Source organism: Drosophila miranda, chromosome XL (assembly GCF_003369915.1).
Source record: "Drosophila miranda strain MSH22 chromosome XL, D.miranda_PacBio2.1, whole genome shotgun sequence".
NCBI classification, from domain to species: domain Eukaryota; kingdom Metazoa; phylum Arthropoda; class Insecta; order Diptera; family Drosophilidae; genus Drosophila; species Drosophila miranda.
The window spans coordinates 22,844,664-22,988,335 of NC_046673.1; the positions used below are offsets into that span (position 1 = coordinate 22,844,664).

The 143,672-nt window shown below is 48.8% G+C and overlaps 5 protein-coding genes across 9 annotated transcripts; 3 read left to right on the forward strand and 2 right to left on the reverse strand.

The window, feature by feature from the left end:
* The first annotated feature begins 1,493 nt into the window (after window positions 1-1,493).
* Window positions 1,494-2,186, forward strand: LOC108151654 (39 kDa FK506-binding nuclear protein-like). Its single transcript, XM_017280376.2, has 2 exons — window positions 1,494-1,600; window positions 1,654-2,186. The coding sequence occupies exon 2, from the start codon at window positions 1,683-1,685 to the stop codon at window positions 2,076-2,078; it is 396 nt and encodes a 131-aa protein (XP_017135865.1). The 5' UTR covers window positions 1,494-1,600; window positions 1,654-1,682; the 3' UTR covers window positions 2,079-2,186.
* A 21,767-nt stretch (window positions 2,187-23,953) lies between these two features.
* LOC108158283 (chaoptin) lies at window positions 23,954-38,455 on the reverse strand. The gene is made up of 5 exons (XM_017290554.2): window positions 37,532-38,455; window positions 36,520-36,782; window positions 28,899-31,842; window positions 28,082-28,665; window positions 23,954-27,106 (listed from the first exon to the last, which is right to left on the reverse strand). The coding sequence occupies exons 1-5, from the start codon at window positions 38,391-38,393 to the stop codon at window positions 26,075-26,077; spliced, it is 5,685 nt and encodes a 1,894-aa protein (XP_017146043.2). The 5' UTR covers window positions 38,394-38,455; the 3' UTR covers window positions 23,954-26,074.
* Window positions 33,524-34,473, reverse strand: LOC108164921. The gene has a single exon (XM_017300907.2). It carries the CDS (start codon window positions 34,279-34,281, stop codon window positions 33,715-33,717), a length of 567 nt encoding a protein of 188 aa, XP_017156396.1. The 5' UTR covers window positions 34,282-34,473; the 3' UTR covers window positions 33,524-33,714.
* LOC108164920 lies at window positions 34,499-35,569 on the forward strand. Its single transcript, XM_017300906.2, has 3 exons — window positions 34,499-34,696; window positions 34,767-35,216; window positions 35,286-35,569. The coding sequence occupies exons 1-3, from the start codon at window positions 34,648-34,650 to the stop codon at window positions 35,441-35,443; spliced, it is 657 nt and encodes a 218-aa protein (XP_017156395.1). The 5' UTR covers window positions 34,499-34,647; the 3' UTR covers window positions 35,444-35,569.
* An 11,775-nt stretch (window positions 38,456-50,230) lies between the features above and the next one.
* On the forward strand, window positions 50,231-85,386 carry LOC108162715 (protein folded gastrulation). 5 transcript variants are annotated; one of them, XM_017297582.2, is made up of 4 exons: window positions 50,231-50,392; window positions 51,316-52,082; window positions 64,336-64,488; window positions 81,707-85,386. In XM_017297582.2, the coding sequence occupies exon 4, from the start codon at window positions 81,766-81,768 to the stop codon at window positions 84,124-84,126; it is 2,361 nt and encodes a 786-aa protein (XP_017153071.1). In that variant the 5' UTR covers window positions 50,231-50,392; window positions 51,316-52,082; window positions 64,336-64,488; window positions 81,707-81,765; the 3' UTR covers window positions 84,127-85,386. The 5 variants fall into 5 exon arrangements, with proteins under 5 accessions (XP_017153071.1, XP_033242153.1, XP_017153079.1 ...); XM_033386262.1 differs by having other exon boundaries at window positions 50,231-50,386; XM_033386268.1 differs by lacking the exon at window positions 50,231-50,392 and adding an exon at window positions 50,569-50,846.
* The last annotated feature ends 58,286 nt before the right edge of the window (window positions 85,387-143,672 follow it).

Sequence of the window (143,672 nt, forward strand, 5' to 3'; positions counted from 1 at the left end):
GTCAATTGCATATTTTCCGAACCAGCTCAGCGTCCCAATTTCGATTTGATGCTTGTCTGCCTTTCGTTCTATTTGATTTTATTGCCCGATGCTCCGTTAATTGTTTTAGGCCGTTGTTTTCCATCTCCAAATATGCATTTTCCATGCATCGACTCGGATTGCAATTTGGTTAGTTTTCAGCCTTCTGCCTCATCCTTGGCTTGTTCGTATATTACATTTTGGTGGTCATCGAGTTGCAGAGTTGACGGACTCCCAGGACAAGATCCTTTCCTTTCTGCATAATGGTTGGTATTTTCGACCCTACACTCTTTTTGGATCGCCGTGGGGCTTCCACCGAATACGCATTCGAATCAGTTCCAAAGTCTCTGCGGGGGTCATATATCAGCGATGTTACTTTTACTATTAAAGCGCTCCTTAAAGGAATTGCAGATGCTGTCTTCGGTGTGTTTTTGTGGAGTGGAAACCGAAAGTGTCACACACAATTGCACTCTTCAGTCGTCGCTTTTTGCTCAGCCCGCCACCAGTCCTGCCAGCCATACCAGAGAATAAAATAAAGAATATTCCTCTAATTGTCGCCCAAGTGGACTTCAGGATCACTCTCTCTCTCTCTCTCTCCCCCTCTGTCTGTCTGTCCGTGACTTCTCTTTATTTTTGCATGTTATTTTACATTCTACATGCAATGCAATGACACAAGACAAGGGCAGACATTTTGCTTTTGTCTTTTTTTAAGACTGAAAAGGGAGTGTAGTCCAAGCCCAGAGCCATTTCCCGGCTCTGGCCCTGTCTGCGGCTCTGCACGTTTGAAATTTGGACACACAGCTTTTTTTTCCGCTACGTGTCCCATTTTCTGGCACTCGCTATGATTCGTCTCTGCTCGGCTTGGACCCAAAACTGGGCTGGAGAGGGGACATTAATAAAGAGTCCGAGCTACTTCCTTGAAGCCAACTTTTAGCACTTTGCATGTCCATATCGCAGTAAAACTTGCCGTTTCGTTCGCCCAAGTTGTCTTGCCATATATCGCTTAGATCTCACGTATTTTACCTGAAATGTGCAGTATTTAGATCGTCGATTTGTACATATTTGGGAGCACTGAATCCATTTCTTTCTTTCCAAATTTAATGGACTAACATACAATCGCTACAAGGCCTATCGATGGTCGACCCTCAAAGGCACTGGCTCGCCAGGCAAATTTCAAACGGATCCAATTTCAAGTTAGCAGGTCCGCAGATGAAGTCGCTGAAGATGTAGCACTAGATGTAGATGTAGTGTACTCAAAGATCAAAGTATCGTATTCTCGTCTCTCAAATATTGTATTCGATTGTCCAATGTCAGAAGATGCCCGGATCAATACGGGTACTGTAGAGCACTTTTTGCAGCAGAAACTATGCGTACAATGTGGCGCCGCACGGGTCTTCCTTCGGATACTGTTTCCCTACCAGGCTTGTAGTAAATACATGTATCGATAGTGCGATAGTTCGGTGCATTCTCTAAGTCGATGAGAATAATGTCAATAATGTCAAGTGCCGTGTCAGTGAAAATTCAGTCATTCGCTTGTAGGCTTTGTACTTTTTCCGACTTCTTTTTTTTTCGCTGCTTTGGGGTAAGTTGAGCGTTGTGCGGTGTGGAATATTGGCCTAATACGATACTTTTCAGTGCTATAGCTATCAGGGCTATTGAGTAAAATGAGTAAACTGGCGCTATCCCACTTCCAGTCACCGCGTTTTTCCAAATTGTACATGAAGCCTGACTACACGTACACCCCCTTCCTGAAGAAGCCGATCCACCTCGCGAACGTCACCCTCGATCAGGGAATATGGGCCAAGCTCTGGCTGAAGACCAAAAGCAATGAGAAAATCCTGGCCGATTTGCGTGAATGTTCTCCGAAAGTGTCCCTGGACATCGACGTACACCCGGGCGAAATACTCTACCTGGAGTCCAATGGCACCGTGATGGTCACTTTGGTGGGATGCATGCGGGAGCTCGAGCATGGCATGGGCTCCTTTCGCATGGAGGACTGCTTCATAACCGCCACAAAGTGGGTCAAGTGTGAAGTCCAAAACAGCAATCCATTCGCATAAGTTTCCACTGTAGCACAACACAGTCTGGTTGCCAATGCACTAGAAATCAACATATCAATCGATCAATAACAATTCTCAAATACACACATACACACATACACAATGCAATGAAAGTGTGTAAGTTTGTTTCTTTTGATGCGTGCATCGAGTGGATTGTTGATCAGTTCTTGGTTTGGCTAGTGTGGCTAATAGTTATCCGGATTATTCGAGAATATGCTTCTGAGCGTATGCCTTGGTGGATGGTACCAGTGCGTGCCGCCTTTTCCGCAGTCAGATGCGCATGGCGCAGATGAGCAGAGACTTCGCAGTAGAGTAGTCCGATATTCGTTCAATTCGTGTTCGACGCACTCGACTATAAGGAATATCAAAGATGAATTGCTGAGAGAGTGTAGTGGGAGGATGCAATACGGCGGCGAATACTGCAGGTGATAAAAGAAACTGGTACAAGTCGAGAGAGCTCAGCTTGGATCGGGACCCCACTGCTTAACGCACCTACAAATGCAGGAGGCATACACATTAATGAAAAATTTTATTGTATTCCAGCAACCATTTCTCATCGTTTTTTGGCGCACAATCGGGTGACATTCTGTGGAGTGCTCGAATGCTCGTTTGCAGCAATTCGGAGCCGTTTAGTGCTGCCATTACCTGTGCTGCCTGGTCATTTTATTGGTTGTCCTATTGAAGGGCATTTTGGTGGCTCTTGGCCACAGATGTACACGCCAAACACCACCCACAGATGTACGAGTGTGTACACACGTATGTACTCATATATGTACTCATATCAGTGTGTATCAGGTGTATCTGTGAGTGATTCGCTTGCCAGGATACGGATGCCCGGACGCCTGACGACTCGCTCCGCGGGGAATTTGACGTGTGAAATGCGTAAAAATGTTCAAGCATTTGAATATATCTGGGTATCCTTGTGGTATGGTGCGATGTGTGCTCCGCTCTGTCTGTGGGTGTTTATGTGTGGCAATCCGAGTAAAAATTACATTAGTGGATGGATCACAGGGAGCCGCGCACTCAGCTGACGGCTGGATTCCCCAACGAGGGAATCAAAGTCATGTTTGACAAGGAAACTCCATTAAAAATGCAACTTTTGAATATCCCGACGCTGAATGGGCAAACAAACAACGAAACAACTGAACTGAATCACCGACAGCCACAGCCACAGACCCAGCAAAAGCAAAAGCAAAAGCAACAGGGTGCCCGTTAATATTACTGCTGGTTTTTACAGCCAAACTAACAGCTGGACGCGGACTATCCTATCTATCCCTTGCCGCAGACAGGGGAGGGGCACGTAATGTGGCACGGCACCCAAAAAACCTCCAGCCCCACCCCACAAGACTGTTTGTTGTCTTTGTGATAAATGACCACTCCATAAATTTTTATTTCTGCTCAATCTCAATCTTTTGACCAATCTCTCGAGCGAGCTGCGTCTCCGTGGCACCGTCTTTGGCTCCATCCCCCTTTTCCGGCGGTCAGTTTTATGGAGCCCTTTTCCACAGCCAAGTTGTTTTTCAGCGCATCAGAAAGTTGTCCGTCGTGTCCGATAGCGAAGTACGAGACTGAGTACAAGTATCTACAAGTACGAGTGTGAGTATGCGGCTCCCGTGGAGCCAGGGGAAGAATGCAAATTGATTGCATTGCCAGGTGGGGGGAGCAGCCAAATAAATGAAAGCACTGCCATTGACGTACTCATTGCCATCTTTGTTGTCTTCCTGCCATAGTCGTTGAAGTTTCATTGTCCTGCCATAACCAGCGATGTCTATAATGAAGAAGATGTAAACAGGACCGTTGAGTAGATGTCAGCTTTCCAAGAGCCAAACTCCAAGACGTTCTTAAGATGCTAAGATACTTCATACTTTTCATTGTGAATTTGGAAAGGTCCCCAGACCCACTCGCACCAAAACTTGTTCATATCATAGAGAAATCTATATATGTACTCGTAGAATAGAATATTAAGAGTATTACTACTATTTTGCAAGTGTTTTTAGCATACTGCTTGAGGGACTTGTGTGTATCTTTGTTTTGTAGAAAGAATATAAAGCCATTCCAGTGTTGGGTTTTATCTGAGACTTGGTCTATGGACTAATATTGGTCTACGACTCATCGTTAGGCCATCCTCCCATTGTAAGTGTGTAAGTGTTTCTTAAGTTATACCCCACCTTGTCCCCACCAGTCAATTCGCTTTCTTGTTGTAGTTTTTAAGGTACTCTCTCTCTGTCTCTTTGTACTATCTGAAATTCAAGAGTAGTTTATCATATTATCTTGTTGTGAAGCTGCCATACCCCCATATTCCCCTCGCCTCATGCATTATGCAGCAGCGTCATCCACTCTCGATCTCAGTTTAAATCGCTGTTGCCATAGAAGTTTTGACTAATTTGTAGTCCTCTGGGTGACTCCTCCGGTGGTGTCGTCCGGCCAGCGGTGTCTTCCTTCCAGCACTGCCCTGTCCTGCTTTTCCATTTCCTTTCGTTTCGTTTCGTTTCGATTCGTTTCGCTTTTCTTTTGCGGCGTGCGGGTTTTCTTTCTCTCTGTTATTTCCCGGACGTGATTGGAGCCGGGGCCAGGCGGTAAATTGTAAGCAGACGTTCAACGCACGTCTGCGCCCATAAATCAATTACAGAGCTCATGGAAAAAGCCGCCACTGCCACCGGCACCGGCACCGGCACCGCCACCGCCACGGGGCGTGGCAGCAACCTACAACTGTCGATGGAGTGTGTGTTGGGTGTGTTGGGTGTGTGCTGCTCGTTCTCTTAATGCTCCTAGATAAGGATAAGGCCCTGTGAAAGCGAAAATTTTTAACGCAATAAAGAGCAACCTGCATTTGCCCGGGCTCACGAAAATTTGAAAACTTTTTTAATACTTTGTCTGCCTGCCACGAGAGACCCGAGTGCCCTGAGAGCCCCAAGAGCGCCGAAAGCTGAGTCCTGAGTCCTGAGTCCTGAGAGGTGGCAGCAAGCCGCAGGCCGTGGCAAGCTGCTCGGATTTACCGCATTACAAGCCAACAACTATGTGCATACAGGGAAACTTTAAGTGGAGGCGCCCCCAGAGATCCCAATAACTTTAAATAGTAGTCGTGCAATCGCGGTGGGCGGACGGTATGGTATGGGGCCGGTGGTAGAAGCTCGAGAATTAAGGAAGCGAAGATACGTAACGATAGTTTGGGTAAAGTCATCCGCTTGGCTGGCTCCATTATTGATTGTTGCCCAAATTCGTTGCGATCTAAACAAAAACATTGGCCCAGATTCGAGTCGTGGTTCGTGGTTCGTGATTCGTGGCTCCTCTCCTCCATTATTGATTGATTGATTGACGCGTCTGCTGCTGCTGCTGCTGCTGCCGCTAGGACTGAGTGCCTGCTCGTCTGACAATTTGTCGCCTTGATTGATCGCATCATCGTTGCCAGACTCCACATTCGCCAGCACTTTCCATTTCTATGGCCGGTTAAATATTCAAATGCACCTCCAGCATTCTGCCACCGCGATGCTGTTTAGTTCTGATTTGACACTCATCTTGAATGCAAACGTTAATCCGAATATGGTCTATTTTACACTGGCACAAAAGAGTGCAGTGCAGTTCACGTTTGTCATGGGTTCCAATCTCCGAGTGTCTCGATTTCCAGTGCAGTATGGAACCTCTTGAAGCTGTCTGCTGTCATCTCGCGAGGATTCTGACTGGAGGATTCTGCAGCGTGTAACCTGCAATCCGGCATCCGCATTGATTTGCAAATTTTCAGCCTGACTTCAGCTTCGTGTCAAAGCACAGGGCACTCCCACTCCCCCTGCTTAAAGCTGCCATTGCACTTGCACTTGACATCCCCATGGCCTCATTCCGGCAAGGCAATGTCAGCGGCTTTGCATGGATGAATGGATGAATCTCCCGGTAGGTAGAAGGTGGATGGTGGGATGGTGGATGGTGGGATGGTGGGATGGGTGGGTGGGTGCTTGGTTGGCGGTGGTGACGGCCAGTGCGCTTCCATGGTGCTCTCTCACTTATTAGTTTGTGATTGGATGGATGCCTTTTTGCGGCATTATGCCGAGCCGTCGCTGGCTGCCACTCGCTGTGCCATTACTCTGGCTTGTTCTTGCTCCTTATGCCTTGTTCCCTGTGCCTTGTTCCTTTTGCCATGTGCCTTGTCGATGCCATGATGATGCCACTTCATTAGCAACCCGCTCCGGGGCAGAGACTCAGGTTCAGATGAGTGCTTATGAAGGAGGCTCCAGTTTCCAGTTTTCAGTTTTCAGTTACAGTTCCAGCTTCAGGTTTAGCATCATCTCGTATTCCCTCTCTCTCGCTTTCCTTCTACTTCTTGCTCTCCTTCTCCTTCTGCATCTGCTCCTCCACTTCATCTCTGTCTATCGTTTATTTGCGCTTGTTTTCCCCCGTGCGGCTTTATTATTGTGTTCTGTGCCAATTTCCGCTGCCGACAAATGCGTTTTGTAAATAAAATGTCAAAAGGATTTTGCGAGCGAATCCCCTGTCTGAATGGTCTGGCCAGACGTTAAGCAGGAGAGTGGAGGGGCCTGGGGGGAGGAGTGAGCAAGTGGCTCCTGTCATCTTTTCATTTGTCGATTTGCCGCCTTACAGGGCCTCTAATTACAAGGTATTTTACGGGCAAACTCCGCGGGAATGACTCTCCACAATACGATGATAGTCCTGACACGATGTATCCCGATGCATCGTTCTGTTTCTCGACTCGTGGCTTTCCAGTCCGTCTTTTGTGGGACAGCACCCTGTATGTGAACCGTTAACTTGACGCGAAATTCTCGAATGCCAGAACAGATGTGGCCGCTCCGCCTTTAACTTGAGCTTAGCTGCCTTCTCCCTCCTTCCTTTCCTGCGTGGGCATGGGTAGGGCCCCCTTTGATTTTAGAGCGTTTTCCTTGTACGAGTGTGTGTGTGTTTTTAGTTCGATTTTTCGGGCATGCCACGCCCCCCGGGCTCCCGCAATGTCTCACTGCCGCTGGCACATTTATTGCCAAACGCATTTGCATGTAAATTATTGCATTTGGACGTTCCCTCAAAGGAAATGGCAATGGAATTATTGCCGGGCCATAATCATCAACCAAGGGCTGACGACATGGGGCAGGAGCCAGGGTGCAAGCGACCCCCGGCGGATGTGCCAGAGTGGTGTCGGGTCCCAAAAAAACCTCTCGAGTGAGTATTGAAAGGGAATTCGATTTCAGCTTTAACACAACAAAAACCACAAAGGAAAAGAGTTATTTTTTTGTTTAAATAATTTCCAGAATTTTTTGCAGCATTTCTTTGTACGATATATACGGGATGTACGGCACCTGCAATGCCGATAGGTACGTACTTTAGTAGATCCCATATATCTAGTGTTTTGAGAGTTGCTCTTTTATCGTGAAGAAAACTATTGTATAACAACAGTCGAAATATCTACATATGTACATATATTTTCTGCAAATATCTAAATAAATTTGAAGTAAAAACCCAATCAATCTTGGAGCAAAGTCCGCATTTATTTATGTGCCAATTATTCCCGACAGAATCCACAAATGGAAATGCATAAATTTTGGCAACACTAATCAAAGACAAAACCCTCCCTCGCCCCCTTCTACTCGCACTCCCACTCGCATACTCCCCTCCTATCCCTTCCGATAGTTAATAAGAAATGTGCCAGCAGATGTGGAAAGGTCAAAGTAGTGCAAAAGTATCGGGATCGCGTCGGTTCGGGCACCGTTGGCTGATGGGATACAGGATGCAGGATACGAGCTGTATATCCAGCCACATTTAGCTTTGCATCTGCTCCTTTGCAGTGCTCTGACTATGGCTCTGGCTCTGGTATTTTCTGAGCTCTGGCTCTGGCTGTGGCTCTGGCTGTGGCTCTGCCTTTGTCGTAAGCCAGAATACGTATAAACGATAAATGAAATGAAACAATTTCAATAAAGTTTTGGGTTACAACGAAATGCAAACCCGGAAACGGAAACTGCAAAACGAAGTAAAAGGCAAATTACGTTGGACTCTGTGTCCATCTCTGTGTGTGTGTGTGTGTGTGTGTGTGTGTGTCATGCTCTTTCTGTTCGTGTCCTTTTTTGTGCATGTGTGTGAGGATATGAAAATATTGTAAATGAAAGCCGAGAGCCATGTAAATTGTGGCCATAAAAAGCCACAAAAGAACTGAGAGTGAGACAAAGTGGAAATGTTTAAAATAAACCCAGAATGAATGCTAAAATGCATAATATTTGTACCCTCACCAGAAGGCGACTATAAATCCGGCCAGAACTTTGCCACAACCACTGTCTCTATCTCTCTCTCTCTCTCTGGGGATACTCATCCGATCAATATCTCCCTCCCCCAAAGGGGGGTAATCAATGGCATTCCAGCGGTGTGCAGGTGTTTATCGAATAGAGCTAGTGGCCATTCGTCGCAAAAGGTTTTCAAATGGAGTGTAACTACGGAATTAAATCGCTTAAATGGAATACTGTAATCTGCAGAGTCCTGTTTCTTAAAGAAGAAGAAGGCAGTAGCCCACATCTGTAAAACTATGTTTAAGTGCAGTCCTCCTTCGTTTTCCCCTGTACTTTTGGGCAGAAAATATCTTTTAATCACAGCTATATGGAAACTGCTTTGATTACCAAGAATCTGCCTCTGAAATGATATGATATGCAAACGAGTCTGTCAGAAGTTTGAGGCTCCCCATCGGCCAGCCGAATAAAACTTTTTTCCCAACAAAATATTACTCATACGCTGTCTATGGCTGCGGCAAATATTACTCATACGCAGCCCGGCACGACTTGGCCCAGGGGCAGATTATTATCAGCTGGCACGCAATTCTTGGGAGCAATTGACCAAGAAACAAGGAGGGCCAAGACTGGAGGACAGCTTCAGGTCTCAGCCTAGAGGACCACCTCAATTATCGACCATGGGGCAGGACCATGCTAAGGCCCAGGCCCCTGGATTGGATTGTTTGAGTTGGCATTTGGGCTATGCATGTCTGATATATGCGGCTTATGGAATTATCCGCCCAGATGACAGTTATGCCATCTGTATGCCGTAAGTCTCCTCCTGCTACGCTTCCTCCTGCACAGCACTGCAGTACGCCGCTCCAGTCTTAATCCCCATCCCCGTCCGCATCCCCACCTAATGAATGCATTTGGCCAAGCCAAACATTCCACGGAGGAACATTAAGGCGAAGGATACTTGAAATGTTGCTAGGATATGACGAAGACATTATGCGGTGGATGAGTGAGGTGGTTGGGCAGTGGCCTGGATGTTGCCAGGAGGTGGTTGTGGTGGGGGATTGGGTAATGGCCATTGCAATGGTATTGACAACAATGGCAGCGCAGCGGAGGGGCGGGGAGTGGGGCAATGCAAAATGCCGACCGGAAATGGGGAACAGGACACACACTAACACACACTCACACACATAGATACGCCGCATAGGGATGTGTGAGCATATATATATCCAGCAAAGATGTTGAAAATGGCAGCTGGACTATTTCTTAGCCTGAAAGCCGAAAGTTGACGCTGTAAATGGCAGGATGTGAGTGTGAGTGCGAGTGTGTGAGGAGGAAGGACCAGCAGCCCATCCGATCCGATTCCGCTTGGTGCATTCGAACGGATAACCATTCCCGGGGAAAATTGCTTCAATATGCGTTGTGCATTAGCCGAGGTCGTTTTGCGTAAGTGCGCGCTTTTCCAACTACACGACCCACCCTCCGTGCACACCCCCAGGGACTCGGGTACCCCCCCACACACACACACACACACACGCATAATTGACGGAGACTGGGTCCTGCCCAGAGCCGGGAATATCCTCTCCTGCAGCTGTCGCCAGCTGTACCGCATCGGACGCTGCATCAGCAGAAAATTTCTTGAGGCAAATGTGTAGCCGGCAGCCAAGACGCCATCGATGCCATGACCATTCCCAATACTTACCCTCCTAATAAAGCTCTGACGATGATCACAGGGATGATGATGATGACGATGGTGCGGATGATGATGGTATGTACTGGCGGTGGTGGTGGTGTGTAGCCTGGCGCAAAAAACCTTTATTCAAATTCAGCATTTTCATGGCACTGGCGTAAAATGATTTTATTGCTTCCTGACTGAATGACTTTTACAACCTCGCCTCAGATTCGCATTCAGATTAACCCAAATCAGATGCTTCCTCTGCAGCATTCAATCCTCCAACCCTTCTCCCACCAATGCCCAAGTTGCGGCACGAGAAGCCGCATAAGAAGCCGCTTCAAATTCAATCAAATTTCGCTGACCCCTACCGAGAGGTCCGATGAGCCGTAAGTGCACATTTCTGACTTATCATCTAGGATGATGGGGAGTAGCCTGAGTGAACACGATACCTCGATCTGCAGATACCGTGGCATGGACAGCAGCCCACTTACACGAAGACCCATTCAGATCTATCGATCCTATGTTCCTATGTTTCCTTTCATGTAGCCCTAAATGAACGCATCGAAGCCTCGCGTAACTCAATTAACTGATTGGGAAGAACGGCACCCGCGGGTGCCACAATTACTGAGTTCTGTTGCAGTTGGTCAGTAGACCAAATTTGGTTGGCAAACCCATAATGATGGCCTGGCCTTTGTGCTGGTATGCCCGTACTCATTGGCGAAGGTGTCGATAGGTGCAAAACTTCATTATCATCATCACCAGGACAGTCTAGTGGCAGCCGAACCTAATCATAATCTCCATCGTAATCGCTGTCGTAATCGTCATCGTAATCGTCATTATATATGTGGTGGGCATGCATGTCTGTAATTATCGTAGTGAATGTTTTGCAATTGCATTCGTTTTGAGGTTTACTTTTGCGGTGGTAATCACTTTGCACTGCACAGGACGGAAATATATGAAAAACCACACTTATTATTCCTGATTATGATGTGATTATGCAAGCCATCCTCCACGCCGCGTGTGTGTGTTTGTGCAATGTGGGTCTGCGTGGGTGTTTGGGTGTGGAAAATGTGTGTTTAATGAGGGGCAACTACCGCAGAATCGGCTTAAATCCAAACTAGCCAAGACTAGTGGAAATAGAGACCAAAACTCAACCTCCTGGCACATACCTATACCTATATCTATACCTATATGCATATATTCGAGGGCGGACTTTCAGGTGTGGGAGAGAGGCAGAATTTAAAGTCAAAAATAATTCAAGCAGAGAGTGCAAGAGTGGAAGAGCTGGCCCTGCCAAGGATATGTGACCCATAATCCAGAAGCCACTCAAAATGCTGGAACACTTAATTTTGGCCGAGCAAACTTTTGACTAGCGCCAGTTGCAAATGCTGCACGTGTCCTGCGTCCTCCGACCTGCGTCCTCCGACCTGCGTCCTGTACTCTGTGTCGGGCTGGGGTCGCTTGGCCCCAAAATGAATGTCTGTTCGTGGTAGGCCGCGGGGTGGCAGTTGGGGCTACGAAGTGGCCTCGTTTCAGACCTCGCTGCCACTGCTGCCATTATGCTCATCAGCATCGGCATCGTCATCGGCCCCACAGGGAGGGGGTGGTCCAAGCAGAGGCAGGTAAGTGCTGCTCCATGTGTGGCTACATCAGTCTGGCTTACCCGTTGGCCAAAGCTCACCCACGTTGGGCACACGTGCACACGTGCACACTCTTGACCTTTATATCAATTTAAGCGAGCCAGTAAAACTATAATAAATTATTTGCCTTTGTTTTGCGTTCCGGTGAGGGAGTGCGCCCGAAAGCCCCTATCAAATTCTATGGAAAACTGACGCACTGAAGCACACACACTGACCAGCCTGCATCCGTGTTCCCTGCCAGAGTGCAGTGGTCCACCGAGGAGAGAACGTTCTGGAACGAAGAACTGGATACACCCATGGAACTGGAACCCATGCACACGCGGGACAAAAACAAACTACCATTTTCATTGCATTGGCTATGCGTGAGTCGAAGATCTGGGATTGGGAAATAATGTTCATAAAGCGATATTCAATAAATATTAATGGGAGCAATAGCTGGCCCGATATATCCTATTTAGATTCAATGTTGCTGAGAGCATAGTCCGAGAGAAATAGATCATGGGTCTTCGGCTCCGCCAGACGGAGTCCTATTCCGGCATTACCGAAGCTTATTCGAGACAGACCGAGACCTATCCCAACTAGACAGAATCGTATCCCAGCAGGACGGAGTGCATTCTTTGCAAGATCAGAATCTAGCAAGCCATCGTGATCCTTCAACCTGGCCATCGACAACAAGGACTTTGACTATGGCAACCAAGGGAGGAGCTACGCTAGCTACTAGACTCTAGATAGATATCGTTGTTGTTAGGTTTAAGGTTATACATATAAGGACTTAGATAGTAGATACAAATTTTGTTGACTTTATTTATACTAAGCTATGTTTTTGATGAATAAAACTATTGAAAAATCATCCTTGCTGTGTCCTGTATGGAGGAATCTATCCCGATTACAAAAAGGCGTGGCACGTCCAGCTCGATTCACAAATAGCGGAGAAAACTAAATTTATTTGATTGGGGAAAATGTCCTTGATCCTTGATAAGGACTCCATCAAATCAGGGACACTGTTTCGATCACAGGAAGCCACCACACGCCCACATTGGCCCACAAATAGCCGAGAAAACTGAATATGTATGCTTGGGGATGTTGGAGTCCTTAACGAAGGATCAAGAAGATTTTTCTGATCACAGCGGGCCATGGCACGTCCCGATCGGGCCATAAATAAGGGAGAAATAGGATATCTATATTTGGAGAAAATATCCTTGATCCTTGGTCCTTGATAAGGACTCCATTAGACCAAGGATGTTATTCCGAACACAGGAAGCCGTCGCACGTCCCGATCGGGCTTCAAATAAGGGAGAAAAGAAGAAAGAGAAGAAAATATCCTTGATCCTAGCTCCTTGATAAGGAATGCAATAGATCAAGGATGCTATTCCAAAAACAGGAAGCCTGCCCACGCTTAGATTAGACCACGCTTAGACAAAAGTTGTTGTTGTCTATTGTTGTACAACAACAACCCTAAACCTGCGACCGCACAAATGGCCAAAATCAAGAATTTCATATCTGGGATACCAGGCGAACAGAAATCAGCAGCAAGCAACTTTAGAAATCTAAAAAAAAAACTGTAGCATACTTTTGGAGTTTGCAAAACGGAGGAAGGAAAAAAATTTAAAAAAAATTTTAAAAAACCAGCGACCTTCTGCTGATTTCTGTTCGCCTGGTATCCCAGATGTAAAATTCTCGTTTTCTTCGATTTGAGCAGTCGCAAGTTGAGAGTTGTTGTTGTGCAACAAATTGTTGTTTTCTCCGTTATTTGTGGCCCGATCGGAACGCGCGACGGCTTCCTGTGATCGGAAAAATGTTCCTGATTTGTTGGAGTCCTTATCAAAGACTAAGGATCAAGGATATTTTCTCCAGACATATATATCTTGTTTTCTCCCGTATTAGAGGCCCGATAACATCCTTAATCTGATAGAGTTTTTATCAAGGACCAAGGATCAAGGATATTTTCTCCAGACATATATATCTTGTTTTCTCTCGTATTTGTGAGAAAACAACAAATGTAGTTGGATCAGATAAATGTCCGTGATCCTTCGGTAAAGACTCCAACAACCCCAAGCATACATATTCAGTTTTCTCTGCTATTTGTGGGCCAATGTGGGCGTGCGATGGCTTCCTGGGATCGAAAAAATGCCACTTATTTTATGGAGTCCTCATCAAGGATCAAGGACATTTTCCCCAATCAAAATATTTAGTTTTGCCCGCTATTTGTGAACCGATCTGGGCGTGCCGCGCCTTTTTATAATCGGGATGTATTTCCCCCACCAGAAGACAGAAAGGATGATATTTCAATAGTTTTATTCTTCAAAACTTAGCTTAGTTAAAACAATACAATAAACAAACAAGTTTGTATTTGTATCTACTATCTAAATAAATGAACGCGCTTATCCTTAAACCTAACAACAACGATATCTATCTAGAGTCTAGTAGCCAGCGTAGCCTCTCCCTTGGTTGCCATAGTCAAAGTCCTTGTTGTCGATGGCCAGGTCGAAGGATGACGATGGCCTGTTAGGATCGGATTGCTGTTAGGATTGCTTCTTCTCTCCTGCTGGGATACGATTCTGTCATCTTGGGATCGTGGCCGCTTGAGCAGGAACCGGCGATGTTCGGGATGTGAGCTGGTGAGGTGCCTGGAGTGGACAGCCGTCAACGAGAGCAAGACCAGACGGGGGAAGCCCCTGATAAACGATTGTGCGCATAACGGTGTAAGCAGGAACTCATCCCTGATCACTGGAGGGGGCGACCTGCAAGATTCGAGATACGTAAGTGAATCAGTATATAATTATGAACATATGTAAAAATATTTCTTCCTTCACAGAGGAATTATGTACCCTACTCTTTTGCCACAAACCGAGTCGTATCCGATTTCCCCCCGCCATACGGAGTACTATCCAAGCATTACCTAGGCGTATTCGACACAGACCGAAACCTATCCCCACCAGACAGAATCGTATCCCAGCAGGACAGAAGCGACATGGCCATCGACAATAAGGACTTTGACTATGGCAATCAAGCGATTGGCTACGCGAGCTACCAGATTCTAGATAGATATCGCTGTTATTAGGTTTAAGATAGATACAAATGTTTTCCCCTTGCTCATTTATATATACAAATCTTAGTTTTGATGAATAAAATTATTGCAAAATGATTCATGTAAAGACTCGGAGATATATGACTGGCTTGGGTTGTTTGAGCTCTTACCACAGGATCAAGGATAGCACATACCGATCTGGCCCAATTTGTCAGAGATATAGCCTTGCGAAGATTCGGATATTCATATCCTTAAGATACTGGGTTTTTCTGTTCGCTATATCTCTGCAATACGGCAGCCGATCGGGGCGTGGCATGCCGTTTCGTGATCGGCAGAGTCCTGCCAATCGACTGCCATCAGAAAGAAGGACATTCACTTTTTCACGATTTTCGCAAACAATCATGATGTAACCATCATTAAATTCTCAAAAAATCGGCCTCATTTTCGAAGTCGAGATTTTGATGCCGATCGACAGTCTGGATCCTCGCGATCCTGGGACAGTTTTTCCCTCACAGATCTGGGCCAATTTGTCAGAGATATAGCCTTTTGTATACTCGGATATTCATATCTTTAAGATACTGGGTTTTTGTGTACGCTATATCTCTGCAATACGGCAGCCGATCGGGGCGTGGCATGCCGTTTCGTGATCGGCAGAGTCCTGCCAATCGACTGCCATCAGAAAAAAGGACATTCACTTATTCACGATTTTCGCAAAAAATCATGATGTAACCATCATTAAATTTTCAAAAAATCGGCCTCATTTTCGAAGTCAAGATTTTGATGCCGATCGACAGTCTGGATCCTCGCGATCCTGGGACAGTTTGTCCTTCGCCGATCTGGCCCAATTTGTCAGAGATATAGCCTTTTGAATACTCGGATATTCATATCTTTAAGATACTGGGTTTTTGTTTACGCTATATCTCTGCAATACGGCAGCCGATCGGGGCGTGGCATGCCGTTTCGTGATCGGCAGAGTCCTGCCAATCGACTGCCATCGGAAAAAAGGACATTCACTTATTCACGATTTTCGCAAAAAATCATGATGTAACCATCATTAAATTCTCAAAAAATCGGCCTCATTTTCGAAGTCGAGATTTTGATGCCGATCGACAGTCTGGATCCTCGCGATCCTGGGACAGTTTGTCCCTCACAGATCTGGCCAAATTTGTCAGAGATATAGCCTTTTGAATACTCGGATATTCATATCTTTAAGATACTGGGTTTTTGTGTACGCTATATCTCTGCAATACGGCAGCCGATCGGGGCGTGGCATGCCGTTTCGTGATCGGCAGAGTCCTGCCAATCGACTGCCATCGGAAAAAAGGACATTCACTTATTCACGATTTTCGCAAAAAATCATGATGTAACCATCATTAAATTCTCAAAAAATCGGCCTCATTTTCGAAGTCGAGATTTTGATGCCGATCGACAGTCTGGATCCTCGCGATCCTGGGACAGTTTGTCCCTCACAGATCTGGCCAAATTTGTCAGAGATATAGCCTTTTGAATACTCGGATATTCATATCTTTAAGATACTGGGTTTTTGTGTACGCTATATCTCTGCAATACGGCAGCCGATCGGGGCGTGGCATGCCGTTTCGTGATCGGCAGAGTCCTGCCAATCGACTGCCATCGGAAAAAAGGACATTCACTTATTCACGATTTTCGCAAAAAATCATGATGTAACCATCATTAAATTCTCAAAAAATCGGCCTCATTTTCGAAGTCGAGATTTTGATGCCGATCGACAGTCTGGATCCTCGCGATCCTGGGACAGTTTGTCCCTCACAGATCTGGCCAAATTTGTCAGAGATATAGCCTTTTGAATACTCGGATATTCATATCTTTAAGATACTGGGTTTTTGTGTACGCTATATCTCTGCAATACGGCAGCCGATCGGGGCGTGGCATGCCGTTTCGTGATCGGCAGAGTCCTGCCAATCGACTGCCATCAGAAAAAAGGACATCCACTTATTCACGATTTTCGCAAAAAATCATGATGTAACCATCATTAAATTTTAAAAAAATCGGCCTCATTTTCGAAGTCGAGATTTTGATGCCGATCGACTGCCATCAGAAAAAAGGACATTCACTAATTCACGATTTTCGCAAAAAATCATGATGTAACCATCAATAAATTTTCAAAAAATCGGCCTCATTTTCGAAGTCAAGATTTTGATGCCGATCGACAGTCTGGATCCTCGCGATCCTGGGACAGTTTGTCCTTCGCCGATCTGGCCCAATTTGTCAGAGATATAGCCTTTTGAATACTCGGATATTCATATCTTTAAGATACTGGGTTTTTGTGTACGCTATATCTCTGCAATACGGCAGCCGATCGGGGCGTGGCATGCCGTTTCGTGATCGGCAGAGTCCTGCCAATCAACTGCCATCAGAAAAAAGGACATCCACTTTTTCACGATTTTCGCAAAAAATCATGATGTAACCATCAATAAATTTTCAAAAAATCGGCCTCATTTTCGAAGTCAAGATTTTGATGCCGATCGACAGTCTGGATCCTCGCGATCCTGGGACAGTTTGTCCTTCGCCGATCTGGCCCAATTTGTCAGAGATATAGCCTTTTGAATACTCGGATATTCATATCTTTAAGATACTGGGTTTTTGTGTACGCTATATCTCTGCAATACGGCAGCCGATCGGGGCGTGGCATGCCGTTTCGTGATCGGCAGAGTCCTGCCAATCAACTGCCATCAGAAAAAAGGACATCCACTTTTTCACGATTTTCGCAAAAAATCATGATGTAACCATCATTAAATTTTCAAAAAATCGGCCTCATTTTCGAAGTCAAGATTTTGATGCCGATCGACAGTCTGGATCCTCGCGATCCTGGGACAGTTTGTCCTTCGCCGATCTGGCCCAATTTGTCAGAGATATAGCCTTTTGAATACTCGGATATTCATATCTTTAAGATACTGGGTTTTTGTGTACGCTATATCTCTGCAATACGGCAGCCGATCGGGGCGTGGCATGCCGTTTCGTGATCGGCAGAGTCCTGCCAATCAACTGCCATCAGAAAAAAGGACATCCACTTTTTCACGATTTTCGCAAAAAATCATGATGTAACCATCATTAAATTTTCAAAAAATCGGCCTCATTTTCGAAGTCAAGATTTTGATGCCGATCGACAGTCTGGATCCTCGCGATCCTGGGACAGTTTGTCCTTCGCCGATCTGGCCCAATTTGTCAGAGATATAGCCTTTTGAATACTCGGATATTCATATCTTTAAGATACTGGGTTTTTGTGTACGCTATATCTCTGCAATACGGCAGCCGATCGGGGCGTGGCATGCCGTTTCGTGATCGGCAGAGTCCTGCCAATCGACTGCCATCAGAAAGAAGGACATTTACTTTTTCACGATTTTCGCAAACAATCATGATGTAACCATCATTAAATTCTCAAAAAATCGGCCTCATTTTCGAAGTCGAGATTTTGATGCCGATCGACAGTCTGGATCCTCGCGATCCTGGGACAGTTTTTCCCTCACAGATCTGGGCCAATTTGTCAGAGATATAGCCTTTTGTATACTCGGATATTCATATCTTTAAGATACTGGGTTTTTGTGTACGCTATATCTCTGCAATACGGCAGCCGATCGGGGCGTGGCATGCCGTTTCGTGATCGGCAGAGTCCTGCCAATCGACTGCCATCAGAAAAAAGGACATTCACTTATTCACGATTTTCGCAAAAAATCATGATGTAACCATCATTAAATTTTCAAAAAATCGGCCTCATTTTCGAAGTCAAGATTTTGATGCCGATCGACAGTCTGGATCCTCGCGATCGTGGCGTGGCATGCCGTTTCGTGATCGGCAGAGTCCTGCCAATCGACTGCCATCAGAAAGAAGGACATTCACTTATTCACGATTTTCGCAAACAATCATGATGTAACCATCATTAAATTCTCAAAAAATCGGCCTCATTTTCGAAGTCGAGATTTTGATGCCGATCGACAGTCTGGATCCTCGCGATCCTGGGACAGTTTTTCCCTCACAGATCTGGGCCAATTTGTCAGAGATATAGCCTTTTGTATACTCGGATATTCATATCTTTAAGATACTGGGTTTTTGTGTACGCTATATCTCTGCACTACGGCAGCCGATCGGGGCGTGGCATGCCGTTTCGTGATCGGCAGAGTCCTGCCAATCGACTGCCATCAGAAAAAAGGACATTCACTTATTCACGATTTTCGCAAAAAATCATGATGTAACCATCATTAAATTTTCAAAAAATCGGCCTCATTTTCGAAGTCAAGATTTTGATGCCGATCGACAGTCTGGATCCTCGCGATCCTGGGACAGTTTGTCCTTCGCCGATCTGGCCCAATTTGTCAGAGATATAGCCTTTTGAATACTCGGATATTCATATCTTTAAGATACTGGGTTTTTGTGTACGCTATATCTCTGCAATACGGCAGCCGATCGGGGCGTGGCATGCCGTTTCGTGATCGGCAGAGTCCTGCCAATCGACTGCCATCAAAAAATCGGCCTCATTTTCGAAGTCGAGATTTTGATGCCGATCGACGGTCTGGATCCTCGCGGTCCTGGGACAGTTTTTCCCTCACCGATCTGGCCCAATTTGTCAGAGATATAGCCTTTTGAATACTCGGATATTCATATCTTTAAGATACTGGGTTTTTGTGTACGGTATATCTCTGCAATACGGCAGCCGATCGGGGCGTGGCATGCCGTTTCGTGATCGGCAGAGTCCTGCCAATCGACTGCCATCAGAAAAAAGGACATTCACTTATTCACGATTTTCGCAAAAAATCATGATGTAAATTTTCAAAAAATCGGCCTCATTTTCGAAGTCAAGATTTTGATGCCGATCGACAGTCTGGATCCTCGCGATCCTGGGACAGTTGGTCCCTCGCCAATCTGGCCCAATTTGTCAGAGATATAGCCTTTTGAATACTCGGATATTCATATCTTTAAGATACTGGGTTTTTGTGTACGCTATATCTCTGCAATACGGCAGCCGATCGGGGCGTGGCATGCCGTTTCGTGATCGGCAGAGTCCTGCCAATCGACTGCCATCAAAAAATCGGCCTCATTTTCGAAGTCGAGATTTTGATGCCGATCGACGGTCTGGATCCTCGCGGTCCTGGGACAGTTTTTCCCTCACCTATCTGGCCCAATTTGTCAGAGATATAGCCTTTTGAATACTCGGATATTCATATCTTTAAGATACTGGGTTTTTGTGTACGGTATATCTCTGCAATACGGCAGCCGATCGGGGCGTGGCATGCCGTTTCGTGATCGGCAGAGTCCTGCCAATCGACTGCCATCAGAAAAAAGGACATTCACTTTTTCACGATTTTTGCAAAACATTATGATGTAATAACCATCATTAAACTTTCAAAAAATCGGCCTCATTTTCGAAGTCGAGATTTTGATGCCGATCGACGGTCTGGATCCTCCCGATCCTGGGACAGTTTGTCCTTCGCCGATCTGGCCCAATTTGTCAGAGATATAGCCTTCCGAATATTTGAATGCCGGAAGAAAATACCGATTTATGTGAGAGTTCTCCGAAGGTGGCTTTGGACATCGACGTACGCTTGGAAGACCAGCTATACCATGAGTTTAATCAGCCAAGAGCTTTGCGAAAACGATAGAAAATTGATTGGAAATCTCTTTAACGTTAAGAAGGACGGACTTCCGACTTCATCAGTTACATGTGCTTATGGTAAATATATTCATTAGACAGCTACAGAGCAAGCATCTTTCGGAACATATATACGTACATTCCAATTGGGATGACTTTTCAGGTGAGGCCTGATCATCTTGCATTGCATTTTATTTTCTTTTATTTTATTTATTTATATGGCATTTGGCGTTCTCCATTTTTTTGTTGCACATTTTAATTAAATGGAAATTTCCGCTGTCTTGAGCACGTTTTCTCATCAACGGCATTAAATGCTATGCAGAATTTTAATTAGGCCCGCGGCACACACCCATAGCCACCCACACAGGGTGTGGCACGGTACGCCAGGCCATGCCAGTGTATATGCAACAGGATTTGTAGCACGATTGCAACTTAGGATGCCAGTGGCGGCGGGGCAGCGGCAGCGGCAGCGGCAGGAGTAGAAGTTGGAGTTGCAGCATCACATACAAGCAGACACTTTGAGATTCGGCTTACTGCATGTGGAGCGTGTCCCGTGCTTCGTGCTCCACGCAGAGGAGGATTAAGCCCTGTTTACACTACCGAATGCAAAATGTTAAATAATGATACGCTGAAGTGGGGCAGTGAGAGGGAGGAGAGAGAGAGAGACAGGGGTAGGCGGAGCGGAACAGTCGCTTGGAAAAGTATGTGGCCGATCGGAGCCGCCATATGCCATGCCACCAACGAATTTGAGGTTGACTCTCGACTTTCGAGTCCAAAATGCAAAGTGGGCCACTAAGCTGACGCGACTCTCCGTCTGTCTGTCTGTCTGTCCGTCAGTCTGTATGTCTATTTGCCCAAGGAGACACCCCCCGCCCGTGGGAGACACTGTCGAATCTAGCTTACTTGTGCCACTCACAGTGGCAGTGGCAGTTGCAACAATAAGTAGTTGGGTAAGTACGGTAAGTAAGTTGTTTAATTAAAACAAAGTTTAATTGGCAAAATTTCCACTTTCCACTTGCCTTGTGGAGTGCGGAGTGTGGAGTGTGGAGTGTGTGCTCTGCTCAAGACAATATCATCATCCTGCCATCCTGCTGTCAGGATACAGATAGTGCCTCTCAATTGGGTAAATGGTGCTGCGACCACAAGTGGAGTTTCTGTCATCATCATCATCATCATCATCATCAGCATCAACATCAACGGACGATGTCAAAAGTGTCTGTCTTGGGTAGGACTTCAGCTTAATTGCAGAACATGAACATGACACATCACTTGATGTCCATTCGAAGGGAGTCGCCTCCCGGTCGTACCTACGCTAACAGGACTCTAACAGTTGTAAATATGTCGCACTAATTGAAAATAATCAAATGGCTCCACAGCTCATCCAAGTTAATTGGCTGACATTCGTCCAGGTACAGTCGCTTCTGGTACAAGCTGCAACACGACGACGACAGACAGAAAGAGTCTTTCAATGGCAGACTTTCAATAGGCTATAACATTTCAGAAGGGTTAGGGTTTAGGTTCCCAACAAAACAAGAGGCGAACAGTAGTCGATGGAAGGCACAGATGATTGTTGCAAACTCGCATTGGATCTCTTTTTGGATGGATACCACAAATATGCCGCTCATATTTCTTCATTTAATACCTCGGCAAAAACAAACCAATAACAAATAGCCATCGCACCTGGAATCACAGCCGCATAGCTGCCATATGGAAAGCTATGCCACAACAAAATGGTGCGGCAAAGGCAAAAAAGTGCGAAACATATTTCTCACATGAACACCACAAAACTATTGAAAATTACTATAAACAGCATCGCCCAAAACGTAAGGACAAAGGACAGACGGACACCATGGATGGCCAGGGAACAGCCAAAGCCAACAAAAAATATTTTTTATGATATAAGTACGGGTATATCCACGGCATTGCTGACCAATACCAATACCAAAACTACCGCACGACACGACACGATTCGATTCGATTCGATTTATGGGCGTCGATTTGTGGGCAGTTCTTTATGTACATCCGTATGTACGGACATATGTGTGTATATATTCCCGCAATATGTGTACACACCCGTATATATTGTTCTGGTTGTTGGCAACACAGCACACAGCACACAACACACAAAATCAAAATCAAACAAAAAAAAAAGAGAAAGGAAAAGCTGAGCGAAAAGTTTTTCCATTAAATCAATGAAGCGCGCAAAATATTCGCACCAAAGCAGAGGCGACGCGACGAAAAGGAGTCGGGAATTGGCCAACTTTTGATTTGCAAGGATTTGCCCGCGGCGGCTGCACAGCATCTCCTTCAGATAAACGTGCACCCAGCCAAAGGGAATGTGCCATAAAAGACCCATTGGAGTCACTTTATTTTAACATCAATTGTGGAATACCGATATGCCGCTGAAATGTATAAGATCTCTCCTCCCATTTGTCGTTGCACTAGGACTAAAGATATCATCGGAGAGTACCTGAATTATCCTTGCCAACAAATAGTTTTTGCCTGTCCAATATCCCTTGGATTCGAATTCATTTTGTAGTCATCCGAACTTTGGAGGCGGGGCCTTGGACTATCACCTTTCACCTCCTATCACCCACCATCAGCCACCGCATTTCAAGTGTCATTCCGTTTGTTATACACACATATTTTTATGCCTGATGACAGCTCAATTTTTTGCCATAGTTTTGGTACTTTTTTCTCCCGTGCCAAACAGAAAATGCACAAAAGTTGCAAAACAAAAAACTCCCTCCTCGGCCTCGGGTCAACAAAAAATAGAACAAAAAGCCAATTTCGGCCTGACCAAAGCAGAGTGGTCGAGTGGAGCCGCAGGGAGCCAGCGGCAGGACATATGTCTGTACAAATGTACGAGTGCACTGAAAATGGCGACGCGCGGACAATAAATGGCCACATGACAAAACATACGTTCCGTGTACAAATTTATGTCATAAATTTCTTTTTGAAGGCCCCTCGGACATTCGTTTGTGGCGCCGAGGTAAGGAATAGAACATATTCCAGGAAGTGTGGGAGCTGCAGGAGTACACTATTGTATCATTTGTCCAATGGATCAGACGGTACCATTTCCGTTTCTTTACCTAAATGTGATTTTTTTTTTTTTTTTGAGCAGTTGCCCACACTTAGAGACACTTTAAACTTCCAGTCGATGCGATGGTCACCACTTGGATAATCATTGAATAAATGTTGCACAAGGTTCTTTAACCTTTTCTGTCTGCTTTCTGTCATCTCAACAAACCTCCAAAGAGACTGTCGGCAGGTGGCATGCTCAGCGGGTATGTACACTGTACACTTAGTTCCCAGTGCTGGCGAAATAGCTTCGGCATCTGCAGATCAAGAGATCAAACCATGCGTTCAGTGTGGCTCTGCATTCGGAAAAACTGTTCCCAATGAATGTTAGTTGAAAGACGATGTTATTATGGCGTGGCTTAAGTAGACCTGGGTGTAATCACAAGCAACACGACAGCCCTTTAGATGGATGGCGACAATCAAGTGGGCGATGCAATGGCTGTGCAGGGCTCAGTATTTTCCAATCCCACTTGTACCAATCAAGAATAATTCTGAAATAAACGCCCACATGTACTGAATAAATTGTTGTATGATTGGTACTTTGTAGGAGGTCCGGGTACTTACATGCGAGGGGGTCCCATTCGATGACACAGCAAAACAGAAAAAAGAGAAAAGAAAACCAAGCTTGAAGTTTTCTTGTCATTTATTAATATTTTACTTTGTGTGTTTGATGTCGTACAATATTCATTTGGTTTTCAATTAATTACATTTATTGTATTTGTTGTATGTTTGTTTAAATGTTACTTTTACTTTTACTGTATCTGCCTCTGCCTTGAATGCCCTACAATTGAACTAGAGAAGAGAGTGCTGCTGCTGCTTGCTGCTGCTCCTGCTGCTGGCCTTGTTTTTTTTTTTTTCTTTGGTTTCTTTTTGTAGAGCATAAGGAAAGTCTTCTTGTAATAGTATGATTTATGTTTTGGTTTTTCTCTCTTTTCGTTTTCTGCTGTTTGCTGTTTGCTGCTTGCTGTTTTCTTAAGTTCGATTTTTTGATTCTGATTTGCATTTGATGAGTATTTGCTGTTGTTGTTAGTGTTTGCTCTTAAGTTGTTCATGCATGCATACGTAGTACCTATAGTTGCTATTGTAGCTGCCTCCGATGTTGTTGCTCTTGTGTTTTGCATATAACAATATTAAAATATTTGAAAAGGGCAAGAGCACCCCAACCCGAGCACACAGTGGCAGAGGGCCAGAGGGGCAGGGAGTACAGTTGCATGCAGCATACACAAAAGCATATTTCTGCAACTGCAACTGCAACTGCCACTGAAGCCTCCTCCTGTCCTCCTGTCTGTGTACCTTCGGTGCTGTGTTTGTGGTAGGGGAGCAACATTTCTGGCATTTTCTTGGGTTTTGATTTAATTTCACTTAATTTACTAGAAATTCTTGAGCATTTACCTTGGCCTCTTGTCTTGTGTTCTTGTTTTGTTATTGCATCAAGCTGTTCATTTCACTTCACTTGGCCAAGTGCCCCCTCCGCCCCCACCGCTCCGCTTCGCTCCGCTCCTCTCCACTCCGCTACGTTCTCGACTAAAGCTTAATTTGTTAGTTAACTGGAAAACAATCCGCAAACTGAAGTAACTGAACAAGAAGTATAGATACTCGTAGTACTACTACTGTTCGTGTGCCTGGAACTCTTTGAGTTCTGGCCACAATATATGCGCATATGCATACGAGCACAAAGGATTGTTGTTGGTTGTTGGTTGTTGTTGGGCGGGGCGTGGCGTGGCAGGCAGTGGGGGACCCTGCGCTTAAATTAGTTTACTTTATAGTTAATTAGTTAATATTTTTCTTCATATATATTTTTCTTTATGCTAGCTTCTCCGTTTGATTTCCTTCTACTCTCATCTCTAGTGCTTTTCCACTTAATGCGATGCTAGACAAAAAAAAAGTAGAGAAAAAAGAACTTTCCTCATTTTCAATTCACTAAATCTAGCTCCAAAAAAAATGTCTGGTTTTCCAATTACATTTATATATATATATATATATGTATGTGTGTGTGTGTGTATGTATTGTATGTGTCTGTGTAGGGTGTATATTCTTACAGATAGTTCTGGGATTTGGTTTGATTTTCCGCCATCTGAAATGGTATTTACGATTATATATTTCGCACTCTAATGGCCATTTGGAGTTCGCTCTGATTCCCCATTTTATTTACATTGAAAACGTGTTTGCTGCTCCCCACTGCACTTCCATTGCCTTTGCCTTGGATTGCTCTACTTTCAATTGTCATAACTAACCGAACGTTGAACGCATCTTCATGATTATCACTAACCTAGATTCTCTTCTCTCAATCTCTCTTTCCACTTTCTTTAGCTCTGTTTTAGCTCTATTTTATTTGACTTTCATTTGGTTTTGGGAGGCATACATATTTTCTCTGTTTTTCTTTTAATTTCCCTTTTAATTTTCTTTTTCTTGAGATTCATTGATTCGTTTGATTCAACATCGACATCGCTCATTCTCTTATGCTAAGCCTTCTTATTCGTATGATTTCTGGATTCCAAGCTGTATCCTAAGCATTTCTTTGATTCTTTCTTGAATTGAGTTCATGGACTGAAGGTCATTCAGGGGAATGGGAAATACTCAGTGGACACCAAAGGATGTAAGGAAGAACAATAGTTTTACATGTTTTTTCGGTAAAACATTCCCGATTCGATTTATATAGCTAAATTCTTGCACTCCTTTCGTACCAGTGTACCTTCCAGACGGTACTGGAATCATTGGCTACCCTTTCAGGACTCTCTTTCAGGATCTAGCACACGCTCAAGTGGTTCGTGTTGAGGACCACTCCAGCCGCCATGTATCCCGCAATGCCGCCGTTGTTCTGCCGATGCTGCTGCTGCTGCGCCGCCTGCTGCTGGTGTCCATGGTGTCCGTGATGGCTGTGGCCAGCTGCTGCCACCGGCTCCACAACGAGTCCACCCCCGAGGGCCGCAATGGGGCTGCCCGCCTTGGCCATGGGCAGGGGCACTCCGCCAATGGGGGTGGTGGCCGTGGTCGTCGTCGTTCCGGTGCCGGTTCCAGTGCTCAGGCTGGTGCCGCTGATGTGGGCGCTGATGCCGCTCGGCACACTGGACATGTGCGTGGCACTGGACGTGGCTCCCGAGACGGCTGCCGATACGGAGGCGGAGCCCGAGCCGGCTGCCGCCCCGCCACTGCCACCGGCCGCCGCCGTGCGAGTGAGCTCCTCGTTCGGGATGGAGAAGTGGCGGTACGAGATGTACTCGGGCGGCAGGGCCGCCTGCCGCTTGGCGTTCTCGATGCGCTGCTTCTTGAGCTTCACGTAGCTGAGCACGGAGATCATCACGATGAAAACGATGATGCCCAGGCAGCAGCCCACGATCAGGCCCAGGCGGCGCGTGAGGATCGAGTGGATGAACCCGTTGCTGGACAGCCCGTTCTCGTCGGTGATCAGGCTGGGCGTGGAGTCCAGGGTCTGCACATCGGTGCAGGCCGAGATGTGCGAGTTCTTGAGCACCTCGTGCAGCACATGGTCCGTCACAATGCTGTTCTCCATCAGCGACTCCTGCTGCAGCTGCTGCAACTGCTGCTGCTCATGTCCGTACGGGGAGTACGACTCCGGCAGGGGCACGGAGACGGCGCCCATGGGCAGCAGGTCCTCGTCCCGCGACGAGTCGTTCGCGTGGAGCCTCTGCAGCGCATTGGCCAGCGGCTCCGAGAGCCAATTACCGCTCCCGATGACGCAGATGTGATACCGCGTGTTGGGGCTCAGTCGCGTCAGTTTCGTGGAGCTGGCCGTCCCGTTCAGCCGCTTTCCGTGTATCTGTGGAATAAATTAAGCAAGTTTTCAAAATTGTTATTGTCATCCGCATCAGCCGCACCAATCTCCATGCCCATACCCATCTCCATACCCATTCCCATCATCGTCATCAGTGGCGTCGATGCCCGCGTGTCGCTTTATTAAAAATCTCCCCTGCGGCCTGTCCTGTATCTCTCTCTCGCGTTTGCCAGCCCCTCCGGACTACAGTGGTCCACAGCGATGGCTTTCTATGCCAATTCTTGGACCACATATAGTTTTTTGAAGGATTCCTTTATGGAAATTTAATGATATCTGACCAACCATCGGAACATGCCCTATAATACACAGAAGAATGACTGGAAATCTGCAAATATTTGCATTACCTCCTGTTGTAATATGCTTCCCATAATTCGATTGAGATACTTTTTGGTCAAAGGCCCCGAAGCGATGGAACTTTCTGAGCCCTAACCAGACATGAAAGCCTATCAATTGCATTAACCTAAAACAGTAGTTTGGCAAGAATGAAAACTTATGCGGCAGCCCAGCTATCCGTATAACTTGATTATACTATTAAAATGTTCATCCTTTGAGGCCGTGGCCGTGGCCGCACTTATGTGGCCGCTCCCACTGTCCCACTGTCCCACTGTGCCACTGTGCCGCCATCCGTCCCGTCCGTGTCCTGTGCGGAAAGCCAAAATTAAATTTTGTGTGCAGAAAGTTGTGCACTTTATCGCCAATCGAAGGCCCCACAGGCCCCATGGCCGTGGGCTCCGGCTCTAGTCCTGTCGCTTCCTCCCCGTCCTGCCCTGTCCTGTCCGTTGATTAAGCGTTTATTAAAAGAAAATTACGAGGATATCAGGGACACGGGCCCACAGTTCCGGCCATCAAATTACTTTGAAATTTGGTAGTCGGCGATGGGAATGGAAAAGGGAATGGGTATGGGTATGGGGATGGGGATGGGCAACTCAAACTCCACCTCCGACTCGAACTAGAACTCACCTCATCCGTGGCCAGGGGGAAACGCTCCCTGTCCCTGTCCCTCTCTCTGTCTCTGTCCCGTTCATACTCATCACGGTCCCTGTCCCTTTCCCTTTCCCTCTCCTGCTGCTCCTGATGTCGCTCCCGGCCGAAGTCCATGTCCCGGTCAGGGTCCTGCTCCCTGTCGTCATTGCCATTGCCATTGCCATTGCCATCGCCATCCCGTTCGCGGTCGCGTTCACGGTCCGTTGGCCCGGGAACGAGGCCATCACCGGTGGCATGGTAAACAATTTCGAAGCCATTGAGGCCCAAATGGTCGCGACTCTGCCAGGAGACGACCACCGAATATGGCTGGATGTCCTGTATGGCCATTTTCGGTATTAGCGGCGCATCGCAAAACTGCTGCGGCTCCATGCGGCCAAACACCTTGCCACGCAGCTCCGTGGGGTGTTCGCACCTCAGATAATTGATGGCATCGCCGCCGCCGCCGATGCCGATGATGCCGCCGCCGCTGCCGCCACTGGCCGTCGACAGGGACCATTTGCGATGATCCCGTAGCCATTCCCAGAGCTTTTGGGCATCGCAGCTGCAATGCAGTGGATTTTCTGTAACGAAACAAATTGGCCATGACAGCGGTCATTAAAAACGAGTGCAAACCGGCCAGTCAGCCCCAGGCAGGGCCAGACAGGGCCAGACAGCGCATCAAATGCTCATCTGATGGACTTTCTAATACAATGGGCATGAGAGTTCAAGGTCTGAAGTCTGTCACGGGAATTGCCTTAGCTCTCGAGGGAATACACAACCTAAAGGGGGCCACAAATCACATGCTTGTACTCACCCTCCAGCCGTAGGGTCCTCAGATTGGTCTCCAGCGGACGCAGCGGATCGAGGGGCACCAGCTCGAAGTAGTTCTTGCGCAGGTCCAGGAGATGCAGCTTGCGGAGGAAGCGAAAGGCGTCGTTCGAGAGGACGGTCATGCGGTTGCCCATGAGGAGCAGCTCGACGAGGCCGTGCAGGTTGCGGAAGGTCTTCTTGGAGACGCGGTCCAGCTGGTTGAAGCTCAGGTCGAGCGTCTGCATCTGGGCGAGGTCGGGGCTGAACTCCTCGAGGTCCTTGAGGGTGTTGTGCGAGATGTTGAGGAGCCGGAGCAGGCGCAGGCCCTGCAGCCGCTCCTTGGGCAGCATCTCCAGCTCGTTGATCCCGATGTCGAGTGTCAGCAGATTGGTGAGCGACCTGAAGGCCCCGGGCGAGATGCGGGTGATGCGATTGTTGACCAAATGCAGGTGCTGCAGCCCCTGGAAGGCCTCAAAGTCCTTGGACGTCAGTATGGATAGGTTCGTCTGGCAGATGTAGAGCTCCTTGAGGTACGGGTACCGCTCCTCCTTCACCGTGTAGATCTTGTTGATCGGATTGCCGGTCAGATTGAGCCAGGACAGGCGCGGTATCGACACATCCGACAGAGCGGAGCTGGGGATCTGAAGGAAGCGATTGCTGGACAGGTCCACGCGCTGCAGATTGATCGAGTGGCGCAGGAAGTTGGCCGGCAGCGAGAGCAGCAGGTTCCCGCTCAGATCGACGCTGTCCAGCTGCGTGAGGTTCACCGCATTGAAGCCGCTCAGCGAGTTGATCCTGTTGTCGCGCAGGACGAGCTGCCGCAGATTGAGCGTGCCCCGCAGCTTGAAGAAGTCGATGGACGTGAGGTGGTTGCGGGCCAGGTCCAGCGTCTCCAGGGTGCTCAGGTTGTAGAGGGCGATGTGGGGGAACTCCACCAGCTGGTTGCGGCACAGGCGCAGCTCCTTGAACACGTTCAGGCCGCTGAAGATGTTGCGGTTCATCTGCGTCAGCCGGTTGTCGCACAGGTCGATGCGCACCAGGTTCGTGTTCCGCGAGAAGAGCTGGTCGGGTATGTGTCCGAGGCTGCAGTTGGCCATCGACAGGTGCTGCAGCGAGCGCAGCTTGTCGAACATCCCGGCCATGATGCCGCCCGATGCCGTGCCTCCCATGCCCACGTGGCTGAAGTTGTTGTGCGACAGGTGGAGGCGCCTCAGGCCGGGCACGTCCAGCCGCTGGATGTCGGCGGGGCTCAGCTGGTTGCGCTCCAGGTTCAGCTCGTTGAGGTTCTGCAGCGACTTGAAGGTGTTCTGCTCCAGCTTGCGCAGCGAGGTGTTGGCCAGTTGGAGCGTGGCCAGGGGCAGCTCGTCCAGGAAGACGTCGCGCGTCAGCTGCACCAGGGGATTGTGCGAGAGGTCCAGGGACTTGAGCTGCTTCAGCCGGTTGAAGGCATAGCCCTCGATGGCCTCGATCCAGTTGTGGGCGAGCGAGAGCTCCTCCAGGCTCTGCAGCGGGGCAAAGTAGTCGCGGCGCAGCTGCTTCAGCTGGTTGCCGCTCAGGTCGAGGAACTTCAGCTGCGTGAGGCTGGCGAAGGTGTCCTTCTCGATGTCCCGGATGCGGTTGTCGTTCAGGTAGAGCCGCCCCAGCAGCGGCGTGTCCACGAAGAAGGAGCGCTCCACCTTGGTCAGCTGGTTGTCGCGCAGCCACATGATCTGGATGCGCTGCTGCTGGCGGAAGGTGCGCTGGTGCACCTTGTGCAGGTAGTTCGCCTCCAGCTGGATGGAGAGCAGCGAGGAGTTCTGCTCGGGGAAGATGTCCTCGAGCACCGTCAGCTGGTTGTCCTGCAGGTTGATGTGCTGCATGCTGGTCAGCGTGTGGAAGGCCCCCGGCTCGATGTCCTCGATGTTGTTCTTCTGGATGTGCAGCTCCTGGAGCGACGGCAGCGGCTCGAAGACGCCCTTGCGCACTCGCCGGATGCGATTGTTGTGCAGCCGCACCTCCCGCAGCTGCTCCAGCTTGCGGAACATCCCGATCTCGAGGTCCTGGATCTCGTTGTTGTCCAGCGACAGCGAGGAGAGCCGCACGCACTTGTCGAACAGCGTCACGGGCACCAGCGGAATGAAGTTCGAGCGCAGATACAGGTGGTCCAGATTGGAGAGCGTGCTGAACACGTTCGGATCGATGTGGGCGATGGCGTTCGCCTCCAGGTAGATCACGTCGACGTTCGTCGAGTTAGTGAACGCGTCTGCCGGCAGCTCCAGGATGTTGTTCTCCGAGAGGAAGACCTCCCGCAGCTGCGGCAGGTTCGAGAAGACCCCACTAATCGCATGGATGTGGTTGTGGCTGAGGTCGACCGTCTGCAGGCGCTTGTTCCGATCGAACACCTTCGGATCGAGGGCGATGATGCGGTTGTGCGACATGTCCAGCGACATCAGCTCCTTAAGGCTCTTGAACGCCTCCGGCTGCACAAGCTCGATCTGGTTGGCGTAGAAGGAGAGCGTCTTGAGCTGCGGAAAGGCCCGGAAGCAGTCGTGCACGATCTCCCCGAACTGGTTCGAGCTGAGGTCCAGGAAGATCAGCGACGGTAGCTGCAGGGCGGCCGCCGCCACCGCCGCCGCGGCCGCGGAGGCGTTGTTCGTCACCAGCTGAATGTCGCCGTAGAAGCTCGCGATGCGGTTGCTCGACAGCCGGAGGACGCGCAGGTGGTCCAGCTTCCGCAGCGCCATCATCGGGAAGGTGCGCAGCCCGTTCTCGGACACGTCGATCTCCTGCAGGCACTCCTCGAGGCCGGCGAACGCGTGCTCCGGCATGCCCTGCAGCCGGTTGCCCTTGAGGTTCAGCTTCGAGATCCGCAGCCCATAGAAGCTGTAGTCCTCGATCCGCACGATCTCGTTGTAGTCAAAGTCCAGGGCCGTCAGCTTCTGCATCGAGCTGAGGGCCCGCGACGGCATCTGCAACGCAAAAAGCAACACAATTTTTATTGGGCTGGGGCCATGGTCGGGAGGCTGCCATCGGGGGCACACCCGTCCGAAATGATATGCAACAAATGTCATCGACATGTAATCAAGCGAAGAAGCGTTGCACTCGTATAAAAAGGGTACTGCTATAAATAATAACACGAGCCAACAGAGCGGTTTGTGGAATGTTCGCGTCAAGTGTCATGGCGACGTTTCCGCCTTGGCCATTCACAATGCTCGCACGAACATTCGAGCATTTGCCATTCGCGTGGGGTGAATGCTTTACCAATAACCGATTACCGATTACCGATTACCGATTTTAAGAACAGCTGATTGTGTCTTGTAACTTATCATAAATTCAAAGCTTAAAAGGCTCCCATATTTCGAGTCAAGATGCGGACTCAAGAGATCTGTGTGTGTTCCTGCCACACCTTGAGGGCAAGGCCAACAGGAGTCTGCTATTGCTCATTAGAACGGTATGGTCTGATGCGAAACCCTTTCTATTCCTTTCCATTTTTTCTACTACTGATTGATTCTCTTACAGGTAAAAGCCCACATGCTTAAGCGCCTGCAGCCGATCCGTGCCTCATCGACTGGACTGGCGTATCGCATCTGTCGCTGGCTGTATTACGTATGCCATCCGACAACACCTTGCAGCTGTGGCACGTGTGTGTTTGCCCTGCTCTGCTTTCGCCGAGCGCTGCCTTTGTGTCGTGCCACTGGATTGTGCCTTTTGTTGCCCGCTAAATCTGTAATTAAAACCCGCCATTGTGCACCAGTAGTCCCACGGGCAGTCCATGCAGCATGCAGATGTTTAAAAAGCGCGCGCCCCCCCACAGGCGGCCCTCCGTAGCATCCCACCCTTCGCTTGTGGCGCGTGTTTGTTCACCTGTTTCTACCGTTTCACCTGTTTGGCATCGCCGCGAAATTGCTTTTGATGCCAATCATTGAAAACTTTGCACAGCTTGCGTATCTGGCCAAAGCAGAAAGGCACTGGCACTGGCACTGGCAGTCGCGGGGTCGGAAACCGGGAGACCAGAGGTGCAGTGCAGCTTCTGCCTTTGCATTGTTTGCGCACTTTTTTGTCCAGAGTCTCCACGGCAAGGGCTCCGGAGCTGCCGATGCAGTTATGACTGCCACTTCTCGGATTGGAATGTCACTGTATGCATATTCTCGAGCAGGTTGCAGGTACTCCAAATAATGGCTTGAAGCGAGGCACAAGAAAGGGGCAGCAGTTCTGTCTTGAAAAACAGCAAAGTCGCCAGAATGTTGTATGCTGAGTTTCGTTCTTTTAATTCCACAGAAATGTCCGCCGCTGTCCGGCGAGTGTGGGCGTGAAAAGTGTCGCCCACGGGGCCCAAGGAAATGTGCAATTTTAGGGGCGGGCCTGCAGTGTCACCTGACATGGGGCCAAAGCGAATAACGGCCTTTTAATTAATGTACTGACACGGAAATTTATGGCAGTCGATTTTAATTTATTGAACCTCTGCGACGCGGCGCCGTTTGGCGCCTTGGAAGCGCGACGCAGCCCGGCCCGGCCCGGCCACGATTCGACCGAAATTTATGGCCAAGTCATTGCCCGGCTGGCCAGAAGTGCAGAAGAGAGAGCCGTAGCGGAGCCGCAGAGCGGAAAATGCGGGAAAATGGGGGAAAATGTGGAGAAAATGGTCTGCCATAAAATGATATTTATTTTTATTGTTGGCACATTATGAAATATTTATGGACATTTTGAATTTCAAAGACAGTGAACAGCGAATACAACGGGGGAAAAAAAAAAGTTACGGATTCACGGGATTTCAGGCACAGTTTCGGTGTTTCGGTATTTCGGTATTTCGGTATTCCGGTGCGGTGGGGTCTAGTGGGGATCTAATCCTTGCTGATGATGGGCCGGGTGCGGCATCGGCGGCCACTCTCGCCCTGGGTGATGCCGCGGCAGCGCCACTGCTCGGTGGAGATCCATTGGTTGCCGGGCTTCCTGGAGCAGTTCCTGCGCCTGGCCTCGCAGCGGCTCTGAACGCTGCAGCCGCCCTGGCGGTTCGTCCAGCAGCTGGCGACCTTGTCCTCCAGGCACCAACGCTGCTGGCAGTCCCTTACGCGCTTGCCGTCGGGGCTGACCGGCGCCGGGGTGCGGAGACGGGGAGCGCACCGGCCGGAGGCGCCGCTGCCTCCGACTATGTTGCGGCACCGCGTGACGCAAGTCTGCTTCACCGGCTCCAGGCCGTTGTCGCGCCGCGAGCAGTTCTTCTCCCGCAGGCGGCAGGGCAGCAGCCTGGTGCACGTGTTGGTGCGGCTGTCACGAACGCACACGGTCCGGCTGCTCAGCAGGTCCTTCTGGGTGCAGCGGCCCGCGCAGGGCGGACGACGGTTGTTGCCGTCGACCCCAATGGACGCCACGAGGACAACGAGCGCCAGAAGTAGGCAAAGCTTGGACATGGCTGGGATTGGGATGGCTACGGCTCTTCTCAACGGAATGCGGAGGAGTGGTGCCCGTTTGCCTCGCTGAGCCGCCTATTTATGGAGTCCCCCCGCCAGAGAATACACCCCAAACACCCACTCAACGTGCCACATCTGTTCTGTTGTTTGCCCCGAATCTCGATCGGCAGTGAATGGGATTGATCGAACACAATATGCGAAACAAAGCAGAGAAGAGTCAGAAGAGTCTACAGTCGGCAGTCAGAAAAACAGGCACTCAAGTGTCATAAATGTAGCTCCGAAAAACAGTATAAATTTCATTAGTGTACACAATTTTAGCATTCACTCGTAAGCAATCCAGCTCCATTGTCGCGAAGCACCTCCAAGATGCACAGCCAACAGTGGCTCATGCCCATGGCCATGGCCATGGTCTTTGGTAAGTGGGGGACGAACACGAACAGGACCACGGCGTCCTCGAATTAACCGAGAAATCACGTTCCCCACAGCACTGCTGCAGCTTCAGCTGGCGGGCAGCACCAGTGCCAGCAGCAACGAGACCCACACCACCACCACCGTGAAGACCGTCAGTGGTGCAGCAGCGCCTGTCTGCAGGCTGCCACCCGTCTGCATGGATAACAGCCCGCGCGTCTGCGGCAGGTTCCCCGACGGGAAGTGCCAGCGCTTCAACAACATCTGCCACCTGCTGGAGGCCCACCACAATGGGAAGCCAGCCGCTGTGGGGCACGTGCCTGCCCGGGAGTGCCGCCACGTTGCTGGAGTGGGGTACCTCTACAGACGCCCCTGCCAAGACGGCTGCACCGGCCGTCGGGTGAACTGCAGCCGCTTGCCCCACTCGGCGAAGATCTGCGTGCGCACCACCAACCACAAGGAGTGCCAGCTCCTGGCCAACGTCTGCCGGCTGCGCCAACGCAACTGCCACGACACGCCGCGCCACAGTGAGTGATCCGCAGATGTGTAACCTCCCTGTAACGTGTGGCCTCTAACCTGTAACCGTCTTCCTGCAGACTGGCACCGCACGGACCGGCGTCGCTGTGGGCCGCCCAAGCTTGGCGATGAGCCCAGGCCCTGCTTGCCCCTTCGAAATGCACCAAAAGTTGCTACCGAGCAACAGAAATCTGCTCTGGAAAAGAGAGAGGAGTCAGGTCTGCTCCCCCTGGAATAGAACGAGTGATACTGAGATCTGTTCGGTAGCATAAATTATAGTATTCACTGTCTTGTTTAGCGTAACTCCTTCCGTAAGATAAACCTTGAACTTAAGCTAAGAATATTCTCCTGGCTAGCATCTAGATAAACTTGATCTTGTTTCTATCATCAGAGGCTGTGGCTCGGGTTCGCGACTATGACCAAGATCATTAGCTTCAGGGGAATATCCGCTGTAATATGCAGTGACACAGAGGACAAGCCTACTGAAAGAGCTGGAATACTTCTGTAGTCCGCAGGGTATCGATTGATTCACGGATATTCAAGGCATTCTCTGAGCAAATAACACCTAATCCCTCTCTATTGCATCTTAAGTCTTCGGTAAATATCTAAATACGATGGATTGCATATGTTGTGGGAGTACTTTCACCGCCTTGGGCTCCTTCTGAACTTCCTTTCGGGACATTCGTGGTTTCCGGCTGGCCGCCTTTCGCCTGCAAATTATTTTATTGAACGCAATTGTTTCTGGCTTTGGCTCGTTTGTTATTTTCGGCGGCGGCAAATTACTTTTTATGGCTAGCTGCGGAGGCCGCTACCCCGCTTGCCACATGCCACTTGCCCCTGTTGAATGTGGAGCACAGTACTGGATGGCCTGTCTGATTCGAAGCGGATGGGCCTGCCGTTGCGGCGGCTGTTTTTCAAAATTTAATGGCTTAGAAAGCCATTTGCATTTTCTTTTTTTTCTTTTTTCGGGTCTTTCCAACTTTGTTTAACATTATTTGGCGCCGTATGTTGCCCACTCCCACTCCCTCCCCCACCCCCACCCCTCTGCCAGTTGCCGTTGGAGCGGACTAATTAGTTTGGCCTGGCAACGCTATGGCGGCGACTCTGCGGTCTGGCAGCGCTGCGTAATGCAATTTAGGGGTACTGCTGTCTCTGTTCTTCTCGTACTTCCACTCTTCTCAACGCAGCCCGAAAGTATGCAATGAAAACAGATGTAGAATCGATGTAGTATTGATGTAGTATCGACGTAGAATCGGTGTAGAAATGCCACTTACAGGCCCTGTCCCCAAAGGGATATCCTTAGCCGACACTCACCTGCGTCAATTTGCCATTCACAATGCTGAGCGACTCGAGGCTGGAGCGCACGTTGCGCAGGCTGTTGTCCTTGAGGGCCTCCAGGTGGGAGTGGGAGAACTGCAAGTGCCGGATGTGGACGCCCGGCTGGAAGACGTCCTGCGACAGCGACGTGACGGAGCGATCGAAATCGTAGATGGACAGCGAGTGGATCGGCGCCGAGATCCGCTCCAGGGTCGAGCGCAACGACAGCGCCGTCGTTCCGGGGCACTCCAGGAAGAGTCCTGCAGGAGCAACGAGGAAGCAACAACATGTTCAAGTGTTAATTCCATAATCGACAGAAATTTGCGCAACGCATTTCAATTGGTCCTCCCCAAAGACCCAAAGGCTTCTGTCCAGTCCAGTCCAGTCCTCTCCGTCTCCTGTCCCCATTATGTGCCTTGTAATGCATATTATTATCCTTGTCCTACCTTGTCCCCCCATGACATGTGCTGCCTGCCTCGGCTATCAATCAATACTCCTGTTGGCACTGGGACTGGGACGGACTCTATTAATAGCTGAGTGAGCATTCGTTTGAGTGAACCAAAGGCTACTGTTGCACCGGCTTCCTCTATCGCTTAAATAGGCCAATTCTCAGCACTATCTCAATCGATCGACGAGGCAGGAGCCTCGTTGATGGATGTGGCATGCAACAGCAGCTTTATTGCTGGCTGCTGGCTGCTGATGGCTGATGAAATGATGCTGCCTGGTGTCAAAGCAAACAAATCCTGCCTGGAATACACATTAAATGTGTTCGAGTGGGACGCACGGACAAACAGACAGACAGACAGACTGTGCGCTGCTTTTCCTTGGGTTTGGGGGCCCCCAAGGAGGAGCTCTGATTTGTTATGGGGCTCGTCCACACGTTCGGGGCGCAATTAACTTTTCCTCCCCACCGACCCACCGACGGACTGAATCGGACTGATTCGGACTGTCCTGGAGGTCTGTCCCGGCTTGATGCGTTTAATTAGTTCGGTCGACCATTCGCACTTACCATCTTCAAACTTGTAGCAGGGGCAGGCGGAGCTGTCGTCGAAGCTGGGGCACTCGATGCCAGCAGCTCCACCGCCTCCACCTCCCCCTCCGCCACCGCCACCTCCGGCTGACGAGGATGAGCCGGCACCCGTGGAGCCACCATTGGCAGCACCCAGATCGGCGTAGAGCAGCTCACGTGCACTGCCTTTGGCACTGGCAATGAGGAGGCTGCTGGCGGCGGCAGCAGCCGGGGAGCGGGCAATCCTGGCCGAAGGTGTCATCGCTCCTGCTGCGGTCCCGGGCAGCATCGTCACCAGCAGCAGCAGCAGCAACGGCAGAAGCCACAGGACATGCTTCCTCCATTGCCGCTGCACTCCGGCAACATTATTGCAATTTCGACGACATTGTCCCTGGTCTCGTCGAAGGAGAGGGTGCTGCTGCCGCTGTTTGCTTCTGCATTTGCTTGGTCTGCTCTGGGTCTGGCTCTGGCTCTGGCACTGGGCCTGCAGTTTGTGTTCGTGCTCCTTGGCAGAGTCTCGTGGCAGTCCCTCTGTCATTCCCTGTACCATTGCCATTTGCTCTATTTGATGTCCTTGTTGCTGACGCTGATTATGCTGGAGTGGGAGCTGCTCCTGCTCCTGCTCCTGGTGCCTGTTTTGACGGTCGGATGCTTGTTTTTTCGGCTCCTGGCCGACGCCTCCTGCCGCACCCGTAGCCTGTTGACAATTGTTAGTGCTGCTGCTGCTGCTGCTGCTGCTACTGCCGAGGGTCCTGGATGTAGATGTGGGTATGGAGTCGTGTCCGTTTGTTGACTTTGTGCATTTCGCTAATAAGTTTGCCAGCGCCGCTTCTGCTTTTGCTGAATCGCTGCCTTTGCACATTTTTCTTCTCTCTCTCTCTCTCTCTTTCTCTTTCTCTGTATGTCTATGGGGCTATCTCTGTCTCTTTCCTCTCTCTCTCTCTCTCTCAGCCTGTCTCAATCAATGTGGCGCATTCTTATTGATGTGTCCCTGTTGCCATATCGGTGGTGGGGGCGGGGGGAAGATGCAATCTGTGGAAGAGAAACAGAAACGGAAACGTAATTAATTCTAAATGTCAGCCACTTAAAAGGGGAACAAATGGCATTGGAACCGTTTAAAAATAGTCGTTTCTGTGAGTGTCTGTAATCTCAATCGAAAGTGATATATGTCCTACATCCATATCAAAGGAAGGGCACACCCGAAGCTTCTTATGGAAGCGAGGCAGCACAAGCGACCGAGGAGAGCTGTCGCAAGACACGTGCCGCCTAATGATTGAACAAGTGTGTTCTTAGATCCCAAATCTTAACAATCATAAACCCATACCCGTGACATCTCCATCGCCCATGTTTTTCCACGAGAATGATTCACTTCTCCTAATGCCTTCTCCCCCAGGGGCATGGCGGGGCATGCGGCATCTATTATATAATATTTCATAGCTTATGCTGGCTGCTCTTTCCGTTCTAATCCACATTCCCTGTTCCAGTCCTCGCTGTTTCGATGTCATTCCGCTGCTGGACAACGCGACAGCCGGAAATTTGGAATAATTAATATTTAGGCTGCTGTCGCTGGCATCAGAATACCCTTTAGAAAGGGTATCCACACCGGAAGGTACAAGTTTGTGCCTCAACGAAACCATTTGTTCCATTTTCCTACGGCATGCAAGTACGAGCCTTAGGGAAAAGGCTTAGAGCCTTTCAGTATATAGTGCACTTTTACAGGGTATCTGCTGGTTCGCCACGTTCCTTCTTAGTCGTTGTTTGCGGAGCGCTCTTCCTGTTTTGGCCGAAACGAACGAAATTTCCGGTTAAGGCTGGCAGGGAGCAGTCACTCGACGCATTAGCTGCCATAATTTTAATGGCGTTTAATGGCCCAGGAATGGAATTGAATGCGGCCAAAAGCACGCAGAGGAGGGACGAGAAAAAAACGCATTAATTAGAAAACGAGCGAACAACGACTTAGCAATAAAATAATAATAATAAGGCAAGCCAACGTGACCGCCGCATACCAGAGCCCCAGAGCCCCAGAGTCCCTTTCCCTTTCGCCACTCCCCCTCCCCGTCCCCCTAGAGAGGCACTAAATTAGGCGCTCGCCTTTCGGCTAAGGGAAAAAAGTGCCCCTGCCCCAGCCCCAGCCCCAAGCCGCACAAAAATTCACGCACTTGACACAAATTCCTTTCGGGCGGCGGGCGAGCATTAAAATTGAAAATAAAAACAAAACGAAACGCAAATTGTGAGGTGACGGGGGAGGGGCTCTCTGCGGCAGCAGGAAAAGCGGAAAAAGCGCTGCCCAGGCATGCAAGAAAATAATTCATAATACAAACGATGGTCGTCCGGGCGGGAAAAAACGCACACCGAGAGGCTGCCATAATGTTGTCAGCGCAAAAAATGGCCACCAAATGGAGACCCCCGGGAGGAAGACAAGCGAAATTGTTGGCCGGGGAGTGGATAAACGCGGGCACAGCCCCCGCAAATGGGTTAAAAGCTGGACCCTCACACGGGGGACCAGAGATTTATCAATTTGCTGGTTAATTACGGTTCAAGGGGGAAGGAGAGCCCGTTTCAATTGGTCGTATGCCAGGATCCAACATTGGCAGGAACTTCAGATGTCTCCGTAAATAATCTGTGTTCCAGCATAATTATGATCGGTGTTCCCCATTTGTGTGTGGCCCACTAGAAACATCGATTTGTGGTCCAAATCAAAGAGGATTGTCCATCAATAGGAGATGGTTATTCCTATTACCCCATTCAAACACCTTGCTAGAGGCTAGAGGCCAAAGGTTAAAGGCCTTTCCTTTACTGAAGGAGAATCGGCACCTTTAATAGATCTTCGCTGCCAGAAGACCTGCCTCGAACAGCAACAGCGATGGACGGTCTGTGTTGCCCGTGGAGGCCAAGGCGCCGGCCTTCGTTTTTGGAGGAGAAGTGGAGTGCCTTTGCGGATGGGCAGTCCTTTTGTGCTCTGAAGATCACTCAAGGCCTATTGTGGCCAATCGAATCGGTGTACTATACCCTTGAGGGATTACGGGCGAGACTTTAGGAACGGCTTTAGGGATAGGCATTCCCTTTGAGTGAGTGAATTCCCGATACAACAATAAAACGCATCGAATTGTACGAGTTCTGTAGGAGTATTCTCCCCAGTTACAAAATTCCATTGACCAAAGAACACAAAATCCTCTCCAACTTCCTTTTGGAACTACCACCTAACAATGACCTCCATTTTAGGGGGGTTTTAGTGTCTTCCGCCGCTCGATGGGACTCTTGTGCCGCCACCCTTTTGCGGCCTGCCCACGGGCCAGGGCACGAGTGGCGGTGGGTGGGGGGCCGCTTTCGCTTTCCACGCTTTTCCATCCCCCGGGGAAGGGGAAGGGATGGATGGCCGTGTTTTCAATTAGTGGCCATGACAACTGAAGTTTTTACCGCGCTGCGGTTCTTGCATCACTTTTTCCATTATTTTTATGCGGTTCTATTCGGTAGGATTCGTGTTTGTTTATTGTGTGTGTGTGTGTGTGTGTGTGTGCGTGTGCTTTCGGTTTTCAGCATTCAGTTTTCCCCGTTTTTCCGTTTTCCAATTGTCGCTGTCGCTCTCGCCGTTTGAGTTTGAGTTTGAGTTTGGATAAGTTCGAGTTTGCCAACTCGCTGCAGTCGCGGTTATTTGGTTAGCAAGTCAGTCACTCATTCAGTCATTCACTCAGTGAGTCAGTGAATCAAACGGTCAGTCAATCGGTCAGTCAGTCAGTCAATCGGTCAGTCATTCAGCAAGTTGCAATCGCATTTGCGCATAATTAAAAGTTAATTGAGTAACAACAAAGCGCTTAATGCAATTGGAAATTGAAAATGGAATAACAACCAAATGGCGGACCCAGTGCCGCATCAAATATGCGCTGGCAATTTATTTACGAGTGTCGTGGCCAAATCAATAAATCGCCATATGAATAATATCTGAATAGCAGTCGAGTGCGAGTGTGTGGCCAGGGATTAACCAATCGAAGGGCGGGGAGCAGCGCGGCGGCGGAAAGAGGTAGGTCCCAGGGATGCCACAACAATAGAAGAAAGGGGGACAAACAGTCCACAAACATACCATCTCCAGGACCATCCTTGCTCTGAAAATTGATAGCCCTTGGGTGGGCGAAAGTGTGGGTACATTCCCTGAAGAAGGGCACAACTTTCTTGATAGACATTTGCATCAATGGTGAGTATCTACGATCATGTTCCTAGTGAATCCTAGTGGAATGGAAAAGGTATTACGGATAGGTATACACCCCATGCCTGTATCTGATATCTGTGAAAACTGCTTTGGAAAAACGTATCCATTTAGATCCCATACCGATCCGATACCGATAGTACTTCATTATCACTCTCTCGGGAATCGAGAGTACCTCTAAAGAGTCATCATGAGCTGGCACTCAGCTCCACCCCAAGGAGTTGGGGCGGGGCGGGGGGCAGGGTTAGGGAACTACACCTTGGCGGGAATGTCGAAAATTAATTGCAATTAAAAACCCTAGTTCCCCTGGGAAAAGCGACACGACAACAGCAACAACAGCGACAGCAACACGAACAACTTGAAAACAATGATGGGGAGCAATGACGATGACGATGACGATGGCCAATGAAGCTACTAGAGGAAGGGGGCAGATCGGACTGCATGGACAGGGGTGGGGATAGGGATTGGGATTGGGACTGGGGATTTGGGGAGAGCGAAACCTCAGCTTGGATGACATTAGCGTTGACAGCGAGAGAGCGAGAGCCCAACAAAGAACAAACGGGGAGAACACACAGGGAACAACTTTGTTTATGGCAGTAAGCAACACATCACTCACATAGATACACACACACACACACACACACACACACACACACTAGAACGATGCACCTGTGTTTCTGTGTTTGGCTCTGCCCTTTGCTTCCTGTGAACCAGTGTTGGGCGCTGACTGCTTGCTGCCTGCTGCACCCTTCGTCATGCTCCTCTGCTTAGTCTCGACTGCTATTTCATTTTAATGACTCACGTGACTTTCACGTGAGAGAGAGAGACCCCACTGGGGCTCCACTGAGAGCCGGAACAGGGCAACAACGGAATCAGCATCAGCAGGGAGCAGAGGAGGAACAACACCCGACATTGTCCATGGCAGCTGAAGCCGGGGCAAAAGTATAATCATAATAATAAAAGTTATACACCTAACATGCCATTACATAACAGATACAGAGAGGGAGAGAGAGCACTCTCCACTCTCCCTTCAAGGGGCAGTCACGCCCACCGATGTACGCCCCAGCCGCAGAGCCAGATGGCAAGATACGTACGAGTACGAATATGTTGAATGAAAGCCCCGGATGGACATGAGATGGGTTCTTACTTCATTTGAGCAGCACACAAGTTCTTTGGTTTGCACTGAATCCCAGCCAGGGACCACGGGGGACCATGGGGGAATCAAACGGGGAGCGGAGGGGGTTTCGAGCTGGATGAACCCAACGGCCAGACGGTACAATCAAAAATTCAGTTAATTAGCTCTAATCAGTAAATGGAAATTTTAAAGGAGCCCCAAACCCATACTAGTAGAATGGATAGATGGAGTGATAGATCCAAGGTTTATCCATTGAAAATCAATGGTAAATCGAATCACTATATCACAATAGTAGCGGATCTACAGCGAAAGGAGAGGACCTTCAGCAGGCATTTTCTCAATCCTGGAGAAATTTTATTTGCAGTTTTCAATCCCAGCAATCATCGATGGATGCTGTTCCCAAAAACTAGAGCATTTACTAGCTTTTATCTCCGCCTCAAGAGCACAAACTATGTGCTACCCTCGGGATAGGAGATGGTTATGCCTATTTCCCCATTGACTCCATCTAGCAATCGAAGGAATTCCATATGGAAGGCCTGCCGCTGGAGCCACTCATCTATGCCTCTCATGCCTCTATTTATTCCCAGACTCCCAGGAACTATTGATGGCCTCAGCCGCAGCGGCCTTGGCCTTGTCCACCTGCTGCCGCTCCTGTTGCTCCTGGAAGTCTGCGATGTGGCTGGAGGATCGCCCCCTCAAAAACCCTTGCCTCACAGAAGAACTGTTGCAAGTGTAATTGTTTTTGTCGAAAGGCAAGGCGTTTCTGTTGTTTCGAAAATTTGGAAAATTTAGCCAAGATACAAAACCAAGATAATTTGGGCTCGGGTGTGATTGATGGGGCAGCTTTGGGGATGGATTTGGGAGGGATTAGTGCGGCATAGAGGTCCGCAGTGAATGTCGGAAGACTCGAATGGGATCGGCCTTTGTGCACTCCGAAAACATTCACTCCTGATTGCATTCTTGAAGCCCCCTAGATTTGGCGTATGATTTGGAGGCCTCTTCCTATTGAGCCGCTGCCGGGAAATGTTTCATTTCTCGATACTTGACAGTGGTGTCTTGCGAAATGTACACTCAAGTGGCAGGCCCGGGGAGTGACAGGCCATTCATCAAATGGACTGACTTCTGCTTCCCGGATTTTGCCAAAAAAAGAAGAAGTTGAAAGTGAGCAGGGAAGTGCCCGAATGCCAATGGATGCCAATGGATGGCTATGGATGGCTTTGGGGTGCGAGTAATTGGCTCTAGAGCGCGGTCTGTGACAGCAGATATTAGCGCCCCCCAAAGGGGGGCCCCCCGTTTTGATGCGAGGAGTATGGTGGCAGGCGGCATGAGGCATGCGGGAGCTGGGTATAAATACCGCGTCAAATGAGGTTCAAATGGGAAACATCATCGGACTGGGACCCACATCGGTGCCAGCATCGGTGTGATTGACAGCAGAGCGGAGCAGAAACCGCTTCTGCTGTTAAGACAAACAATCTGGCGGTTTTTGTGGTTTTAAACAGGAACATGAAAAATGTCAATTTGACAGGAAACAACACGATGCGTGAGGCAGCAGCAGCAGCAGAGCACTCCTCCCACAGCTCCTGCCACAGCAACAGCTACAGCCATTCCTGGTCTCCAGTCTTTAAGTAGATTGTCGTGTCGAACTGACGACACAACGACTCTGCGGTCAGCACTCGAATTCGTAGAGCAGTGCCAACAGCCGTCCCAATACAATCCCAATCCCAATCCCAATCCAATGGCGATTGGCGATTGGCGACTGGCGACTGGCGATTCGTGTTCAGCTAACTGCAGGTTGAGTTTCTATTGAAAATTGTAACAAAAATGGTTTCTATTTTGTTCGTTCCTGGGCGGCTGCTGTTGCTGCTGTTGGTGGCTCTTCTGCTGAAGACCATAAGCAGCTACCGGGCCAACTCTCAGTCAACGGCTCACTTTAGTGCAGTTTGAAAATAGAATCAAGCGAAAAACACCACAAAGGCCCATAAACATAGCTCTTGAAAGAGAAAACCCCTGATCCGAGCAACGACGACTGGACACCCTTTTACGCCATCGTTTGGAGGGACTATCCCCAAAGGAACCCCCAACTGGAGATATTTAGTGATCTTAGAATCGCAAACTTTAATGGCCAGCAAGTGCTAAAGCCCCCCCTCTGTGGCTAGTGCTTCTGGTAGCTGGTACACCCTTCTGGTGAGGGTATGGCTAGGGGAATTACATGCTTACATACTAAATAGCCAACTGGATGGATGGAAATGGTCACCGAGAGAGAATAGCCGTAGACCATAGACCATAGACCGTGCCTCTGCATCTGGCCGACTCTTCTGTTTGTTTGGTCTCCGAAGCAGGAAGCCCAGAAGCGCACGCAGCAAACACCTTTTACAGAACTGGCCCAGAAAAGGCAACAAGTCAAAGAAGCAATTTCCAAGCGATTAGAATTGATTATAATTAGTTGAGAGCCACAGCCAGAGTCAGAGCCAGAAACAGGGAGGTATCTCCGCCTCTTCTGCTGGAAAATATTGTTATTTTTAGGGCTTCAGGGCTACATTTTCATTATTTTACGACTGATTGATGCACAAATGATGTATTATTTAATGCACTATTCTCTAAACTTAAAGACCGAATGGATTAGCATTCCTAGGCTCAGTTCTCATCTCCCCCTAAATGGGTATTTATCCCCTAAATGAGGGAAATACTTTCGTGGGCCCATCCACTGACAGGAATCCACTTCAGGGGCACTCGAAATTGCCAAGAGAAAAAAAAACATTGAGTGATGCAATGGACTGGAGTTCTTATGGAGTTCCCTTTTCCAACCTTTCCGACCAGAAAATGCAGCAGCAAATGGTTAATAACAAGACAGAGGAGGAGCAGGAGGAGGAGAAGGAGGGGCGGCCGAGGAGGAGGAGCACATCTTAAGTGCTGACTTATTAATGGACCACAGATGTGTGTGCACACACATCAGACAGGCCTCTTGCCTCATGCCTCACCATCCAGAAGAAGACAACATCGTTTTCCCTTCCTGGAAGGTCAGTCTCTCAGTCCCACGTACGAGAACCAGAAACGAGAGACAACAACAAAACCATCCATCCGCATATCGTATCGTATCGTGTGCACTGTGTCAACATGGATCGGGGTTTCTGATGACTCACGGCCAAGTTCGAATGTCACGACGGAGTCGCCACGGAATTGGGTTCGTGGTAAGCCGTGGTGGCTCTGGCTCTGTCTGTGTCTGGGCCGCCTCTTATCGTATCCGAAAAAACATTGCCCGGCTGCTCTCCAAAGATATCTTCGGTACACGACTTTTTGTCGCTCTGTTCCTCTGTTTTCCCCTGATTTTTTTTCTGGAAATATTTCATAGGGCTGTGGTCACATCAGGGAAAAACAGAGCGGGGAAAATACTCTTGCTCCTACTCTTAGCGACAAGCAATGACATGAAGAGGCTGCTGCCGTTAGATGATAAAAAAAAACCAACGTTTTGCCATCGAAATCTGCCATCCGCCTCTTTGCACCTAGAAGCCCGGCTTTATATCCAATTGATTCCTTCCTCATGACACTACGCGATACAGTGGCCAGAACAAAGGTTTTCGAATAAAGAATGTACTCGGGGGATGGGGGAAATCGCGGAATCATAAGAACAGAGATGTTCGAGGGAAAAGGTACATTAGAACTATCAAAAACCTATGACAGGGCATAAAATGAGAACAGATTTGCAATCAGGAACATATTCTGCACCACTAAGTGATCCCAGAGACACTAGACCAAACCGTCTTATGTGCAGATCCCAAGGAGTGTTGCAACCATGGACCGATCCATCCACTTTCCCAGAATAAATCTTTTTAGACGGTCTCTCATGACTACACATAAGAGTGCAATGATGGTTCATGTCTTTTCCGATTATACTTTAAAAATTACATCCCTAACCAAAGAGGTCTCATAGATTATCCAGTTCAGACCATAGGTATTCCTTGCATTACCTTACAATGAGCCTTTGTTTCCACTCAAAATCAAGTTCCAACTCTTTGAAGATCTATTCTTTTAGACCTAGTTTTGGAACCTTTTGCCACAGTGCAGCACGGGTCACAGATAAGGCCAGAGGAAGCGAATGAAAGGGTGAAAGGTTTTAGGGAAAACTTGCAAATTGTTGTCCACTTTTCGTGTTTTTCCATGCCATGTGGGGATCCCCCACAGCCCCAGAGCTGCCGCAGCCCGCATCTGGCTGGAGTTTTCGTCTTTCCCCGTACTCTTTTGGCATCACCATTTCCCCCGTCGCACCGCCCCACTTCACTCCGCTCTCCGTGCTGATGTTTTCTTTTGTAGGCTCGATGCGAATGAATCCTAAAAATGTCTGGCTGTCGGCTGGCCCTTTTTTTTGTCGGTTTCTGCTTTAAACTTGATTCATGACGGACGCCCGGGGGCGCCCTATATCGAGTATTTTTTTCAGTTCTGTTTCCCGGGGGACAGGGGGCCGGGGGGTCGGCATTCATGTGCATTTTCGGGGGCTTACCCGCTGGCGTGTTGATATGTTTATCAATGTTATTATTTATGTTTAGATTTGAATGTCAATGTCGAATTGGATCGAATCGGAATCCGAATCGGCACGGCATCGGCCTCGGCATCAGCATCCACTGCAGAGGAGAGTGGAGCGGAGTGTGGAGTGGAGTGTGTCTCGAGGGATCGATGTTCAGGGGTTTACACTCCACTCGCATTGTGCGCGCACTTTGAACTTTGATGGCATTAAGTTGTCAATTTGCGTTTTGACTTACCAAAGACATAAATCGGAGGCGACAGCGACGGCGACAGGCGCCTATAGTCTGTCTGCACACAGAGAGAAAAAGGGCAAAGGAGGTGCCAAGGAAATGTGGAGTGGAGAGATAGCCGATTGCCCAGAAGCCACTGAAGAGCTATTTGACAATGAGAAGAGTGGAACTCAGGGCTTGGACCCCTTCTGGGTCATACCATGACTTTTGGATAATCCAGAGATCCCCCATTATCCTCTAGTTCAAAATCTCGAGGCTTTGGCTCTTCTTTTCCATCTTTTCTTCAGTGTAGCCTCCTTCTCCTCCAAATGAACAGGACTTATCTTGTAGATTGTGAAATGTTCTTTTTGTGGGCATGTGGGCGTCGATTGGTTGCTCCTTGGTGGGGCATAGGCATCATAGGCCCCCGTCTGCACCTTCTCCGCTCTGTTACTCACGCGAGAACAAAGGAACAAATGACTCCCTTATTGTTAATTTCTATTGTCTAAAACAATTCAAGGAACATCCATCGCACAGCAAGAACAATTTTGGCAGAAAATTAATTATTTCGGAAAACCTATGCGCTGTGAGAGTTTTCCTCACTTTTCGAACACGAGACGATGATGTTCTATGGGTTTTCCCATAGCCAAAAACAACCTCCAGCTCTTTTTGTATTTTTCAAAATTCTCCAACTTCATTTTGTACGACTTTTTGTGCTCGAACTTTGTTTTAATTGATTTTGGATTCACTTTTTCCAGCAAAATCTCCAGCCCGAAAAAAAAAACTTGTTCGGAAAGTGAAAACGAGAACATTAAGAGAGTGGGCAAAAGGGAAAGAGGGAAAGGGGGAGAGAGGGAGAGAAGTAAAAGTGAAAATGATTAGCAAGATGAAGAGTAGAAGATGATGAGGAAGGGAGGGTAGGGGGAGGTGGAGGGGGGAACAGCAGAAGACAGTAAAGAAATGTAAAAAGAAATTAATTTCCATTGAAAATTCCAAATGCCACTCGAAGGGGGGCTGGCTCCAAGAAGAGGGACGCAGGGAAGCAGGGAAGGAAGGGAGCCAGGGCCAGCAGCAGAAGGCAAACATTCGAAAGACAAAGAAATTTTTTAATTGATTTCACTTAAAGCACCAAAAAATACAACACAAAACACACAAAAACAACAGCAGCCAAGAAGTCCAACTCCAAGCCAATGCCCGAGATGCCAAAGAAGAAGGAAAAGTACCAACAACAGTTGAATTTTTTTCTCTTTCGGCTCTTTTTGGATTGTATTTTTAATTTGTTTGGAGTTTTTTATTTTTGTCTTGTATTTTGGGGGGAAAGGGAAAGGCCAGCACCAGTGCCAGTGCCAGTGCCAGTCTCCCAAGTTCCAGAGACACGCACTTGACCACTCAAAAGTCAACCGAGAGCCGGCCGCGCGAGAGATGAGCCCCATAAGCGCATCCCATCCCCGTTGGCCCATTCCCCGATCCGCATTCGGGGTTCCGGCCAAGTGCGGGGCCTAATTGGCCATTATGTGGGGCCCAAGCAACGCTCGAGTGGGGGCGGCTAATTAAAAGTGGCGTGAAATACAATTTGCCAAAACAGAACAGGCCAGAAGCCAAAGCTTTCGGATATTCCTTTCTCTGGTACTGCCTCTAAAGAAATTTTCTTTCGTTCGTTCGCTTAGAGTGGGGGGATCGTATCGTGCACTTGTCACCCAAGAGTGAAATATTCCCACCAGGCGGTCCCGTCCGGTCTGTCCCCTGACCTCAGACACAAAAACCCCACACAGAAAATTCAAAATAGAAATAGAAAATTTCTCGAAAATAAAACCAAATTTCGGATAACCGAAAACCGAATGTCAATGGAAATTTACCAAAAGAATTACCCAAAAACCGAAAACCAAAGATAAACCATGGAAATCGTGTTCGTGTCTCTATGTAAATTCCCTTAAAAGAGAGAGAGGGAGACCAGTCGACAATGCATTTCTCATAGGGTCATTAATCATCCGCACGCACTCCCCATTCATGCCTTAGTCGCACGGGCGGGTCCGAAGAGAACTCGGCAAGAGTCCAGTTTTCAGTTTCACAAAGAAAACCCAAATTCATCGAAGAATACCATGAATTTTCCAGTTTTTACTTAGAAATTATTCTTTTTTCTCAGTGCATCTTTGATCTTCGGGAAACACCTTACCTCGCTTATTTATGCCTTGCGATCGAATGCCACCATCTAACGCGTCTGAAATGTTGCGCCACACTTTATGTGCGATCAGTGGGGTATTGCCACAACGAGGTGGAGCTTAGCAACACGTCGGAGCCGTGCAAAATGTTGCCAAGCACCATCACGTTCTGCTAATGCCCCTTGTGCTTTGCGTGTTTCCAGCAACATGGAATGGGCCACATTTCAAGAAGAAGGAAGAAGGGTAGTGATAACCGATATATATTTGTTCTATGTATATGGGCACGAAACTAGTCTCTTGTTATTTTCCCCATTATTTATAGGCAGCTCAGCAGAGGGTATATAGGGTATCCCAGTGCCCGTACTCGACAAATGCCTAGCAGTGCAACAGGTTTACCCGAGCAACATGAGTGCGGACTGCCAGCAACATTTGTGTTGCATGGGCAACATTTACGGAGTTTGTGACGTAGGGCGCGAGCAGCGACCGAACCGATCGTATGGGAAATGCACGGCCTTGCCCGCCTCAATCTTTCTCGGGCCGCGAAAAATGAAACAACAGCAAATACACACACACATATTGTCGAGTGTTTGTTGCTAATAAACAACCATAAACAGCAACTGTGAACGTTTAACGGTAACGGTGCGTGCGCAGGCGTGCGATCTGCCAGAGGAGGGGGAGAGGGAGAGACCCAAGCAGCCACAGCCAACAATAATAACAACAACAGCAACAGCAAGTGCTTCCCATAGAAAGAGGAGAGGAGGATGAGATCCACAATCCATTTCCATTTCTATTTCTGTTTCTTTTTCGTTTTTCGGAACAAGAAAAGAGAGAGAGAGAGACAGAGAGACATGTGCAATCGGCCAGAACGTGCATTTTTCAAATAAAACATTAATATCATCATCCATTCTTCAATAATTCATGATCTCTTCTGCTGCGGCGGAGAGGAGTTCGAGTTCGTGCGGCGCGCCAAAAACAAAAAACAAAAAGCAAAAACGATTCCGAGTAAATTTCTTCGTTTCGAATAAAACGCTTTTCCGTGTGCATTTCTCTTTTGTCGTGGAATTGGATTGCGTTCGATACGAAACAGAACTATGTATGTTTGACCCGATTCCCGTATTCAAAATAATTGTGACCGAAGAATGAGTAGACTCAAAAGAGAGGAGGAGGGAAACAAAATAGAAGAAAGACTCCACTCCCGCGATATCTGTGTGAAGGGAAACAAAAAGAAAAACATAAAATACATATATATATTATGTATATATTTGTATACCGATGATGTATGGGGAATGTACGGGATGTTGGGAAATATTGTTGTGCATGCTATGGCTCTTAGGACCGATAGAACCTACTCTAAAATACGAACACAATCTTGAACACTGAACAATAACTAAACCTCAATAGTCGTACCCTTTCGTATACCCTCTTTTTTTTTTTTACAAAAAAGTGTAATTCAAAAAACTATCGAGTGTTTTCAGAAGTTCCCTTCCATAAAGTGCTTCAGATCTTCAGATAAATAATTCTAATAATTTTTTGTTTGTTTTCCTCTCTATTTTCTCCCACAGTTATTTGTTGTTCTTGTCCCACTGTGCACTGTGCAACACGAATTCAATTTATTTCGCATTTTTTTTGTGAGTGTGTGTCTTGTTTCTTTGTGAACGAATACCGTGTGAATACCGCGTGAATACCCCTTCAGCGAGGAGCGAGCGTACTTTTGTGCGGCAGTGTGCGTGCGCCATGTGAGTGAGTGGAGCGGGAGAGGCACCTGTTACAGTGTTACAGTTACAGTGCGTGTCATAATGATAGCGACAAAGGCCACAAAAGCCGCCGCCGCATCGGCCATAAAATGAAAGCCGAGGCAGCCCCCAGCAGCAGCAGCAGCCCCCCTAGGAGGAGGTCCACCGAAATAATTAAACAAATTTTAGATCGATATTCAAATACGGACTTCGAGTCCGGACAAAACCAGATAGTTCCAATAAAAAACAAAAACAAAAACTACGACAGAGAAGTGTGTGTTTTTTAGAGCGAGAACAAAAAGAACAAAAAGCGAACCGAAAATCCGAATCAAAATCAAAATTTGTGTTCAATATTTATATATATGCTAATTTATTTTTACAATAATTTGGTATTAACCCACAAAAGCCAAACACAACAATAACAAAAACAAAAACACACCAACGACAAAAGAGTGAAAGATAAAAACAACAACGAAAGAGCGGAGAGAGAGAGCAAAGGCAGAAGAGCAACGTAAAAGCAAAAGCAAAAGCAAAAGCACGCGGACGGCAGGGAGATCTTTCTCGTTTCGCGCGCGGGATATAAAAACACAGCAAAAGTAAGTGGAATTATACGCATAATTATACCCTATAAAGAGGCCCCAACAGAGGTCGCACGGCACCCACCCCCTGTCTGTCTGTCCTTGGATGATTTTGGGATAAGCTCTACCCACAAAAAGAACCCTTTTATACCATGTACTAATGGTACTCCCTGGCTCTAGATCTTCTTTTAAGGAAACCTATGTCTTGGCTTTATCTCACCACAAATACTCTTTTGTTTTTCCCAGATAATCCAACAATTAGTAGGTATTTCAATACCTAGACTCTCCCCTCCCTGAGTGATCTTCATTCATAGGGTATTTCCCGCCTCGATCCTCCATAGTTGATTCATCTTTCTCCCTTGTTTTATATTTTATTTCACTGCCATTATGTGTGTTTTTTATAATTCTCTTCTTTTTATTGGTTTTTTTTTCTCCTTTTCGCTGGATGAAACATGTTTTTAATGCAAATTCAATTAAAACCAAAGGCAGGCGAAATTTCTTTACGCCTCGAATGCGAATCCGAATCCGAACTCGAAGGCGGATTTTGGGCGAGTCTTAAATGAAATGTATGTATTTTTTTCGGTATTTTCTGGGTTTTGCGTGTGCCTCGTATTTCATATCATTTGGAGGGCTGATGGTGGGCTTATCCGCGACGATGGTTTTCCCTCCCGCTGTGGCCCGATGTTGACCTTCTGACGGCTGTGGCTATGGCTATGGCTATGGCTATGGCTGTGGCCTAATTGTATGGGAAAATGCGAGGCTTTGCAGGGATCCTGGGGTTTGATCCTCTGATTCCATGCAGATCGTGGCTATTGGGAAAGGTCAATGGACTGAGTGAAACGAATCGTCTAAAAGGGTATCTAAATGGGAAGGGTAGCCACATGTCGTGGTGTTTGTGTGGCTTTGATGCTTTGAAGGCTGGAATTTGTCAATTTCCCAACAAACTTTAGTCGGAATGGTACTTTGAAAGCTTAAGATAGAACGAATCATGAACAAAAATAGCTTTTATCTCAATCTCTGATTCTCATTAAAACCACAATCGACAAAGACCTGCACATACACATATGAATTCTTCAGAGCCACCAAAACGCATATCCGATCCAACGATCCACTCGGGATCCATAACCATATACGTAGACCGTCCACAATGACCGAAAGGGAAAGCAATCCCTGTTTGAGAACCCATACCATGTGATCTAACACCATTTCCACACAGCATCCACAATCCACAAAGTTCGTACCACAAATGAATCCCTAGGAATAATCCCTGAATTGTATTGCGTATTTTCTTGAATTTTTGGAATATTTCCATTCAAAATTCACATGGGAATCCAATCCAATATTCCCAATCAAGAGAAGAGTTTGCTTGCCCAATTCTGTGGCTGATGATTGACCCCATTTGACCCCTTTTTGCGCGGTATCTTATCAGAACTGAAATTTTCGAGCATTTGCGAAAACAACAAAACGATCATCACATGACGATCGTCAGATGGGTTCCATGCAGATGGGTTCTACGAGTGTATGATGCTGAAGATGATGTCACTCGCAGACTGTATATAGAGTGATACTCTATCAGTGCCACCGGTGGCTCACCGATCAAGCGATCACTTCCGTTTGAAAGGAGAGAGAGAGAGAGAGAGAGAGAGAGGAGGAATCCCTCGAAACAGTTAAGCAGATTCCCGCATAAAAGCCGAAAATAATTGCATTCAACCAAGCGGCAACCCTCGAAAATTGTTGACATCCGAAGTGCCACAAAATCCACACCACACCGAAATTTGAAGTTCAAAAGTCATTAAAGGCATTAGAAAGTGTTGCAAACAGGGGCACGAGCACGAGGGGCGCACTCAAATGGATGGAATGGAATGGGTGATGGGGCACGATAATTGAATGGCTAAAGGGGCACCCGCACCCGCACCCAGCGCCCAGCACCCACGTGAAATGAAATCCGACAACCGTCGAAAAATAAACGAATACATCACGAAATTCTATTTGCAGGCGGCAGGCGGCAGGCGGCTGTCCGGCATTTCGGCATTCAAATGGTCAAAAGAGCAATGAATGAAGGGGATGAATGTTTCGAATGAATATATCCCTTGAGGAAAGCATAATATGAATGTGCGGTGCCTGTTGCGGTGCCTCTTGCGGTGGTACGTGCCTGGGACCCCGAAAACGCTGTGTTTGCATTGGAATTTTCCTTCATTTTCCCACTTAATTCTCCGCGAAAATGGCGATCGCCCACAGATGAGTGCTTCCGAGAAACAGTAAAGATAGATTCGATTCGGCGGAAAGAGCCAGAAGGAAAATGATTATCGATTGAATACCTACAGGGGGATTCTGTGGAATATTCAAAGTATTCATTCATTTATTCACTTGTTGAGCACGTTTTCTTTTTCTCTTTGTATTTTTTTGGCTAATAAGGCGGGCATTTCGTGTTGCCGTTAGACTTGGCTGCCTCCTCCCTCCACGCACCGTCGTCTCTGCCTCGCTTTTCCATCTCATGTGCAACGTAGCGTTTCACAGGTCTGCTCTTCTGCTCGCTCCCCCCGCTGCCCCGTGGGTTATTTAACCATGAAGCAGGGGCGGGGGCGGGGGCGGGGGCAGGGGCAGGGGCAGGGGCAGGGGCAGGTGCAGATGAGGGACATGTGTGGGATGGGACGGGGTGGCGAGGGGCAAGGGTCTGGGTTCGGTGGGGGCTGTGGCTGAGTCATCGTCGAAGTCAAACGCGTAGCACGGGACCGACCGCCTAAAACCAGCGAAGCGTCAAAGTGTCGACGAAACAGGTGGTGCCTCCAGGTAGCACGAGGGCCAGGGAGTTGGGGCGGTGGCGGGGGCAGAGAGAGAGAGAGAGAGAGCGAGAGACAGTGACTCTGATTGTGGCAGAGCGCATGTTACGCTTTTGTGGTTATTGCTGTTGTTGCCACAGCCACTGCCACTGCCACACGGCTCTTGTTTGGGGGGCAAGCGGAAGCAGTAATCAGTTTTTGGCCGCCGTACAAACGCCTCCCTGCCGCTTGCCCCACCAACGAGGGGCCTCTGCCACGGCCTCTCTGGCTTCTACCTGCCCCTTCCACACGCACAGGTGCACCGTCTCCACCGCCCCATCCGTCTGCCCCCATTGCCGCTATTGCAATGCGATTTTTTATTGTTCTTGTTTGAAGCCTCCACTCCACTCCAGAGTCCCCTCCCCCGGTTCCCCCTAGTACCCCCCCCAGTCGATACCCATTCTGTTGGTAATTTCCATTACGGGCCATGGCCAAGCATACCCTTTCCTGTGGAGAGTATTGCGGCTGTGGGGCAGCACTTGGAACCACTCTGTACCACCACTCTCTATAACGATCCTTAAGTTGTATCTTTAAGGTGGACATTTTAGGCGCGTGTATCCTTTCGTTTATGGGCAATTTGCACAACAAATCAATGCCATTTGGCATCGCTCGCTACGGACGTGCCTTGCAACATTTCGCAGGCATTTTGCGAATGATTTATGACCACGATTCGTAGGGGAACACCCTATTCGAATGGAATCATCGAACGATGATTCGGAGAATAATGCCTGATCGTACCTGGATCCCAACGAACCTTCAAGTGTATCTAAATTTTCGACTTGCAGCAGGAGAGAGAGAGAGAGAGAGAGGATTAGCCTTTCTTTCTTTCTGTCTGTCTGTCTGTCTGGCTTCCTTACGACGACGACGATGATGATGATGATTCCTGTTCCTGCCTTCAGTTCTGGTTGGAGCCTCCCCTTGAGAGTACGCAAGAAGCCCGGATGAGGGGCCTGGGGGGGGCTAAGGGGGAGTCGCCGCCGCCACCTTCTTCCGTTCCGCAGTCGCGTTCCAGTTGAATGCGTCGCTGCCGCTGGTGCCGCTGCCGCTGCTGCTGCTGCCGCTTCTGCTTCCGCTTACAATTCTTTTTTATTACACTTTATTACACATTTTATATTCCACCTTTCCGTTTTCATTTCTATTTTCCCCTGCCTCTTCTCTCTTTTTCTTTCCTTTTTGGATAAATGATTTAATTATTTTTTATTTTTCATGCGTTGTAGCAGCAGCACAGGGGACAGGGGGGCAGGTCGAATAGGTGCCGTAGGTCAGAGGTGCATAAAAATAGACAGAAAATTAAACGGTGTCCGCAACCGCAAATGTGACAAGCACTTAATTTTCCTGTTTGTGGAATATGAGAGCCAAAATGCAGCAGCAGCAAAGAGGACGGGGGCGGGGGGCGGGGGTCAATGGTTGTTGCTGCCACACAGCAGTGTGTGGCAGGGTCCCAGTGCCATGTCCAGGCGACAACAAATAATCGAATGACAGGATGCAATAGCATTCGTGATTCTTTTGGGTGATTCATGGTAAATGAAGAGTGAATGCATTGAATAAATGAATGGAATATGGCGAAAATCCCGATTATCCCACCACTTAAGAGAGTCGCGATTCCTAAGATCTATCTGTTATTTATTTATGGAATTGAGTACTTTTCAAACGTACATCAAATGTACATCCATGAGAGACACATTTGTGAGTGCCCTTTCGTGGGGTAAAGAATGCATTCTTTTGCTGAAACATTCATTATTTTATTCATTTCATTTCCAGTTCCCCCCAAAGAAACCCTGGTCTGAAATGAGTAATCATTCATTTATAGCATGAATACCAGATGTTATTCACAGACGAAGCATTCCTTAATGAAGAATGAACTCTTGAAACACAACATTTGATATCCATATTCCTCCCTCAATCACTCAATCATTCACTCCACAGCCGAACGAATGATGATTCACTTTATTCACACAGCCATACATAAATCGATGTTCCCCGTAAATGTTCCTCTTTTCTCTTGGTTTCAGAATCCGATTCGCAGCAGAACTTTGACAATTTTGTGGGGTCTGTATGCAAAGCTGTTCATCGCTTTCCCACATGTTTGTTCGTGTTTGGGTGCCACGGTTGCCTGCGGGGCAGGTGGGGCATTTGGGGCATGGTGTGAAAGCATATGTTTTCGGACAATGCCATCGCTTTGCCCTCAGACGGACCGGACCGGACCGGACCGGACCCAGTGCCAGTGTCAGTGTCCATTCTCTTCCACCACTGCTGACACGTTCTTTGAGCTCCGCCTTCTGCCAGAGGCCTCCACCTCCACCTCCGCCACCGCTGCCTACTGCTCCCATCTCCAACCCCCCCTCTCTGCCTCCCTCAGGCATCACATTTTACATGGCAACTTTTCGCGGGGCTGTAGTTGTTGGTGTAACTATTATAATTGTTGTTGTTGTTGTTGGAGTTGTGGCAATGGGGGTACAGGGGTTGGGGCTGGGGCTGGGAGGAGGGTTACAGCTGTTCTGCGGTATCCCGTGCCATGTTTTTTGGGGTTTGACAATTCTCTCGCTTTTCCGGTGGCTTTTTGGCATATTTTCATATCATATGTGGATGTCCCACCCACTCTATATCCTCTCCCCCTCTGCCCCTCTCTCGTTATCCTCCCCTTCTATTGGTCTCCTTTTTTTTTCTGTTGTTTCTGTTGTTCTCTGATATTTTGTACTTGTTTATGCCCCCGTATTCCGTGTAGTGTAGTGTTGCCGCAGTGTTGTTAAGCCAGTGTTGCCATATTTCTTGTTGTTGTTGTTGAAGCCCAGGGTTGCCGCCTGGTGCAGCCAGTGTTGCCATTGCTGCCGCTGCTGCTTCTGCTTCTTTTGTGCTGTTGTTGCAGTTGTTTATTATGCAGTATGTTGCACGTTTTGGGGTTTTTCATTTTATGACAGCGACAACAACGCAGCCACCAGCCACCAGCCACCGAGGAGCGGAGGGGAGCCCGAGCGTGGCCCCCGAGGGCGTGCTGAACACAACAGAGAGACTGCCACAGCAGCAGAAACAACAACAATGAAACTCGCAACAACAAACCAACAAACCAACAAACAAACAAACAGCAACATAAGCCAATGATGAGCTTATTACAAGCGACCGGCAAAAAATTACCAAAACACAATCATGAAAATGATGGAAAAACACCAGAGAGAGAGAGCGCGAGCGAGATAGAGAGAGGGCTAGAGGGCTAGAGAGAGGTAGAAAATAAACAGCCATCAAATGTTGATACATTTTAAAGGTTTTGCGCATAAAAACACGACTTTGGAGAACTTTAAGGGGAGATTCAATAACAGGGGAATGATAGAAACAGATATCGGTGGATATAGTCCATGGAAATCGTTGAAATGTTGGAAATATTTGCAGAATTGTCTCATATTTCGCCAGAAAAAAATAACATAGGGAAAAGAATCACGTCTCGACTTCAATTAAATATTCGGAAATATTTGAAATTAAATATAATTCACTTTGAACCAAACATAAATGTACGACGTGGGAAATATGAATACATTTAATCTGATAGTAAAAAATATTTTTTTTAGTTCTGAAATAATTTTTTTTTAATATAATATATTATATGATATATAATCAAAAATATAACTAAAATTTTCTATAAATATAGAAATATAATTTTCAAAAATATTTAAATTCAAAATTAAAAAAAAAAAATCATATTAATGTTAAATTTGGTGGGAAAACACCTTTTCTTTTTACAATTTCCACGCTCGATTTGAATAGTTATAGGGAGTTTTATAACAGTTTCAGTGATTTGTTCTCTCTGTGTAGAATTACAAATCGGAAGCGATAAAAGTCGAATGAGTTTGGGGTTCTCTGAATGAGTGCAATAAATGATACGAGTATGGAATCCATGGAATCCGTAAAAACCCACCTTCCTTCCATGGGGGGAGCTTGTGGAACTTTGGATAACTCCATCACATATGACACGATGGTGTTTTTCTGTTTGTGTGTTGGTTGTGGGATCTCTGCCCCTTCCACTGTCCCTGCCCCTGCCCCTACCCGTCTGCCTCATCGCATGTGATGCATGATTATTTGCATTTTCAGTCGCGGATGGGGCGGTGTGGATGCAACGCACATGTTGTAGTGGCATAATGGCATGCAACATGACCGACTGACAGCGGAGCCAGAACCAGATCCAACCGCCAAAGGGCCCCCACGAGACTCCAAACAATGGGACACGAAACACTTGCAACAGCAGCGGCACCAACGATTCGTTGAAATCATGTGAGAAATGTATTAAAATTTGTTGCGACAGCGAAATGCTAGCAACATCAGCAGCACCCCCCATGCCCCGTGCCCCATTCCCCCCCATTCCACCGATCTGTGTGGCATGGCACCCACGCCAATGCCAGCGTCCAAAGCGGGGCCAAAGTTTGCTGCAGCTGCAACAGTTGTTGCTGCTTCTGCTGCTGCTGCTGCTGCCGTTGCTGTGTGTGGCATCTTCTGGAGCGGATTCCCATGAACCCCCCCAATGATGGCGCCCTGGAGGCGGAGGCGGAGGCGGAGGCGGGGGGTCGTGTGACCACGAATGCGCTGACATGCTGATGCTGCAACAACGAGGGGGCAGGGGGGCACGGCAGGGGGATAGGGGCACAGGGGCATTGTGTTGCTAGTTGTTAACTTTTGCGCTGTCAATGATTTTGTGGTCCAAGCAATTGAATTGATGATGACTGCTGACTAAACACAGGGCACAAGCACAAGAGGCAGCCACCGCGGGGGACGGGGACCGGGGGCAGGGCAGCTGTTGGATCACGAATCCAGAAAACAGAAAAACAGAGGAGGTCCAGTGGAGGCCCTGCCCCTGGCCCAGCCCCTAGCCCAGTCCCTGGCCCTGCCCTGCCCTGCCCTGCTCCTCCATGGAACGTGAGATGCGATCCAGCATCCAATAGATGCTCCACATTCAAAATCATTCAACTAATGACGCGATGCAGCTGCAACATGCAGCCAAGAACGGTGGCAGGCAGCAGGGAACAACATTGATAAGAAAATCCATAGAAAGTTTAATGACTCTTTCGAAGTGTAAGGGAAAGAGACAAAGCCACAAGCAGAGAGAGACAGAGATAGAGAGAGCGAGAGAGAGCGAGAGAGACCGAGAGAGAGTAAATAAAATGCAAATGCAAAAACAAAATAAAATAGAATAGAAATATTGCTGAAATATTGTGCGAAAAACATTCAGAAACCCGTGAGAACATTGACCTCCGATTGAACCGATCAGCATTGCAAAACAGCACCAAATCTACACTGAGAGAAACTTGGACACTTTTAATGCTCCAGTGGAATGTTGCACTCGACGTTCATCTAAGGGTTTCCCCATATTTTGTTCTTTTTCTACCGTTTCTACCATGGAATGTATCCCTTCGCTTAGGGGTAATCTGAACAGTGAATCGACATCATTAAAGGCCTCATTCGAAGACCCAAAGCGTGCTCGAATGTGGCCCTCCTTGAGGCTTGGACACACACGACTATCCCTATAGACACATCCAGTATATAGTTTTCTCTGAGTGTAGCAGTTTGGTAATGAGTGCGAGCGACAGGGACAGGGACAGGCAGAGAGCGAGAGAGTAAAGAGTAAAAGCAGATTGCATTCTGCCATAAAAAAACTCTACGGACTACAGTCGGGGGTCGGCTCCTATATGTCGTGTCTGTCGTGCATTGTTGATAATGATTGGATGACTTTAACCGATGCTGCCTCCCATCCATCTCGCCTCCATCTCTGATGTAACCCCTCTTCGGCCCCCCCTCCCCGCTCCCTTTCATGACAGATCAAAGTTCTCTGTCTCTGTCTCCGTCTCTCTCTGTCTCGCTGTGTGAATATTCCATTGGGGTTTTCGGGCTGCTGTCCCTGACATCTGGGGCCTGGTCTTTGAATGCTGATGATGGTTTTGATGTGGATGGACGGATGGATGGATGGATGGATGATGACAGCAATGCAGCGCAGTCGATGAGGCTGCTCTGAGGCTTCTGCTGCCACTTGTCTCCTTGTCTCATTGCCTCATTGTCTCATTGCCTCACTGCCTAGTCGCGAGGCAATTAATTGAGCTTTAATCATGTCTTGGTCGCGGATTTCGTCTCTCGCGGATCTCTTCGATCTGTTTTGCAATTGCCAGAGTTCAAGACTGAATCAGCCTCCAGTTTCCTTCTCTTCCTGATTCTCTGATCTGCAAATGGACTCCCTGATTGATTTTAGATATTCTTTTGCTTCTTTTGAGTGTTTTTTGGCCTCCGAATAAAGCAAAACCGTTTTCTATTCTTTGGTCATGGAACTTATGATTAATTCTGTCTATAAACCCAATGAATATTTCCATACGATCTTTTCGGGAGTTACGTGGGAAAGTATCCTTCAGGCAACTCCATGAGGGACTCCATTTTCTTGCCTTCAAAAAGGAATTCCAATGGGAATGGATCGTAGTCCCCCCCCTCCATGTCCGCCCTCTTCTAGCCATCGATCGTCGCGACAATGGGGTTTTGCTTTTTACTATCAAATGAATGCAAATTTTGCGATTGTCGTCATCTTAATATTAATTTTAGTCGCACTTCCCCCCCCTTCTGCCTGCTGGCACCACAACTGACGTTCCCTCGCGTTTAGCCCCCCCTCCCCTTTTGGAATTTTTGTGGTCGTTGAAGTTTTCATTGTTCATAAATTTTAACGGACTTATAATGATTATCATTTATATGTCTTTCTGCCTTTTTGCCTTTCAAGTATTGCTGTCTGTCTCTCCGCCTCTTTCTCTGTCTGTCTGTCTGCAGTTGTTCCGTTCCCCCCCTCCCCCCTACCCCTCTCTGTTCCGCTTTATTGCCAAAAGAAGAAAACAAGTAAGAAATCTTGCGTTTAATTTAAACATTTTTTGCATAAGCGCGAATTATGAACAGCAATAAAAAAATACAACACAAAAAACGAGAAAAGAGAAAGAAAAGGGGGCTTTGACGAAAGACGACACCCTAAAATATACCCTAGACCCTCTGTATACCCTCTACGAACGGGAGTGTAATACAAGGGCGTATAAGGGAGTATTATAATGGTATAGTGGGTATGATATGGCCATGGGATTCCTATTTGGATGACATTTGATTCCTGATCCAATTGCTTCGGAGGAAGCAATTGGAAGCCAAGGAAGATGGAAGATATCCTTGAAAATAATAAGGCTCTTGTGGTAGAATATGATTTATGATCCGATCTGAGCTATCCAGAAAGGTTTTAAACATCTATTCGTTGTATTTTATGGAAGGATCTTTTTTTTTAATATTTAAAGAAATACTGTCAAATTTCACTCAGATTTGGGCACATATCCGGATGCGAATGAAGCATTGATTCACGGTACAAATTTACCCATAAGCGAAAGGACACATCCGATGCAGAGCAGGGATTCTGGTGCTTTTTCCGATTAAAAACTAAAACAGATTATGGATTTTCGATGATTTACAAGAAAATACCAAAAAGATAGAGATGTGAGGACTCCATCGAAGGGTAAAACTAAAAAAAAATATAGAAAAACCCCCTCTACCAATGATTCAGATCGGGAATAGACTATATGAAAATACTCCTGGTAGCCTTTGGGGGAAGTCAAAGGAATCGTAATATACCCTGTCGCTGCCCCTTAAAAGGGTATCGAAACGCGAGAGATATGGAATGAACGAATGAATGAATGAATGAATGAATGTCGATTGCAACAGTCAGACTCAGAGGCAGGGGGCAGGGACAGGGGGCAGTGGCACGAGGGCAGTGCCTGGGGTGGGGGGAGATCTGTTTGGGCGCTAATTTGATTTTTGTTGCCTTTGCGGCGCCACGGAAAAACATGCAATATTGAAGCAGAGCCAGCAGCAGCAGCAGCAGCAGCGACAGCAGCAGCGGCAGCGGCAGCAATTGTTGCTGTTTTTTTACAGTTTTTTTTTTGTTTTTGACATTTTAAACTTGTTTTTGGCGGCGGCTCACATTTTTATTTGTATTTTAATGATCTTTCGTTGATTCGCAAGTTGATTGCGGGACAAGTTTTCACTCGGCCGGCAGATACACAGATACCAGCTAAAGATACAGATACAGAGCCCTATTCCCACAGACACGACACCCATAAGACCCGTAAAACACCCGACAACTGGAATCGAATCGAATGGAATGGAAAAGGGAGGAATGGGGAACTGGAACTGGAACTGAAACTGGAATCGAATCTCTCTGGCGGATGGATGCAAATTGCTATTCATATAAACACTTTTTCGGATTTGTATCTAAACTTTAGAGTATCTGTATCTGCATGTGCATGTGCCCCTCGGAGTATCATCTTTTTCCTCTGGGAGTATCTGTGGGATACACGTGCAGGGGAGCTCTGCTTTCGTTGAATGTTTGTTGGAAATGTCAAACTTGTTTGATTCTCAAATCAGCGGCAGCAAAAGCAACCCATCGGATACATCTCCCCATCTATTGTAGATGTATCTGTTGGATTGAAATAGACATTGCGTGGTACAGAGACGGAGGTGGGGGAGACAGCCCCTGTGATTGGGGTTCGGTTCGAACCGAGAGAGCTGCCAGGCTGGCAGGGGGGCAGCGGGGTAGGGGTAGTAGGGTGGGGGGGTTCATGTTCATGTTCTCGTCCGCTCATCGAGGCGTAGAATTAAACTGTCAAACTCAACAAATAACTGGATTTGTTACACTGAAATGTTCGAAATACGGAAAATGGCAAACGGGAAAGCGGAAAAACGGGAAACTAGACCAAAATCTGAAGCTCAAACGAAGATTTGAGTGCCCTTTGCGGGGGGGCGGGATACTCGTACTACATGGTGGAGGAGGAAAGGAGGCCCAGTGATGCTCTGGGTTGATTATTTCTGCATTCTCAGTCATGGAAAGAGTCCTACTGCCTTTCGGAGTGGTTTCTGTTGTCATAGTTCTTGGGATCGAAACGAAGAAGTGTCTGCAGGGAGGACCTTTCGATCCGCAGTCTAGAATCTAGCACAGAACATCGTAGAACATACAGAGCCCTACAATGGATAGCACATACATATGTATATCGCATATCGTATAATGCTTATCGTTTAGACCGCCCCCCGGATGTCGTTCTTCTTGGAATTTCGATGTTTTCGGTCTCTCAAGGTCGCATTTTGTTAAGTGCGCCATTCCGTTGCCCGTCCGTTTGATGATAGTCCCCCACGTTGTACTTCCTCTTGGATACGGGATATGGCACATGCCCCACTCACCCAATCACCCACTCACCAATCGTTCCACTCATTTCTATTCTCATTTTCCTCTCATCTGGTTTGGCTTCCTTCCTTTCCCGCCACCCCGCCACCCCGCTCTCCTGTTTCCCCGCTTCCTCGATTTATCAGCGCAAAAGTTTCGTTCGGCTTCGACTCGAAATAAATGTTGATTCAACATTTCAACATTTCGTGGCTTTAATTTCAGCTTCTGGCTTGCTCTTTTTAATTTTCAGTATCCAGCCACGTGCCCCCCCGCAAAGGACTGGAACGCCAGAGGGAGTGCATCCTGCGCACCGCTCCCGTAGATACATTCGGCGATAGAGAAAGGTTTTTTTCTCTCTGGAGCTCATATATCATTTGGCTTTCATGTGGCCTCCTGATTTGGGGTGAGTACGGGTTACACACACAAATATATCCCCAGATATATTTTTTATTGGGGATCGTCCGGGAGGGGGAGGGGCGGGGGGCTATGGAAACGATTAGGGAAAGAGGATCTGCATTGCAGACAGAAAATTGTACAGGATACGATATGGAATGATATTTTTGTTGGGTATATTTTGGTATTTTACTCCTTAAATAATATCCCGTTTTTCAATGCCATTTTTTTTTAGTATTTTCGTCTGCCGATGTGCCCCATTGGTAGTTTAGTATTTAAATACTGCTCTTGGTATCACAGCAAGGAGAAGTTCCGCCCCAAAAGAGTATCCCACCCACTTTTGGCCACTTTTTTCCGCTGATAATTTTGCATGCCATAAATTCCGACCAAAAAAAACGGGGAATAATTTCGCGGGGGCGTTGACAAGTTTTTTCACGCTCTCGCGTGTCTGTTCTTTTTGCCCTTTCGCTTTTTATTTCCCGTTTTAGTTGATTAAACACAACAACTACTCTGCGCTCTTGCCAATTGGCCAGTTGTTGGCCCGACTTTCTGCTGAAAATGCATTTTCCAGGGCACAAAAAACGTCGGGGAGTCCGCCTGGGAGTGGAGAGCACACACACACATACGTGACGTGGCAGAGGCAGAAGGCCAGGCCCCCCACTGTTGAAGAACTCCCCATATATGGTACTAAAGGGGTCTGAACTATCATCATTTCCTGGGAGATTCCTCTTGATGTAAGTCCACTTGGGGCTTCTGTTTAGTTCCCTTGATATTTATGATGTTTCTAATGTTCGCTGTGAGGCTTTTAGGGGGAAACATGGAACCCACACAATTAGTTCTACGCTCAGGCATCGCTTTTGGTGTTTTGTTCCATGAAACCCCATCGAAGGGCAGATCTAATAATTTTTCGAACGCTTCAAACCAAACCTTAAAAGAACTATTGAAACCATACGATAGTTAACGCTTGCTGACGGGAAGATACAATTACCAATTAATACTAAAACATCAGATGAAACGCAAGAAAGAGGCTCAAATAATGCTTCTTTTGGGATTGAATATCTTTGAAAATGGTTAAGGAAATAAATCAAAGAAAACCTTTGAAGAAGTGTGAGAACAATCTAGAAGGTTTACCCAAGAAACTTTACCGAACTGAAGATGTATTATTGTATCTTTTGATCCTTTGGATATGCTTCAGATAAGAGGCTTCAGAGGCGGTCAAAGGATGCATTATAGGATCTGCAAGTTCTATAGGAACCGGGAATGATCCTGTCTCCTCGTTCTCCCTGGGAGCACGTCTCTTTTGGGACCCTCTGTAGGGCATTCCTTCGTTCGAGCACATCCTCTGGCTCTTAATTGCTGCTGCTGCTGCTGCTGCTGTCGATTCCCGATGTAGTTGCCGACTGTTTCTTTATCTCAGTGCCCATAAATAATGGGAATTCTCTGCAAAGTTCGAATCGATGTGCATAAAATATACGAGTGCCAGCCTGCCTGCCGGAGAGTGCCACATGCTCGTACTATATCGATGTTGTTGCTGCTGCTGTTGCTGCTGCTGTTGCGAGTGTGTTACCGCACATTGAATAAAAGTTACAAAATCCAAAATTAATGAACTCGTCGATTTGGCAACGGCAGCGGGGCAGGGCGGCAGGGCGGCAGAGGGGCAGGCGACGACTGCTGCTTCGTGCTTTCGTGGTTCAATAACATTTCAATTGCGTTGACATAATTTTAATTAAATTAAAATCGAAAACAACAGCAACACCAGCAGCAACAGCAAACACACAATGAATTTTGAAGAGGGATACAAATAAATAAAAAAAAAAACAAAAGCAAAAAAGCAAAAAACCCGAATGAATGCAAAAAAAAAACACGCTTGCGTCTTGCTAACGGGGTTAACCAACCAAAAGGCTATAAAAACCCCCCAGGGATTCGTGAGCATTTGCATTTGGCCTCAGAGCTGCAGTACTGCACAGTGTGCACTCGTTAAGGTAATCATCTTTGGTCGTACTGTGTCCCAAAGACTCTACGAAGCCCTACTGATCCCTCAGAGATCTCCACAGAAGATCCCATGCCCGTGCCCATGCCCATGCCCATCAGATGGTGTCTCTCTGTCTGGCCGCTCACTGTGACAGACCCTCTCTCTGTCTCTGTCTCTCTCTGCCTTCTCTGTCTGTCAACCCGGAAGCGATAGCACAGCTGACGGACAAGCGGACAGCCTCCAATCGGCGAAAGATAACTCCCCCACGATCATGCACCCAAAAAACAATAAAAATTACAATTTAAATAAATAAAATATGTAATAAACGAAAGAACGAGAGAGAGAGAGCGATCTTTCTCTCTCTCTCTGTCTCTCATTATATGGCATATATCTCTTTCTTCTGTCCCTGCCCCATGCCCCACAAATGCCCCTGAGAACGCGTGTAGATTGTGGGTGTGGGTGTGGGTGTGCATTGTGTTTCCCCTTTTGCATACATTTTCCACTCAAAATCGCAGCGTAAAATCATTGTGGCCATTAATCATAGTATATATACTAAGTATATTAATATATACTAAGTGTAGTACAAGTACTATACGGCACAGGCACAGATTAAGCGTTGATTGACGTGCCAGGAGAATCTGTCTGTGTAAACTATGAGAGAAGAAAGACTGCAGACGGAAAATGGCAAATGGAAAGCTGTGGAAACATCGCGACTCTTAAGATCAATGCTCGGAATAGTACGTGTATCTTATGGATTGCAGCATCTAGCTGTGATTGAACAAAACGATTAAAGATTCAAGAATTTCCATAATCGAGTAGGTTTTCCTGTTGATAGAGATCGCAGAACCCATTCGTATATCGATTATCGGACTCTTTTCCTGCATTTCTTCGAGGGATGAGCCATGATGGTATTGAAAAGAGGTGCTATATTGGTGGATATCTTGCAGATACAGATACAGGAAACACTCGTACTTACCCGCAAATACTGTTGCAGAACAAAGAAATTATTGCGGTAGGTCAAAGCCATTGCTTTTATAGGAAAAGTGTCGAGGGTTTCGTTTCGTTTTGATTGGGAAAACATACCAAGATACTCTCATTAACTGTTTACCACATACGAGTCTGTAGGTTGTTAGATACAAGATAGATTATTATTGTTTTAGAGAGATGTCTAGAGATTCCTAATCGGATAGATACATAGCTGGATAGATGCCATCTCTGGCTTTGTCTCAGGATATGCTCTGGCATCTCTTTATCCAAATTCCTTCTGCGAGAGAGCGGGAGAAAAGGTTTGTCTTTTCTTGATTGCTTTATAATTGCAGGACTCACATTTCTGTGAATCTGTGCAAACTATCCATCCCCTCATCCACACCTACATCCATTTATTCATTCATTCATTGCGAATATCATGCCAATTGCAATTACCGCCCTGACGGAGAGGACGTGTGGATGTGTGGATGTGTGGATGGGCGTTCACTTTGATTAATACCATCATTTGGCCTGCCTTCTTGTCCACTTAATGCAATAGCAATAACAATTATTTATCAATTAAGCTATTACATTTCATTCAATTCAATTCAGTTCCCGATTCGATTCGATTCGATGCGATTTCAATGCGAAATAACCTTCCACATTCCATATCCGCCCCTTCCCCCCCCCCCCCCCCCCTCGATGGGCCTGCGCCTGGAAATTTATGCGAAAAGTTCAATTGCGTTCAAAATGTCAATAATTTGAGGTTGTGTTGCGGAGTGGAATGTATTTTGTCTCATGAATTTTGCATGTGACAATTTATTTATTTATTGGAATGGACCTACGGAGCGCCAACCGCGAGGCGACTTCTGCTCTTCTGCTCTTCTGCTGTCCTGTTAAATTGAATATCTAGCCAATTGGCTTGGGCATTGTGTGCCACAGATACCCATACCGACACCCATATAGATACACTCTGAACACTCTGTGGGAGAGTGAGAGATTGTTTTCACATTTCCATCGGCCGCCCCGCCCCCCGCCTCTCTGTGCCGCGCTCAAATGGGAAAACGTGTCAAAGGTGTTGGCAATTTTCGCAGTCAATTGGCATTAATTGAGTGTGAAACACAAAAATATTTTTGTAAATTGTTGCCGCTGCTGTAGTGGCGGTGCCACACAGCCCCCTTGGTGCCCGTCCCAAGGGGCAGGTTCCGATGCTGTTGCTGTTGCTGTTGCAGTTACCGCAAATGCGCCGCGCAATATGCAAATTGATTTGCCGAACAATTCATTTGAAAACGCATTGCATAAGCCGCAAAAGCTGCAGCAAACAGCAACAGAAACAGCAACAGCGAGACAGCGACAGAAAACCGATTCAAGCCAGACGCCAATTGGTGGAAATTGTTTGGGAAAACCGGACTAAAAAAAGGCAAAAGGTGGTCCGACATTCCCCACAGTTCCACGGATCCACGGATCCGCAATTGGCGGGAATGATGAGGCTTGACCTTTGTCTCAACTTGTGGCCCCCCCTCTCCCTCTCCCGCTTGTCCATTGACATCCTTACTATTTCCATTTCATTCCTTAAGATTTTTCTTCCACTTGGAGCACAAATCTACTTGCTTTTCATTCAGGCATTAGTTCTACACTTGTTGCGCATCGTACAGCAGTGCTCCTCGGTTGCTGGCACTCCTTTTCTCCTCGGAACAGTCCGCTTGAATGGCATTCATTGGCAGATAGATCCCCTTATCGTGCAGCAGTGCCCATCGGTCGCTAGAGCTACACTTCTCCCTGGAATCCGCGCGTTAGAGTTCCATTAATCACCTTTTAGCCATCCAATTAGACACCTACTTCCAGTCCCATCTCAAAATGAGTTAAACATTCATGACATCTCCTTCTTAATCGCGGATTTATTCGTGTTCGAACCTGTTTAGCGGTTCCTCCCGTTGCACTTTACTTTGAGAGCTAATCAATTTGTACGAACGATCCGTGCACGCGCCTCGAACCGGTTGGAGTCCGCAAGATCTTGAAATTATCATACAATAAGAGAGGAGAGAAGCGCCGATCTTCATTCATATTCATATTCATTTTGATGCATTTGCATTCAATTGAGAATCCCTTCCCCCCCGTATGGGGTATTCCACAGACTTTCACACTTGAAAAAAAAAAACCGAATCGCAATACGAAAATATCCAAAAAGCATTTCAAAATCTGTTTTTCAATTCCGTTTGCGTTTGAAGCCCGAAAGCACCGATGAAGGGAAAAAGGGAAGCAGGGAAAAAGCCAAACAAATTAAACAATGAAATGTAGTACGAATGAATAGTATTCGTGCGAGTGCTCCCCATAATCGCACTCGTGCCCCCGCACCCCGTACCCCGTTCCCGCACCCCGTACCCGTATGTGGAACAAATAAAGAGGTCTCTTCTGGCCTTGAATTCAGCGCCAAAAAACCAAAATACGAAACACCGAATGGATGTGTGGATGTGTGGAAGTGTGGAAGTGGCAGAGCGGCAGCAACAAATACTTTAATAAATAATAAACAATTGTTTTCTCTCTTTCTTTCTTTCGAGTGTTGAAAAGCCTCGCAGTTTTGCTTAAAAAAAATTACACAAAATAAATACAAAAAATGAATAAAAAATGTAAATAAAATGGAAATAAAATGCGCGTACAATTGATAAAATAAAAATGCAAATGGCAGCAACATTCGCAGACAAGCGACACATGATGTTGCTGCTGCTGTTGCTGTTGCATGTGGCAACAGTATCATAAAACATGAAATTGTGTTCCATTTAATTTTTCAATGGGATTTCTGGCACGACACGGCAAGGGGTCCGGTCACTGCCCACCGGTCGGACCCCCGCCCTCCGCCCTCCGCCCCATCGATTAGCATATACGAGTATGTGGTAGGGCTTTCCATCCACAACCGCACCCATTCTCCATTGGCCATTGGCCATTGGCCATTCCATTCGTTGTTGGCCCAAATCGCATATGCATATTTCATAATACCAATTGAAGGCTATTTCAATTAGCTAATTTTGTCCCCATTTTGGGCCTGCCCTGCGTGCCCTCCGTGCGTCCCCCCCTCCCTCGGGTGGCACTATCTACGGGTTAAGGGGGTTGCCTAATGTCTAAATAGGCCATCGTTTATCGGTTATGGATAGTCGTATCCGAAACGAGTTTAGATATTCGGAGCACAGGCAGAGGAAAGCGTAGCCACCCTTCCCGGAGCGTAGAATAGAAAACAGTTCGGGGATGGACTCTAAAATGATGAATTATATTGTCTATCGAGCTATTTGCGATACAAATCGAGTAACTCTTTCAGAAATCGATACGTAATACTCTATAACTGAGAACTCTTCGAACAATTGCACTGTATACGTATTTGTATCTATATGAAAGTATTTTATGGATAATTCATAAATCGAATATCGATAAATAATCATTTATGGCCTATGGCTGTACAATCCTAGAGCTATCGATTTTTGATCGATTACAAACTGATAACTGATGGATCTATTGATAAACGATTCAGAGCTTGTTGCACTTTTCCCCCGTGACAGAGCCACTGGCATGTGCCCTGAACCCCCAAAAGCCCAGACCCAAGCCCCAAGCCCCGAGCCCCAAAGGTCACTGCTCCACCAGCTGCCCAGCTCCCCAGCTCCGTTCCAGTTCTGTCTCAATGCATGTCCGTGCATGTGTTGCCAAAAACTGTACAACTAATCGTAATATTTCCAGTCGATGTCCGCTGTTCGATTTGTGTTTTTCTGTGTGTTTCAGAGCTTTTTATGATTATTAAAACTACTAATTGGCCTGCCGTTTAATGGTCGCTCTATGGCCATTCGTCAAGCCATTGGGAAGAGAGAGACTCGGACAGCATTTGTCATTGAGAGTTCAACACTTGGGTGGGGATTGGGGACTGAACAAGAAACAAGGAAGCCCATTGTTCCAGTGGCAGGGGTTGCAACATGCAATGTCAATGACAGGCGCCCCCGTTGGGGTTCAAGTGCGACGACAACCTTCCTTTTTTTCGGTGTCGCCAGCGGACCCTATCGATGCTTATCGGACGGAAATACCACTACGTTCCGTTCCGTTCCATTCCGTTCCGTTCCGAATGGAGGTCTCTGACTCAGTGGCCGTGCAATTAGATGTTCCTCCGATCCAAAGCGATGCATATCGTTCTGTTTTCTTCCTGGAATTTATGGAATTATGGTCGTATACATATGTGGCTGCACTGAGAGAAAGGATAGGGGTCTGCATTCAAATGCAGAGCAACCGATGGGCGCTGCCGCATGTTGTGTGACATCTCAGACCAACGAAAAGCTTTTCCCAAAGTGTTTTCCCTCTCAAATGAGCATCCAACCAGCACCTCTTCCAATCATTTTGCGAGTATCTTGTATCTATAGATTCTGTATTCGGAATGCTCGTTGTTTTCTCTCAGTGTACGGGTGCATGCGTGTAAAGTTTGTTTCACATCCACTTGTTGCTGCTTCTGTTTGCCGCTCTCGTCTCTGGCCTGTTGTCGGCTGTTTGTGCAGTGCATTCTGTGTCTGTGTTGGCTGTGTTGTCTGTTGTCTGACTATCTATTTGTCTATCCATAGAATTTGGCCAGACAATGGCTGCAGTCGGAGTTTGATAAACCACAGACGGCCGCCAGCGTCAACAGAGAGCCAGCGAGCTGCGATCCGATCATGAATGCAGAGATACAGATACAGATACAGCTACAGATACATATACTTGTCTCGAACATAGTGTAAAGATAGAGATACTTTGTCCAAATCAAACACGGTCGCTGGGTTTCTTGGCCGACGTTCGCCGTTCGCTGTTCGCCGTTGATCTTGTAATTGTATCTCTATCTTTTACCTCCCACTCCCTACCTCCTACCTCCTACCTCTGGGTCTGCCCCGTCCCTTCGATGATGTGTCGACATTGACAGCGTTAATTGAATTGCAAACAACACTCGAAGTCGCCGTCGAAGCGAAAGCTTCCCCCGAGGGGGAATCGAAATCGGAATCGGAGTGATTATTCGCCATTGGACCCGTACCCGTACCCATACCCGTGCCCGTACCCTTCCCTTTCTTCGACTGAAGAGTGAAGAATCTACAGATCGTGTTGCCAAGTGCCAGCGGGTGGGGGCGGGGAGTGCCAGCGGGTGCGGGTGCAGGTGTTGACCTAGGTTCTGTTTTGGGGCTCGAATTTCGCTTGAGAGGGCGCCCCGCTTGACGATGTTTGCTTTGTGATTTCTTTTCTCTAATCGTTTCGAGTGTGTTTCTTGTTGATGAAAATCTTTCGTTTTATTTGTCGCTTTTTTTTTGGGTGATAAACACAATTGTCCAAGCGATTATTTATTGATTTTTGATGTTTTTAGGAATCCTAATCGAATAAATGATCATTCAATCGATTTAATCGATCCAAATACCATAAAAAACGATAGAGATCGGTGGCATCATTCCAACCGATTCGAGCTTCAGAGATAGTAATCGAATTTAATCATACAAATAATCGATAATCGATAGCATCGATTATCTATTAATTGCTGATTGTTGAAGGGTAACTGTCGCTGATCTATCTCTTAGGCATTTCGCAAAGACAGTCCATTTATTAATGCTTTTTTTGTGCTCAGATTTAATCGATTGGAATTGCATTTTTCAAATTTATTTCTCGATTATAAATGAGTTTTTGGTATTTTTTAAATTAATTTTTATGGCCGTAATTGGTAATTGGTCTGTGCTTTTGTGTTTCTTATTTTGTTTTTGCTGCTCATCGTATGTTTATCAAAGCTCACGGATGGATTAATGGACGACTCGATTGATTAATGAGTGGACCCGTTTTAGCAATTTGAGTTGAATTTTCGAATTGAATTGTTCGGTTTTTCGATCGGATATTGAGTGTATTTACACATGTATGTATATCTAATGGATCGGCTGGTTCCAGAACCATCTTATCGGTGTGTCCCTCACCTTCAGAGCCGCTCGACTGCTGTCCGTGGATCCGTTGCATCGTGCCACTGCCGGCCGTTATCAGGGGCTTCGCCTTGGCCCTCTGAGGGAGAGAGCGAGTGCATTTCATGGCCAGGTTTGTGTATCTTTTGCCTCTGTCTGTGGGCTGCTATCAGTAGACACGGAGATACAGATACTCAGATACTTTTCTCACTTTTGGCGTTCACATTGCGATTACGGCAAGGACGTGGCCATCTCGCTCTCGCTCTCCCTCTCTCTTTGTGTAACTGTAACATTCGTATCTCACAGATACGTTGCTGCTGCTGCTGCTGCCGCTGCTGCTGCGGTTATGGCTCAAGGCTAAGGGCAAGAGTGTGGCGGCAGGTAGATATGTAGGCCCTACGGCTGCTACCTGATCGCCCTGCCTCTCACCTTGCTCCGCTCCCACTCCCGCTCCCTCGCTCTTTCCCTTTCTTTAGAGTGCGTGTGTGTGGCAGGATCAGCGTGCAACAATGACAGCAAGTGTGGCAAAAGATTTACCGCCAATTCTGCTGTCGGCTGCCACAGTTCGGCGTTCTTGGGCATTGCGTAAGTTGCATGTATCTTCTCCATGCGCTGCTCTCTCTCCCGTATCTCCCGTGTCTCTCGTATCTCGTATATCTCGTATCTGTTGCCTCTGTAAATGTATCTGTGTATCTGTATCGTCGTGTGTGCTGTGCTGTGCTCTGCTCTGCTCTCGGGCAATGTTTTGGATGCGATCTCCCTGCCCCGTACCCGTCCCTGCCCCGTCCCGTCCCGTCCCGACTGTCTGTCTATTAGTTGATACGAATATTTTCGTGTATTTTCCGCTCAGTCTGTATTCAGATCTTCAGGCATTCAAGTCGCTGCCACAAGCGACTGCCACAGCAACACAAAACGCCACAACCCAAAAGAAAACTCGCGCAAAACTAGAATCTCCCAGTCTGTCCCTCCGCGAGTGTTTTGTTTTGTTTTGTTTTTCCGCAAGTCTGCAAGTGAAGTGCCACAAAAAGTACAAGCCCCTAGGAAAAATGTGAGTTAACTGCGCAAAAAGATACATTCCCATTCGACTGCCAGTCGATCCGCCAGGGATGCCTCTCCCCTCCGCCTTCTCCTCGTCTCCTTTGCCATTCAATCAATCCAGTAATTTGCGAGTGAATGAATGAATGAATGAATCAATCAACGGCGCAGGCCTGAACGAAGAACAGCAATAACAAATTCGCAATTTGTTTTCTTTAAGTTTTCCATTGTTTTGCGGGGGTTTATTTTCCTTTATTTTTCTTTATCGTGTGTTTTTCTGTGCTCGTGCAACAACAATAACAATAATAACATCAGCACCGCGAAACCAGTGAAAATTGGCCAAAAAATATTCCCCTACCGCAGGGTGTGGGTGGATCAGCACAACAAGATGGGGCATGAACTTCGAGAAGTGCTCGGAAAATAAATGAACGGGGCATATGGCCACATGCAACACATAAGATACTTACGGACACAAAAACACAGGCCAAACCCAGGGGAGGGCTTAATGCCAGTCGAAGCCCCTCCATTCATGCCGCTACTCATAATCGTATTCATACATATATCAGACTCAGTCCCGAAGACCTCCTCCTCCAAACTAATCACTGATTATGCAAATCAAGGGGATATCAATGGGAGAGTGGGAGGGCTGTAGGGCTTATGGACAGCCATGAGTCATGGGCTCGGGCGGATTAAATGGGAATCGGAATTCGGAATTCGAAATTCCAAAAGAAAATTAATACCGTGACTTTATTTGAACAATATCGGAATATTTCACTTATTTTGAATCAATCGGAATGGAATTTAAGCGAATTCTACCGTCTTAGATCGTAGATAAAGGATGCTCCTTATTCTGTTCGAGATTCTTTCGGAAACATAATTGAAGGATACCAAAAGGGGCATAATAAGTGAATGGTTTAATGGTAGATTCAGTGGAAAGTTGCTAGGGAAAGTCTGTATCTTCTTCTCTGTATCGCTGTAGCTGTATCTGTATCTGAAGGTATTCCTTAAGATCTATCATAGAAACAATATTGAATGCTTCAATCTGTTCTGTTTTGGATCTTCATCTCTCGTTTACCTCTGCTCTGATAGAAGTGGCACGCTTTAAGATACATTCAGTATTCAGATACGATTCAATCTTTATACATGGAACTCAAGGGGAATACAACTCCCATTTGCCTTCCCAAATACCGGGGATTTCTCTGAAAGAACTCTTTCAATCAGTCAATTTCAATTTCAGTCTCATTGCAGGGCACTCGATGGAGTCTCTAAAGCCCATTCTTATTCTCTCTCTGATTACTTACCCCTCCTCCCCATCTCCCTTCCTACCGACCATTCTGCACCTCTGGTTCGCCCAATTTTTCTGTGTTTTTTTCGGCTGATTCTCATATTTATTGGGGGCTCAAATTTCGTGCCCGGCTTCGAGTTCTGATGGCTTGGGGGCTTTTCTGGGGTCTTGGGGCATGTAAATCGAATCGAATCGAAACGAATGAATGCCTTTTTTTTATGAATTCGGCACGCGTCTGCGTGCGCATTTCTCGGACGCGCGTTTCAGGTCTGTCTTCTGCGTGTCCATGGCCTGTGCCAACAACAGCAGCAGTCGGCAGTCGGCAATCAGTGTGTGGCAGTGGCAGTGGCAGCGGCAACATTGGGGCATCGTTGATCGCTGATCGTCGATCGTGTGTGCCCCAAATTTGTTTGGGGGGGGGGGGGGGGGGTGGAAGGGGCGAAGTGCATTTTGCAGATCCCGCTTCCCCTTGTTATTCGATTTTCTGATATGTTTTCGCTTTCAGAGCGGATTTTGCAACTGTGAAATGATTCCAGCACCTGCTGCGAGCCCCATGTGCCCCCCAATCACTCGTAATTGAAAACTAATTGCGTTCTCTCACGCCTGCTTTTCCCAATCTGAAGATTTTCACACGCATTTCGGTTCGGGAATCAGTTTTGTTTGGAAATCAATTCACAATTTGAATACACAATTTATGATCCAGCCATAAAGTCGGGGACCAGCCAGGGAGAAGAGAAAAGCGGAGGCATGGCAGCTGGAAAGATGGAAAAGCGTGAGCGTTTTGTGGGGGAAAATTGGCGTGAGAAGTGCCTTCGATGGGGCACGTAGACACCACAGCCACAGATCATCCGCAGAGACGGAGAGGGAAATGCTGATTCTAGATAATTCTGTAATTCATTTTGCACACGGGCTCTGCTGGCCTTGCCTGCTCTTGCAGAGGGTACTACAGGGTATTACAGCGGAACAAAGCGCATTGATTGTCTCTCTCGCGTTCGGTGGATGATGTCAGTGGCTCATTGGGGGAAGGGGGGGGGGGGATATTAGATATAATCGAATGAGGGCCTAGACGGCAGTCAGTCGGACACTTTAACGGTGGTAACGGGGCACCCGTTCAAGTGTCGCCAGCAGCAGGTTTCGGCCAGGCCGTCTTTTGGCAGCCCGGCCAAGTGTCTCCCTCTCTCTCTCTCTCTCTCTCTGTCTGTCTTGAGTGATTGCTCAGCGGCTGTGAGCCACCACTTGGGCTGCCTCCAAGTACAGCTTTTGCTTTGCATGTGGCTGCTGCTGCTGCTTTTTCTGCTGCTGTTGTAACTTCTGTTTTTACGAGCGTTTCGGTTCGTTTCGGTTTTGCATTTTCCTCAGGCCCCACAAAAATCAAAACAAGAACTGAAGGCTAACCGAACGAATGGCCAAGTGGTAGATACTCTTGCGGATCACCAGATACTTGGATGCAACAAGTGGGAGAGTCTTTCCAAAGATGTATCCAGCGAAATGAGAGAGTTTTTCCCGCAAAGAGTTGTTTTTCCAACGATATTTACAAGTGGATCTGTCTTTATCTTTGGTTCATCTGGGAAAATCTCAAGGAAAACCTTACGGATCATCATTGATGCTTGATCGCTTCCTTCGTCTGGCATATGGCTATACCCTCCATTAATGAAAGGGTATATTGCGATACATAATATTGGAAAAGAGAAGCGAAGCCAGAAAACTGGTTGACACTGTGAACGAGTGGCCATAAAATTGTTGACAAATCAGCCACAGAAACAGCAGCGGCAGCGGCAGCGGCAGTCCACGTGCGTGGGGCGATAGGCGACAGCAAGAGTCACAGCAACCGTAACAACATTCGAACAAGACCCAAAAGATACAAAGATACATTTCGGAATCGGAATTGGAATTGGAATCGAGGCGTTCGAGGCTTCGGATTGTATAATTCTTGACCAGCGACAGAGACATTGACATAGTCGAATGCATAATGAACCCCCCCCCCCCCCCCCCCCCCCCCCCCCCCCCCCACACCACCTACCGTTCCATTCTAATGGCACACATTTTGTACACAACTGTACCTCGCTGCCGCCCCCGCACTGCTCTCCCCAGCAACACACACTTGCAGCTAATTGAACTACTTTAAGCATCGACGTGTGTGCGACGTACGAGGTAATGGCCATTCGAAAATGAATGTCCAGATGTTATTTTTCACTGCCTCCCGCCATCGAAATGGCCGCCCAATTGGTTTCTATAATAGGGGAATCTGAGAAGTAGAAACCGGGAGGGAAGGAAGGCCCTGTCATGCGATGCAGTTCGATCGTAGACATCCGATGAGATCACAAATGATGCCACGCTAATCATCGTGCCCATTAAGGGGGTCTACGGCGGAAATTCTCGCCAATTCTGGAGCTTTGGGAAATTCAGTAACATTCGATTTACTATCGATAGCAATAATTTATCGACACTTATCGATTGGGATTATTGAATGGTTCTTTAAAGCCTGATGTTTCTAGAAATTCAGTAACAATCGGTTAATTATCGATATCCATCATCTATCGAAATGTGTCGATTGGTTTCTGTATTGTTCAGTGAATTATCGATCATTCGATTGCATAAATTATGCAAAAAATGCGATTTTTAAGCCAATTATTAAATTTTGTGAAATCGATTAACAATCGATTAGTTATCGATAGGCTTGGAATGGCTTAAGCGATCGCTTCTTTGCTGTACTTACTTTGTGGTGAAATTGTGAAACCCAATCGATTGGAAGATCCTGGAAATAGAGAAACAGGAAATGGAAAATGAGAAATAAGAAATAAGAAAAGAAGGATGTGTGAAGGACACTCGTGCAATATGGAATGCTTAGAGCTGGGGGACATAGACACTGCTGAATGCTGATGCCGATAAGCGAGGACATGGCCAGAGATGGGGATATGCGGAAAAAGCAACGAGACATTGCAGGAAGGCCACAAAAAACAGGGCAAATGAATAGCAAGACAAGAGAGGGAGCGTGCAACTCATGTGCACGCACTCGTTTGGTTACGAGTCGTCCAGGCGTCCTCTGTGCGTGTTTGTCAGGATGCGGAATCCTGAATCCAGAATCCGGGCTACGGGGGACGGGATGCGGGATGCGGGAAGCGGGATACGGGATTGAATCATTGAATCGAATTGAATACGTGCGAGCACGAAGCAGCATCAGCATCAGCATCAGAGTCTACCCAACCCAACGCGCAATGGCTACGTGTTCTGTGTCCTGTGTCCCGTGTCCCGTGTCCTCTTCGGATCCTGTGTGTGTCCTGTCCTGTGTGGGCTCTGCGCCGTGTTGTTATGTATTAGCAAGATGTCAATGTATGTTTGCAAGGAATTATGTTGAGGCATCTCCCCCGCACACACGGAACGTCCCCAAAAAACTGTATGTCCGTGGCCATTCCATGCCCGCGTTAAAGCCATCAAATGCTGTCCGATTCTGACAAACAAACAAACAGACAGACAAACAAACAGAACAGAACAGAACAGGGAACGCAAAAAAGTCTACAGAAGAAAAAAGGAAAGAAAACCTGCGGCTTTCTGATGCTCCACACCCGTTCGCATCTGTCCTCTCCTCTCCTCTCCACTCGTCTCGTCTGGTGCCCCCAAATCGACATCAGTTGCTGATTTTTAATTAAAAATTTGCGACGTGTGAAGTTGATTTCAATTTGGGCTCCACGAAGCTGACAGATGAACTGATATAGGAACTGAGGCTCTGGCTCCGCAGAATGGAAGAGCATGGACACTATCCTAGCCCATCCTATGCCCTCCTATCCTAGACCCTCGGACGATGTTCGTGACTGACCAACGGATGCAGAGGAGGCGGAGGAGGAGGCGGCGACGGAGGCCAGTTGATGGCTCTCGCGTGGCTGAAATAACATTTGATTCCTGGTGACAGCCGCCGCCGCCGCCCCCGGAACAGCAGCTGTCGTCACACAGCATCACATGAGTCTTTCGTCCTGACTCCCATCTCCCTTGAACCGGCCCAAAGGGCGGGCGGGTTCATAAATATAGATTAGCAAATCGAAACAGGAAATGGAACAGCACATTAAACGGGGGATTGGATACTGGGGGATGGGTGGATGGGGTGGATGGGGCTTTGGCAAATGCATTTCGAAGGATGTCAGTGTCAATTCGAGCATCGATTTTGGGCGATTTCGGGAAATCAATGGAAAGACTGTCCCGCGGACAGTGGATTTTCCAACTTAAAGCGAATTCCAGCCCTAAGGCGAATGATCTGGGAGTCCTTGGGACTATAGATATATCGATATACCTAATCGATGACACACAGCTGGGCGAGTGGGCTTTGTTCTTCGCACAACCTCTTCCTATCGTCCATCGGCAGTAATCAAGTGGCAAGTGCAGCCAAGCGGTGCACCATCCGTGCCCTTGCCGCTTCCAAGCGCTTCAATTTGGGCTCTAATGCGGGTGTCAAAGTCATTGTTATATGTCACATATGAACTATGTAAGTGTGTGTGTGTGTGTGTGTGTGTACAAGTACCGTTATGGCATTAACCTTATCAGGCAGAAGACACTCGACTCGGCGAGGTACTTGACATTCACACACGCACACGCACTCGGACTCACGCACTCGCAGGGCAGGAGATTCAATGAGATTTTGAGCAGAGCGGAGTTCCGCTGCAAGCCGGACGGACGGACGGATGGATGGACAGAGGGACGGACGGACAACGGGTCGTGTCGTCGTGAACGGTTTTTATGACCGATTCGCGACCGAGGGAAGGGGCCGGGCAAGGGCTATTAACAAGTAATAATGACAACAACAACAGCACCAGCCATAAACTTGAGAGGAGAGGAGAGGAGAGTGCAACAGTTGTGCGAGAGTCGCGGTCGCGGCGGTCGCGGCGGTGGTGCCACACACACTTGAACCCATAAATTCTAAGAACCCGCAGATAACCTACATATATCTGTATAAACACCACGCAACGCCACGCCACGCCACACCACATCGCTCTTCGCTTGCCCCGCCGCCTCGTGTGTAAACATTTGTGCGTGCCCCCTGCCTGAAAGATGTGCTTAAGCAAAGTGCAACAGCAGCAGCAGCATGCCACATGCCACAACAAGCAACAAGTTGCTGCTTATTTTTATTATTGTTGCCCCGTTGATTATGACAACACACACTGCCCCGCACAGCCACCGTCGCTGAATGATCTGAGGAGAAGCCACTACTTTGTGGGGGAGGGGGGAGGGGGGTCCCTCACCCTCTCTGAGCGGAAGGGAGATCCACACGGGCTGCCACAATCTTTTTGTGTGTGACTCGAAAACCATCTCCATCTCCATCTCCATCTCTGGGTACATCTTGGAATACAGTGGCAGCCATAAAACATTGACAACAAATTGTCGACCATTCAGTGGGAAGAGAAGAAATATCGCTATGGTTATCGCCAGTGGAATCCAATGACATCCATCGAAAACGAAAGACTCTTAAGAGGCTGTTTATAAGAGAAGATCACTCTTGAAGTCGATTTGAAGGGAACCCAAGGAATATTCAAAAAGAGAGACCGAATCACGACTTTGGGGAAGTAAATTCTTCGTAAGAATTCCAAGCAGTTCTCACAGAAAGACATACGAAAGACCATTAGAAGAGTACCGCGTCGTGCAGCAGTGCCCCTTGGTACGCAGTTGGGCTGTGGTTCTGCGGCTTGGTATCGTTTCCACCGCTTGAGGATGGAAATCTGCCAGGATAGATTCCGTCCAAGAAATCTGCTCGAAAATTCAGTAAAAAGTAGAGAAAATTTGACACGTAATTCCCCCAATTATCCCATAGTCCGATGAGAGGAGGGCCCTGGCTTCGGCTCTGGCTCTGGGCTCTGGGCTTTGGGCGCGGTGTGCGGCCTCTCAGAACCGGTATATGTTTCATGCCACACACAAATAAGGGGCAAGGGCAGGGAGGGGTGGCTGGCTGGTTGAAACAGCTGCCACCAAAACAAAGGAGATAGGGATGGGGCACAAGACACATTGGGTGGCAAGTACTAAACGTTCTCTCTCTCTCTCTCTTTCTCTCTCCTGATTGCAGCGATTGATAGAAGAAAGCAATCCAGGAACTGGAGGATTGGCGATTGGCTGGGATTCACGATGGCATCGTCGAGAACTGGAACTGGAAGTGGAACTAGAACTAGAACTAGAACTAGTGCTGGTTCCAGCCGCTGGCTAATGAACTTCCTGCTGGCAGTGGCCGCCCTGAATCTGCATCTGGAGGGCGGAGCCCATGCCCTGCCCATCACGTCGCGTCCGATCGAGGGCAATGCCCAGCGGATGGCCTGGGACGAGTGGCTGAGCCTGCCGCTGGAGCAGAAGAGCCTCGAGAAGGAGAAGAAGGTGACGGCCAAGTCGATATTCACGCTCCCCTTCCGCCACTGTCCGCCGGGGCACACGCTCTACAACGAGCACTGCATCCCGCAGATCAACATCGACCCCGCCGATCTGCTCAAGCAGGAGCTGATCTACGCGAATGCGGGGGCTCCCGGCTCCGGCAGTCCCACGGCCATCATCACGGACTACGACTACAGCGAGGACGGCAGCGAGGAGGTGTCCGGCGACGAGCTGCTCTACGACCTGGAGCCGCAGTCGCAGCAAACGATGGGAGAGGCCGGAGGCGAGGACCAGGCCCTGCCCAGTGCGGACGCTCCGCTCAAGTTTAATATATTCGAAAAGAAGTTTCCCACGGGCCCCGCCCTCGGCGGGGAGTCCTCACCCGAGGAGTCGCCCGAGGAAGAGACAGCCAGGCTGCCACCAATAGTTGCGGCCACAGCCACCAGCGACACCGCCACCGCCACCACAACGCCGAAGCCCGCAACCACGCCCACAGCTACACCGAATCCAAAGGCAACTCCCAGCAATCGCATTCCTGCTGGAGGAGATCTCCAGGCCGCCTCCAGCAATGCACTGTCCACGACGTCGTCCAACATTGACATTGGCAACATTGCGGCCATTGTGGTGCCCGCGGGGGGTCAGATGGCGCCCCCAGATGCCTCCTCGTCGTCGGTTCTTCTGGTGACAAGTTCCCTGACGACTGCCGACTCGAATGCGGATGCAAATGAGAGTGGAAAAACGAATGCCGGTGCGAATCCAAGTCGCAAGGGAGTGGGGGACTTTAAGGTGAATGGCAATGCGGAGGCGGAGGCGGATCTGGCTCAGCTGCTCAAGGTCGATGCCTTTCTGCCGGCCTACGAGGGCAGCAGCATCGAGCTGTTGCCGCCGCCGCCGCCCTTCAATCATCGCCGTGTGGCGCCGCCGTTAAGCGCCGATCAAGAAGATCCAGAAGTAGAGCAGGAGACGGAGATGGAGACGGAGATGGAGGAGGAAACCACCACAGATATTGTGGATGTAGAGGACGAGGCCACTACCGACACAACGGAGACCACCAGCTCCAGCACCAGCACTAGCACCGTTGTGGAGGCGGAGACGACAATGGAGGAGTCTTCGTCATCGTCATCATCATCGTCTCCATCTCCAGCCCAGCATCCGCAAACGCATCAGAAAGAAGAACCAGAGATAGATGAAGGTGGAAATCGCCTGCTTTTGATAAAATCGAAAGTGCAACCGGTTCAGGTGACAGCAACATCATCCACAACATCCACACAGTCCACGACAACGACGATTGAGGCTGAAACCCAAGAGACCGCCGCCGCCGAAGACGACCGGTTTCATTATCAGCAGATCCCCAAAGATGTGGCTGGCACAACAACCACAGAGATCCCCGCTGCTGGCAGCAGCAGCAGCAGCAGCATCAGGAGCCACTTCGTGAGTGGAGAGTACCCTTTGCTGGACGAGGAGGCGGAGGAGGAGAGCGACAATTTAATGACAAATACCATTGGCGGTGAGATTAATGTCGATGAGGAATTGCGGAAAATAAACGAGCTGGTAAAGGGCACGCGGCGATTGTTGCAGCAGCAGCAAACCTCCAGCAGCAGCAGCAGCAGCAGCACTGAGGCATCATCCACGTCTTATGCCACAGAAAGTTCTACAAATTGGTCAAAGCTCATGCCACAAGCAACAGCCACAACAACAACAGAGACAACTGCAAAAACAGCCGCAACAGAGAGCACTACTAGCACCACAGCAGCAGCAACACCAGCAGCAACAGCAACAGCAACAGCAACATCTACAACGGCAGCAACATCACATTTAAGTATTAATACAAATCGTAGCAATAGAAATAGTAAAATAATTAGAGTAGCGCAGGCGGAAGATGAAACAACGACAGTGGCAACATCCACAGCAGCAGCAGCAGCAACAACACCCAACACCAGCAGCAGCAGCAGCAGCAAGGATGACGATGAGTATACACCATTCTGGTGGCTGCCGAATATTGGCTGGCGGCTCGATCGTCAGGTCGACAGGAATGGCGAGGATCGGGCGCTGTTGTTGCGTTTCTTTAGCACATTTCGAGCGAGCGATGGGGCCATGGCCTCCACGCTGCCACCGCGACGCTAACAGCAGCCACATCAGCGGCCGAGAGAGAGAGAGAGTGCTCCCTGTGGCTCTGGAAACGAAGAACAGAGTCGCCTGGAGCATCCATGTGGATCAGTGTTGATCAGCGCCGAGCAGTGTTGAGCAGCGTAGGGTGTAGTGTCGTGTGTCAGCAACAGCGTTTTCAATTTGTGTTGAAGTCTGTCCCCAGTTGTTCGTTCACCTTTGCACCAAAAACCAATCTATATATCTTCAGATGGGGATCCCCTTTGGATCCCCTTTGTAGCCCTTTTACGTTTTAGTCTTTTATTAATGCCAAAACTCCCCGAGTCCCCGAATCCCCCGAATTTGTAAATAGCAACAACTACTTTTGTTTCATTACCATGATCCCCCGTTTCGATTGGCGTTATTTTCTTGAAAGATTTTCCCTCTTCTTGTGTTACAATATTTAAAAGTGCTGCATGTTTTAAGTTGTTGATTTAATTTTAGTCAGAGCTGTTTTTTTTTTTTTATTTAAATAGTTTTATGTGGCACTGCCGCCGCCGCCGCCGCCGCTGCTGCTGTCGTTGCTGCCGCCGTCGCGAAACCTTAGCAATATTTAATTGTGATTATTTACGGAATAGAACCCCTAGATCTAAGAGCCACATAAATGTATTTTGTATATCCAACGGAGTGGAGTGTGGAATGTGGAATGTGGAACGTGCGGAATGGAATCTTTCGATGTATTGTATTTTTTTTTTTATGAATTAATATTAATATTATTATTATTATTGTATTGTATAATCCAGCATTTGTTGTAGCTCTGTCTCTGTGTATATATTTAATATATTTAATTTTAAAGATGATTTCAAGATGCCACCACAAAGATTTGTATCTGTATCTGTATCTGTATCTTCTTGCTAGCATTTAAGCGTACTATTTATGCTATACCCACACACACACACACACCACACACACACACACCACACACACACACACACACACTCGTATTGTAAACCAAACAAAAAGCTAAACTAAAATCGAAACTAAATGTAAATGTAAATGTAAATGTAGTGCATGTATATAGGAAATAGAGATCTGCGTTCGTTTCGATCCTCTTGCCCCACAGGATACAGTTCCTGTATCCGAGTATCCGAGTATCTGTGCATCTGTATCTGTATCTGTATCTGTACGGCCACGCAACGAAAGTGTGAAACGAAACGAAAGATGCTTCTTTTTTTTGTCAATTGAAATTCTACCAACAACCAAAGTTCTGAAGAAAAACAAATACGATAAATGCAAAAACCGTTGGCTATTCCTTCTTTTGTGGGGGGCTTTCCATGATTTCATAGCCCGACAATTGTCGCTTGTGGCATGCCGCTCCAAGTATGAATTGGCCGCGTTTATGCGGGATTAAGAGCAGGGAGAACTTCAGCGGTGGAGCCAGCAGGACAAACGGCAAACTCATTCAGCTGTAATAGAGCGGGCGTGCTGCCCAGAGGCTGCCCGGCTGCCTGCCTGTCCGGAACTTTATGAAGATACCCCCGCCCCTGGCCCCATCACACTCTGGCGGCCGACAAAGGTCGCCGTGCAAGTCAAACCAGAAATCAGAGGGGGAGCAGGGAGCTGGGAGCAGGGAATAGGGAGCAAAAAATTGAAGAATGTTTCGCAGGTTTAGCGCTTTTGCCGTGCAACCAACTGAGAGACAAACAGGCGGCAGGCCCCTTTGAGTGGCTCCAAAGAGGATGGAAGGATGCACACACACACATGAGCAAGGCGAAGAGGAAGAGGCAGATGTGGCAGCTGTCGCTGGGCCACTGACGAATCCATTCCACAAATTTGCGACTGAAGGATGGAAACAAAATCAGCGACAGGAAGCTTATGCAAGCATGAGAAGGACTGTACACACACGCACACACACACTCTAGCGAGGGCTGTTCGGGGACTTTCCTTCCTTCCCATTAATAGTCGCATATCATATTCCCGTGGATCGTCCCTCGTTAGGTGCCCAAACATCCTCGCACAAATCTGTAGGTGTGAGAGGAGCTGGCTGGCTGGCTGGCTGGCTGTCTTTCTGCTGTACGTTCCCGAAAAATGCCATTAGGAAAATTCAGCATTTCCCCATTTCTTTCTCCCTCTCACTCTCTCTCTGTTTGCTATCTCTATTCTGCCTGGATCGTTTTTTTGTGGCAGAAAAATGTCTTGGGTAAACATATGCAGGCGGGATGTTAACATGGCGAATAAAATCATGCGAGCAGCAGCAGGAGCGACTCCACTGCCTTCCCTTCATATGTGTTCGTGTGTGTGTGTATTTTTAGGGACTGTGTGTTTGCCTAACGAGCTGCATTAATCGCTGATTGCAGCAGCTGAGAAACTGAATCTGAATGTGAATACGCATCCCGTTTCCGGCCCACTTTCACCTGCTCCTGGGACTGTTCCACCAGCTATTGTGAGTGTTCCTTCCAGTCGTTTCCCCATAAATTATTTTCCTTTTTCGTTGCATATTTTCTGGCTGCAAAGTAAATGTCGAATGCATGTAGATGTAGATGCCTGCCTTTGACATGCTGTGCGCTCATGTAGATCTCTTGTAAGATTCCCATATACTCCTGATTTCTACATGTAGCTCGGCAGTAGATGTCATGTCAACTATAGACTCCCGCACTCATGGCTCCCCAGAGCACAAAGCATCAAGACAACCGAGAAATTAGCTTGGTGTACCCTTCAGATACAACGGACCCCGATAGGCCTGTAAGTCTCGAAAACAATTCGGGATATGTTCATTACAGGAGAAGCCGTCTAGCAGCAGTCGATGGGGCGATGGGAATAACCATCTCTCATTGTTTTAAGCCAACAAATGCTCCATCGATGATTGCTGTCATTGAAAAGGGAATATTAAATGTCTCAAGGATTGAGAAATTGCCGGCAGTGGGTCGTGGGAGGAAGAAAGAAGGCTGGCACCCTACATAGTGCATAGACGGGTGCGAAGGCTATGATTGGAATATCATTGAACCTTCGATTTCAGTTGGGATTATCTTTGGAGTGAAACACAGCCGATTCTTGCCGGATAAAGTGTTTCCGCAAGCCCAGCTGCCGTTGCAAACAAGTTCTTAAAAATGTAATGCCCTCGCTGCAGAGAGAAAGAGAGAGAGAGGGGATGGTATGCGTATGTGTGTGCGTGTGCCACAGATGCTGCTGCCTCTGCTGCTGCTGTAAGCCTGTCCGATGCCAAAAGGAAACTAGTGTTTATTTAACTATTAAGCAGAAGTGCACACAGACACAGAGCGAAGCACTTAAACGCTTCTTGCAACAGTCTCTCTCTCTCTCACTCGCTCGCTGTATCTGTGTATCTGCGTGCGCGTGTGTGTGTGCATAAAATATAAATGAAACGACGCCTAATGCCATGCAATACAAAAGTCTCGTATGTGTTGTGCAGTATTTTAGTTTTCAATGGCCTGAGCTTTTATGCAAAACAAACACAGCTCCCGCTCTTCCCCTCCCCCTCTCTCCCGCTCTGTGTGTGTGTGTGTGTGTGTGTGCGCGCGTACATATTTGTGTTTGTATTTAACAGTTGAGGCATTAGCCATTGTCTGCCATCAGCCGCCCCTCCCTGCCACCCATCCATCCCTTCGGCAGTCCCTCAATCTATGCCGCCCGATGCGGCACAATCTGCTCAATGAATCTCAATAAGTTTGTCCCTGCCACATTGCCTCCTCGTCTATCCATAGATGTGTGTGTGTGTGTGTGTATGAGTGTATGCCTTTGTTTGCATTCGTGTGCGTGTGCTAAATCAAGCGGTAATTGGTTCTTCTTCTGCCACCACTGCCACTGCCACTGCCACTGCCACTGGGGCGCTCTCTTGTGTCTTATGCCGCTGTTTATATAATTGAAACTAACACAAATAACACTGCAAAAGCTTTCTGATTATGGGGATTTGCGCCAGCCGCAAAATGAGCGCCACCCCACACTCCCCCACCCCCACACTCCCACACAAAGCCCCCTACTTGAGGCAAGAGGCACACGGCAAGTGCAGTTTTGAGGCACAATGGGCCAAAACTACATTCGATGGCTAAGAACCTCGTCTGAAAATCGATTAATCGATACGAATTTGTTCGATTTGAATCGATAGGAGTTGGAATTAGCGATAATTCGATGGGATGTCGATAGGATATGCCCTTAAGATGGTCAGGGGGTAAGGGAATCACTGGAGAGACAAGGCAAACCCTTAGAGAAGAAACCTGAGGAAGGCAGCATGAATGGACCTCCTTTGCCGATCCACAGCACGTCGATAAAATATTCAAAATAATCTCTTACTCGTTCTTCCTTCAAAATAGTCCCTATATGGCCCTTTTTTGGCCCTTGAATACTCAATAAATATGTAAATATGCTTAAAAGTATCCTGGATCATCAGACAATAACAATCAAATGGGCGGTTCCATTCCCACTCGCTTGGGCCATTGGTATGCAATTTTCTTAATTGAAAATTGAATATTCAAGCGAGGGCTGGCATTCTTTTTGAGCTTTGAGGCCCACTGTGCGGCCCTGTATTGGCTTCCATAAAACGCAAGAAGTGTGTGTGTTTCGGGTGTGTGTGTGTGTGTGTGTGTGTGCGTGTGCGTGTGAGCCTGCTGCTTGATTACTGCTGTAAGCCGGTGTGAGAGTGTGATTGCCTAAGCTGCTGTTAACTTAAGTATAACAATGATAAGGATAACGTTGGGCGATTGCCGCCTCCGAATGGCCCGTCTCGTTCCCTGCCACACGTGTGTTTGCACCTTATTTATTTGCCACTCTGCCGCTCCATTCGTGTTAAGTAATTGGAATGGCAAGGATTGGGGTTTCGGGGCAGATAGGCAGGGTGGAGGCCCTACTGCCCCTCCCCAATGCCCGGCCCCCTGCATCTCGCACTCGGTTCATTAGCTGGCAGTGCTCTTCCAGTGAATAGGCATTCAAATGATCGTCTGAATGCACTCACTGCAACTCAATTAACGGCAATGAATGCAAATTCCATTTAAATGTGAAACATAATTTTGCATTTGGCACTAATTCTGCCAAACCCTGACTCTGGCACTCCACTTTTTTATGCCCCCCCCCCCCCCACCCCCCCACACCACCACCCCCAGCACCACCCCCACAGACATATGTACGGAGGCTGTTCCGCTGAAATGCATTTGCCGTATTCGAAATTAAGCTTCGTATTAAATGCCACAAATGGCAGACATTTCGAGCGACGAATTGCACAAGATTTCGGTTTTAAGACCCCAAAACAGATCTGCCCTTTGGCGCCTCCTTGCCAGCTCTAAGGGTCCACCATTTCAAGGGAAATTTCCTCTATTTGAAGATGGCTTTTCTGCGATTAGTGGAACCTTTGATATGGGATCGTCTCCTGATTGATTTCCGTCACATTCCGCAGTCAAAGCAGAAGCCTTTATGCCAAAGGATCTCCTCGAAATTGCCGCAAGCAATGTTTCCGATTCCATTATCCCATTCGACCTGTGTGCGGAATCCGCTCTGACAGACGGACGGACTGGGAGTCCGGCTTCAAAGCGGATTGCTGCGGCGGCCGGCGGAGCCTCAATTAACCCATTATGTCAACAGTTAAACACACACTCAAAGGGCCCTCAACTGTGATGAGTCATGAATCATTTCAGGTGGGGGACGCCCCGCCCCGCCCCGCCCCGCCACAAGATCAAGATGAGCCGGTAGCGCCCCCGCCCACCGCCCCCTGCCCATCAACCGCAATGTGTCGTTTCGGGCCCCTCCATGCGTCCATTGTCCTCGGCTTTCGGGCGGCCATTTGCAGTCTCTTTTTAATTGGGGGATAAAGGCCGGCCGGCCGGAAGGGGAGGCTGGGGCAGGCTGGGGCAGGAAGGAGTTAACAAGTGTGTTGGGGCTGCATGTCCACTGCTGTTTTGTGTAATTTGGGGTAAAAACCAAAGCCCCAGCAATCGCATAATGCGTCGTCGTCTGCCTCTGGACGTCGTCCTCGCCCCCGTCCCCATCCCCATTCCCATCCTGCTCCACTGGCCACTTGTCATAAATAAGCAGTCCAGCCCCTTGCCCCACTCTCTCTCTCTCTCTGTCTCTGTGGGGCACTGCCACACAGCCACTGCCACTGCCACACATCCCACATCCAATCCCAGGGCTCTCGCATTGAACGAGTGAATTCAATTTAACGAGAAATTGCAACAATCAACGTTGCTCCTGCCACTGCCACTGCCAGTGCGCCTCATGTGTCCACACATTCTGCGGACAGCGACAAAAAACAACGAAAAAGCTGGGCGGCTTCTGGAAAACAAACGTCCAGACAATGGCCTGGCAAGGATTTCGTGCAACAGGAGCCGCAATAACAACACTTAAGGGAGGGCTTGGGGCTGGGGCTGTTAGGGGGGGAGCTGTTGCGGAGGCGCCACAAGGAGGTGGACACGAAAAAAAGCCCAGAGTGAGGGCCACAGAGAGAGAGAGAAAACGAAACCTTAGCCAGCGTATGCCAACAATGTAATTTTGACGCTTGATCTCTCCGACTCCCACACACACACACACACACACACACACACACAGACATGGACACACACACACGAGTGCAATTGGAAAATGGCAGATGGAAAGCACGTGGGTGTAAAAAGGCGGACAGATGCAAAAAAAACGCAGGCGGTTGCGGAAAAAAAGGAGGAAAAAACGCCGTTGGATAATGGACACCGAGGAATTCACTGGCCGCAAACACACACACAAACACACACACACGCATCAAAAAACAGGAAACGAAAAGTCAATCGCGTGGGTTGCGAAGCGGTGGATACCCTAGAGGGAGACCAGAAGAAAACTTAAGGGGAGATCTAGATTCTTTAAGCACTACGAATTGCAGGGATATTCCCTCTATAGCCCACAATCTTCAGGGTTCATTTGTGGCTTTTCCTGGGATGCATCGTTCCTGTATCGTAAAAATAACAATAAATATAATTTACGATACAAATTAAAGTATTTATCTATTTAAATTAGGTAGACACCCACGATTATACGATTATTATCGGTTAGATACAGTAACGATCTCAAATGAAGTCTTAAGTATCTTTAGGAAGGAAAGATGTTGGCTTTTCTCATGCTAGATGCAAGTATTTCCCCTAGAACAGTCCTCTTCTCTCTGCCAGTGTGGCTTGGCCGTGAAGCGATCTGCCAAGAGGTGCCGCCCATCCCTCAGTCGATCAGCCCCATAGAGAGCGAGGGTAACCGCAGAATGGACAGCATGCAATGCTTCATATGAGACAGGGACAGGGACAGAGAGAGAGAGGGACGGGGACGGGGATGGGGACATCGTTGTTTTCACAATTTTCCGTATCTGTGTCCGTGTGTGGGTGTGTTTTTTGCTGCACATTTTATTGCGTTTCTCACGCGTTTTTCGTGCGACTTTTCCGCTGTGTGCATTATTACGGCCAAAACGCCAACCAGGGCCCCGCCGGGGGCGGGGGGACCCCCGCACCAGCCTCATAATATTTCATGGATGTTGCAGATTGTTGACATTTTGGCTGTCCCCCCCTCCCCACCCCCCCGCGCCCACTCCTATTGCCGCGGCACAACCCTCGGGACTTTTCCTTTTCTGTTTTCCCAAGGGCTTTGCTGCTTTCGATTATGCGGCAAACAGGATAGAGGATCCAGGAACCAGGATCCAGGACACACGCGCGCGCCAACTACCAAAAGAGCCGCCGCCGACGCACCGCAGCGGATGCAAACAAACGCGACGCCCGGCAGGAATAGGGGATGCAGCATCCAGGAGGGTGCTGGACGGGGGGACCAAGGGGGGGGCTGGCTGCATCCGCAGTCGCCTGCAAACAGGATAAAAAGCGCATCTGTCGCAGTGTCCATCATTATCAGTATCCTCTTCATCAGCGGCAGCGGCAGGATGCTCCAGCGGACATGTTGCTGTTTTGACACGAATCCTGCACTCTGGCAGGAAGGAAAGGGGTTCCCGAAAGAAGATTCGAGTGGAAGTATGTAGGCCAAATAGTGCACTGGCAACTGGAAAAGAAAGAAACCCCGGCAATGGCCAGGAGATCCTCCAGGAACAAGGCGGAGAGTCCCGTTCCCAAAGAGTTAAAAGGCCTTCCAAGTGCCTTTGGTGGCAGTTCTTGAGGAACTTTCTCCCCACTTTGAACCCTTTTTGCATACCCCCCTCCCCCTGCCGCTCTCTGTGCACCCGTGGGGTGGCAAGAGCAATTACGTGTTGCGCTTTTATTGTGGTCAGGTCGTTTGTTCTCATTCTCCCTCTGGGGCAACCTGTTTGGTATGCATCCTGATCCCTTCGGCCAGGACCCAGGCACAGACGGGCGGGCCCTGTGGCAGGAAGTGCGAAAAAGGGATACGAACCGAACCACACAGAGGCTGCCACTGCCACTGCCACTGCCACTGCCGCTGCCTCTGCTGCTGTTGTTTTCTTTGCTCTAATGTTTATTTGCCATTTGAACGGGGCAGAGGTCGTCGCAGGTCGCACTTCGACAATTGTTGTCCACTCTCGTCGTGCCGTGTCCTTCCTGCCACCCCCCCTTCCCCCGTCACCCTTCCCTGTTGCCGTTTTGCTGTTTGCTGTTTGCATTGGCCAGGTGCGACATTTGGCATGTCCACGCAATTAGCGCCCTTGTCCAGGTGCTCATCCTCCTGCTGCTGCCGTGCTGTCGATTAACTCTCCTGTCGCTGAACGCAGGACCCAGGCAGGACGGGCACAGGCAGGCCGCTAACGAGGCCACATTTGTTCGGCCATCGAGAAGAGGGAAGAGCGAGAGACCCAGAGACCCAGAGACCGCCCGCTGGCCGCGTCAAGTGCCTCGTTGCCTTGGTACCCCGTATAATTTGATGATGGATAAGGCCACACACACACACACACTCACGACCGAGATCCTTGGCTAATGGATGTGTGAGGCAGAGGTTTATGAGGCTTCAAGGCTTCAAGGCTCCAAGGAGGTGCGGCAGAAGGGATATTGAAAATAGGAATAGAAAAAGGCATTCCATTAGCTCTTTTCCAGCACATCTCAATTATAAACAACTCGTTGGGGAATCCTTCCTTCCGCCTTTTCCTTTTTCTGTTTATTTTTTCCTCTGTTTTTTTGAATTTCAAAGATTTTTCACGGACGTCACCGCGTTGGCATTTGTTCTCCTTTGGGCTTCTCATTATTTAGCATAATTATTTATAGTTTTATTTATCACCCCTCCAGCCAGAGGGGAGGCAGTGCCCCCCCCTCGACCCCCTCTGCCGCTGCCACTCTGCAACTTTCTACGGCTGCTTCCGTAACAAAGGGAAGCCCCGCCCCGCCCCGCCCCGCTGGAAAAGCGGAAAACTTTGCAGAAAGAAAACCCAGAGAGAGAGAGAGAGAAAGCGGGGACAACAAAATATTTAATATTAAATGGGGCGCAAGAGCAAGGAGTAAAACTTTGATCCTTTTGTGTGTGTTTATGTCCCAATGGAATCAGAACGGGGCAGGGGCAGGGGCAGGGGCAGTGGGCAGTGGGCAGTGCCTGTGGCAGGGGCAACTTGTGCCGTCTTAAACAGTTGCACCTTTGGTCAGTCCCAAGTCCTCAGTGCCCCACCGGAGCGGACAGAGCGGACTTTGGACAGTGGACAGTGGACAGTGGAGAGTGCAGTCGAGTGGCTGTTGTTGCCCCATGGTGCAGGATTACCGAGCACATGCTTAGTGGCTATTATTTATGAACCCAGCGAGTGCACAGAGCCCGTATATCCTGCAGCCTGTGTGTGTGCCACTACAATCTCTGTTGCAACATGGAACGGTCAATTGATTCACTCTCCTCCCAGTCGCCTCCCCCCTCGCCCCCTCGGCCCATCTGCTATTTGCGGTGTCGCCTGTCGCCCGGCGAGTGGCTTCTTCGAGGGAAAAGTGTTTCGGAAAAGGCCATAAATGATATACAATACTTGGTTGGAGGTTGGAGAGCCTGCAAAAACAGTTCGAATTTTAAGGATAAGAATAAGGAGTGCTGTAGCTTTTGGGGGGCCTCGCTGGGGCTTCTATTTGCCGTGCCCCCCTCTCCACTGGCGTCCGTGGCGTCTCTCTTTTTGTGCATGAACTTGCAACTCGGGGGCGAACTTCTCTTTTTGGCAACAAATTGCAATGGCTTTGTCTCTGGGATGCGTTTTAATCTTGCCATTGTTCCTTGTCCAGGACTCGTCTGTTGGCTCTCGTCCTGCCCCCCCCTCTATTCCCCTTCTCTGCTCCGGCGAGGAGAAGCTGCCGCTTCTTCAGCTGTTTCTCCTTCGTAAATTATGTGTTTTAATATTTTACAAAGACTCAAAAACTGAGCACTTTGTTTATATTCTTATGCCCGACTCTGTCCCGCCTTTGCCTTCGTTTTTTGGGGTGGGGGAGGGGGTAAGCCTCAAGTCCTTTGAAGGATGCGAAACAGGAACAGGCCCGTAAACATAAATAACTGCAGAAAGGACAAGGCAGCAAACGAGGCTGCAAATCATAGAGAAAACTCGTGTTGCAACTTTTAATTTGAGCAAAGGACGAACAGGACGCTGCCCAGGATCCTGTTCCCTGATTTCGGTAATTGCTCTGGAGATTCCGCATCAATTATGAGGACTCCTCTCTCTGTCCTCGTGTGGTGGCAATCCTTCTGCCTCGATTCCTCGAGTCACGGTGGCTAAGCACCTGGAAATCGACAATTAAGACACCTTCTGCACCCACACACACACACACCTGTCCCCAGGAAGGACGTAAAAATATATGCCTCTTCAAGACACACAGAGAGAGAGAGGGAGAGGGAGAGGGAGAGGGAGAGGAGAGTCCCCTTCCCCGCCTGCTAATGGCCACATCCTGAATTGACCCGAGAACTGACTTACGAGCATGGGGCAACTTAATTATCTGCGACAATTACAAGCAGGCAACAAATCTAAGCTGGAATGTCCTGCTCCCCTCCCCTTCCCAGTCTGCCCATGTGTGCGTCCTGTCAGCACATTTGTCTATGTGGCATATGAATAATTGCAAATGCCAACAATGGGGTACATTTGTCGTTGTCGTTGTCGTTGTCCTTGTCCTTGTTGCTGTTGTCCCCGTCCCCGTGCTCCACCCCGCCTCCACCACCGTTTGATACCCTGTCTGCCTGCTCTACAATGGATCTTATTTCCCATTCTATACAGAATATACTTTGGAAAACTGTCCATTGAATCCAAAAACATTTCTCTATAAAGATACTCCGACAAATGTTAAAAATCCCATGGGATCTACCTGGCTTCCAAAGATAATCCCATAAAAAGATACATCACTCTATAGGCAGATACATTCCATCTATAGGCAGATGCATTCAGGCAGGCATCCATTGCATCGCGCGTCATGCAGCACAGCCCCTCCGTCCTCCGTCCGCTTGCAGAGAGCATCGACGTATTCGGCTCTCCCCGAAAAGCAGCGCACTTTCAAGCAAATTCCTAATTTCTTGCTGTTTCCGACTGCAAATTCCACATTTGATACAACAAACGATGGACAGACGGACACCCAGATGCACACAGATACACCCTACTACACCTGTGCATGTGTGTGTGCACGTGTGTGTGTGTGTGTGTGCTTGTGATAATTTAGATAAATAATTCCAAATGTTAATTGAGTGTAAGTTTTGAGGTAGAAACAAAAGTTGATGGTCCATCTCCGTCTCTCTCTTTGTCTCTCTCTCTCTCTCTCTCTGAGTGTGTGTGTGTGCAAAAATTAATTAACTAAATTATTAAGTGGCCGACAAAAGGCAAAGGAGCGGCCGTCGAGCGACCGCCTCTGCCTCTGTCTCTGTCTCTCTGCTAAATGAATATTGTAAATTATGCTTTTATTATTGCTGCTGCAAGTTGTTGGCCAACGATAATGATGATGTCCGGCCATGTGCTGTGGCCAAAAGCAGACAGAGACAGAGACGGCAACAGCGACGGCGACAGCGACAGCGAGTGAGAGAGAGGGCGATATATATGTATATGCAGCCTGTGGTATCCTGGCTCTTCGGCATTTGGCATTAATTGCGGCCTAGCAGCCAAAAATTACCTGCCCCCCTCTGGGGGGCCCACGAGCCCCAACCAGAAGCGGTTTCTGGGCCAAAATATGGTCCCTGGTCCCAGGTCCTGCCGCCATTTTGGTTGATGCCAAACATTAAGCAATATTTATGACAGGAGGGCCCCTCCCCGCCCCCTGAAAGGACCAACAAATTGCAACGCCAAATGCTTATTTAATGAGTTAATTATTTTTTGTATTTATTGCAATGCCAAAATATTGTACGAGTCTATGCGAATGAGCGGCAAACGTGGAAATATGCGCAATTAAACGTTAAGCACGGAGGAGCCACGGCACGGAGGGAGCGGGAGGGAGCCACACACAAAACCCATTAGAATTTTTCGGGTGTCCACTGGCATTTTTGCCTTGCCTTTGGGAAAACTCAATTAGCGAAGGGTCTAATGGGCGGACGGGGACATGCTAATGCTGCGCGGGTCGGGCTCTGAGTTGGAAGTGCAATGGAGGGGGTGGGGTGAAGCACGTGTTACTGCGAGGGGGAGAAGGAGAGTCATATGCGGGCAATACTGCTATGGAAATACGACTACGATCGCATGAGCTTCGTCTTGCTCTCTCTCTCTCTCGCTCTGTCTCTCTTTTTAAGCCCTTGCCAGAACGAGCTGTGAGGTTCGCTGCCTTGCAAAGCTTTGCGGGCTTTCGTGTTCCCCTCTTCAAGCGCTCTCTCACGCTCTCTTTCGGTGTCGTTTGCTTTTCAAATTAACAGCTGGATCGCTTCGCTGCTTTGCGGGCTTTCGGTTTCCCCTCTTCAAGCTCTCCCTTGCTTACTCTCACTTTCAGTCACTCTCGCTCTCAGTGTCGTTCGCTGCGCTGCTTTGCAGGCTTTCGTGTTCCCCTTTTCAAGCTCTTTCTTTCCTTCGGTGACACGAGGATCGCTTTGCTGTTTAAAGTTCTTTCGTGCGACTCTTTTGAAGCTTTCGCTCTCTCTTTGTCGCTGAGGCTGCTCCGCAAGCTCTCGGTCTTTCGATTTTCTGCTGGCCGTTCGGTCCTCTCTCCCCTGCAGATGCAAACAAAAATCAATCGCAATCTTAAACTGAAACAAAAGCCCGTGGCTTAAAGCCAAAAACCGAACCATCATTAACCCCGAATTAACTTGTTTAACCCGCCGTATTTGGACGGACGGACAGACGGACGGACGGGCGGACACTCGCAAAAATTGATATCAAACATGAAATGTTGCTGCTGTCAGACACACCCACACACAAATACACACAAAAGAGCGAAACTTTTCCAATTTCGAAAAACAGACCACACGACGGCTACGGAGCTACGGCTACGTCAATCAATCAATCAGACATTCATTCATGCACACATTAATTTATTCATTTTAGCGGGGAATTGCTTGAACGGTAAAATATTTTTGCCATTTAATTGCTCTCTTACCAATTTCCGTGGCGGCTCTATGCCGTGGCACAAGGCGGAGGCCCAGGCGGAGCGGCCCAAAACGCTTTTAATTACTTAACCGGAAATTGGCAATTAAAGCGATTTAACAGCCAAACTTCTCCCCCTCCCCCCACATGCCGCCCAAACACAAACATAAGAATTCGCCCCCCCCCTTAATGGCCCCGCCACTCCCTCTCCCTCTCCCTCTCCCTCTCGCTTCTCATCAACTAACGTCAGATCGTTCAGAGCCTTAATCAAGTTTTAAATGGCCGCAACCCCGGCCCCATGCCCCCCCCCCCCCCATTCCTCCTCCAAGGTGCTGCCAACTCGTTCATTGTTATTTATTGTGTGTTGTTGTTGTTGTTGTTGTTGCTCTGGCAATTTATTTCAATTTCGGGAAAAGCTGCACAAACTTTTGTATTGTCATTGAGAGGCGAAAGCTCAGAGCTCGCTTTCGCTTTCGCGTTCGCGTTCGCCTTTTTCCAATTAGAGATGGTCATTGGGTGGGGGGCCATGAAGGGAAGGGGGGCCTGGAAGCATAAAAACTCATTTAACTTTTTTGGCCAGCAAACCGTCAAATGCCCGAGTCGTAGCCGTGGCCGTGGTCGTGGCCTATGGCCTGGCGTGTAATAAGCAAAACTTCTCTCTTGGCAGGTTGGCTTTTCGGGGGGCGGAGGGCGGGGGTCCCCATTACCGCTTTTCCGCCTTTCCTGATAACTGTTGCATAGTTTTCGGGGCGGCGCTGCATAATTAATTATTTGTCAGGACGGTGGCAGGGGCAAGGGCAGGGGCAGGGGCAGGGGAGGGGAGACCAAACGGAACGGAACGAACCCCAAAGAACTTTCGTCTTACTTTCGTGGGGGAGGGACTGGTGGGGCAGATGGCCAGCAGCTGTTCGCGGAGGTCTTCGGTTCCCTCTCCCTCTCTCTCTCTCTCTCTCTTGGCATGATATTTCATATGGAAAGGAGCTGAAATTATGAGCGAAATAATACAGAAGAAGAAGCACTTTGATAGCAGACTTTAGTTGAACAAAAATACCATTTGGCCGTACTCGAAATGTGATTGAAATGCTGTCCTCTACGGAAAGTAGTCTCCCTCATTAGAAAGTGATGATCTGGCTCCGACTGGGGGAACAAGTGCGCTCCCTGCTGGCATCGCTGATGAATGGATTTGAGTTTGTGGCAAGCAAATAAAATGCGAAATTGTTTGCTCTCGACTTTTATTTAGTTGGACATGTTGGATCCCCCCCACTCACCCTCCCCCGCCCACGCCCACGCCAAGCCGCTCCTTGCGGCTGGCCGCTTAATTTTCGGTCTTTGCCAAGCGTCCAATTTGCCGCCACATTGCAGCCAAAGTTATTCGCGAAAAACTTGAAACTTTGCCATCCATCCCCAAGGGGTAGCCCCAGCCCCAGTCACAGTCCCTGCCCCCGTCCCTGCCCCCGTCCCTGCCCCAGTCCCTGCCCCAGTCCCTGCCCCTCTTCCGAACTACCGAAGGACGGACTAACCCCAAAACTAACTCTAACTGCGTCCTGCCACACTAATTTCAATTGCTGGCGGCTAATGTGAGACACCCCCCACCCCCGCCCCCGCCCTCGCCCGTGTCGGAGGGATAGTCGGGGTCCCTCCTAGTTTATGGCAAAAGTTGAGCTGAAAAATTCGCGCGGAGAAAATGTCAAGTGCAATTTATACAAATTTCACGGTTAGGTTAGGAAGCGACGCCACGCCACGCGACGCGACGCGACGCGACGCGGAAAGTGTCGAAAACTTTTCACGGTTACTCGGACGGACGCCCTGTCACATGGCTGACAGACAGACAGACGGACGGACAGACAGACAGGGCCTTCCACTTCCATTCGAAACGCTTGACGGCTGCATTATTGATGGAAAATACTGTCCGTATGGCCGGTCTTCGATCTTCGGTCTCCGGGTAGATGGAAACTCCACTCCAATAAACAAATAACCACAAATTCGCCAAAAATGTTCTCAAGTTCCATTCGATGGTTAATTAATCGATGGAATGTGCGTGTATCCCTTTCGTATATAAATAAATGTATCGAATACAGTCGCCCAGGCACCCCCCTGACCATTTACACTGCACTCTATCCGTACCCGTAACCGTACCCGTACCCGTACCCGTAGCCGTACCCGTACCCTCCCTGGGGGCAATCAGGATATGCGTTACCAACTTTACGCGCCCGTGTTTTTCGTACACCAGCAATTGGCCATTGAGTACCCTGTAATGGGCAGCCACATCGAAGGGTATGCTGGGTGGGACAGGGACAGAGAGAGAGTGGCCTTTGAGGGGATCTCTTAGGGATCGTGTACCCTCTGTGTCCCTTCCACTAGAGGGTACCCTTAGAGGGTATCGGTCTGCCGCTTGTTTAAACAATTTTCTTCTTTTTTTCAACGCTTGGTTTATGTATTTTAAAACATATACGATTTTTGTTGATTTTTTGTTGCGGGTCTCCTGGAAATGTTTGTGCATCCGATATACGGAAAACAAATGCAATCGCCAGTAGTGGCCAGGGGGGCGTGACGTGCTGGACAAGGGGGCGGTGGGGTTCGGTGGGGGTGGGGGGGCAGACAGAGTGCTTTATCTCGCTGGCTGCTGCTGCTGCTGCTGCGTTTTGGGGGTTTCGTAATATTCCCGAATGTCAGTTTGATGGCCAAAAAATAGTACGAAAAGTTTTGCGTGGAAAAGCGCGCGCAAACAAACAACGCAAAAAACTTTCGCCATTTAATTGGAAAATTAAATTTTCCGCTGGCTGCAGCGCCGAACAATGAAGGGGGGGAGCAGTTGGTGGGGTGCGGGGTGCGGGGGTGCGGGGGCTGGAGCAATTTGCAGTGCAATCAACGCGTGGGAGGGGCATGCAACCCAGTCCCAGGTAATATCTAAAGTAAAATGCATTTAAAATATTTTCTGCATTCCCGGGGAAGGGGAATGGGAAGGGTCAAGTGTCATGTCAAGTGTCGACGCTCCAGTGCCCCACGCCCTGCCCCACGCCCTGCTTATGCAATTTTCCAAAATGACTCGGAATTCATTTGACAAATTGTCCGTTCCAGAGGGTGCGGTGCATCATTCCATTCCTGGGTTCCTGGGATCCTGGGCTCCTCGGCTCCGAGTGGCTGTCCGGTCCGGTCCTCTCCTGTCCGGATTCGTTTTGTGCTCTGTCATTGGTCAAACAAGTGGCAAAATTAAATTTAACAAGACGCCCGTCACCGAGCAGGAGACGAGCAGGAGGACAAGGAGGACAAGGACGATGCCACATTGTTTAAAGTGCTTAACAAGCAGCACGAGAGGGGCACAGGCGGGAGAGACCACAGTCAGCTCAAGCCAACACCTTAACAGGGCCTGCTGCTGGTCCTGCTGCCCTCCTCCCGCCCTGCCTCCCTGCCGCCCTGCCAACTCTGCCAAAGAAGTGGCATGAAAAATGAAATGAAAACCAGCAAGTAACCGCAATCATTGCACGACTCGCCACTCGTTAGCAGATGCTGTGGCATGCCAGAGAGACAGACGGAGACAGAGACAGAAAGAGAGAGAGAGAGTCCAGAATGCAGTCCCCTCTTGCCACTGCCTCCTGCCGCCTGCGGGCGCTGAACTCATTTGGCTTTGGTGTCGGCCTCTCCTCTGCTTAGCAGCACTGAAATTGCTACAAGTGCTGCCCAGTCGTCAGTCGTCAGTCGGCAGTCCGTCATCCCAGTCAGCATTCCGCCAACTCTCCCCGGCTCATCTCATCTGTTGGCCTTCTGATTTCTGTTTGTGTCCGTCTCTGTCTTCCTGTCCGTCTCCCTGTCAGTCGGGGAACGGGGCAAGGCCTCAGCAGAGCTGGGCAGATGCAACGTTGAAGGAACTTTGATTTTGCGGTCACTCGCTGGGGAGGAGGGCCGCCACTCAGCCCCCCAGCCCCTGCCCACCCTTTTTGCATTAGGTAATTACTTCTTTGTGACGCTCGATGAAGTGCAAATTCATTAAGCCTGATGCACTCTCATTCTCGTATCTCTCTGCCGCAGCACACCCCCTCCCCCACCCCGTTGTGGCATTGCGGGAGTTTACAATAATTAATCAATATGCTGCTGCTGCTGCTGCTGGCGCTGGCCGCTTACACATATTTACAATTACATTTAATCCCTTTTTGTTATTTTTTATTCCGCCCGAATGACCGAATGCCTGGCCGTTAATTTGTTTTCTCTTGTAATAAATCGAAATTAAATTTGATTTCGCTGAGTCATATGTGTCGGAAAACATTTGTAGATGACTGTGTAAGGACGTTTTTATGGTGCAAGGCCACAAAAATGCGAGAAATGCCACAGAAAATGTTTTTAAATGCTGCAAAATGGCGAGGAGGAGCTCAGAGAATAGGCTTTTCCTCGAAGAACTTCAGAGATACTGCCTTGGATTCATCATGCATCCAAGGGACACTCGAAGGAGGTGTTGTCCACCCCTTTCCCTGCCTGCCGGAGCTGGGACCACCCGTACAGTGCCGGACGTAAGTGTTGGCACACCTTACTGCTCCAACAGAGCGGCTGGCTGGTTGGCTGGGGGCTGCTAGGTGTCTGGGAGTCGAGTAGAATGATCATCAAATGCTAGCCCTATCCCAAGGATGCACTCCTGCTCTTTTAGGAGCTTTTCCATCGTGTTTTTCAAAAGAAAACTAAATTTATTCGATAAATTAATCAATTTTCTACAAGATGAGCTAATTTTTAAAGCCCTGACTTTGTTCCATTATTTTTCGCAATTTTTTAAACGTAAAAAGGTCTGAGACCCCTATGGGCTCCGTCTCCCCCCGGATTCCACTATAGATTCTTGATTTCATAGCCGTCATTCCTGGGCCCAACAACAGGTGGGCCAACAAATTCCTTGGCTGCTGCCCATCTGCTCCTTATGGCCATGTCCTCGGGGCGGGGGAGTGGTGGCTTGCATCGGATTATGCCTGTAAAATGCAATTCTGAGAGAAGGACAGTGCCTGGCTCTCAAAGAGGATGCCCCCCGCTCCAGCCCCTCTAACGAAGCCATAATTTCGAGGACGAGACCATTTCCTCTGCAGGAGCACGTGTCTGGTCGCTGGGAAAGGAATAAACTTGCTTATTGCATTGAAATGCAATTCCGACTTGCACTTGCACTTGCACTCCTTTTATCCTTTATCCTGCTGCTGCTGCTCGGGGGAGGGGGGGGTGGGGTCAAATAAATTTCACACAGAAGCCAAAAAAGAAACGGAAATTTCGCTCATAATTTCGTTGGTAGATTTTATAATAAATAATTTTTCACTAAAATTCCAACACACACAGACAGACAGAGACAGACAGAGAGATAGGGGCTGGGGTGGTTGGGGGGTGGGGGGCTGGCCACTCAATAAAGAAACAGAAAGAAGCACAACACAGCAGAAAAGAGAAGAGCAAAAGGACGAACAAAGCGGGAAGCGAAAGTCGAAATACAAATAAATATGGGGCAGAAAAAGCGAGCAGAAAAAACCCGAGAAAAAAAGAGGGAGGGAGAGAGGGTGAAGGGGAGGGGCAGGGGGAGGGTCGAGAGAGTATTGGGAGAATAAGTGCATGCCAGAAACAGAAACACTCAAAGTTTATGAAAGGCGCGTCGTCGGTCGTCGGTCGCCGCCGCCAAAGTTTTCCACGCACCCTATTTCCCGGTGGGGCATCCACGACCAGCCATCGAACGGGGCACCGTCTTTGAGGGAGGGATTTTCAGGGCTTTGAGATGTCTGCGGCCCCAATCTTGTAATCAAAGAGGAGGTTATGAATGGTATAATCGTTGTACAGGAAGGAAAACAGAGTTCCTTGAAACAAGAAATGTGTACAGATGCTGAAAAGGTTATAAAATGAAATTCAAAGAACAAGAACATCCCATGAATTGTAGCACTCCTATATCACTCCTACAACCCTCCTATATCCCTCTCACATCCCTCTTGTATCCCTCCTACAACCCTTCTCTATTCCTCCGATATGCCTCATACATCCCTCTTATATCCCTGTTGTATCACTCCTCTACAGCTCCAATATCCCTCCTCTATCCCTCCTATAACCCTCGTATATCCCTCCCACATCCCTCTTATATCCTAGGACCAATCCTCAGCTCCTTCAGACACTCCCCTATCGAAGCATAGCCACAATTCGGTGTGCCCAAATATTATCCCCAATATATGGTATATTTCCTTCTGGACTGCGACGTAAAACAAAGTATATCACAAGACCAGGGGCTTTCGTAGACGGGTCTAAGGATACCGCCGCATATGGGTGTGTGTGGGGGATGGGGGGGGTCCATGTATCGCCAATTACTGTGTCTGTTTGAGCGTACAAAGCGTTTTATGAACCAACTCCTCAGACTTCTTCTGAACGGACGCGGACAAGGGCACGGACACGGACCGCTCGGACCGCTCGGACCGCCCTGGACCCCCGAGCCGGACCGTCGCCTCTCCCAATCCTTGCCCCTGATTTTCTCCATTTTCCAATGCCAGTCACGCTTGGACTTTGTCGAAGAACTTTGCCCCGCTAGCCCCCCCCCCCCCATAGACGTTGCTCTTGAAGTTTTTTTTCGCTTTTGATTTTATTGCCAATTGACCAACTTTTTGGGTCGATTGCTTGTGTTGTGCCAGGGAGGATGTGGCAGCAGGAGCGGCAGGAGTCCTGCTCTGCTGCTTACTTAAAATGCCAAGACAGCTGTCTCAGATGAGGACTATCTGCCGGCATCTGTGTATCTGTGTATCTGTATGCCCCTCGGGGGGCCGGCAGCATATTTAAAATGTCTTCGACTTACCTTGCGGCTGGCCTGTGTGGCCCACGTGGCATCCACCGGACTGACTGTGTGCGCTGCAAGGCGGAGAGAGAGAGAGAGAAAGACGGAGGTGAATAATAAAAATAATAATAATAATACCAGGGCCATGGATAGGGCGGCCACGGGTCGGGTATTAATCAAATTTAAATTGCCTGCGATTGCCGGAGCTATCGACAAGTTTATCGGTTTAGGAATTGGCTTTTAAGCGGGCTTGCCACTTACCACCCACCCGCCCCGTTTGGGGTTCAGAGAGAGAAGTATTTCCTGGTGGAGCTTCGGGGATTACAGTCTTGATTTTTCGGTTCGATGCAGGCGATTATATGTCTGTTCGGGGATGGTAATACACGGCTTGCGGCTTGCGGGACCCCTCCAATCATCAATCTGTGGTGTAGCCACCGGGCAAGAGCTCCAAGGAGATCAAAGGATCGAAGATTGCCCCAGTTGTGTGGCAGCTTAAGTGCTCCGCCGAAGGAGCATCGCCTTCGCCCACTGATATACTGATTTATCATTGCTGCCGCCCCTCCTGCCTCCCCTGTGTCTGCTGGGCAACCCTTCGGCGGGCAACAGCCCCTAATTATCTACTTAAGGGCATTACCTAGCCATTACACAGCAGACCGCAAGCCTCTGGGCCCCCAAAAAGTCCCTAAGCCGGAAGGGGCAGAGGGGGGGGCGAATAGTTGTTATAATAACGATATTAAGGATGATCAAATTCAGGACAAAATGGTGGAGTATCCCGCGCATCCGTCGCATCCTAATATGCGAAGAGCATACACGTAATAAATGCGTGATTATTTGTGGATTTTATTAGCCACAAAGCTGGCAAAGGGGAGGCGGAGGCGGAGGAGAGGAGACCCCCGTGTCTAATGCCTGCCACAAACAGAGAGCGAGAGAGAGAGGAGAGCGTGCCCCAGACAACAGCAGGTGGCAGTGGCAGGGCATTGAGGTAATCCTCTTCCAAGTCGTTGCCGCACTTGAGCTTTGTTTTCGTGTCAAGCGGAAGGCAGCCCCGCCCAGGCGGCGGCGGAGCCTTTGTTGATACAAAAGGAATTATGCCGGTAACCAGGTCCCTCCCCGGTGGGTCTTTGCCCCCGAAGCAGGCGGAATGTGCCCCACATTCTAGAGGATCGTAGCCAGCTGCCGCGTGTAGAAACAGGCGAGGGATCGGCGAGGCAAAATCCTGCTTGGGACTCCAGGAGGGCCCCCAAAGCCCTCTCCGTTATCCACGAGGATCCCCGCGAAGTACAGGCTGTTCCTCAGAGGGCAGGATGCCAAGGATTCGAAAGAAATGCCTGCAAGAAAGCCCAAAGCCTACGCTTTTCTCGGTGACAGCCGCCATCGATAGGTTTACGGAGTGTGGAAATCCACCTCCACCTCTCCATGTGGCAAAAGGAAACTTTTCCACTCCACAGAGCCACAGAGCCACAGAGCCAGGAGGCAGGAGGCAGGGCAGGGCGGAGGCTGGAGAATAGAGAATGGAGCATGGAGGAGCCTTCGGGCGCATTTTGAAATTAAAAATTTTGGCAACGACAGGCAGCGCGATGTGTGCCGTGCCATGCCGTGCCGTGCCCTGGCTTTCTCTTTCTCCATCGTTTCTTTCTCTCCAGGAATCTGCATATGGAGCGTCACACACACACACACACACACACACACAGAGAGGACACTCAACAGGAGCCTTCGAAAAATGCGCTCATGTCGCGAGTGCAAAACTTTATTGCGCCATATTTTCTCGAGCAGCAGGACACGCACACACACACACACGCACACCCATACACAAAAGGGATGCAATTTTTATCAGGGGCGGCATCCTGGCCCTTTCCCCCTCCCTTTCTGTTGTTTTGGGGCAACTTTTGATAGGGAAGGGGGGAGGAAACCAACAATTACAGGGTATCCACACAGTGTCATCCGCGAGGCGCCCGCGAAAGGGAAGCAAAAATGTTCGCTGAAATTTTCATTGAAAGCCGACGACACACCGAACGATGGGTTGTTGGGGCCATTTTTGGCGATTTACACACACACAGAGAGAGGGAGAGGGGGAGGGCGAGGGGGAGACATACACTTTGAAAAATGGCCTGCAACGCGGTTGCAGGGGCACGGGATATGGGATATGGGGAGGCCCTGCCTTTTGGTCGCATTGCGACAATTAAACACACAGAAACACCCCCCACCCACCCACACACACCCCCACCCACCCACTGTCAGGGAAAAGGAAAACTCTGCCAGCTGGCAAATGGCAAGTGGAAAAAGTATGCGGAAAAGCGGGTACGGAAAAGCGGCTCAGGCTAACGAAGCTAAATGCATGCAAACAGCAAACATAAATGCTGCAAACGGAACGGCGCCTAAAAGGGTGTCCGCGGGGGGCACAGGGATATCCATAGAGAAGGGGGGGGAGGGGTGCTGTGAAGGGGCTTTTTAAAGCACTTGAAAATACATACGATTTATTCCCGAAAACAAAAAAGAAACGAAAAACGAAAGCGAAAAGAGCTTTCCCTCTGCTAATTGTTGCTCCCCCCCACACACCCCCCCTCCCTCTCAATGAATCTGGATCCAAGGGGCATCGCACCATTCGCTCATATCCAGGTTTCAATGTTTACGCGCGTCTGTCTGTCCCCTCGAAAAAGGGGCGTTCGCTGTGTGCGTGTGGGCGTGGCAAGTGGCTTAGCACATGTAAATCACGACTAATAGCCCGCTCCCCCCGCTTCCATACAAATCAAGTAGCTCCTCGTCGGCTGTGGCACTCGATGGCCATTCGGTGTTCAATGCCCCTCCGCTTAGCACGCAACAGGGGAGGGCGAGGGCGAGGGCGAGGGGAGAAACGTATGCAAATGTGTGCCCCAGCAAAAGGATTGATCGCAGCCTCAGGAAGCCCCCACCCCACCCCTGATTGCTCCTTCTTCCACACTTTTTTATGGCACACATTTCTGGGTTCCGGGCAGGATGCCCTTTGACCCGTTTTGTGCTCCGCTTCCCCGATCACAGATTACGGCCAACGTCTTGCGATGATTGTCGTTCCCAGCCGCAACAATTGTGCAGCGCTTTTCCCCATTCATTTTCCCCGGCGATAGGGAGGGGGGGGCCACACCCTCCCTCCCTCGGCTGTTGGTTGGGGCCAAAGATGATGGCTTTGTGTCCGAGGCGGAGGCGGTGTAATAAACAGGCTGCTGCCGCGCTCATTCTTCTCTCTCTGGACTCTCCTCCCCTCTCCCGCCACCATTCTGCTTAAGCGGATTGATTATGGCTAATAAAAAGGGGGCCGAGGGGGTGGGGGCCCGCCACCCGCTTCCCCGTTAGCCCTTTTGGGGGGCACAATGGCGGCCGGAAGTGGCTTTCTTCGATGCCGTCTTCCTGCCGGAAGTTCACGAGGGACTTCTTGGGCGGGGGCGTGGTCGTGACTGCAGTTAGCCCACATAGCGGCAACAATAAGGAAATCGAATGTGAAAAAAGGCCGCAGGACTCGCAGGACTCCCAGGACTGTTGCTTTTTCGTCCTCGTCCTCGTCCTCCTCGACGTCACAAATGTTTATGGAACCGTAAGCCGCGTATAAGTTTTGCCAGCTTACATAACAATGCAATGCCCTGTCCCGCCCCCCTCCCACCTCATTTTGGACTCCTTCTGGCAGTCAGTGCTGGTCCTGTGGCAAGTCCTGGCAATTTCGAAGGCGTTCAAGTTGAAGTCAAAGTCAAGCGCAGATTCTGCCTCCTGCCGCCTGCCTCATTTCCCCCCCTTTGTTGGCTGCTGTCTTTGTTGGTGGTTCAGTGGGGGGGGAGGGGTGGGTGGGTGGCACCCCATCAGTCGCCCGGCGGCAGTTTTTCTCTTGCATTCGCTTTTCAAGTGGCAAGTGGCAAGTGCTTTGATTTGCTTTTCTTTTCTTTTCCCCCTTCTTTTCCCTGCTGCTGTCATTTGTTTGGCTTTGCTTCTCTGCTGCTAATGAACGCAACACCCACACACACACACACACACACACACACACCCACACATACATAATAATTTCATTTGTATTTCGATTGGGAAATTATTTTAGCATTTTCTTGGGCGCACACGACAAAAAAAAAAGAGAGAAAATTGCAAAACGCGCGAAAGAGCAAAAAGCTTTTGAAGTTTTTTGCATGAATGAATGGCTTCCCCCGTCCACCCCGCTCCCCGTTCCCCGTCCCCCACTCCAGTCCCAGTATACGTCTTGGATAGCCCCCCCTTCCCTAGCCACCCCCTTTGGTGGCTCTCCTTTTCCGCACATACATTTTAATTGCATTTTTCGTATCAAATTCATATATTTATTATGTGAGCGAGAGAGGGCTTTTCCCATTAACGAGAGGAAATTAAAACGAAAAACTCATAAAACAACACACACACACACACATCCATGGACACATGGGAAAGGAGTATGTGGGGGGGGGGGGGGAGAGAGGGGATGGATACATTGGTAACAATTTATGATTGCCGCCCAAGCCGCTAATTGCGTTATTTGTGTGTGTGTGTGTGTGTTTGATTTTCATAAAATTGATATTTTGTTGGCCAATTCCTGGTTCCAGCCTTGGCTTTTGTATTTCCACTCTTTACATTCGGTGGCAGAGGGGGCGCGGGGCTAGAGGGTGGAGAGAGCCATAGTTATTAATTTAATTCGCATTTGTTTATAGGAGCAAAGCAAATTTCGGTTATTTTTTTCGCGTGGCTGCAAAGCAAAGTTAATTTGTTTAATTTCGATTTATTTCGGGACAAAACCCCCATCCCCCCCCCGAGGATGCCCGAGGTGTGGATTGTGGCTGTGGAGGATCTCTCCGCCCGGAGATTGAATCAGAGAGACAGAGGCTGTGCGGGGGCAAGAAGTTCGAGTGTTGCCAGCTTCCTGCCTCTGGGCTCTGCGACAGGCGTGACGAGTCCACGGCGAAGATCTACTGTCCTTGCTGCCAGGACATCTACCAGCCCGAGGGGCCCTTCCTCTGTGGCCAGTCGCTGCTGGAGTGCTGCCTGGGTCCTGCCTGTGACATTGGGATCTGCATTGACTGCTCCTCGGGCGGTGGGACTGGAGGCCACGGAGCAGTCGAGGAACCAATGCACGGCCCTGGAGTCCATGGGAGTGCCTCTGTCTCTGTCTCTGTCTGGGAACGTCTGCTTCCTAATCGGATCGTCGGGATCTGCGGATGGGACAGGCACCAAAGTCGAGGCCTACTCGGGTCTGCCTCGAGAGGTGTGCCTGGGCCTCCGATTTCCCTACAGATTCCCATGGAGGGCAGATGCCTCTCCCCCTCCATCTGACCCACTGCTCCACTTCCTTGTGGCTCCAGCCGTCTCTCCGTTTAATCAGTGGTGCGTCTTTTGTTCGGGGCCCAATCCATTCAATCGGAACGCATCGAAAGGCATCGAATGTTCATGTGAAATGCATTAAATAGTTTCCGAATTGCTTTATACCGTGCCCCACCCCGCCCCCCACTCGACAGGCTGGAGAAATCGCCCCCGCCCCCCACTCGAATCGATTCGAATATTCTGTCATATTCTGTGCCATCGAAGTCCCGAACTTTTCCATTAATCGAACAATTTAAACGGAAATAAATAAATGGGAAATGCCTCAGCTGCTCCTCTCCTGCTGTGTGGGTGGGTGGCAGGGGTAGGGGGAGGGGAAGGGGCCATGTCCATGTCCCAGTTTGGGGAAAGCCCTTAACCCTAAAAACCCCTCCGCCATCCCCCCGCTATCCTCTCGGGCTGCAGACAATCTTCCACTCTGCCTTTTTTCTTTGGCTGTGTTTTTCTTTGGTTTCGAATTTCGGGCTCCTCCTTGTGGCTCCTGCTCCTGTGGCTCCCGCTCCTGTGGCTCCTCCATCCGCTAACCGCGTGGCAAGAAAAAGTTTTGTTTTGGGATTTCGGTTGTAGGCTGCTGCTCCTTGCAGCTCCTGCTGCAGTTGCACTTCAGAGACGCCGCACAAGCACCAAAGGAGCAGCAGCTGCTCCTTCGTCCTTGCTCCTGGCTGGGGCTAATAACAGTTGCAATGCGAAAAGGACTTCAATGAGCAGCAGCAGCCACTCTGCCCACCCGCCCCTCCCTCACCCTTCTAGCCATCCACAGAAACCGATTTGCGCTGAAAGTGCCAACAAAGGCGCAAAAGTTGCCGCTCCACCCCTCCCGCTCCCCCTCCCCCGTCCCCCTCCCCAGAGCTCCACCATCCTCCATTTGGGTCCTCTGTCCCCCCCCCCTTGTGTGCTCTGCTCTGGTTTCTGGTATCGCTTTGGATATTGCGCATACGCCAGGTTGTACGGGGGCTAGGAGCCAAACTTTACCCTCTGCTGAGCGTTTTAATTTAATACACAAACTTCTGTGGGGCGGGGGGCGGGGTGCGGGGGCGGGGTGTGCGAGTGCTAGTCCTGGCGGAGTCCTGGCAGCGGCAGTCCTTCCTGCAATTTGAGGCTCATCCAAGTGGATCGGCGGTGCATTTATTTAAAGTCAAGTTTTTCGTTGATTTGTCGCTCGCCCTCGGAAAACCCCCTCACCCCCTCCTCTTCCCCATTCCCCAGTGATCGTTTGTCTGGCTCTCTCTCTCTCTCTCTGTCCTCTTTTCTCTGTCTTTTTGTGTGTCCTTTTTTTAACAATTAATGCCAGGAAAAGAAAAGGGGAAATGTTTTCCGACAGCTCCCCTGGGGGGTCGTCACTCAGGTGACTCCTTGTCAGACAGAGAGTGAAAGAGAGAGAGCCTCCTCCTCTCCCTCTCTTTGGGGCACTCCCTTTGTGTCCAAGTCCAAGTCCTGCCAAAGGAGCTCCACAGGGGCATGACACTGATACTCCCGGCATTCATTCATTGACGTTCGTTCCTGCCGTTCCATCTGTCCCATAAAAAAAGTGCAGAAAAAAGCCCAAGGAATTGGTAAAAAAATCGAAAATTTAATGTGCGAGAGAAAACAGAGACTGTGGACTGTGGAAGCCATCAGAGAGGGCTTCTTTCGGCAGCAAAAGATCAAGGACCATCTTCAAAGAACTCGCAAGATTCGTCTGGAAAGCACACCTCTTGGCTCCTCTTCCAGACTCGATTCTTAGCCCGATATTTGTCGAATAGAAAGTGGAATACTTTGCTCTCAAGAGCACTTCTCGCATCCTAGAGGACACTTGGCCAGCTTTCGCTCAAAACTTGAATCGATTTGGCCCAAGAATCAGCGGCTCATTGGACGCCTGATTAGGATTGGAGGCACATATCGTGTATCCCTGTGTATCCGTGTCCTTGCCTCCTGTAATTTGTCATTCTCTTTGTATCCATCAATCCACATTACGGTGTGTCGCTCTACCCCTGCTAGAGGCTGCTCCAAACGAGGCCCCAGATGGATGGATGAATCGATGCCAGGCATTGACTGACTGATAAGTCCTTGGGCAGAAACAGCAAAAGCCCCCGAAACAGGTGTCTGCAGAGGATGGAGGGTGGGGGAAACAATAAAAAAAAGGACACAGGGCCTCTAAAAATAAAAATCGTGTCCGTTCGCCTTTTTTTTACGACTTGCCGACAAATGAATGCGTAGACAAATTTAATGAGAGACGGAAATGTCTTTTCGTTTTCAGTTTCTAGCTGGAAATTTATGGGCCTCGTCCTTAGTGCTGGACACAGGACACAGCAAACAGCAAACAGGACCTTCCTTCGTCTTTAAGCGCACCATAAAAATTACGCGTAAGTCCTCGTACATGTGCCGGAGCTGGGGCCGGGGGATGTCCTGCGGAAAGTGAAATAAATGATGACAATAAAATATAAATAAATAAATAAAATTAACTCATAACCACTTAAGTTGGACTCCGCTTAGGCGAGCCGCCGGACCACTATCCCCGCCGCCGGGGAGACCATTCGCCGTCCCTCTGTGTCTCCGTCCCTCTGTGTCTCTGTGTCTCCGTCGCTTTGCCATTTCCCCTGCTGCAGATGAAGTGAAACTAACAGCAACATAATTTAGTGGCAGAGTGCTCCTGCCTCGCCCTCGCCCTCGTCCTTCCACCAGCAAAGGGACAATCTTCATTTTGTTCAGCTGACCAAAGGACACTAATGTGGGACTGTATGTGTATGTGTGTGTGTGTCTGTGTGGGCCTACAACATCAACTTTTTGCTACTTCAAAAATGCCGCCACGAAACCTTCATTTATCAAGTTGACATTTTAATTTATTAAAACAAAATGAAACGAAATGAAATGAGACGCACAACGGACCCAAGGAAGGGTGTCCTGCCCTGTCCAACGGCTCTTGAGTTGGATTCCGGATTCTGGTAAATGAAAGCCCCTTCGCGAACAGTTGAACCATGGCCATCTGAAGGGCCTGGCCAAGGGGGCCCTGCCACGGAGCACGTTTCGCTGCGCCTTGGAACCACAGTCCAGCGACATCCGAACATCCCGGGGCCGGGCTCTGGAGGACGGACACGCTCTGGACCGGCTAAAAGGCGTTGCAAATGAATGCGTAAAAGATGACAGGACTTTCGCCGGAGGAGGCACTCGGCCCTCGGCCCTCGGCGCTCGGCGCTCGGCGCTCGGCTCTCGGTCTTAGCTGCCGCATGACCAAGCGGAATAAGTTGCGAGGGGAATATTTTGCACAGAATATGACAGAGCAGACGACCATCGAGCAGAGCTGACCAAGCAGCATAAGTAGCATGGCAGCCTTCCCTTGATGGCGATGCGTATGCGTTCTCTGCGGAGGAGTGCCACGAGCGGAGGGGACGGGGACAGGGAGCCACCGCAGCAGCAGGAACATCAGTGACATGATGGAAGTAGGACACAGGAGACATCCAACTGGGATTCCAATCAAGCCAATGGTCAGAGGAATGGCCAGGAATGCTCCACTCCGGCACAAACGCCCCTCCACTCCCCTCCCCTCCACGATTGGGAACGGGAATTGCACTGAAAATGGAAAACTTAATTGAATTTATTATGAGAATCGCTTATTGACCATGACCCCACTCTCTGTCGCTATCGAGTTATCGATAACTTGGAACATAATATCGACAAGTCAATCAGTCGATAAAACTAATTAAGAGCATCGTTTAGTAATTATATCAAACCTCATTGATGTATCGATAACATTGTAAGTATCGATATATCGATAGCTGAAGTTTAATCTTAATTGAATCGCTTTCTAGGTATATCTCTTCTGTATTTTGTAGCAATCTATCGACAAAATTGCAAATATCGATATATCGATAACTATTTATATACATATTTCGAAAACAGAAACTTAATCTGATTTGAATCGTTTTCTAGGCATTTCTCTTCTCCAATTCTGGATCACGTTATCGATAAAATTTCAAATATCGATACAGCGATAATAATGTAAATATCGATAACTGAAACTATATCTCAATTAAATGTGTTCTGGGCATATCTCTTCCCTATTCCTTAACAAGCTATCGATAGCATTTAAAATCTCGAAAAATATCGATTACTACAAATTGAAAAGTCGCCATATTTAATATCAAACCTAAAACTCATAAAATAACCACTCATATCATATCCATCGTTTGCGAACAATCAATATATCGATAACATGGGTCCCGTGAAGATTCCAAAACCCCTGTGGCGCACCAGAAACCTTCCCAGAGAGAGACCTCTACAGATCTAGAGCTATAATTATCGCCCCCCGATTGTTGTGATCGATTCATCATTCAAAGCGATATCGAAGCTACTATCGAGGAGACATGTATCGGCCCGTTGTGCAGCAGGAAATTGTGTCTCCAGCCACCAGATTGAGCTGAGAGCATTTGCATGTTTCATTCGATTATTCGCGAATTTCACATGCCCGCGGAAGAAACTTTTCTTTAATTTCCATAAATTTTCAAAGCGATAATTTGGAAACGTGTCGTGGCCGTTGTTTTTGGGGGCGCCGCAAAGGCAAAGCCAAAGGAGAAGCAAGACAAAATAATGTACATTAAAATGGCAGCAGCGAAATGTGAAATAAAATAAAATATAAATTCCTGGGCAAGGGCCCAACAAAAGGTGCGCGACCGCACGGCAGAGCCCCTCTGTCCCCCTGTCTGCTTTAAGTCCCAGCTTCACTCCCATTTCTGCTCCCACTTCTACTCCCACTTCTGCTCCCACTTCTGCTCCCACTTCTACTCCCATTTCGCAAAACCGCGAAGAAGACGAGGACTCGCCTCAGCGAATGTGACGGCAAAGTTTTTCCCTTTCGCCTAAGAAAATGTTCTTGTTTACGGCTGAGCCATGGCCACGCCCTCCACAGCCCCCTTCCACGGGCGCACAATTTTAATATTCAAAAATGCTGGCCATTAAAGCAACTCGGAATGCCACCAAAGTGCGGGAACACTCGAAAGAAGGGTTCCGTTCCACTGAAGGGTTCCCCGTGCTCGCGTTTTACGGATTGCCGGGGCCGGGGGCGGGAGGGGCGTTGGTCATTCGCATGAATGGCGGTCGGTGAATGCTTTTGAGCGATTTCTGTACCTTGATTCACTTTGGCCTCTCTGCCCTCAGCCCGCCCTGCCTCCGCCGTGTTCCGCACGGATAGCATTCCGCCGGAGTCCTTCGCTCTGGCGCACCTTCTGCGGCGTAAATTGCTTTTCATTTGTTCATCTCGGGACAGGGGCAGGGGCAGCGGCACGGGCAGTGTCCGGCAACAGCTGTCATGCCGCAACAGTTTCGACTGCCCGTAAAAAATATGAAATTTGACCACAACCGACGGAATCCGGCGACTCCTCCGACGGAGATGGAGATGGAGAAGGAGAAGGAGGCGACTCCTCCGCCTTTACAAAGAAGAACGTTTTACAAATTGAAACGAAAATTCCTCTCTCTGGCACCGCAGAATGGAGGAAGAAAACGAAGGGAAAGCCCTGCTGAATGCTGGCGGAGCACTTGAGGGGGCGTGGAGTGGCCTGAGGAGTCGCCGGTTGAATGGTGGGGTGAATCAATGGATGGAATACTCGCTGTAATCGCAATTCACAAAAGACGCAGAAGATCGCCAAGAAAAAGTTTTCCATAAGCGAATGGCACCACCCGCTGCAGGAGATCAACGGAGAATGAATGGGACTCGCATTCACTCACGCACTCATCACTCACCCGTTCCACCGTTCCACCCATTCAGCCCGTCGCTTGACTTCACCTTTGGACTCCATTCAGCTCCAGGCCCCACCTGATCCACGGCGGAGGAGTCGCCGCGAATCCATTCAAAATGAATGCATGTCCATGCCGCCAGGCGATGTGGCAATGTGGCAACCGAATCTGAGGGGCTCTCGGGATGGCCATCAATGGGGATGCTGGTGGATGGTGGATGGGGGGCGATGCTTTTACCGTTGCCGGGGCGAACATTAAGCAAAGTGGCCCGCGTTCCATTTGCGCCTGGCATTCGGTGCTGCTGCTGCTTTTGATTTTAATGGTTATGCTACTTATCATGTCCTACAACGAGCTGCTGCCACTGCACCCCCAAAGGGGGCACACACACACACACACACACAAGAGAGAAAAAAAAGAAGGGCGAGCCCATCCGCAGAGGCATGGCACAGTGCCGTCCGCGGTGTGAGGCACGTGCTGTCCATCAGTCCACGGAGTGCAAAAAAGGGACTCAAAGTCGAATGCCTCGTACTCAGTGCCTGCTGGGCGGCTCCTTGCTTGTGGCACAGCATACCCTCTGGGGGTCCCTCCCCGTCCCGATTGCAGGGTATGCCAAAAGCAAACAGAGGAAGAGCAGAAGCGCTCTCTCTCACTCTCTCTCTGGCGGCCATTCGCGGTTACATTTTTTCACGGTTTTCCGGCAGGTGGGGCATGCAAGAGGGGGTGGGAGGGGGGGAGGGTGGGGCCAGCAGTGACCCAAATATGTTTGCACAAATGAGTTTGCGGGGCATTAAATGATTTGTTTGCACAGCTCGAAATCGAATTAAAGAAAAGGGCAAAAGCAGCAGAAAAAGCAGACACGTGGGGGGGGGGGGGAGAGTTGATCACCAGGTGGGCGTGGCACGTATGCAATTTGTCGTCTGTGGCGGAAATTTCCACGGAACCCCGGAATCCCGACAAAAGTAAAGGTGAAAAAAAAGGCGCACAAGAAGTGAGAGCTCTCTGCCGCCCGCTCCCTCCTTGGGGCCCCGGCAACGCCACTTCGACTGCTGTCTATAAATAAATTAGCATCGCAAACAAGTTGGCAGCTCTGTTCGTCCTCTCTCTCTCTCTATGTGTGTGTGTGTGTGTGTGCGGCTTGTTATGGCTAAAAAGCTGTTTCCGCAATGAGCTTGTTTCCTGTCCGCAAGGACATGGTTCCTGGCTTCTGGCTCCAGCGAGAGGGGGGTGTACGGGGGGGGGCTGCCTGCCATTGACAAGTTGGCTATAAAAACTAAATGCGCTGCCCAACACTGGACACGCTGGACTGCGAGCAGAAGGAGGAGGCGTGCCAGCAGCGCCTGCAGGAGCAAAAGAAGAAAAAAAAATCTAATTTCCTGCGAACAACATAAAGTAAATGTTTCAAAAACTGACGCCGGGCAGCATGCAGAGGGAGGACCCACCTTCCCCCCTCTCCCCACCCACCCCCCCCCGGGGGTCGTATGTGTTTGTGGGACAGCATGCCCCTGCCACAGGCCCCGCCATCAAGTTTTTTTTTTTGGGGCATAAGTTATGAGCCCCCCCGCCGCCCCCTCTACCAATCTCTGCTGCCCTGTAACTGGCATGAAACATGTGACCGAAGCAAAGACCGACGGCAGGGCACGGCCCGGCACAGCGCCTGACCAGAGCCAGAGCCAGAGCCGGAGCCAGAGCCGGAGCCAGAGAGCGCCCACACGCCCCCCTGTCGACTGCAGATGAAACCGCAGACCAAGCGGCCCGACAACAGCAACAACAAGAAAAAAAAACAAGATCGAGCGCCACAGCAAAGCGATGGAGGGACGGTTCCGGGGGAGCAGGCAGCGGGGGTGGGGTGGGGGGTGTGGCAGTGGAAATTATTTCAAACACGAGACAATTTCAGCTTTCGGTAACGCTTGCAGCCGGCGACCGCAAGGGATATCAATAGCAGACGAAGGCAATAGATGGAGGGAGGGAAGGGGAGGGACAGGGAGGGCTTCAGGGATTATTATCAGCAAGGGCAGCAGCCCAGAGAGAGGGAGAGAGAGAGAGAGCTGGTAGGAGTCCCAAGGTAGAAGAGAGATGAGTTCGACGATGAACTTCCCACGAAAGTATTTTAATCCTCATTAAAGAAGAGGTAGAGGTCTGCAGGATAGCCATCAGGAATCCCACCACAGTATCGTTTGAGTCCGATTCGAATTCCATCGAGTTCCCATTCGAATCTTTCCTCTTTCAATGCCGACCTCTATCCCGCATTAAAATTATCCCCCTTGATGAGGCCCAAGGTATCTTGAAGTACATCTCAAATGATCATGCCTCTCCCTGAGACTTGGCGGGGGAGAGGGAGAGATCAGATCTGCTACTGTATCGAATTCGTTCGGCCTCATTTCGTGGTATTTCTGTGGATTTCCTTGGATACACAGCTTGGATATTGGGGGTATCCTATAAGGATTGGCCTAGGCTTAATGAACCTTCGATTGCCTCGCTATCTGTGGACCCAGAGACCTGCATTCTGCTCATAAAGAATCTATCTATCTATCTGTCTATCTATCTATCTTTCGGGGGAACAGGCCAGGCCTTGCTCCCACAAGTAGAGGCAAAAAATGTATGGTGTATGGTAAATATTTCAGGCCTATCCCCTGTCCAAAAAACAAAACCTTTTCTTGTTCGGCATTTTCCGAGATGTTCGCGGAAAGAAAGTGCCACATAGACACGTTGTAGGTGGATGTGTGGCGCCACCGAAAGGGGGCACAGGACCAGTGATATTATCTTCAACAATTTATCACTGATCGTTTGTCTTGCGAAATGCGGCATGCGGCATGCAACATGCGGTGGCGCCACAGCGAAAGGCAACACACAAAAGCCGCAAGCCCACACACACGAAAAAAAAGGTGCAAAGGCGGCACCATTCCCCAAAGGACATTAGCAGGATGTGTTGCCACATGTGTGTGGGTGTGTGTGTGTGTGTGTGCGGGCGTGGAAATTGGCTAAAACGAATTTACACAAATTTATCAACGTGGCCCAACGTGGATACGGACACGGATACGGACACGGACACGTACACGGAAAAACCAAAGCGGAAAGAAAGTGTCACAGTGTCTCGCACACACACACACAGACACACACACAGGGACACACACAGAACAGGAAAGCGGAAATGAATCATTTCATTAGGAGTTGGCAACGCCTACGACATGAGACACAAGAGCATTAGGAGGCGGCCACCGTGCGACCCTGCCCCTGCCCCTCCGACCCAAGAAATTGCCAAGTAAAATGTGTTTGACACTTAACGTAGGTCGCTTGACCAGGCGGGGGGGTTTAAAGGGGTGGCGGGGGGGACTCCAGCCAGGTGAACACTTAACACGCGTAGAACCAGCGCTCGGCGATGCGTAAACGTGGCCCCAAACCCCAGACGCCAGACGCCAGACGCCACGCCACACCCAAGAGAAGAGGTCGAAGGAAGTGATACCCTTTGAAGGGATGGCCACAAGATATAGTATTTGTTATACACATTTCACAGCAAATAAATGTGGATGCTCGCATGTCTTGTCCAGAGACAAAGAGCCTCGGCAAAAAGTGAAGGAAATGGAGCAGAAGCAGGCGACGGGGAAGGATCATTGCCTAATTCATTGGATAAAATATGCTTATTGAATGCATTCTATTCGAGGAGCCTCCGTCTCCGTCTTCGTGCTCGTTTCTGGCCACAAAATATTCATTGCAGAGATATCCAAAAATATAGTCAACAAATAAAACAAACAACAAGCTGGAAAATGCAGGAAAATGTGCAACGAGAATAATCATCATGAAATGCACAAAAATATGGCACAGGCGGGGGCCCAGGCGGGGGCCCAGGCGGGGGTCCGGGACGAGGCGGAAGCTCTCTCTTTATTAATTGAGATTTGGTTTCTGAGGTTTTCTCGGTCCGGGCAGCAATATCGTTTTTGATTTTGATTTATATTCAAATGCAATTTCATTCGGGCACCGCATTGCCCCCTACACCGATTTCTGGTGGGAAAGTCTTTAAGCTGCCGTTTCAGGAAATCTGTGGCACGCTTGAAACTGCCACAGCTACAGATACTTGTTCCGATCCGGGGTATCGGGCTCCACGGCTCCTTCCAGGCTTTTCTTTTCTTCGCTTTTCTTTTCATTCTTTTCTTTTGTTAATCAAATTGGCTTTTGCCGCCTGCTCATGGGGCGTATGCGTAATATTCAGCTTTTATGGGAAAGGCACATCCTTGGGCATCCTTTGTGCTCGACTAAATCGATTGTGCGTTAAATACAATCGAGTTTTTCGATGCCCCCTGCCCCCCTTCTTATCAGTGCCGCCAAGGCAAGGGGCAAGACGGCCTCTCGTTTCCGTTGCGTTGAATGGAACTCGTTTATTCAGTCAAAGATCAAGGGGTGCGTGTGGGTGTGGGCCCTAGGCAGCCGGCGAGTTGCGGCGCGGCCGCCGGTTGCGGAGCGGCCGCCGGTTGCGCACCTGCGTCGTGTAGAAGAGGGCCATGTCGATCTCGCTCAGCGTGCAGAACTGCATGACGCAGAGGACGGCCACGCGGACCACAGTGCGATAGCTGTCGCCGGAGCCGAGCAGCCACAGCGAGCCGACGAGGAGGCGGTTGCTCGCGTACACCTTGTACATCAGCCTGGGGAAGAGGACGAGCGCGTTCAGGCTGCACGGCACCAGGGGCAGGATCTGCAGCGGGCGCTCGGCCACGAAGAAGAGCGGCGGCAGGCGGAGGTTCATCAGCGCCAGGGCCGCATAGACGCCGGCCTCCAACATCGCGGGGAGGGGCGACTCCGTCACGATCCTGGCCACCTGCGGCCCGGTGGGCTCCGGCCCCGCCTGCAGCACCAGCCTGGGGCTGAGCAGGATGCTCCAGATGTCGATGGTCAGCGCGACGAAGGTGAAAAAGTAGTAAACCCTATCGCTCAGCATTATTCCCGAGTGGCTTGTGAATTGTTTGGAGATTTTTCGTAGAGACTAAATTTGGATTTGGGTGTCGGTTTCGGTTTGGGAAAGGCGTACTTTCTACAGGTTTCACACATCAGGAAGGCAGAGGCACGAGGCACAGTGGGAGCCCAGGGTTCCACGAAGCTTCTGAATGAATGAATGAAAGGATTCTGGCTGTCTATTCGTTCATTCGTGAGGCCACGATTTCCATTCCCTCCAAAAAGATACTTAATCCCTCCGGGAAAAGGGACTTTCGGGGGCCGCCCAACGCAACATCTTTCAATATAAATTTCAACGGCTTGTCAAGCTGTTTCCTGCAAAATTCCGTTGGCAACTGTAATGGCTTCGTTTCGTTTCGTTTCGTTTCGGGCCCCAGTCACCAGCTCCCAGCTCCCAGTTCCCAGCTCCAGGCGGGTCCAGGCGTTGTGCTTCGTCTCTATTACATTACTGATTGTTTTCCTGTGTGTGTGTGTGTGTGTGTGTGTGTGTGTGTGTGTGTGTGTGTGTGTGTGTGTGTGTGTGTGTGTGTGCAAGTCCTGGCGCTGCTTTCTCTCCATCCTTTCGGCTGCTGTTTTCGTTGGCTTTCGAGTTGCAGTTGTGCAATATTTTGCCGTTGCCGTTGCCGTTGCCGTTGCCGTTGCCGTTGCCGTTGCCTTCATTCCATCATCAATCCCACAGACAGTGTCTGCCATCTCTCTCTCTCTTTTATCCTCTAATGGCATGTGTGTGTGTGCGTGTGTGTTTGTGTGTGTGTGTTATTCCAACTGTCGTTTACCATTCATTCCGGGATAAATACAAAATGAAGATGATCCTTCGGGAGCTTTAGTTATTCAATTTCAAATTGTAGTAAATTTAATCTAGCAAACAACTCTGTGTGGCATGCAGCATGTAGCATGTGTGGCATGCCCCCCACCTCCCCCTCTCCACCGAGTAGTACCTATAAAATACGTAACAACTTTTCAAGCGGTGTTTCTGCGAGTAATTTTGTGCCCCATTCCCCCCATCCACCCATCTGTGGTCCGATTCGAAATCTATTTCTCTCATGTCCTTGCTGACAGGCTCCGCTCACACGAGCGGACAGGACAGTTGGCATTTTTATGTCCCGATGTCTCCTTTTCCTTTTCTCATTGCGTTTTCCAAATGCGTTTTGCCGCCTTTGGCGCTGGGACTCCATTCCATTCCAATCCACCTTCGCCTCCTCGGCCTCCTCCTGGCATCCTTCGGACGGTGTCCTGCCTCCTGCATCTGAGCTTCTTGTTTGCCTACTGCTGCTGCTCGTCCTGCCTATTTATCTTTTCTTCCTTCGCCCTGCATTTGGCTCCTGCCACTCCTCCTGTCGCCACTTTGTTATTGCTGCATTATCTTTCAAATGGCATATTTATAGGATTTCGGATACACACACACACACAGCCACAGTGGAGATAGAGATACAGGAGCTCATAGTTTATTGGCAGTGGCTCAGTGGCTCAGTGCCTCCGCCTGATGCGCATTTCCTCAATCAGCCTCGTCAGCCTTCCAGCCAGCAGGCAGCAGGCAGCAGCCTCCAACGAAAGTCCAGCAGCACAGCAAACAGTTAAACAAGCGTCACGCTCGTCTCTCCCCGGCCAAAGGGACACACAAGCCCAACGGCCAAGGACCAAGGACCAAGGAGGAGCCCAGGCCCAGGCCCAGGTCCAGGCCCAGAAATTGGCAATGGCTCCTGTTCCACACATTGGTCTGATCTCATGGTTTTTGGTATTAATTAGGACTTTCTCTCTCCCAGTGTGGCTTAGCACAGGAAAAGAAGTCACCCGAAGGTGGACTGGGACTGGGACTGGGCAAGGGGTGCGAAAGTTTGTGTTTTTCTTGTACTTGAACTGGTAATGCATCTCCATCTCTCTCCCAGTGTGGCTTAGCAATGGCAAAACGTAAGCCCAAGGGCAGGGGATGGTAAAAGATTGGGTTTTTGGGTGCTCGCTTCGAAGGGAATGGATCACCCTCTGTCTCTCCCAGAGTGGCTTAGCCATAGGGAAAGCTTTTGAAGCAGAGACCACACTCAAAGCCAGATCTAATACGGGCCAAGTGCCCGGGGATCTTCCAGATCTTTGCCCCACTGTACGGCTGTGCGGCTTGGGCCACTTTGTCTGCCGCTGTCGCTGCCGCTGCTACTTCTGGCTTCGATACACAGACTTTTACTTAACCATTTCGTACACAGTAAATTCATTTTCTCAATTGCCTCTCGCCAATGTCGATGTCCCTGTCGTTCTGCCTGTCTCCACCTCCTCGTCTCCTGTCTCTGTCTCTGCCGTTGGCCCCATATTTTATTTGTATTTATTCGTTTGTATGCATGTGTAAATATTTTATTTTCCCTTGATTTTTATTATATTTGTCTGAGGGAGCACACACACACACACACACGGGCAGGCAGGACAGTGCGGTGAAGGCCTCGTCCTGGGCCGCCTGCTCGGTCACACGGAAACGCAATTCCCCGATACGCTGACCCCACAGCCCATCAGAACATCAGCCACTGTGGCCACTCGGAGGTGGTCGAGAGCTTGTCCTGCAGATGGTAGAGAGAGAGCGAGAAATCAAAGTGTTGCACGTGGCGTATGAGTAATGTGTGGCCAGTGCCTGTAACTGTAACTCTCGACTGTGCCGGCCGAATGCATTTAATCAGCTAAGAGGCGACGACACAAAGTAAAAACTTGCAACCAAAAATCTCGCATGAATTTTCATTGGGATACCCGATAATGGGAAATTCAATTTGCCATGGAAATGCCAGAGCAGCGCGGGAGGATGGGAACAGGGGGAACGGGGGGGGCGGGGGGACAGACCACACACCACTTCTGACATTCACCGCAATCCCGCACACACACACACTCGCACACACACTCAGAAAACGAGGTAATGGGCGCATGCCGAGTGCCGAATGCCGAATGGAAATGCTAATTGGTAATCCATACCCCATATGCGAATGCGAATGCGAGTGTCACTCCGCCCTCCCCCCGGGGGGGGGACTCTCTTTTTTTTTTTTTGCTCCGGTTACCCGTTTATCGTTTTTCGCTTTCGATTACTTAGGCGATATCATATGGAAGCACTCAAAGGCACTCAACCATTCTCTAATGCATAAACAGGACAGTGGGACGGAAGCGAGGGAAAAGTGCGCACAAAAGCGATGGGGGAGCCCATGTCTCTCTCTCTCCCAGTGTGGCTTAGCCAGAGGGCAACGGGGTAGTAGGGGGTGTACTATTGCTCTCTCCCAGTGTGGCTTAGCACATGGAAAAAGGAGGCCAAAGCGTGGAATTCTTTCCCCCACACTTTCTCTCTCCCAGTGTGGCTTAGCACATGGAAAAAGAGGTCAACGCGTGGAATTCTTTCTCTCCCAGTGTGGCTTAGCCAGAGGGTGAACTTTTGCTCTCTCCCAGTGTAGCTTATCCTATGGCGAATTCTTCGGGGATGGCTACCACTGTATGCCAGTCCTTTGGAGTGTCCTACTAGTGCCCCACAGAGCTTTTAATTATAATCCACTGAATCATTCGCATTTCCATTGCATTTTCCCCGCTCTCTCTCTCTCCCTCTCTCTCTGTCTTTCTCTCTTCCAGATGATTGGCTATACAAGAGCGTTCCACTTGAGCCACCGCTTAATCCTGATTCCTGATTTCTGATTCCTGATTGTTAATAAATCCTTTTTCCTCTTCCTTCCTTTATGATTTATTTTCTCCCATAGAGCCATCGATGGTTGGGGAATGCCATGCCGCGGGGATAACATTCTTTGGGCATGTACCCGTATCACTGGCCCTCAGAGGTGCGTGGCTCTGGCAGGCCAGGTGTTCAAACAGCCCAAAGAGAGTGGATCGATCGCCAGGAGTCGTCTACAGTGGGGGGCCCAGTCGATCGAGCCATCGATCTTTAAGGGACTTCTCTCTCTCTGATTACTTTTGCCGCCGAGCTGCTGAGTGAATGATTCATTAGTTGGGCATTCATTTGGGGGATTCACATGCTTGAGTGCCTCTTCCACGCGGCGAACACCCTTCGGTTTAACGTTTCGCTTTTATGTGTGCGTTGCCTGGACTTTTATGTCCTTGAGAGCCGGCAGAGAGATTATCCGTGAGGACGCTGGGAATCTCAGTCGAAGGAGGGCTCTCCCTTGGATTTGGGGGGGGGGGGGCACGTCCACCCATGAATTATTTATTTGTGCGGGGACATGAATTATTGTTATGAAGTTTATTGCAAACAAATTGCGTCCTGGGACACTGGGAAATCAATAGCAAATAAATAAAAGCGCCAACAGTTTTTGTGGCTTTTGCGCTGAAACAACAGATCCCCGACATTCCGCAACAAGAGAGAGGGAGAGAGGGGGAGAGGGGGAGCAGGCAGATGCTGAGGGATACGATGGTCAAGATACAGATACGGGCCAGAGACACAGCAGACAGCAGACAGCACAATGCCTCATGATGATGCCCCTGCCAGCCCCTGCCCCCTGCTCTGGGGCAGAGCCATCAACAACATGCACAGGATATACAGGATATGGCTGAAGCGCTGCGGGCGATTCATGAAATTTAATGAAGCGGGGCGGCGGCGGCGGCACTGCACTGAGAGAAATCCCCGAGAGCGGCGGAGCGAGCAGCGAAATCTGCGGAAGATTGTGGCCTGGCGAAAGCCCAGTGTCCTCCGATGGCGGGGCGGTGGCGGGGGAGGGGGGGTGTTGGATGTGTTTTTGAAGTTGGCTTTTTAATTAAAATAAATATTTAATTGAAATTGTAATTAGGAATTAGTTGCCGGCAATAAGTCAGAAGGAGCGACAGGAGGGGCCGACAGGAGGGGCCACAGTCGATGTATCCCTGGGACGACCTGTCCTTCGCTTCTTTTTTTTGTCCATCGTCCGATGACTGTGAAAAGGCAGCGCATCAATTTCTGATTAAAAAGGATAAACATTTCACGGAGCGGCATCCTCCAGGAGCAGGACGACGATGTCGACGATGCCGACGATGTCGATGATGATGATGGAAATACACAATCTCCTGCTCGTCCTTGCTGCTTGCTCCTGCACTCTCTCCTGTCTCTGTGGCAATCACAAACACTGAGACATTAAGGATATTAAAAGCAACCGCAGCGCCACAGCCACAGCCAATGGCAAGTGACAAGTGGGCGTGGCCCCTGGCGGGGGAGAGAGAGAGAGCGAGAGAGAGAGCGAAAACGTATTCGATTTCAATAACATTTAGTGGCAATTTCTTTTGAAACCGTTTTTGCGCTTTTAACGACAGGCAGCCATCGCATTAAGCCACAGCCCAAAAAGGAGTGGATCCCCCTTCGCCCCTCTCCCCCCCGGGGAGGGAGCTGTGCCACAGCCAAAGCCACACACACACACACACACACACGACTAATGTCGTGCCATTTAGCTGCAAGTTTTTTCTCTTGCCAGGTTTCCAATTACATTCCACATATACACGCGACACACAATTGATGAAAAACTGTACTCAATTCCGTAATAAAGATTCAAACTTCTAGTGGACTTCGGGTCTCATTTATGGGTTTCTTCTTATGAAAAATCCAAGGCCCAATCCTTCATCGTTTGATGGGTATTCCCCACTATTTATTTTCGATGATTTATGCAAGAAATCCCTGGCAGCTTTCGGAGATCTAGGCATTCCCATATCCCTGAACGATCTATAGTTCCAAATGGATATGGAAAAGCATATTTAAATGAAGTGGAAACCATTTTATTAAAGATACTCCCGTTGCACGAAACTTTTGAATGTAAATTACTGTAATTTACAGGGCACTTACTTGCAGTGGCAGCGGCAGTGGCAGGGGCAGGGCCGTGTATCCCCCGGTATCCTGCAAAAGAAAAGCAAATCAATTACATGAGAGGAGAGAAGAGGGAGGGAGGGAAATATCCTTCCCGTCGTCACCGTCACCGTCTCCGTCCGACTAATGTTAATTCTTCGTTTCGTACGCGGGGGCGGGGAGGGAGGGGCAGGAGCTGAATGCAAAGTGGCATGCCACTGTGCAGATATTGCATGTACGAGTAAGGCGGCAGGATAACGAGACAGGATGAACGCAGAGGCGGGAGGGCAAGGGCACCAGTATCTCTGCCACTCTCTCTGCCACTCTCTCTCGCTGTCTTCTCCTCCTCAAGGGGCGTGGCAGCAGCAGCAGCAGGCAACAACAAAACCAGACGAAAGGAATATCAAGGTGCGCTTGAGAATATTCCCATTTCGGCAATGCCGATGCTGCCCCGGAATCCAAGTCGAAGACGGAGACGGAGACGCTGTCCAATACAATTGCAAATGTGATGAGTGCCTCGAGGGGGGGGACCGGGCGCCAATCGATAATGGAATCGAAGGAAAATTTCATTTCATTTCGTTTTAAGAACCGACTTTAAAATTAAGGCTCACTGACAAGCAACAATGAAAGGATATCGGCATCGTTGGGCGTTATCGATAGCATAATCGAAATGATTAATCGATAAGATATTTACATATGCAAATCGTAATCGATAAAACATGACACATCGTTCGATTACCTTTGCAGATAATAATCGATCGATTTCTTTATCGAAATGACTTTGAATTCGATCAGTTATCGGTATTGATAGATATTTGTATGGAACACATGTCTCACACGCTATCGATAACATATATTTGGCTCTTTCCCTATGGATATCTTGTATCCACAAGATTTTCGTGAGGAAAGATATATGTACGCCGTTCGCGAGAGAGCGAGAAAGCCGTCAAGCGTACGAGAGAGCACTCCCATTACTCAGTTGTCCGTCGCTAGAGTCGTGGGCAAGCAATTGTCATTAAAGAACCAACCCAGAACTATTATAAAACCTACACTAAATATCAATAAACGCTCCTACATGCATGCACGATGCGCTATCGATAGGCTAGCGATAGTACCGCTCTGGCTATCAAAAGAATGCGAATGCGTTGCTCCTCCCAAAGCCCCCCCGCAGGGATATACAAAGAATGATAGACCCAGGGCTGTGCCTGTTTCCCTCCCCGGCCAACTGTAATATCGTTAATGCCTTGCCGGGTCCGGTAGTGGATTGCTCAGAAAGTAATGCCCATGGCCTTGGGAATCCCAGTACCAGTACCAGTATTCGTTGAAAATTAATTGTGCTTTTGTGGGCACATCGCATCGGCAGGGCGCGATATAGAGGGCATGGATAATGGAGAATTCGATTATGGCGATATGGCACGACGATAGATGGCCAGGGCTATGCGATAGCCTGTGTCCTGTGTCCTGTGTCCGTCGTGTGTCCTGTGTCCTTGCCGCATCTGTGGGTTCATTAAATTAGTTGCATTAAATGCAACCAATACATCCTGTTGTCGGTTGTCGGTTGTCGTTGTCGGTTGTCGTCAGATATCCGATTGCTGCAATCGGATAAACCGGGAAGGGGGATGGGGAGGGGGGGGAGGGCAGGGCAGCCCTCGGCATAGATAAATCGTTGGTAAATTTTATATAATCTAATAAAAAATTGATGGCTTTAGAGTGCGACGCTGCGAGCTGGCAATAAATAGCAACAGACACTTTTCGCCATGTCTACAGTCTCCCGTCTCCTGTCTCCTGCCTCCCGTCTCCTGCCTCCTGCTCTGTCTCCTGCTATGTCTCTGTCTCTGGCTCCTCCGTCTTGGTCCTTGGTCCTTCCGATTGCCGTCTGCTCTGCCTGCCAGTTATCCACTTTAAGCGATGTATGCGAGCGAACGAGCGAGCGAGCGAGAACCGATGCCAATCCGTTGAAAAGCGCTTGCCAATAAATGATGAGACATCGAAGGAGGAGGAGGGGGGGATGGGCGGATGGGTAGAAGGGAAGCGCATTAGCTGGATTTTTTCATGCAGCGCTGAGCTTAATGAAATGAGTTTGTCGAACTTATTGCTCACCGAGGCATGCAACATGCTAACCGAGGAGAGGACCCCAGAGCACCGAGAGCACCGAGCGCACGAAGGTGAGACGAGGCTGGTGGGGAAGGGGACTCTGCACTTATGCAGATACAATTTGCTTGAAGGGCCCTTTATTTCTTGGGCACATTTAAAGTTGCATAAACAAGTTTGGTCCTCGATAAATGTTGAATCAATTAGGTGGCAGGTGGCAGGTGCAGCAGCAGGAGCAGGAGATGTCTATAGATACAGTATCTTATGTGGATATACGATGTAGAAGAGCCCCAGCACAGGCGCGGAACGAGGCGGCAGATCAAACGAATCAAGGCAGGCAGACAGGCAGGCCCTTTCCCTTTCTATCTTGATCCGTTTGTCCCTTCCTAGGATCCACCTCACTGCCCTTCTGCCCTTCGATGAACAACGTGATCGGCCCCTCGGTCCAGTAGCTGCTTCCTCCCACGGCTCTCTGTGTACTCCCACGGGGCACGTGGCACAGGAACTGCTGCGGAATGTACTCGCATGAGCATTACGGATACCTCTGCCATCTTCGGTTTACCTTTTTCCCTGAGCAGGCAGCCCTTGCAGCCATGCCACGTGCATCCGTGGCAGCTTTCGGTGGCCTATGGACTGTGCGGCGTTCACTTACGAGAAATACTGTACAAATATTCTCTAGGAGCTGCTGCCTTGGGGTCGGAATCGATATATGTATGCACGGTCGCTCTTCCGATTCAGCCAGAGATCTGCCAATGAATCTAGAAATATAGCTATAAACTACTTTTCAGGCAGGAGGCTGCGGTCTACCCTTGACAGGTGGAATGAAGTTCCACAAGGAACTCAATGCCCTACAAGCGACCCACAAACATGGAAGAGAAATAGAGATACAGAGACACAGACAGAGCGCAGATTCAGATACTCGTGGAGATGAATCGTTGAGGGAAGAACCCACTTACATTCGAGATTTAAAGCGCGAAAGTGCAAAGCAGTGCCAAGCAGTGCCAAGCAGTGCCCTGTCGGCCAGGCGCCTCCCTGTATGCTGCGGTTATCTCTTCCGCTGCAGCCAGCGAGAAACTTGGCGGCCCTTGGGGAGGGGGGGGAGGGGGGGGAGGGGGTGGCAATAGTTTTACGAGTACTCAACAATTAAGTGGGCCACAGGCCGTAGGTCGCGGGTCGTTGGCAAGTCAATCAGCCAATCAGCCATGACCCACTCAGAATGTGGGGGGTGGCGGCTCAAAGGGGGAGGGGCTGTGGTGTTGGCGTGATAAGACGGGGATGGCCATTGTTACATGAGCTGCTTCTTGGGCCAGAAAACTTTTGCCTTGGCTGCTCTGCGGCTCTGTGGCACTCCCTTTGCCTCCTTGTTATCTTGTGAACATTTCCAAAGTTACATAGAAATGGACCACCCCAAGCAGACCCCCCCCCACCACCCCCCTGTGATTGTCTATTAACAAATTGGCACGCGTCCTGGGTGGTAGGCGTCGGCGTAAAGGACTCGGGATCTCCAGTATCTGCTTAAAATGTTAGCCAAGGAAATATTTATTTATGACTGGAAGTTGAAGCCCCACTAATGTGTGTGTGTGTGTGCGTGTGTGTGTGTGTGTGTGTGTGTGTGGGTTAATGTTTTTATTAGCTTGAAGCTCCAGCTTCTCCTTTTTCCCGGGAAGTTCCTGGGGAGTACGTTGAAAACTGTTTGAAGACGGGGCAAACTTTATGCCGCTTCGCGTTTTATGATTCAGCGACGACGACAGGGACGACAGGAACGACAAGGACGACAAGGACGATGGTGATGACGCTGTTGGATGATGATAATGATGATGGGAATGGGAATGGGTATGGGTATGGGTATGGGGCAATCGTGATGACTGATAAAAAGGCGACACGGAACGCCCCCGCCCCCCCCCTTTCCCGCGGAGCATCTGCATATGTCTGTGTGCCACATTTGGCCCCTGATTGCCTCAGTTCGATACGAGGGCAGAGAGTGGGGGACAGAGAGGGGGGGAGAGAGTGTATTGACTTCAAAAAACAACAACTCAGCAGATAGTCGTAATTTCTGGCCCCGCACTCTGTTGGTTTTTTAATGCCTCCGCCTGGCAGGGGGGTGGGGCAGCCCGAAATGGGCAATCAACCGAAATGTGGCACGAAAGGAGCCAGCAAGCAGGCAGGGGGAGGGGGGGCTCTGTGGGCCGTGCCACAAATCAATGGCAAAGAGTCTTGCAACGACGACGACGACGACGCCAGTCAGATTTGGAGCAGTCACTCAATGGGCGACGATGCTGACAGCCCGAAATGGGAATCAGACCGAGAATCGGAGAATCAAATACCCAGTCGAAGCCCCCCTCCCCCCTCTGCAGGACACGTGTGTGTGTGTGTGTGGTAATGTCCCCCAGGGCCACTTGAGTCACGCTAAAGAGGCACTCTCAGGCAGAGAGACAGACGGACGGAGTGTCCTTCGAGAGAGCCAGAGTAGATATCTCCCATGCAGATGGAGGAGACAGAATTCGGGCCAACAAAAACCGCTGCCGGGAACGGGGCACTAGAGTAAGCTCTCGGTGTGGCAGTGGCAGCTCCTGGCTCCTGGTTCCTGTACCCCACTCGCAGCGCCCAAGGCAGACACACTCTCCCTTCGCACGTCCAGGCACACCTCTCGAAATGGCGACAAGCCAGACCCGAGTAGGCCTCTCCTTTGGTGCCTGTCCCATCCGCAGATCCGGACGATCCGATCAGGAAGCAGACAGAGGCACTCCCATGGACTCCAGGGCCGTGCATTGGTTCCTCGACTGCTCCGTGGCCTCCAGTCCCACCGCCCGAGGAGCAGTCAATGCAGATCCCAATGTCACAGGCAGGACCCAGGCAGCACTCCAGCAGGGACTGGCCACAGAGGAAGGGCCCTCCGGGGAAGCACTTCTGGTAGATGTCCTGGCAGCAAGGACAGTAGATCTTCGCCGTGGACTCGTCACGCCTTTCGCAGAGCCCAGAGCCAGGAAGCAGGCAACACTCGAACTTCTTGCCCCCGCGTGGCATTAATGCCACACAGCCACAGCCTCTGTCTCTCTGATTCAATCTCCGGGTGGAGAGCCTCCGCAGCTACAATCCACACCTCTGGCACATCTCCACATGGGGGACTATTTTCGGGGATTTGCTCCGCATTTCTAGTCCCCACTTGAGTGGATATGGATGCTGTGGCAATTCGTTTTTGAGTTTCAATAAATTTTGAAATGTTTTTACGCGCCAGGAAGGACCCTCAACCACGGAATGTACTCTGCCCAGGACATGGATCCAACAAATAAAACCGCAATCATTAAGCGCATTCCATGGGCATGGCAGGGGCAGGGGCAGGGCAGGGCAGGGCAGGGCCTAGGACACTCGCCGCTCCGACGCGCTCCGTTGCTCAAAATAAGCAATTAATTGATTAATTAATCGGTAATTGGGGGGCCATGATTGTGCGGGGAAAGCCGGAGAGTTCATCAAGCGAGTCACACGCCTGGCAATCGATGAAATGATGAAACGATCGGCGGCTTTTGTTGAACGAAAATTGAACAAGTTAAGCGATGAGCCATCGAGGGGCGGTGGCCTGATTATCGTTATTCATTTACTCATTCGTTGCACAAATGCAATGATAATCCTGCAGCAGAGCAGAGCCCTGGAGCCGGAGGCCTGCAATCGGCATGTCGATGTCATGTCCTTTTCTTTTTTTTTGTGTTATTCAGCAAACCGTCAGATCCAGCCCCAGCTTCGGTTATGGGGGCATGGGGCATGCCGCAGTCCTGACACATGGAGATCATTGTCGCCGCTCACTCGATTGCACTTGGAAATGCATTTTCGGGGGGAAGGGAGGGGTGGGCAGCGGGCTTATTACGCCAGAAATACCAGAAATGGCAAATGGCATCAAATGCAAATGCAAATGCGATGGCGGACGGGAGGGAGTGCCCCCCCCCCCTCGTCCGGAGACACAACTAAAAAGTTGATTTCTAGATTGGTCTGGCATTTGCATAAAATTCGACCGATGCACTGTCAATCAGTTTAGTCCGGCAGTCATTCAGTCATTCATTCAGTCAGTGCCGCCGGTCCTTCATGGGTTTGTTGATCTGTTGACAATCGCCTCTGGTCGCTGGTTGCTGGTTGCTGGTCTCTGGTCTCGACTCCTGTGTTCAGTTTCTATTGAATGTCTATATCGAATGCAGTGTCCCCCCCTCCCCACCGCACACACACACACACACACACACTTCTAGACACATATCAATCTGCTGCTGGACACAGAGCACACACAATCAGTGTCTGTAAATCAATGACAGCGGTTCGTGCCTTCACGAACGACTAAGGGCTACCCAGCATTTGAGGAGAGAGAGGGAGAGCAGTCCCTAGAGGGGAGAGGGAGCCCTCGATCATCGATCATCCGCCTTCGAAGAGTGCCCACAGCCGCTTACTCCTTTCACCCCAATGGGCAAAGGGTACCAAAAAGTAAAGAAAATCAAATAGAAAGGGCACGAAGCCACCCCCACCATTGGAGGGTGGCTGCACAGGCAAAAAGTCAAATGGATTGAATATTGAGTTTATGATGTTGTCGCTGGCAATTTTCGTTAGCTTTAAGCGGTTTGCCGTTGGCTGATGGCATGGAAGCTGCTGCCTATTGTTGTGTGCGTTGCGTATACGCAATATGGCCGGCTGTGTGCGTGTGTGTGTGTGTGTTTTGTCGATTATATGCTTCACAGAGCTGCCAACACACGCAGTTTTCGCACGCTTCACTGCGGGCTGGGGCAGGGGCAGGGACAGGGGCAGGGACAGTGGCAGGGGCACGGGCCCTGTCGCCGCGCCTTCTCTTCGAATGTTCCATCAAGGGATGTGTGTGTGTGTTCGTGTTTATGGAGTCATGCAGTAAATTGAATTTTGCCCACAACAACGACATTAGCCATATCACAGGCTCTACTCTCTACTCTCCACTTCCTGGCCGCCGCCGCTTGCCACAGAATTTTCTCTTCAATTTTTTTCCGGCTTTGTTTTTGTGTGGACCCCACAAAGGGGTCGGTGTAACACTCCCTTGTATTTGGGGGCTTTATCGCCGGCATAATTTTATATGCTCCCGCCTTTAGCACCCCCCTCCCCCGCATTAGCATATGGAATGATGTCTCTGTGCCATTTCGGGCTCTGATTTGGCGCGATTTGAGCAGGCTGTCGTAAACAATAATTGTCTAAACAGAGTACAGTGCGTAACGAAAGTGTATGTAGGGGACTAAAGGGCCGTCTTCCCTCGCCACTCATCGGGAGGGCTTCGAATGAATGATTCCGCCCTGTTTACTCCCGATTCCTCGGCCTCCAAGGATGCATCTCCGGGCAAACTACTCGCACTTTTGCGCTTTTCACTTTCCCACAGTCTCGGCCACACCCACTTCCTGCCGGCACTTGGGCGGGGGGCATCATCGCTTAGGTAATTTGAGTCAAACTTTATGCGAAAGTTGCAAATTTGCACCGCAATTTGTGCAAAGTTTTCTTTTTTCTGTGCGGCGCCGAGGAGCATTCGAATGACATCATCATCATCATCATCATCGTCACCAGAGTGGCAGCATCTCCCATTGCAAATCGATAAGGGTGGTAGGGGGGGGGGAGCCCCCCATCAAGTGGGTCCTGCAGACCAACAAAAATCAATTTGCACTCGTCACAAAAGTGTGGCCAAGTGGCGGGCGGCGCATTTAAAACTAACTTGAATGACAATTATGCCCCAATCCAGTCCCCGATTTGCATTTGCCCTCAAACTTTTGCCCCCCACACCGCACTCCCACCCCAAGCCCCTCTCGGGCGATTGCTGGTCATTTTGGGGCAAGTTTCTCCACCGCATTTCACAGTCCATTGCCGGTGGCTGTTGTTTCTGCCGCTGCCGATGATTTGATTTAAATCATTTTTATTATTCCTGGCCGGAGATTGTGGGTCTGCGGTTGGGTTATGAAAGGGTTTGCCCGTTAGGAAATACACCCCATCAAACCCCATTATCATCATCGTTGAAACTTGGTGTTTGGCCAACTTTGACCCAGAGAAATTCAAGTGATTTGATTAAGGATCCAATCGTCCGTCCGTCCAGGCACACAAAAGACAAACACAAACAGCCCCCCTGCTCGGGGCTCGGGGCCAAGGACTCGTGTTAATTGCCATTTAATCGACTGTTTTATTTGCACAGAAGATTCTTCTGGCGATTCCAAATAGCAGGATCATGGCAGGAGGTGTCTTTGGTGCCTACTTTTGGGCGATGGCACTGGCACTTGCGGCTTTTGTCTTTGAATCACATTTAAAGAGTTCATTTTCATTCACGCCACGCGTGTGGAATGCGCGAAAGGCGTTCGGGGAGAACGCGTTCCGTGTTCCCGTTATGGGTTTTCCATATTGCTTTTACCGCAACACACACACACACGTGGGGCACACACACACACGGGGCACACACACACACACGGGGCACACACACACACACGGGGCACACACACACACTCGGGCATTTGCATGCAGATGTGCGACTGACTGCCAGAATCCTTGTCTGCGGAATTACGCGCTTTAAAAACAATTTTGTCGATTTGCGCCCCTTCTTCTTCTTTTTTTTGTCCTCCTTTTTTCCGTGCTGTGTGTCGTCCTGTGTGCTTTTGGTTTTTTAATATTTTATTGCGCATATCAAATTCGCATTCGAGCGGAAATCCCTAAACAGGGCCAAAACGCCTCTCCATCCACCCGAAGGGGGAGGGAGGGAGGGAGGGGGGGGGGGGGGGGGGGGGGGGGGGGGGGGGGGGGGAGGCACTGTCAGACAGACAGACATATGCACGTGCTTCTGTCACTCGCTTGTTGGTTGAATCCGAGACTCCGTGAATCCCCCAGCCACGGACTGCGGGCTACGGGCTACGGGCGGCCCTCGTGTTCCGTCTGGCGAATGTTTGAATGTTTATGAATACATTTCGCTGAAAAGTATGAGTGCACATGCGGGTTAGCCGTATGAATCGATGGATGGCTGCTCGGATGGATGCGTCTGCTTACCTTGAGAGGCTTGTGCCGTTGCCGTTGCCTTTGCTGTGGCCTCAGGCGCTTACGGGAAATCAGCGTGCCAGAGTAATCTTTTATTGATTCCAAACGGACTCTGATATCTGATGTTGTGCACGCGATAGGTGCCTGTACAGGCAAATCCTTCCCCTTACAGACTCGTCTCCTTTCAGTCACACACTCAAGATGGTTGGGCGCGGATCAAGGCGCTTGAATAGAGCTCGGATCGATTATTAATCGATATATTTACAGTTAATTCGATGAACATTCAATGGAAGCAGAAAATAAAGGCTTTAACAAACACTTAATTCAAGCAACAAAACGTATGGCATCGATTATTAATCGATATACATCAAATCACTGGATATAATCGATATTATATTGAAACATGGGTCCAGGCACAGCAGCCGGGCAGTAAGTGTCTCCAGGGGCAATTTCGAAATGGCTAACGATTAATAAGATCCCTCGATTAATAATCGATATGCATAAAATCTTTAAAAATGATCGAAACTTAATTGAAACACGTGTTCGGGGCACTTATTGACGCCATTTTCAGGATAAAGATGCTCCACACATGTTCCATCTCTTTCAAATAGAGCCTTGTCTGGGTCTGCAGTGCGTGCAACCAGGTGGAAGCAGAGGCAGTACCCTTCCTGTGGCCTGTGGCAGAGCCGTAAGCCTGGCAATATGTTGGCTGCAGGTAGCCCTCCGACTGACAGATTAATAGTTTTTCCCAGTCAATATTATGCTATTTCGTGATGCCGCCGCACACGACCGACCCCTGAGTTGTGGCTGCTGCTGTCTACCTGTTGGGGCATCCGTCCATCCAGCATTTTACTTTTCTTCTTCGTGGTGGCACACGCCGCACGGCGGCAGGCTCTTCTTCGTCCCGGCTACCATTTGGCGAGGCTCATTTGGCTCTTGGAAATTTGATTTCGTATGCAATTTCGGGCCAGCTTTTCCAGGGGTCGTCCAGGGCCATAAAATATGCAGATTTTATGCCAGAAATATAATTTTTGCTGCATTAGCGGCCGCCACTGGCCGGGAGGTAGGCAGGCGGCCAACGCTGCGTATGCGCGATATTCGATTAAGCCGCTTTCCCCCCACAGAAAACAAAAAAAAAAACAGGAGGAGGAGGAGGGGGAGGAGGAGAGCGTTTCTTTTTTGCTGCCTGCATTTTGTCGGGGATTAAAGGCCACGACCGAAACTATCGGTTAGGGCTAATGCGAGTGAAATTTAGTGGTGAAAGTGCGGCCGGAATTAGCGAATAGTTTTTGGAGATTTTGTGGGATTTGACGTTGGATTTTTGGTTCGAAATTGGATATTGGATATTGGAAATTGCAAAAATGCATCAATGATCAAAGGATTTGCAAAACAAAACAGAAGCAGAAGCAGAACGAAATGCAACCATTGGAAATGCATTAAATTCAAAAGGGAACAATATGGAAATCGCATCCAAGGAGCCAGGAGCCAGCTGCATAAATAGAAGCCCCCAACAACCTCCCCTCCTTCCCGCTGCATCCACACATCTGTAACTGTCCGCCAACGCCACACACATTTCACTTGGATCCCGGCCCCAAGCCCCCAGCCCCAAACAAAAGCTCAAATCTCACGTCGCAAATTAGGTTTTCTTTTAGTTAATAGAAACATCTATAATTTCCGATTAGGTCCCGTCCCCAGCCCTGCCCCCCGCCCATCCACATCCGCAATATGAGCTATTATCTACTTATGCCATTTGGCCGCCAATTTCCATCCAAAAGGGATGGGAGCCCGTCCATCCGTCCGTCCGCCGATAAGCCATGAAATAAACAATGAGACAAAAACTGCCAACGCGGTGAAATTTGCGAATACCCTGACCATGGGGCAGGCACTGAGGGACTTGATGCAACGTTCGGAACACGCAGAATTATCACACAGTGCAAGGCCATTTTGCTTATAAATAATATCAATATATCATGAATATGACATTGGGAAATGCTGTATAAAATATATCGTTAAATATCATATATGATTAGGAGGTGCCCAGGCAGAAAAACCCATCGACCGACGGACGAATGGATGAAGACTTGACTAATTACGAAAGAATGCCATTCGCTTAGTGATCTTTTACTATAAAAAGAAAATTCTAGAAACATACCAGAAAAATACTGGAAACAATTAAGGAAAATACCAAAAAAATACTATAAAAATACAAAAAAAAAATTAAACAAAAAATACTTTACAAAATATTAAAACATATACAAAAAAACCATTGGATAAATACCAAAAAAATACTAAACAAAATACTAAAATATTACAGGAAAAAAACAATAAAAAAAACCCATAAACACACACAAATACAAATACAAGAAAGAAAACCTATTAGATGAAAAAAGGCGTAGAAGACTAAAAAATACCATAAAAATACTGCACAGAATACAAATAATTACCAAAAAAAAAAAAAGAATGTCATAAAAAAACCAATAACAAGAAAGAAAACGTAACAGAAGTATGCAAACAAAGTGGAATAAGAAACACCAGACATACTAAAAATAAACGATCCCTGAGTGATACCAAATGAATACCGTAGGTCATTAGGTCATATCTTTGCAGTTGTTTTTCAGTGCATCGAGATTTCGGTGCCGAACCCTTTGCTCTCCTTGAGGGTCTTGTCCGCCTTTTGTCCACGGGGGGAAAACGACTTTGAATTAACATAAAAGAATATGCGAGAAGATTCGGAGTTTATTCTGTATTTTTTTCGGAGTAGAACGACTTACAGTTATGACGGCAAGGACTGTCTGTATGTGTGTGTGTGTGTGCATAAAATCAGATATCAAAAATTGTTTACAAATAATTTAATAGCCCCAACGCACGCACGTCACGCATTTCGAATGTCCTGCCCACAAGCAGGACACACACACGCACAGAGCCAGAGACATACATGCAATCCATAAATCGGCTTTGTTGACCGGAGGACTGGACCATGCATTCGTATTGGTGCCAGAGATTTGTTACCTCGTCCCACTCTCCACCCCCTCTCTCCTTTTAGCTTATGCCACTGACTGCGGTCACACGAACGGACAAAGGACCCTCTCACTGCCACCCTGCCACATGTGTGTGTGTGTGTGTGTTTTGGTCATAAATAAAATGTTAGTCCGAAAACAGTGTAAGCAACTCATGTTAGGCCAAGGGACTGTGGAATGTGGGGCACTGTGGGGGACTGTGGGGCACTGTGGGGGACTGTAGGGCAGCGGATGCGACTACACGACATTAGGCCGAATTAATGCGCGCAAGGACTTAAGTCGCAAATTTATTTCTATTCAACATACGAGACAAAACGATAGGCCGCAAAACAAGCGATACTCCCCGCCAGCCACCCCTTCCCGCCCCTGCCCGACGCAGCCCCCTGCACGTGCACTGAGAAAAATTGGGCACTAAGCACAAGAGAGTCTCAGTCTCCCATTGGGTGCCTCTCCAGAGTTTAGGCCTTTGGCAATTTATAGAGAATTTTGTGGTTTTAATTTTGGAATATTCTAGTGCCATTCTGGTATATTAGAGACTCTGTTTTCAGTATTTTTTAACGTGTATATTGCTAGTATTTAATGGAGATTATATATATTTTATATATATTTCAAAATATGTATTTTAGCATATGTCTAGCAATTTTTGGTATTTATAGTATTTTTGGTGTTTATTCCATTCTTTTTTGGTTTCTTCTTGTTTTCTTTTGGTATTTTTTTAAATATTTTCTGGTATTTTCAGGTTTTTTCTGGTATGTTTTTTAGTATTTTTCTGGTATGTGTTCTAGTATTTTCTGGTATTTGTACTGTAATATTTCTGGCATTTTGATGGGCCATTTCTGATAACTTTTCTAGTATATTCATGGTGTATATTCATTTTCAGGTGTGTTCTTTCCTTAAGTATTCTTTTGGTATATTTCGGGAACATCCATCCCCATACGATCCATTCAAAAAACTCAATCCTCTCGAACATCGATGTGTCTCCCTCCTTGGATTCCTCTCAGTGTGTGTGTGTGCGTGTGTGTGGGTGGAGGGGGGGGCGTCGGGGGCACCCTGAATGTTTGTGTATGTTCTGTTGAACATTTCGGCATGACAGTGGAAATCCGGCGATAAATGTTACCAGCAAATGTGCGAGTGCCTACCAAAACTGGTCAGCCGACTATTGGGGTGGTGCGGTGCTGGGGCGGTGGCAAGTGGCTGGGACGGGCCGGGACGGGTCGGGACGTAAATGCTAACTGGTACAATTTAGGTGCTCCATTCTCCATACTATTCATTCAGGGGGGAGTGGACGACGGCCGATGGGCGATAGGCAGGGGTCCGTCCGCCCTGACGCTCTCCACACGCTTTGTGTTAATTTGTGGACAAATTTGTGCGCCGCAACGGATGTACGGCAGGAAGGGCAGGATGGAAGAAGATGGGTGCTGGATGGTGGCTGCTGGATGGTGGGGATACCACCCATTGTCTTCCTGTTCGCATCTAATCCCAGGGATCAGCAATCGATAATGAAGTTGCCGAAAAACACACGCGCCAGTGTCATAAGTTAGATGGAATGGAATGGAACGAGATGGGATGGGATGGAATGGGATGCGGATCCGACGCCACTGTGGGATGGGGGGGAGGGGGGGAATGGGCAATGGAACACAGCGATTTGTTTGCTGCAAATCCAGTTATCGATGAGCTTTCCTCATCGATGCCGATGATGATGGGGCATGGAGGAGATGGAGATTGTTGCCTGGCCACTGTTTCAATTTATGTTAAGCATGGAACAACGAACAGGAACGGGAACGGGAACGGGAACAGGGGCATACGCTACGCACGCTCCGTTGAGTCCTGCTGATGCCCTCCTGTTGTCCTGCTCCTGCACTGATTCATGCATTTGCTTACGACTTCCACAGGAGTCCACAGGACCACAGGAAAGTGGAGAGTCGATTGCGGGGTGCGGTGTGCGGAGTGCGGAGTGGAGGGGCTTGGATTGTTAAGAGAGTCCCACAAATTGTCAAATTTATTGTATGGCAGAGCTTAGCATCGGAATGAATGCCATTGAAAGGCAGCCCGAAAATCCCTCTTTTGGATGGGGAGGGGGGGAGTCTATTGCTTACTTCAATTACTGGCAAGCAATTTTCCGGCTGCCAAGATATGTATCTACCGCAACGTTCAATGCGATTGCGACACCGAAAATTCAATTCAATTTGGTGGATTGTGGCTCTCTGAGGTGCCCCCATTGAAGCGAAGGAGCACAGGCGATCTGCTCGATGGGAGTGTCCCAGACGATCGTGCTTCAAGGGAGTGACGGCCTTTCCCTGCTTCCCTGCTAAGGATCCCCACTGGCTGATGGGGGAGTATCAGCAGAGACGATCGACAGCTTCATCGCAATCAATCTGCTCATGAAACATTCGCTCGTTACTCCAAGTCCAAGCGATTCCCACTCGTCACTCGTCACTCGTTTCTTAGTGGGAGAACTCGTTCTGGTAGGTCTATCCTTCTCGTTTTCTGTAATTACAATCATCTTTGCCCTGCGCCCTGTTGTTGTTAAGTGCCCAGGGGCCTCGAGGAGAAATCTGTTGAAAATTCAAGTCAATAGAAATTTTCAGCTACATTAGCCGTCCGGCGAGGAGAGGAGAGGAGAGCGGAGGCATGGCTTTTCCGGTTGGGGTTACGCTTTCGGTCTGGGGCTTAACTTTCAATTCATTAGGCCATAGAGTCACACAGTCACACGGCCAGAGGACGACACAGAAGCATAGCCGAGGCGAACGATGTGACAGAACTTTTGCCGAATGGCCGAAAACAAAAGCTAAATACAATCAGCTGTAAACAAAAGCCTCGCCCGACAGAGGCGGCTCTCCAGAAAGGGGTTAAGCAGAGAGGGGTAGCCTAAGAGGGGGTCTAAGACAAATTAGTTGCAAGTTGCAAGCGGCTGGGGCGGGGGCTTGTGCTGGAGGGGGAGGGGCTCCCTGTTTCTTTAGAGTTTTGTGGCAAAACGAAGCTGGAAAACTTTTCTTAGGCGCTGCCAAGGTTCCACCTCTCTCTCTCCCTCTCTTTCTATTGCTATCTCTGTCCCTGTCTATCGGTTCTGTGGGCATTGTTTAAAGTTTTGTGCAAATGTGAAATAGAATTGGACAACGCAAAAAGGCAGCCAGGAGCAGCAGCAGCCAGGAGCAGAGCGCCACTTGGCTAACAGGGAAAACTTTTCCCTTGCACTTTCATTACTTTTCTTTTTTCCCGAAGCCGAGGCTGAAGCTCGAGCTGTGGCTGTGGCTGTGGCTGGCGCAGAGGTTTCCCGGCTTCGTGGATGCTGCCACTTTGGCAATGCGCGAATTAGCCAAATAATAAATAAGTGCACGACAAAAGCGCCAAAAGAGGGAGGAACAATTTTGGAACAACAATGAAATTACTTTGACTCGTCGCTGCGCTGTAATGCCACCCCCTCTCGGTGTAGGGGCTGGGGAGGGGGCACAAACTTTGTGTACTTTGTATGCGAGTGCAGTGTGTGGCAAGTTGATGATTTCCCCCCCCTCCCCCTCTATCCCCCTACCCACACGAAGAAATAAAAATTGCATTTCGGTTTCTCTAGTTTTTCCTCGTGCTTCCCCCCCCCCACCCCCCTTCCTGCCGTTTGTCGCCTGCCGCAAAAGTTTTGCTTATGTCCAGAGAAGGAATGGGACCCCAGTCTTACCTATAAAACCCCCCCGTGCCCCTCTCTGATGACCCCTACGGCTGCCACTGACACAGTCATCACGTCGTACTGACCAAATGGTCTAGAGATGCTCGAGAGAAGGTCGAGAGGCAGAGGAGGAGAGTCTCTAATTATTTTGGCTGACATTGCAAGTTCGTTTTATTATTTGAACTTTTGATAAGAAAGTTGCAAGCAGTTGCTCCGCCCCTCCGTCCCCCCCGTCGTTCTGTGGCAAGTTCTGTTCTCGGTTCGCTTTTATTGCCACAGATAGCCCACAAGTTTCCTTTCCGCTCTTCTGGCATTAAGTGAGTGCACTCATGGCCAAAGTTTTTGTAACTTTGAATATTGCTCATACGCCCCCCCCCCCCCCCCCCCCCCCCCCCCCCCCCCCCTCCCCATGTGGCGGCTCTCTCTCTCTCCCTTTCTCAGGAGATTTCCATGTGGAAGAAGGGCTTTCCATCATCATCAGTCAGTCCGTCAGTCAGTCAGTCCAAATGCTACTTGCGGAAAAGAGTAGGTGCCAGGGCGGAGGCTGGGCCCTAATGAATTTTTCATGCACTTCCTGTTCCTGCAACGCGCCCTAACTTCATTTGTGCCACACCAAAGACGCTACAAGTGCGAGTGCCGGCATCAGCAGCCACGCGGTGCATATGCGTAATCCTGCGCCGAAGCCAGTCGGCGGGGGCACGAGGGGCATGGCGTGGCGTGGCGTGGCCTGCCATGGGGTGGCATATGAATGCAACTTTGCGACTTGGGGATCCGTTTAGTTGAACGGAAGTCGAGTGCTTTGGTAATTTGTAGCAAACTCCTCTTGTGGCGCACCTCCCCTCTCCCTACCAGCACACACTGGCACTCTCCTCTCTTCTGCTGTGCTTGTTGTTGTCCTTTTGTTTTGAATGAATTACGCTGCCAGATCCCCAGGATCAGCTTAAGTGTGTGCTGCAGCTGGGGAAGGGGCACGGTGGACGGTGGTGGGGCTTCAAGTTTGTATTCGAATGAAATCCCAAGATTTGAGCAATTATTTGAATACGACACAGAAGTGGATCTGAGCCACGAGCCATCGTTTGAATCATTCAATTAGGATTCATCGGAGAAAGTAATCAGTTTCAAATGAATCAAGACTCCGACTCCTCTGCGATTTCTACTACCCCATACAAATACAGTATTTTTGTGGTCTATCATTCTGGTATTTTTATGTTTTGGAGTATTTTCGTAATATTTTTCTAGGTTTATTCCAGTATCTTTATTATTTGGTATTATTCATATATTTTCCAGGTATTTTTTTGTAGTATTTTTCTGGTTTCTCAATTTTTTTCTGTTTTTCTTCTTATCTAGCATCTATCATATTATTTTAGTAGTTTTTATTATTTTTTTGGTATTTTTTTGTATGTCTATGTTCTTTTTTTCAGATACCTTTTTGGTATTTTTCTAATACTCCATGTTGAATGTTTTAGAATTTCCTTTTTTCTTATAGCCTTATGTTGGTATTAGTTTAGTATCTCTTTTTCTAGTATTTTTTTTGTTTTTCGGATCCTTTTCCACTGAAAAGAGTGCTGTCAATGGAATAACTCTCTCCTATGCAAATGTGTGTTGTAATAATAAATGAATAAAAACTCAATCCCTCGAACATCCCCTTAGATTTCTGCTCTCTTTGTAATAGCGTTCTTCCATTCTACCTATACCAATTGAAACATGGAAAAACAATGCAAAAAAATCAGCATCAAACCTGTTGGAGGGAGCCAGGGAGCCCCGCCGCGCAATCCATTTCGTGGGACTCCAAATAAATTATAAGCAGAGCGGGAGAGGACATGCGATTGCCAGACGGTAATCACGATAATTTGCATGCCGGACATACCCCAAAGGACATGCCCAGGCCACAAAGGATACGTGTATGCAAGGCAGTG

What these genes read in the sequence shown, in the direction of transcription:
- LOC108151654 (XM_017280376.2), top strand. Translation starts at nt 1,683, where the DNA reads ATGAGTAAACTGGCGCTATCCCACTTCCAGTCACCGCGTTTTTCCAAA.
- LOC108164921 (XM_017300907.2), bottom strand. Translation starts at nt 34,281, where the DNA reads ATGTCCAAGCTTTGCCTACTTCTGGCGCTCGTTGTCCTCGTGGCGTCC.
- LOC108164920 (XM_017300906.2), top strand. Translation starts at nt 34,648, where the DNA reads ATGCACAGCCAACAGTGGCTCATGCCCATGGCCATGGCCATGGTCTTT. An exon ending in GGCCATGGCCATGGTCTTTG is followed by an intron (nt 34,697 to 34,766) that starts GTAAGTGGGGGA and finishes CGTTCCCCACAG; the next exon opens with CACTGCTGCAGCTTCAGCTG. An exon ending in CCACGACACGCCGCGCCACA is followed by an intron (nt 35,217 to 35,285) that starts GTGAGTGATCCG and finishes GTCTTCCTGCAG; the next exon opens with ACTGGCACCGCACGGACCGG.
- LOC108158283 (XM_017290554.2), bottom strand. Translation starts at nt 38,393, where the DNA reads ATGTGCAAAGGCAGCGATTCAGCAAAAGCAGAAGCGGCGCTGGCAAAC. An exon ending in CTGCTACAAGTTTGAAGATG is followed by an intron (nt 36,783 to 37,531) that starts GTAAGTGCGAAT and finishes TTGCTCCTGCAG; the next exon opens with GACTCTTCCTGGAGTGCCCC. An exon ending in GAGGACCCTACGGCTGGAGG is followed by an intron (nt 28,666 to 28,898) that starts GTGAGTACAAGC and finishes GTTTCGTTACAG; the next exon opens with AAAATCCACTGCATTGCAGC.
- LOC108162715 (XM_017297582.2), top strand. Translation starts at nt 81,766, where the DNA reads ATGGCATCGTCGAGAACTGGAACTGGAAGTGGAACTAGAACTAGAACT.